The sequence below is a fragment of the Argiope bruennichi genome, chromosome 9 (assembly GCF_947563725.1).
Source record: "Argiope bruennichi chromosome 9, qqArgBrue1.1, whole genome shotgun sequence".
NCBI classification, from domain to species: domain Eukaryota; kingdom Metazoa; phylum Arthropoda; class Arachnida; order Araneae; family Araneidae; genus Argiope; species Argiope bruennichi.
This window is the reverse complement of record NC_079159.1, coordinates 129,210,342-129,354,520: the sequence shown is the minus strand read 5'-3', so window position 1 is coordinate 129,354,520 and position 144,179 is coordinate 129,210,342. Positions and strand designations below refer to the sequence as shown.

The window sequence follows — 144,179 nt, the reverse complement described above, 5'->3', positions numbered from 1 at the left end:
TATAAAAGTCTTGAGTTTGAGAATTTTTAGGATTACTTTACATTTTATATACGTAAATTATAAAGAGTGGTAAATTAAAAAAAGAAGAAGAAGAAGATTTGAGTTTTACAGCTGAGGCATGATTCGTTCTGTCTTAGAACTATTTTTTAAAAGAAGAAAAAAAATGTTAAAATAAAAAAAAAAAATTAAAGAAAAGAAGAAAAATTTTTTGAAGAATTATTTTAATTATATTGCAATAATAATGTGCGTCACAAAAAAATTATATATTACCAAATTTATTTAAAATTTTGAGAAACCCTTTCTTAGAACCTGTTGTTTAAGAAGTAATAACTTTTTAAGCTTTGTAGTCATGGGTCCAGACTTCCGACTTAGAGAGTGTTTTGAAAGATTCTTTTGAATTCTTTGTAGCCTAAAAAACATTTTATAACTATGGAATTCGATAATTGCTTATCAGCTGTTTCACATCGATGTCGTATCACCAAAAAAAAAAAGTCCAATTATATGAAATTTTTATCATCAATAATTGCTGTACAGTTGAAACCCGAAGAAAGAGTACTCCAGATTACCACCCTTTCATTCTTTCTCCTATGTCGAATCGCCAGCTTATTTTACACAAAAGAACAAGTGAGCGAAGCACCGATTAAATATCTCCCCCGACAACTCGCCGTGCCAGAATCGGAAAGCGAAATGTCTCCATAAATTCCAGCTGAGTTAGGAAGGAATTTCGGATAAAAGCCTCCTCCATGTCCACCGAGATAAATGAGTGCATCCTCCGATACAAGTTATTGGGCAAAAGCCAAATTCCCTCTCGGCTCTCCTGTCCGATTTTTACTACCATTTTCCCCAACAAACCTTGCAAAAGTGACGGAAAAGTTGCTTTTATTCCCACTATCGATCGTCGGCGGGTTTTGCATTTTATAGGGCAAAAGTGACTAGTGGACGCACCGCAGCCATGAATAATGAGGTGAATTTTAGAATCCAAGTCCAATTTGTGAAGAAATTTACACCGTTCCGAGTCACTTTTTTCTTTCTTCCTCTCCTTTTCACTCTTATTGATGGGCATCATAAAAAATCGATGTGGGTCGAGGCCTTATATCGTCTTCAACAAACAGCGGCGCTATTGCTTTTATATTCCATTAATCAATATCAAGGTTTCTTTAAACCTTCTCCATTTGTGGCCTCTTTTTGGTCCCAAGCAAAAAGAATCCCCTTTTTTCGCTTTTTCTCGTACATTATGTGTAGAAAGTAAATGTTTGTCTAAAGATTTTCAAGAATTTTCACACTTTAGAAGTCCCCATTTACTATTTTTGGAAGTGCATTTGTTTGTCTGTATGTGAACACCTTCTCATGTCCTCCCAAATGAATAATTATTTATTCAGAATGGTACATAAACTGATACATTTGAATTTTTCTTACATTTTTTCTGATTAATAGTTCCTTTTTATTTATATTAATTTGGTCCATTATTATATTTATCAATTAATCACTCCATATATATATAATTGTACGATTTTAGCATACTTTATACACAACATTTCATCGATTATTCTCTAATGATAAACAAGTACTTAAGTGAATAATTGCTTTCCAGATTTACATTTTTTTAATGAGTGTTTTTGTATTGCGTTTGCAACTGTAAATAGTACAGATTTTAAAATAATAATTGCAATTTAGTTCCGTTTAAGTGTTATACATTTGATCTTCCTTTCAAGTTCATTCTAAGCTCAAGCTAATTTGGAAAACAATGTTTATTGTTCCCACTTAGTCATGAATATTATTTTTTGTTTCAAAGTATTTTATTCAAAGCGCATTTGGTTTTCTGGATTGTATCTCCTTTCAGAATGGTTAGAGGCACAATTTATAAAATGCTCAATATACAGGGTGGTTATAATTAAAGTTTCACTTTGTCATGAAACTTGGACCCAATGTCATGAAACTTGGTAATCATTTAAAGGAGGTCATGGGAATTTCTTTTCCGCCAATGAAAGTTCAAAAACTCACTACCAGAGGTGAAATGGCGCTGTATGCCATGTTGTTAAACAAAATAGGACATGAAGACATCGGTTTAAAATTGTGTTTAATCGTTTCTGAAATGTGTTACTAAGCTTGTTCAATCTGACATGCACATTGAACAAGCAACACATCCATTTTCTGACAGTAAGTTAAATCGCATTACTACATTCTCACCAGTAGCTCTTAGCATATCAGGAGAAATGTTGCGTACATATCGGTGTATCGCATCTTTCAGTTCCAAATTGTTCAGATTATCACCATATACAGTGCTTTTGAGATAATACACATTGAACATGCTTTGTAACACGTTTCAGAAACGATTAAGCACATTTTAAATCGTCTCTTCATGTCCTATTTTGTTTAACAATATTGCATACGCCGTTTCACCCCTGATGGTGAGTTTTTGAACTTTTTTTAGCAGAAAAGAAATTCTCATCACCTCGTTTAAATTATTATCAAGCTTGATAGCATTTGGCCCAGTAGTTTTCCTTCTAGGATCATTTCAAAGTGGAACTTCAATTATAACCATCTTGTATTTTAGGTCAACAGTCTTTTTCTTCTCTATATTATATATCTATTATTATATCTTGCTGTATCTACAAATTCATAAAATTGTTACTCCGGGTTCAGATGTGGAGGGATAGAATGTGGAAAAGGGATGAAAAGGGTGCAAATGTGGAAAGAAATCATGTGCCTTAGGGCACTTCATTTCTTTATCATCTATGCTTAACATGAAGTTTTCAAGTCTCTGGATTCGGAGGTTTGCAAGGGTTAAAATGTCTACGAGTGCGATAATTCAAAAACACAAGGAATATACAAGAAATCCGATATGTTTCTTTTTGCATCAAAATAGTATATTCTATCAAATTTCTGAAAAAATCTGGTCAAAAGAAAAAGTTTCTCTGTCTTTCCGCCTGTGAATGGAACAACTCAAAAATTTAACCAACTAGATGTATAAAAAACGGATATATTTTTATCATGAGAATCGTAGATGTGAATCAAGCGCTGTGTTGAGAACTGAAATGAGTTGAATAATGGTTCCAATTGCGTAGTGATTAACGTTTTACTGCTTTCATATATATATATATATATATATATATATATATATATATATATCTTGTTATTTTACAATAAAGGTGCACTGTTTTTTTAGCAATTGCTGTTTCTATTAATCGAATCGAATCGACAGTCGTAAAGGCATCGGGTAGATTTAAGAGCCCCAATAAAAATGAAAAAATTTATTTAGATATATTTTATTTGCTTTGAAACTTTTCACTTAAAATATTTGGCGTCCAGCGTGGGGCGAAACTTTACGGCTGAATTTTAAATTGTACAACAGTATCTGAATTCGATATAGAAACCTTAAAGACCAAATGAAAGGGTCTTCGAACGTCTTCCGCCATGTGTGCTAACGGATTGGAAGTAGAGCCTTCAAAGGAGACTCCAAAGCTACTATAATTTTGAAGCATCAACTAAAGGATAAGTTTGATCTCATTTCTGCATGTCAAGAGGAAATATGGAATGAGATTTTGAAATTGCGAGATTCGGAAGAAGCTTATTTGGAAGCTTATTCGCCATTTTGCCCCGGTAGCGGAGATCGACAGAAAATATGGCGACGCTGTTTTGCAGAAGGTTTTGAGTGAAACCCGTAAGCTTAAACTTCCGAAGATAGAATTGAAGAAATTTTCTGGTGTTGCTAAAGAATTCTTGAGATTTTGGAGTATGTTTGAGAAGATTCATTTGGATGCGAGTTTGCCTGCGGATGATAAGTTCCAGTATTAGCTTCAAGCAATGGTCCCTGGGTCGAAGGCTGCTAGAGTCATTGAGAGCTTGCCATTAACACCGACAAATTATCAAAAAGCAGTGGAACTTCCGAATGGAACGTTTCGGGGGTGAAGGCCTTTTGGTGTAAGTATACATTCCAGAATTATTAAATATGGTAATGAAGAATGCCAACCTCTCAGCTTTATTTCATGAAGTCACGGGCAAGCCCTGGAAAGGTGGGGAAGAACTCAACAAAAGTGCAGAGATGTTCTGATACCTTTTGGCTGAATTTTGTCTCCCTGAAGATCTCCTCATAGCTTGGGAAAGAAATCAAGCGAAATCGGATGACAGACACTCACTGGAAAATTTGATGAAGAAAGAAGTTATTGTCAAAGAGATGATCGAGCTGACTCGAACCGGATTTGGGATTAACTGAGGAAAAAGAGCCGATGTGAACAAGGTTGGGATTCCGGAAATGCCTTCGCCAGCTGCTTTGGTAAATATATCGAATTCAGGTAGGAGGAATTTTGATTGTCTTCTGTGTGATAAGAGGCATCCCAGCCAGGCCAGAAAATTGACTTTAGAAGAGAGAAGGAAGATTTTATCTAGAAAAGGAGCATGTTTTTCTTGTTTACGTTTAAAGCACGTGTCACTAAATTGTAAATTTAAAGGTAAATGTATGTATGCACTGTGGTAACAATTACTCTTTTCACATGTCCAGATCGGGATTCAAGTTCATATAAGAACGGAACTGAAGAGTCTACTAAGGTTATGGCAAACTGTTCTTCTGGTGATTTTAAAGGTCGTAATTGAGAACGGTAATGAAAGAGTAAATGCAAGAGCACTCATCAATACTGGGCCTCGACTCTCCTATTTTAGTACAAGAATAATTAAAGAGCTTAAATTGAAACCTAAAAGGAAGCGACATTTAGTGCAAAGCTTATTTGGGGGAGAAATATTGAACCACGTTTGCATGAGATACATGAAATTAAGATTTCGGATTTAAACGATAATTTTTCTGTAGACATTAAGGTTATGTCTGAGGAAAGAATATGCAGCTATGTGCCTAAATCTAGAGTTCTTTTGACATTGAGGAAATTGAAAAAAATAATATTGCGATATCAGATTTGTATTCAAAATTGTGTTATTGATTGCTTATAGGAGCCGATGTGGCTGGACTGGCAATGACTGGTAATTCTGTGCAATTAAGTTCTAGTATAATTGTGTCAGAAACGAGCGTGGGTCGTACTTTAATAGGTACGGGAAAACTTGAGTGATAGCCTTGTTTCCACGTCGGAGGATATTGAAGGTAATCGATGCAATAATATGCATTTTATATCGTTGCATTAGATGAATTTTGGTGTGGATAAACTATGGGAACTTGTGGCTATAAGAATATATGACCCATGAGAGAATTCTAAAAAAAACTTTTGTTTTCAGAAATCCTGAAACAATTTCAAGATAATTTGGTTATTCTTCCCGATGGTAGGTTTGAAGTATTACTGCCCTATAAATCCGATATTCAACTCCAAAAAGACACATGAACATGTGCAAGTATGTGGTAAGAGGAATATATTAGAGTTTAAAGAATGGGAAAACTTGAGGGTTATTGAGATGGTGCCCATTTAGGGCATCGACAGAATTTGGTATTATTTACCACCCCGACCAGAAAACAAGTGAAACTTTAAGAATTAGACCCGTTTTCAATGCATCTCCTAAAGAAGGCAACGGACCTTCTTTGAATGATAATTTAATCAGGAGTTCCAATTTGATAGAGCTTATTTCTAACATTATTGATAGGTTGAGATTGCATAAGATAGGCCTTTTCACTGACAACAAAAAAAACCCTTTTTGCAGTTAAGTATAGCTCCCGAAACATAGACTTCTTGATTTATTTTTCCTTCCGAAAAGGAAGATTTTATTGTTTATAGACATTGTAGAAGAGTGTTCGGCTTGACATCTAGCCCTTTCCTACTAAAGGCCTCGCTGCATCATTTGAGAACCCTTCCAAAGAGTATTCGGATGTGGTTTCGAAGCTTAAGCACTCACTTTATGTCGATAACTGCGTTACGGGAGTATCTTCTCCCGAAGAAATGGTACGTTTCATAGAAAACTCCCAGAAATTTTTGGCTAGTGCTTGTTTCAATTTGACAGGCCGGGAAAGTAGCATCTCTAATTCTTGCAATTCTAAATGCACTGGAGATACTTTTCTTTTGGGAGTAATATGGGACGTGGAAAATGACGCGATTAGATGTAACGTTGCATTGAAATTGAATGCTACACAGATTCACTCGAAGAGAACTTGTTATCCTTGGTACAACAGATATTCGATCCTCTTGGTTTATTACGTCCCGCTACCTTGAGTCCCAAGTTAGTGCTGCAGGAAACTTGGAGAACCGGAGTTTCTTGGGACGGTCCTTTACCATATAATTTGCTGAAAGGGTTTTCGGATTGGGTGCAGAGACGGCTGAGAAGATAAAGAATGCATTCCTATTTATTTGGGGATAAATGAAAATTCGGAATTGCATGTTTTCGTGGACGCTTGCGGCGAAAATCGCATGTTGTTTGTGTATTCATGAGAAATGAGGATTATTCTAGTATTAAGATGCGTCTTGTGCGAGCACGAGTTGCTCCTATGAAAGAAATGTCAATTCTCAAGTTAGAACTTATGGCCTACTGCATTGGAACCAGATTAGCCAGCTCTATTAGACTTGCCTGATATACATGTCATATTTTGAAGTGATTCTATGATTGCTCTTTGGTGGATAAGAGAGTGCGGTGAATGGTCTGTTTTCGTTTCGAACCGGGTTAAAGAAATACGTAGGGTGACATCTCCAGAAGAATGGAGACATGTTCCGCGAGATATGAATGTCGCAGATCTTATTTCTCTGGGTTGTGGTCTCGAAAAGTTATCTGAATCGGAATGGTGGAAAGGACCATCATGGCCGTATCAAACCTCCAAAAATCGGCCTGCTAATGAACTATTTTTAGTGAGAGAAGTTGAACAAGAGATGCGTAAAATTCTTGAATAATTTGAATTTAGATGTTGAAAATTCCCCTTGGTATGCCATTATATTTTCCAGTTATGAGTATTATTAGACTTGCAGTATGGGTTTTGCGTTTTATTGATAATGTCAGAGGTAAGCGAAGTGAAAGGAAAATTGGGGAACTTTCTTTACAGGAAGAAGATGCTGCTGAGCGGTATTTAATCAAAAGGGTTCAGCGGGAATATTTTTCGTCGTCCTCGCGAAACTTTTTTTGATGCAGATAGCATTTTTAGAGTTAAAACACAAATAACCGAGCGTATTGGCAAACCTTCCTTCATTTCACCAATATTTTTACTCAGCGGTTAATTGAGCATTACCATAAATTGGTTTTCCATACTGGAACTCGGATTCTTTTAAGCATTTTGAGAGAAATTCTGGATTATTCGAAGAAGTAGGACTGTTCGTAAAGTTATCAATTACTGCATAGAATGTAAGCGATTTAAGGCAAAATCATTGGTGTCCGATCCTGTAGCCTTGCCCTATGATAGGATTAAGGATGCGCCCCCTTTTGAAGTAGCTGGAATGGATCTAGCTGGACCTTTGTATCTTGTATAGTGATAAAGCACGGGTGGTTCTGTTTACATGTACTGTATACAGGGCAATTCATCTGGAACTGTTAACTTCTTTAGATACAGACTCGTTTCTATTTTCTTTCGGACGTTTTATTGCAAGAAGGGGCCAATCAAGAGTTGTGTACTCGAATAATGGAACAAACTTTAAAGGAGCCTATAATTAATTGTCTGCGGAAAATTGATTGGAATAGGGTTGTTAAGACAGTTGACATATTTAGAATCGCTTGGAAATTCAATCCCTCAACAGCCTCTTGGTGGAAGCGAATTGTTAGATTGTTAGAACTTTGTAGGACCTTTTAAGGCGTAATTTAGGTAAAGCTGTATTGAATTATGAAGGACTTTATACTATTTTGTGAGATTCAGAATATGTTATTAATTCCCCACCACTAACTTACCTTTCTGAAAATCCTGAAGATTTGGCTCCCCATACTTCAGCAATGTTTTTGTTTGAAAAATCGGAATCGGAGTTTCTGATATCGATAGAATTGATACTAAGCATTATCATCAAAGGCTCAAGTACAGAATGGGACTTTTGGAGGAATTGAGAAGACGTTTTCGAGAGGAGTATCTGGATCAGTTAATACAGAATCGGAGCCTGAACAAGGAACGTCTATAATTTAGGGTAGAGGATCTGGTGTTTTTGGGCGATGATTACAGGAGACTTTTGAATTGGCCGTTCGCTAAAGTGCTGGAATTACTGCCAACAAAAGATAGCAAAGTTAGGACTGTAAAGTTGAAAACTGAAAATGGAATTTTTCTGCGCCCAATTCAGAGAATATACCATTTGGAACTCTCAAGTAATGATTCAAGTTTTCAGGTTCAGAGACTTGTAAGTACTCGAGGTACTAGTGTCGAGAAGGCTGCTGATGCCTCCTTGGATCATCACGTAGTTTCTGATGTTACTCGGCACCGAGATGAAATTCCTTGTGATTCTGGAGTTCCTGTGGATCCTTACTCAGTTTCTGATTCTCCAATTCTGGTCTGCAATATCCATCTGCACTTCCTCATGATACTACATTTACTAGAAGTGATCGCCTCGTAAAGAAACCCCAGAGGTTTTGAGACTTCCTTTGTCAGCTCAAAAAGTGGGAGGACGTTGGGAACTGAAATGAGTTGAATAATTGTTTCAATTGCGTAGTGATAACGTTTTACTGCTTCCATGTATATATGTCTTATTGTTTTACAGTAAAGGTGTACTATTCTGTTCTTTTAGAAAGTGTTGAGTCTTTAAACGAATCGACAGCCGTAAAGGCATCGGGTAGATACAAGAGCCCAATAAAAAAAATGAAAAATTTAGATATATTTCATTTGCTTTGAAAATTTGCCCTTAAAACGTTGTACCAAACTCAACATTGTCTGTTGTTTTGTATACGAGAGCATAACTCAGAAACTCGGCGAGTTTGTTGAATGAAATTTGTTGTGGCAACGTTCTTGCAGTGCGTGCCCAAATTGTGGACTCTAAAGACAGAGATATATACGTAGTTGACTTCATGATACTATTTAACACAAAACTCTCGGCCTTTGTAAAATCACAGAAAAAAAGAGAGATAAAAGTTACCGATTTTTAAACAATCGGATCCATGTTTTTATTTCAACCAAAATTCTTCTTAATGCTTTTTCCAACTTATTTCGAGTTATTTAAAGTGAGAAAGTTGCTAGTGCTCTTCTGTTCAGAACTTATTTTTTTTCTTTCTCGTATAAGAAATATAGAGAAAGTATATAAAAAATAGCAAAAAAAAAAAAAAAAACCTTGTAATTTTGGCGAATTGTCACGTTTTAGACCGCCCGCCTTGCTTTTGAAAAGCACATTTTCAGTATTATATCTGTCCATCCATCTTTTTGTCAATAGCAAATATAACTCAAAAATGCTTCGAGATGGACGAATAAAAGGCGGTATACAATCTTTATATTAAATTTATGGATATCTGACTAATTTTGAGCAAAATCCATTCAGACGAAGTGCGTCTGTTTGGCTCTTCGAATATAAATTATGTTAACTTCAAAACGAAGTGAGCTAGATGGATAAAATTCATTGCACAGATTTAAACTGCCGACACCTGACAAATTTTGAGGGGAATGCAATAAAGAGTTGATCCTCCGTCGGTCCGTACTTTCACAAGCTTGTGAACGCAAAATACAATTATTTAAATACATCAGATTTGATATGCGATTGAAGTTATAGTTTTTTTTTAAAATTTTGATTTCAATAAGTTGGATAAGACGCGTCTAAAACGATCTGAAGAACACGCATTAAATCAAAACTAAGAAACCAGCCAAGGATGACGATAGATTAAATAAAAAATGTCAAATGAATGTCAAAGATTTCGTGCCATCCAAAGCATTCTCTGCTTTACCCAAGATCAGTCATTTCTTATGGAAGGGTTGGAATAACATCTCCATTGGAGAGGAGACCATTCTCGCGGTTACATCCCATGTACGGTCCCAATTTTTGAACAAAATCTGTGAAAGGGTTGGCCATCTGTTCAACTCGTGCATGTAAACGCGACAACACGATGAATTAAATGAATGATCTCGCAAAAATGTGTCATTCTGGGAAAACTTCCCGTTGGAATCGGTCGACAAAAAAAAACGCGTTCAAATGCACATTCGGTTCTTTTACTATATTGCGATGCTTAAGTGCAGAACTCTGAAAATAAAATTATGAGCACTTATGGCTTTCGCGGTCTCAACTTTTATTCTGAGGAAAGGATGGGACTGTGCGAGAAAGTTCTGGGGAGAGCACGCCCGCTCAACCAAGAGTGGCTTCAAGATAATCTGTTATTCTCGGGGGAATAAGTCACTCACAATGAGGTAATCCGCTGCTGACTTCGCCTATCATTGCGCTCGGGTATGCAACACCCGAAAGAATATTTCCACGTTTTAATCCGTGTGCTCGTGTCTAATTTGAGTAGAATAAATTATTAATTACTAATTTAGATATAACAAAATGTCGAAAACGTGGTTAAATATAGTATTGGATAATGCACTCATATTCCCGTTTCACTTTCCATCCAACATCTGGCGGAAAATGTTTTACGAATTGTAGTTGATGTCTGATGCAAGTGCAGTATGTGTGCTCTATCGCGACAAGTATGCACGCTCCATCCAATTATTATCGATATATTTTATGACGCTAATCGCTCCTCCGACATTTTATTGCGAGCCACTGTGGCCTGATACTAAGGTATCGATTCCAAGGCTGAAGATTCGATTCTTGATTCCACAAAAGAAACACCATATAAGATTGCCTGCTATATATTAGATACAGAAATATCAAATGCTCTCCAGGTGATGTAGCGCAGGAATTTGATGACAATATGGGCCCGGCTCCTATGTCGTCCTCGTCATCATATCACGATTCATAATAATGTGGTCTCATTACAATGTTACAACAAACGATACGCCTCAGATTGCGAAAGTCGACATCATATGGACTCAAAAGTTTATAATTTCTAAAATTAAATGTAGAAAATAAATTATTTAAAAAGTTTCTATCATATTTTCATTTTTTAACTGCATATCCGTCTGTTAACTTAGAAAATAGACCACAAAATAAAAGAGATTTTAAAATATATTCAGCCAATAGCATATTTACGATATTATTAATTTCTCTTTGAAGCTCGGTTTATTCAATTTTACTAAGAAAATAGAAACGTCAAACAAAAAAATTCAAATTGAAAAGTTAAATGGATGAAATATTTTATGTTGAGTTGAGGTGAATTGTTGCAAGAAGTGGGAGCCAAATTTCTGCATACGCTCGGAATTTGACGTCCTGCCAAGGAACGCTTTCTGGAAGGTTTTCAGTTGACAACAAAAAGCATTGTAAAAGACAGTGCCAAAACATTCAGGGCAAAATATTTTTATCAAAAAAAAATGGTAAAAACTCTTTATTTTATAAAATATAATAAATTGTATGGAAAAAATTTACAATGTTGTCATAAAATTCCACCATAAAAACCTTTTTAATTCTACAAATTTAATTTATTTATTGATTGCAAACAATATTTTAAATCATTTATTTGCTTGCAAATTATTGTGGCTATCATCAAAAAGAAATATAAAAATAAAGAGAAAAAGATGATAGAAATAACACCAATAAACAGATAATTTTTCAAACTGATGCAAAATTATTTTATTCATAGATTTCTTACACTTTCTACCCAGGGCTATAAGTAAAATTATACAAGAGAGCTGCAAAGACTAAGTTGAGGATAAAAGGTACCTAATTTTTGAAACTTTAAATCATCATAATATTCTATTTTAGAATATAATATTTTTTGATATAGTTTTGTTAAGAATATGTAATATTGCTTTCCTGCTCAGTTAGTTTCATGGTAAGGAAGAAAATTTTACAGGTTAATTTAGTTATATTAACGTCCCGTTTTAAAGCAACACTAGGGCTATTTTGAGACGGACCTCGTAATTTTGAACCGCCATTAAATGACGAGGACGATACCTGAGCTGGCACCACCTTCTCTAAAGTTCCACACCACACCAGCGGGAGGACGTTTGGCCCCGACGTGCACCAGACCCGCTTACACACCGATTCTTCGGTGGGATCGGGTTTCGAACCTGAAACTCTACATTTCCGAAGCCGGGACCTTGCTAGCAGGCCATTAGAAAATTACACAGATACTCTAATGGTTGCAGAATGGATAGCAGGTTAATGATCCCTATCTTTGGCTATTAACTTAGTGACTTGTTGGCGATTTTTGGACTGGCATATTATCTGTAATTTGAATGATATAAAAATCGTTATATGTAAAAAAAAAAAAAAAAAAAAAAAAAAATTGAAAGAAAAGCATTTTTAATTGTTGCTATAAGAGAGAAGAACGGCAAAACTGAGAAGTTCTTTCTGCATATTGTGTGATATAAAAATCATTAAGCCCAGAATGCCCCAGGCCCATACAATCAAGCTATACAGGACATGTAAATCAAGCTAAAAATATCAGCAGATTACGATATTTATCCTAGTGGTCTGAAACTGATTAATTCAGGGGAAGGAGGAGTCCGAATTCATCGCCGGAATGCATCAAAATTCTGAAAACCAAAATCAAATTGTGACAAATCCGTCATGGAAATGATAATTTTAAATATTTTAATGAATTTTATTAAGTAATAATCGATATCTTTTTGATGCACGTGGCCACAAATACAAGATTTTTTTATGAGAAAATAAACAGCAATGGCAAACATAGAATACTGACACCTTTTACCGTCTCTTCAGAACGCTTACAAATGGAAATCATTTCAATTTTGAAAACAAATCCTGCCGCCAGATTTTGTCGAATCTTCTTTTTTCAGATCTTCCTAGATATAAAACACATTTAGCATTGTAACTGTCTATGAATACGATCATTCGAAAGTCCTTTGATCTAGATGAGTGAAATTTGATGCATACCACGACAAAATTTTTATATTGATATTAAATATTGAATGGAATCCATCCTCAAGAAATCTTGCTGTTCGAATACAAATGAGTTCGATAAATACAAAATGCGAAGAGCTAGGTAAATAATATTTTGTTCCTCCAATTTAGCATCGAAAATATAAATTATTATCAGATTTTGAATTAAATCTGTCAAACGGTTTACCATCTGCCGGTCTGTACTTTCACATGCCATAATTCATAAACGCAATTATTTAAGAATTACAAATGTGACGCGATTGCAATGAAAATTTGGTACATTTTCTTCTGACCACAATGTGTCACATTTTAACGGTCTCTATTTTTTAAATTTTCAACAATGCCACGTAAGAAATTCGCAACCTTTCCAAATGTCCACAGTTTGGGGGGGGGGGGAATAAAAAATTTATTAGTGATTAAGCGAGAAAGTTTCGGGGACATTCATCCCACTAGTTGAAATGACGCATGTCTGTAAACACTGTTTCTTAAAACCGATTGAGCTGAAACCATTAAAAGGTATTAGATTTTAACATCAAAAATGAAGATTTCTGTGGATTTTGAATGAAATTCCTGAAGTGAAGAAGGTCCTTCTTCTGATGATGTGGTGTCCGCGTTACAACGGAAAGGGGGTGCAGCAGCTTCTGAGGGTAAAGACTTCTGAGCACCCGAGGGCAGAAGTCTGACTTCTCCCTCATATTAAGATGACACTCGCACACTCGTTTGCACAGATAGAACACAGGGTAAAGAACATCCATGCCCGAACTAGGGCTCGAACCCGGGACTCCCGGATCCCGGGGAAGACGCGCTACCCTTAGGTTAGGACGCCGATGGTCGCTGTTCTCCGAATATGTAAAGAAGATAACGCATAAATGGCACGAGGAAAAAGTATTTAAATTTGCCTCCTCCCAGACTGTAGATGTGAGTCAAAACTGGATCCAAATTCGCCCTTGTTCTGTCGATCCCTTTATAATTGAAAGCCATACTTCAGACGCGCAGCCAACGAGCAGGATCTTTACGAAAATGTTGTCAATCTGTATCAAATGTCGGATCAAATCTGAAAAAATGAAACACTCCTTTTGCTTCTGTCTCTGTATAATGGAACATCTTAATCTCAAAAGACGAGTTAAAATGCATTTTCTTATGCATTCTTAACACGAAAACATAATCTCTGTCTGAAATTTTAGACTTCATCGGATGACTGGAAGAGATCTTAAATCTATATTCGAGTTTTTTCACTCTAAGAAGAAGCCAAACACAGAACCTACCAGATAGTGAAAGTTCAGAGAAGACTTCCGCTTTTCGAGAATTCATCTATACAATATTCAATAGCCACACAAAAAGAGTAAAACGAAGGCCTTCTCACACACCTAATCTTCAGAAAAAATAAAATAACGGCCATTTTACGGCTTGTTAATGAAAGAAAAAAAAATGAAAGAAATGCATCCATGTCATTCAAATGACCTGCATTATTAGACACAGATCATTGTTTTTACTATCGAAGTACTACATGACATTTAATAAGTTCCATCATTCTCATTTAAAAGGGACATTTAGTTTTTATTCGAAAATTATTTGGTGAAAAAAATAGGAATGCAATCTAGTAAAGTTTCATGTTTCATATTATTAATATCTTCTTGTATCCATCTTATCATAGTGTCAAAGTGGCACAAATGCAATCTGTTCAATGAACGGGAGCGGTATCACCAAAATTTACTTGCACGCTCTCCGACATTCTGGAGAATTTGCGTTCTGAATGCGTTTTCTTCCAACCGAGTGAAACCAAGATTTTACACAAAACTATAATTGCAAAAAAAAAAAAAAAAAATTGTTAAATCCGATACATTTAAGTCGTTGCGTTTTTGGGTTACCTCGCTTACGTGCTTCAAAGTACAGACATTCAACCCCTGGTTGGGTTGAGTTTAAAATTCAGATAGATGTTAAATTTGTGTATCGAAATGTATCCATCTTGTTCCCTTCATTTTAAAATGTGCGCGTTAAATTTTATTCGAGCAGCCTGACATTCTTTTGAATAGATTTTGCTCAAAATTTGACAGAAATCCACAAATGTAGTGTAAAAACCAAGTTTCTTCCGTCAAACCAAAGCGTTTTTTGAGGTCACAGCAGACAGACAGTTTTCAAACAATGTGTTTTTCGAACGGAAGGAGATTTAAAACGGGGAAATTTGAGAAAATCTCGTGACCAAATTATTTGCCAATTCAGGATTTTCTCTATATTTTCTCTATATTTTGTGTAGGAGGAGGTAAAAAAAATTCATTCCACGACGTTCCAAACATCTCCCGGCAAAAAAAAAAATTTAATTGCAGAATTTTATTCATCCTGCGTCGTGATTAGGCTGGCACGGAATGACCTTCTGCGCCGTGGACAACTTTTGCAATATGTATAGCAAAATAAAAGCAAGCAATTCCGTTTTAGCCAAGATTTAAAATAGCTTTTGGAAACAGGGACAATTATTATTTACCACCAGATTGATTTATTTCATGAAGCGGTATTTGAACCTTTCGTTCGATCATTTTTAATTCATTTATATCTATTTTATTTTTTTTTAAATTTGAGATTAACTAACTTCACAGCAGCGAAGACTTGCACGCGAAAAATGCAAAAAATTATCTTCGCAATGTGCGTGAGTGTAAATCCGATAACGAAAAATATCGTTTGAAAAAGCACTTAAAAACACTTTTAAGTTTTTCTTAATGTTTGTGGAAAATTTGCATGGGAATCATTTTTTTCCGCAAAAACGACCGCTTTGAGATTTAAAAGTGGTATAAAAATGGCTTTTTTTAATAATTCGAACTGAAGAAATTGAAAAAAAAAACGCTAAAATTATATTATATTTAATGAATGAAAGATCTAATCAAAGTTCTTTCTCAGTGCACACCGACATCTCAAAAAATAACCACGTATTGAATGTAATAGATTTAGATACAATTGTCTGCTCATTAGAAAAGCATTTTGCTCATTTCTCTCTTCAAATGTGTTGCATCGCTCAAAAATGATGGCAAACAAACAAATAGTAAATAAAAGTGACTATTGTTTTCAAGATTCCGATACTAGAGCATTTTGCACCATTGTATTTCTCTAGGGGCTGGCACGCAGAAAGATGAATAGTTATTATGCCTCCTAATTCCACGTATAACCTGAATTCAGTCTTTCCTTTCACCCCTTTTTTAAAGTAATGGAGGCCTTCTGACGTATGCGCAAAAGTACGGAAGGTTTCTAAATCTGAGAATAAAAGAGTAAGTAAGCCTATAAACCTCATTATGTTAACATTTGACGCTACTTTGGAGAACTCCATCCAAAACAATTCGCCGTGTTAACATTTCGGAATCATACTTGACGCAATAAAATTGCACGATGTAAAAGTACGTATGAACAGCATTTATTTTCACGAACATTAAAAAGAGATGCTATCCGCACATTTTTAAAATTTGAAAGAACATTGGGAAAACAGTTTCTAGAAATACAGACAATTATCATTTCCCGTTCATGTTCATTGGACACGCTGAATTCTCCGTTGTAATTATGGAATTCATCCCGAATTTGTTCTCTGTCATTTTGCAGCACAGCACCATGAAAAATAAGAGTGCATTTAGATAGGTCTTGTGATAGTGACCTCATTATTCTTTCACAATATAATATGTTTTGTGTTAAAATTCGTCACAGAGTGAAGCGAACCGAGTGCGGACTCTTCCCTCTTTCTAACTGATCTCGAAATTTTACAAAAGTATATACGTCAAACTTCATTTGCCTAATTGTTTTAGGTAACAGAATTCACTTAAAAACAGGGAGACAACAAACAGTCTATTCTGCCTACCCACCTAATTGTAAATGCAAAGCTTGCTCAAATTTAAATACACATCTGCAATTCTAATGAAGTGAGAATATACTAAAGATGACTCACCTAATCGCGTTTATTTGCGCATGAATTAACAGAATGAGAAACAATCGATTCGTTAGCGGATTAGGTTCAAAATTTGATTTCTACAGTTTCTAGTAATGACATTTTTTTCAAATTCCCGTGCTCATACACGAACATGAGTTTCTGCAAAAGTTCATTAGAAATTTCTAATTCTCGTTTTAACCGCACGCCGCCCATCTAGCCCGTTGCATTGTAGACAATCAGAAGCCGAATTTGCTCTAAAATTTCATTCAGATCTACGCAAATCACATGCCAAATTTTATCTGTTTAGATCGCTGTGATTTCGATATCTTATTCACATGTATACCAATAAATGTTTGAATGGACAAATCTGTAGCTTGATATAGATGTCTGTAATATTGCTGGAGAGATTGCATACCGAATTTCATTAGCATATGTCTGTTTTAGGGTTATGATCTTCACAAACAGACAAAATTCTAAAAATTGGGGAGAGGTCTAAAATTTGAAGAGTTAAGGAAACTTCGAAATAAAAATGAACTCTTAATAATTGCAATAGTTTTTCTCTGTTTGCTTGTTATACTCAAAAGTAAAACAAAAAAAAAAAAAATTGGTAAGAAACATTTTTTTAATCGTCAAGACTTGATGGAGCAAGATGATGTGGCTCGTACCAGTTTCCATTTTTCACCCTTTATCGAACGTAATACTATAGTCTAATTGGAACGGTGGGCTTTTGAATGGAAATGAAAGTCCATTCCTGTTCTAGCAAATGAAATAAGGCCGCAGAAAAGGTGCTCATTATCTACCGTCTGTGCCACCTGAGCTTTTATGCAACTCGCCTTACTGACTTCTTACGTCATTTCTTCAGAAGCCAGAAAGGAGAAGTCAGATCTGCCAGAGTAAGAGTCAATTCCCCGCTACAAAAGAGCGGAATGATGAAAGTTGTGATCGGGTCAAGATTTTCAACAACGGCTTCAATGGTGGGTAGAGGCACGGAACAAAACGCGTCTTCGTTTACCCGGGTTAACAGGTGGATTAAACGATGAGTTGCTCGATTTCCATCGGTTCTCCCTCAAACCTCTCTTCGCGAGCTTTTTCTCTGTGCTACCAGTCGAAAGCCTGAAGCAATTTTGAAGTTCAGAAAAAAAAATAATCATATAATAAACAAAGTTGCATGCACGAAATGCATTCTTGCAAACTTAGTTTCGTTGGATTATATACAAGGTTTTCCTCTATATATCAATTCAGAGACCAGTCATGCTGTACGACTCTCTCATTTGACGTTCCACGACTATAGTGATAAAGAGAAAGTTGTAAATTTTTGAAAATGAATAATTGACCCATGTAGTTAATGCTCTTTGGTGTGTATAACAAAAACGTCATTCATAAAAAGTCTCCTTATTAAACTTGTTTCGAAATTTTTTTTTAAGTTCATCAATTAAACTTTTCATAAAAATATTGCAGATTCACAAGGAACAGCCTCAAACTAAAATCCAGCAAATTTCACAGTTCGAAGAAAAGAGCGAGAGCTCCGTTGAGCATAATTTTCTTTCGCAACAGAATAAATAAGAATATAAAGTTTCCCTAATTCTCCTAATGGTTTAATTCTTAATTTTCGTTATTTAATATAAAATAAAAGGGAACCATCTCTCTTAATTGAAGTAGACCAAATGTCTCCCTAGCTTAAGCGAACTAAGTACAAGTTAAAACCCATTATTCAAAATTCTTACATTCAAGTACTTGTGACTGTTTTATGATGTAGTGGCGTCATTTAAACTCCATTTTCGGGTATCCTTAGAGATGTGAAGATACCCGAGATTTCGAGAAGAGAGATTTTGTATCAGTAATGAAACATTCTTTAAGTTTAATGTTAATTCAATTGATCTTGCATCTCATCTTAGAGATAAATAATGGTTGAAAGATATAATCGTAGAGTGTACATAAAAAAATAATTTATATGAGAGCAGAAAAAAAATTCTAAATTGTTTAGCCAAACCATGTCATAAGTTATTTTGTGTGTGTGTGTGTGTGTGTGTGTGTGTGTGTGTGTGTGTGTGTGTGTGTGTGTGTGTGTGTGTGTGTGTGTGTGTGTGTGTTAAAGCAGAGTCTCCCAAATAAGCGATGTTACATACTTTAAAAATTGTTTGAATCATTCGTCGATGATCAGAGATGATTCAGTTGGGTTTTACACATAATGGTTTCCCGATAAAGTTAATAATATTTGAAATCATTGATTTATCCTTAAATGACTTCAGATCACCGTCACGTTTGCCTCAGTGCTGTGGTACGTACATAAAATAACTTAACCACTAGAGTTTACAGAACTGTTTCAATATCTTACACATCACAAGAATTTGGCCACAGAAGATAAATAGATGTAAATTCAGGCTTGCATGGAAATGATAAAAATCCGATATTGGCCCCTACCCGACTGAATAATTATATACTAAACTGTTTCAAATAAAAATGCTATCAAAATCACAACATCTTCAGTTTTTTTTTTTTTTTTTATTTTTTTTTTTATAGCAACCCCTTTTGGAGCGAGGGGGAAAAAAGTCTTTTTTTTAAAAAAAACACTACTTTTTCATAAGAGAAATCTTGTCATTACTCCATTTTTGGAAAATAACTAGGGTAAATGTGTATTAATGATACATTAGTTAATGATAAATAGAAAGGATACTCAAGTAAGAATATTCCTTTTCCAAAATTAACTCTAAAAAAAAAAAATTCTATCCCAAATCGAATTTCAGAATTACCTCTAGATATAGTTTTTAAAAGTGCAGAGAGCAGGGGAAACGGAGGATACATTATTATTTTCGTTACTGATTTCACATTAGTAAAGGGCTCACTACATAATGTTATTTTTATCCCTTTCATTATATTTGATTTTAAAAAGCACACTAATATTTTATCTTTATAGCGCTGTCTCCGTCTAGGACTAAGAGTATTCGAGTATCCATAATTCACCCGTTATAATACCACAAAAGAAAATGTAAAGGAATTTAAAAAACCAAAATATTTTTTATACGACCTCAAATAAGAGAGCGAAAATAATGCTTATATTTTAACCGAGTAATAAGCTTTTTGTTGAAGTTTTAGACAAAAAAGACGATTTTCTTTTGTAATAAGTTTCTGTAAATGAATATATATATATATATATATATATATATATATATATATATATATATATATATATATATATATATATATATATATATATATATATATATATATATATATATATATATATATATATATATATATATATATATATATATATATATATATTATAATGTATATGCTTAAGTAATGTTAAGGATGTCGACATAATCGAATCGCAATAAAACTGTTGAAATTTTAGAGGCGCCATCTATCGACACAGTTCTAGGCTAACTAAAATCTATAAATGTCGTCCTATCAGTGTTATTTCAAACATTCCACATTGTTGAATAGCTGTAAAATGATAATTCAATTTAACTTCCGTTTTTTAAAAAATAAGAATCTCTTTTTAATTGTGACTACCAACTTCGAAATTTTAATCCAAAGCTGTTCTAAAAGAAATACCATTTACGAAAATTTTAAAACTGAGTTTGTTTTTTTTTTCTTTTTTTCTTTCTCTAAAATATCTGTAATCGAAAATGAAATTATTTTTTTGATCAGAAATAATGGCAAGAAGATGGGGAGGGATGATAGACGAAATGAGTCGGGCAACCACTTGATAGCCATATTGACTCTTTTTCAAAACTTCTGGTCTTAATAGGCGTTAACTGAATTTTAGAATTATTTTGGCTTTACTATCATTCAATATTTTAGAATTATCTATTAAAATGTGTTACACTACTTTCGTCATGACCATTTTACAGTGCAGAATTAAAACTGCTGCTCTCATCGCTTTGAATTGTAATAATATTTTTGGGGAGAATTTTGTTTTGCAATTAGTTTTATAATATTCACGGAAATTTTTTTGTATTAATGAGGTTTCAGAGATTTGCTTTCATAAATTAAATAACACGAAAATTAAGAAAGGGGCGTTCTTTAAATTTTTTACTTTATCATGAGTCAGGAATTTGCGCTGCTTTTAATGAATCACTTTATTTTACTATTAATATAAAAAATAATAAAATGCATTTTTACTCTGATTACAAATGAAATTTTGCATCATTAAATAAATGCAGAATTTCTTTTGAATCAGATTGAAGAATGTAATGCAGCAACTAATATATATTTTAAAGCAAGTTGAGACTCTATGAACTTCATTACAAACTCTTTTAAAAAGAATTTTAAGATCAAGCATAATTTTTATATTAGTGCCATCAGTACAATTTGTTTTCGTGAAATAAGTTTGTATCAAATGAAAATTTAGCGAATGTTAAGTGATCTTTGACCACTTTCGGCCGTATTGTTAAGTATGTTTGACCTTATTCTGAATTTCTTATTCGAATATCAAAATTATAGGTATGAAATTCTTTTTTTCGAGCTTGATCATAAAGTCCCTTAAAAAAAAAAAAAAAAAAAAAAAAAAAAAAACCTCGCTTTTTTTTCTGATTTAATGAAAATAGCTTTTTTTTTTAAAAAAAAAACTCTAGTTGATGGGGATTCGATGAAAATCTGACTCTATTTAAACAAAACCACTTCCAAAATAAATAATAGATATTTTCGGATATTATTCATTTTTAATAGTGTCCCTTCCTACTCGAATCAATTCACATTGTTCACTGCACAATTATTTGAGTGCAGTGCAATGCAGAGTTATTGAAAGTGAATGGAATGAAGAAGATGGGCGCTATTCATGCAAGATGCACTGTGACTGCAGAGTGAAAAACAGGAATATATCCTAATAAATTCCCTTAGACGCTGCATTCTCCAATTACAATAAAAAATATTGATCACTGAAACTGAAGCGCACTCTGATTGAAAATCAGTCTTTGCTGTATATATATATAAAAAAAAAACTAACAATAATTCCCTTAAAAAGATCCTGGTAAATCGAGCCTAAATTTTATGTCAGAAAATATGTTACTCGTTATTAGAAAAAAGCAGAAATTGAGTCATTTTAATGTGCACTGTTTTATGAATTATAACCCTTTTTTTATTTCATTTGATTCATTCCTTACCGTTCCTTTCTCACTGCTGCATGTATCTTACACTTTACATAATTCATTTGCTTTCTTTTAACAATGAAAGAGTTCCATGCATTTCTTTGAAACTATTCCAACATATAGAGGATATTTTGCTTCTACAAATACTAGCTTTCTGAATGGGCTGGAGAGTGTTCAAAGATCTTGCAGAAAGATAGGATTTAAAACGCCTAACACGCACCGATAGCTATGTAGAAATGTAGCCATTCTTGAGGACAAACTTAAAGATGCCACTTTCCTAAACTTAAATGATCCAAAAGCAAAGTATATAACTGTTAAGAGTCCTGTTACTTTGAGGAACCCCGAAATTTCTTTTAGTGGGTTTTTTTTCCCTGGGTAATTTAAATATGCACTTTTTTATTTACTGTCTTTGAATTTATGTATTATAATTTATGTAATGTATTTAAATGTATTCTAATTATAATCACGTATCGTTTAAATTTCAGAATATTATTCTTATAATTCTTTTCTAATTTTTTCGAATTCGTTCACACATCAATATAAATTATCTTTTTTTTCTGTGCAATTTTAACTAAATAACATGTCAACAATCTTGGTGAACTTTACGGTGAATTACATAAATTGTATTGAAAATTTTAAAATGTTATTTTATTTTTATTAAATCGTATTGAAAATTTTAAAATTTTATTCAGTTTAAAACGGAAGAATATATGTATATAAGAATATATATATGGAAGAATTTTTATATCACTTGAAAGATTTTAATCTCTGGAGGACTAACAATATCGTCTCACCCATTTTTACAGCCGGCGGGGCAATTCATATTACATGGGAAATCTAAAAAAATGTGCATATCTTCGTGTGGCGACTATGCTAATCATCCGTTGAGTAATGTGTCCGCAACTTGAACAATTTTTCTGGGCATTTTCTAACTGTATTCATCGCTTTTAACTCTTAAGTGGGGAGGTTAAATTTTAGGACATAAGTGGGGAGGTGCAGTCTATGAGAGTGAGTCTATTTCATTTACACTCAAATTAAATTTTATAATGAATGTATTAGCATGAAAAGCTGCCAATATATTTTTCAGATATTTTTCTTGATATATAGATATGTTTTAGAAATTTTTCAAAACATATTATCATTGAAAAAAAATAAATGCGTCGGAACACACATTTTCTTCTCAAATTACATGTTACAATAAATAATATTCTTGAAAAAGCATATTACTTTTTACTTTTTAAATCATTTTTATTTTCACAGTGTATGAATGTATATAGAAGACAATATAATGTAAAATTCAACAATTATATGAAAAATTTAAAAAATGACAATGGATAAAATTGGCCCTCCTTTTATCGGCTTGTGTGACTTTCATAGCACGGTTTTCTAGAGCATTTTAAACATACAGGTTAAGAACTAGTATAAAAATCAACCTATAAATTCTGTATATATAGGTCTTGGTATATTAATATATTTTATAAATTTTTCAAAATACATTATTACTAGAAAAATTAATTATGTTTCAACATACATATCAGAATCAGTTGAATGCGAAGCTTCATCGAAAAACTCTTCTGTACAATTATCCTTATCACTAAAATCACTTTCTGCTTCATTTAAAAGTGTCTGGAGCACTGCTTCATAATAGGATCTGTAAATTGGATGATAGGGGGCCTAAGTTTCGGGGCCTAAGTTTTAGCGCTAACTGCTAGGCCATGTTTATCACTGGGACACTAATAGAGACCGCGCTCAAAGAAATAACTGAATTATTTTAAAAAGCATCCGCTGAAATCTGTTGAAAAAGTGCACGTGTATTGAAGGCCAGAAAACAGGAAGCTACAGGTCAATCCATTCAATTGAGCTAAAAATAGAATAGGGGTGACAGAAAATCCATCGCTCACTGACCGCACGTCCCCAGTTAAGGGTTAATAATCGTGTGTTGTCCATTTACCTGGGGTCGTTATTTATGTTCTCTTGTAAAGACCACGTTATCAAATGAGCGCTGTTACAGGATTCCGATTCATCACTGAGCTCTTCAGCCGGTTCGGAAGTTTATATGAGCTGTATTAAATTTCTGTGACATTTTTTTTAATTGTTTCTTTTAAATAATTTGAATTAAAAGGATTTTTTTATTATTTTTGTTTGTTTAATTTTTTCACAACATTTCAGGTCTTTTAAAGTTGAAGTTTCTACTATTTATAAAGTATATACTATTTATAAAGAAGCTATATTCTATACTTCTCTGCTGTTTTTTTTTTTTTTTTTTTTGCACTTTAATTTTATTCACCACCAATTTTTACTTTATCGTATGCGATATTGTAATGGACAAACTCAAAATTTCGACAAGTCCACGTTTCCGTTCTCAGATAACTCAAAAACGCTTTGAAATAGACGGATGAAATATGGTGTGTGCTCTTTGCATGAAGTGCATAGATTTCTATTCAAATTTTGTGGAAACTCTGTTTAGAGGAAGTTCTCTATCCAGCTGTCCGAATATAAATTATATAAAAAAATATCCGAATATAAATTAACTATAAAACGAGAAGAACTAGATAAACTATATATAATACAAGATTTAACATCTATAAAATCTATCAAATTTTGAGCCATATCCTACTAGGGTTTGAATGCCTGCCTATCTGTACTTTCCAAAGCACGTAAAAGCGGTATTTAAAAAACGCAGTAACTCTAATATATCAAATTTGATGTGTCATTTCGTTATCATAATTGTAGTTCAGTGTCGAATTCTGATCTCAATAGGATTGGAAAATTTCCTCTAAAGCACACATTCGATTGTCAGATACAATGAACCGCATGATAGGAATGAATAGCAAAATCCTCGCCAAGGATCACACGATGAATTCAGCAAAAATGCTAAATTCCCGTCCATCATTAATATTTCGTAATTGCTAATGTCATGCAAGGGGCGCTAATGTCTGGAAGAACGCCTTTATTAGAAGGTATGCTAGAAAGTTTTGGCGAGATAATTCAGGATGGTCTAAAACTTCATCTGAGAGATAGTAAAAAGTGTGCAAAGGGGATAATTAGCAAGCAGCATGTCGAATGTATACCGAAAGAAGAAGCCCCAAACTCTCTATTTATTTAATTCTAGAAATGGTGAGATCTCTTAATAACGAAAGAAAAAGAGGGAACGAGGCTTTTAATATTATTTTTTTTGTATATTTAAGGTACATTTTCACCAAAAGGAGAGTGACTCTTTATTACCTATCGTAAAAAAATGTAGAGGGCTTCATATGATACTTATAAATATTCATGAAATGATGTTTTATTTATTACATTTATAAAATATTTTATTATATTTACAAAACATTGAATGAAATCGTGAAATTCTTACTGTGAAAGTAATTATTTCTACTGTGCCACATCGCATCTTTGTTCCTAGTTTGTAAATCGCTGGACGTGGATGCGAAGACAACGGGAGATTTTCTTATGAGAAGGGATTGAGAAAGTTTTAAGATTATATGAAAAAAAAAATTAGGAGCCCCCCTTCGTCTTCTTTCGTGTTAGGAACTGTTATTTAGTATTCGAAGGAGAAAGAGACTAATCTTTGTGCTCTTAGTTTGGATCAAAACTATTAAGTACAGCATCGAGGGTCGAGGGTTGAAATCGAGCAATACACAGTTATATACAAATACAATAAATTCACACACTAGTACAAAGCATTATCTGGAATAATGTGAAAAAAAAATACCAGATGAAAAAGAGTAAAACCAGGAAAACAAAATGAATGTAAATAAAAAGATGCACACATCAGTTTATTCTGCATTGTGGCACCCTGAGCATTGTATTTTTACAAAATGCGTGACGGCTTGCCCAGGCTTGCTAGTGTCGTGCATTTCACGTGCGCTAACTCCCTTTTGCCAATGTATGAAAGATCCGAAACTTGCACAGACATATGCACACAAAATGAAATTTCATTTTCTGCTGATAACAGTTAATATCGATATAAGTTTTAAATAGTTTTTACAGATAAAAATGTCGAAAACTTAGGTTTCCCTCCACTTAACACTGCACTTCAACTAACCGCAAAACCTTTTTTGTGTCATAAGAGTATCAATCACTTTGGCGTGATTTAGAGAAAGATGGGCCAACTCATCCCATTAACTGATAAAGAGCGTTATTCGCTTTTAAGTGCTATTTAGAGTTCTGAGGGGGGGGGGAGCTAGATGAAGCCTTAAAAGAGACTTTAGGTAATGTAAAACCTCTTTTCCACCCCAACTTTAGCGAAGATGCGATAAGTTTCCAATGATTCAAATTTCGATTATCTGGATCACTTCGAGAAAGGAAGTCCATATAAAAACAATCTTCCTAAATGATAAAGGTTATAGGCATCGAGACAACCCATTTTACTGATATACTCAAATGAATCTAGTTTGAGAATGAGTCTGCTAATTGAAAAATGAAACCATAATGATCTGCTGACACAAAAAATTCCCAGGATTAATCTTCTAATATTTAACCGAAATTTGATTTTTATTTGAATGAATTTAAAAGAATATTTCATGTTCTATCTCCATTTATACGTATGTGTGTTCGCGCTCTACAGGCCTGACCATTTGATCTAGAAATAAAAATTGGGCCCAGATATACTTTTTAGCATGGACATGTGCACCTTTAAGAGATTGTTTTGTGAAATTTTAATTAGAATTTCAGTTCATTGAAAGATAAGCAAGATTTGATTTTTTAGGGGATAACTTCCAAAAATATTCCATAATTTTACATAATTTTAAAATCAAAAATAATCATCTTTTCAATGATGCCAGTTTGTTTGCTGTAAAACTATTTCGCGATTTGCATAACTTTAAACACATTTTTAAGTTTATTTCACGATATTGTAAATGAAACCGAACTCATTTTCATTGTTTCATGAAATGTTTTGATCACGTGATTTTCTTCCACTGTTGGAAACCAAAGAAAAATTCTGTACAATATTTATCTAACTTGCGGGACGAATAAAAAAATAAGTTTTATGTAATGTCGCTAAGAAGATTAATGGACGGGATATAGTATAATAGCATAATGATCTCCACAACATGAGTTCATGTACACAACGGACAAATGTAAGAGTATTAAAATAACAAGGTTTTAATGTCTGACAACTGAATTAAACTAATGTTATTTGAAATTAATTATAACTAATATGTCCACCAAAGCAACTGGTCGCCGAAAGTGATTAGTTTTTCAATAAACAAAAATATTGCTGATTTAATCCATTAGTTTAAGAGTGTTTGATCTTCAAGAAAAGCTCAAGCGTAAGCAATATAAATCTCTTCGAACATTATGGAATACATTGATTAATAAATTTTAAAAACGATTAATAATGATCAGTGATAAGTAAAATGTGTCGAAAAATTTTCAAACGTTTTTTAAAAATATATATGATAACAGCATCTCTATCGTGGATACATTTTAACCTTACCCGGTTTTTTATATTGTTCGGCCACATTTGTGTAAATTTTTATAAACGAAACTAAGACTTACACGAAACGCCATTTAGAAATTTAATTGAAAACTCAATATGTAATTAAAGTTAATTAAACGTTAACATTTTTAATTAATCCTAATTAATTATGTTTAATTAATCCTAATTATTTATATGTCTAATTAAACTTATACAAGAATCATCACAATTCACACTTATCTATAGAAATGAAAAATTTAATTTTTACCGTCTAATTAGCAAATTATTCAAATTAATTTTAAGAAAGCAGAATTTAAATGCTGCCAAGTAATATCACATAGCATAAAATACAGCACCCCTTGTGCTACAATGTATGTATCGTCATGCGGCAAAAGATTTAATCTTTCAGACATTACATGGCAAATCAATGCGAAAAGTTTACTCTTTTATTCTATTATATCATCAGACCAACCCCTCAGGGGCTCACCTACTATAGTTGAGTACGGGTGTCCCAATCCCGAGGTACCCAGGGACTCCCTTTATGTTTACCCTCCCCTCCATCTTCTGCTTTTGGCTGTTATTCTTCTTTCCCTCGAGGGTAGGCGAGGGAGCTCGCCATGAGAAGCAGTCGCCGCTCTGTTTGCTTCCAGCTTCTCATGGACAGCAAATACCCCCACGTGTTTGCCGTGCGCTGCGACCCATTAGAAGGGTGGTACATTTCGGTGAATTTCAAAAATATCTGGAAGAAGATATACTAGAATGTTTGAAAAGCGAAAAAGTTATAGCAGTCCGCCGAATTACAATCAAACGAAATGGTCAGAACTTCCCAACAAAACATCTCATTCTTACGTTTGACACTCCAGTACTGCCAAAATCCGTTAAAATAGCTTATATAAACTGCCCGGTTAAACATTTTATACCTAATCCATTGCGTTGCTTTAAATGTCAAAAGTTTGGCCATACAATAACGGCTTGTCGGTGAAAACAAATTTGTGCTCGGTGCTCTAGTTCAGACGACGAAAGCAACACCTGCAATTCTACCGAAACAAAATGCTATAACTGCGATGGTGATCATCCATCGTATACCAGATCCTGCCCACATTATAAATTAGAAAAGGAAATCCTGACAGTTAAAATAACAAAAAATCTCTCTTTCCCAGATGCTCGAAAAATAGTCACCGATAGAACACAAAACCAAACCTTTCTTATGCATCTGCACTAAATCCATCAGTCCCCCTATCACAACAAACAACATCTGCCATAAATAATCTTACAACAACTACGACAGCAAATACTCCTGTTAATAATGAATTAATAACAATTAAAAAAAAGTGACTGGCTTGAACTTCTTGCAATTAAAAAGTCTTGGGAGAATGCTTCATCGTCCTCCGCCATATCGCAGGCAACTACCAATTCAACTCCTGTACCAAAGATTCAACCAAATCCACCTTATCCAACCATTAGCAGTGATGAACAAGCAAATGCATCCGCAATTCCTACGAATAATTTATTAGATATAAAGACGGCAACAAATAAGTCTCCAAATAATCTCATTATATTCTTATCAACAAAGAACAATTCATTCCCTGTAAAGACTAATGCAAAAAGTGCCCGGGAAAATAAAAAAAAAATGATGAAGTCAAATGATAAAGAGAAAGTGAAAGAATCGAAATCTAGTAAACGTGTTCGCTTACTAGCCAATAAAAGAGATCAAAATATTTTAAATACTTCGGCAAATCGATCACCTAACCGACAAGATTTTTTAAGAGATTCTCGAAAGAAAAATCTTAATGACGATGGTGAAGATAGTGATTCACTTTTTAAAGTTCATCCATCTGAAGATGAAATATCCACCAGTGAGGCTGGTGATTTCTAGCTCCCTTTGTAGTCTTCTTCTTCAGACATTCTCTCCTTTTCTGTTTTTTGGTTTGTAATTAATGGCTGCATTTATTTCCTAGAACTGCAGAGGGTTTATGAACAAGTCTTCAGAACTTAGAGACTTCATTTATAAATATCAACTAACCTGTATTGCACTACAAGAGACGTATCTTAAAACAGATAAAAATAATATTCCTAATTACCAAATTTTTAATAAGCACCATCGGCAAAATAGCGCGTCTGGTGGCGTTGCAATTCTTACAGCGAGTAATATCCCAACCATAAACTTGATTCTGAACACTAATCTTCAAGCAGTGGCAATCCGCGTTCATGTGCAATCTTTGATCACCATTTGCAGTCTCTACTTGCCTCCCAATGAAACAGTTAATCAAACAGATCTGAATAACTTAATTTCCCAACTCCCATCTCCGTTCATTATTTTGGGAGACTTTAACGGTCATAACACTTTATGGGGTAGCTGTAATTCAAACACACGGGGTCAAAAAATCGAACAACTGCTTGTTGACCATAATTTATGCCTTTTAAATACAGATGAAAAAACACATTTTCACTTACCAACGCGAACATTCCATTCAATTGATCTGACAATTTGTTCCCCAGCACTCCTGCCTTTTCTAAATTTAACGGTTGACAATGATCTATATAATAGTGACCACTTTCCTTTAATTTTAACAGATAATAGACACAGTATCACTGGTCCTTATCATCCTCCTAAATATGTTTTAAATGCAGCAGACTGGCAGAAATTCACCTCTCTGGCTAATATTAATTCTCATATAATTAAATCTTCAACTATTGAGGAAGCATTAAAACATATTGTCAACACTATAATCGACGCAGCAGATAATTCTATCCCAAAAACATCCGGTAGTAGTTGAAAACAAAACAAGCCTTGGTGGAATGCCGATTGCTAACAGGCATACAAAAAACAAAAAAAGGCGTGGGGTATTTTTCAAAGATATACCACCACACAAAACTTTATCCATTTTAAAAAGACCAGAGCAGAATCCAGAAAAATACAACGACGCAGTCGAAGAATTTCTTGGCGAAACTTTGTCTCTAATATCACCTCTAAACTATCTAGCCGTTCTCTGTAGAATAAAGTAAAAAGAGCTTCAGGTGTTTCTCACAACGCCGTTTCTATTTTAGTACATAAAGGAAATAAAATTTCATCCTTAAAAGATATTGTAAATTGCATTGCCTCAACTTTCGCGTATACTTCTAACAACCAAAATTACCCCTCTCAAATTTTGAATTACAAAAAGAATGCTGAAAAACAAGCGTTAAACTTTAATTCTCGGTCTACGTTGCCCTACAACTGTGATCTAACGTTTCTGGAATTGCAATCATGTTTATCTAATGTCCACAACTTTTCACCAGGACCGGACAATATTAGCTACTCCATGATCAAATATTTAACAGTCGAGTCTCAAAAAGCCTTATTACTTTTCTACAATCGTATCTGGCGCGAACACTACTTTCCTACTATTTGGCAAAACGCAATAATAGTTCCTTTGTTGAAACCAGGAAAAGATCCTCAGAATCCGTCAAACTATCGTCCCATTGCTTTGACCTGTTGCCTCTGTAAATTACTTGAGCGGATGATTAATCGTAGACTAATTTATTACCTGGAAAACAATAACATTCTTCATCCATCTCAGAGTGGATTTCGGAGGGGTCGTAGCACTACCGATAATCTTCTGGCTCTTGAAACAGACATCCGCCTCGCTTTTTTACAAAGAAAGCACTTAGTCGCTATATTTTTTGATATAGAAAAGGCATATGATCGGACCTGGCGATACGGGATTTTGAAAGATTTGCATGATCATAGGCTAAGAGGAAACCTACCTATTTTTATAAGGAATTTTTTGAAACTCAGGAAATTTCAAGTTAAAGTGCAGTCCGAATTTTCAGACTTCTTCATCCAAGAGGAAGGTGTTCCTCAAGACAGCGTTCTAAGTGTGACACTTTTTATTTTAAAAATGAATAGTATTTTAAGACAACTATCGCCTACTGTGAAGGGCCATTTATACGTTGACGACCCTTACATTTCATGTACGGGGATAAATGTGAATTTTATACAACGACAGTTGCAGATTGCAGTTAATGGTATCACACAATGGTGCAATAATAATGGTTTTAATATTTCTACATCAAAAACTGCGGGTGTTCACTTTTGCCGTTAAGGAAATTTACACTCTAACCCAGAAATCAAATTAAATGAGGAAATCATTCCATTTTTGGACGAGATCCGGTTCTTGGATATAATCTTTGACAAAAAGCTAACCTTTCTCCCGCATGTAAAATTATTAAGGAAAAAAATGCGAAAAATCTTTGAATATCTTAAAAGTCTTATCATCTACAGCTTGGGGAGCGGATATAGACTCTTTGATTAAAATATATAAAGCCACGGTGCTCTCTAAGTTGGATTACGGCAGCGAAATTTATGGATCTGCCAGAAAAAGTGTTTTAAAAAAACTGGACCCAGTTCATCACACTGCACTCAGACTTTGTTCCGGAGCATTTAGGACATCCCCTGTGAAAAGCCTTTATATCGAATATTACGAACCTTCCCTTGATGTAAGAAGACGAATGCTGTCTTTGAATTATTATTTTAGAATTCAGTCAAACATAAAACATCCATTTTATGATTTTAAACTTCGCCCTTACTTAGTTAGACTGCAAGAGGCTAGAAAGTCGTCCGCATCAGTATTTTTTACAAGAGTCCAAAACTTCCTTTCAGAAAACCTACTTAACCTACAAGTTACTCCACAGCTGGTAAATGACTTTCCACCTTGGAAAAATCTTAATATGCAATTTTTAAACCCATTCAACGCTTTTAACAAATCTGAGGCAACAGAAGTTATATATCAGCAAATTTTCCTTGAACACAGACAGCAATACAAAGACTTTCTTCCAATTTATACCGATGGGTCAAAATCATCTAATCATGTCTCTTTCGCTGTTGTCTTACCAGATACAGTCATTTCTTTTACACTTCATTCCTTTTGTTCAATTTTTACGGCAGAAATAACTGCGGTTTTATATGCATTAGAAGAAATTTCAGAGAGAGAGGGAAAAAATTTTATTATTTATACCGACTCTCTAAGTGTGTTACAATCGCTAAAATCATTTTATCTTCATCGTCATAATCATCCTTTAGTTTTCAGGGCTCTAGATATTTTTAACAAACTGACTTCTCGGGATTTTATTATTTTATTCTGTTGGGTACCTTCTCATGTAGGAATTCTGGGCAATGAAGAGGCAGACAAGGCTGCTAAATTGGCAAGTATTGCAGCGTTCACATCTATTCCTGTAAGCGACTTAAATAAACACACTAAAAGGCTTTTTTATTCCAAATGGAAAGCTCAGTGGGACCTTGAAACTAACAATAAACTACATGCTATTAAACCTCATGTACAACCGTGGCCTTCATTACATAATCGAAAAGCAGACACAGTATTAACCCGTTTATGTATTGGACATACGAGATTCACCCATCGCCACTTGTTACTAGGTGAACAACCACCTCTATGTTCCCAGTGTGATTGTTAAATGTCTGTCCAACATATATCGTCAGAATGTCCAAATTTCAATGCTCAACGTTTGCACTTCTTTCAAAATACGAACACTCCATTACCTTTCTTACTTGGTAAGACACCACATGTTCAAATTTTTACATTTTTGAAATCAATAGGTTTTTATCCATATATTTAAGTTTTCTTCATCTATCTCAAAAGTTTTCATATTGTTTTTATAGCTGAAATTTTATATTTTATATTTTAATCCTGAAAAATACAGTTTGGCGCAGCATAGCCAACATCATGGCTCTTGTGCCAATAAAATCCAGAAATCCAGAAATCATCAGACCAAAGGATTTTTTTTTTGTCCACCTGTTTGGGAGGTTTATAAGCTCCTCAAAATTAAGGCAGAACATTCCAAATTCTTCTTCAAAAGCAATCAAAATTCAGTATAGAATTGGCACGATACATTTATGCGCATGAAATGTAATGATGATATTAAAATCTGATCGATCCGAACGGAAATCTGTTTCCTCTTTCGTTTTCTAGTTAAAGATTCATCCTTCGGAAAGTTAGAGAGAGAAGTTCTAGCACAAGGTCGTTTAAAACATGAACAAATAATCTATCCAACAGAATATATATGTATATATTGCAATTTTTAGACCTCGAAATGAAGAAAATATCGATCATCTTAAAGATAAACGAAATACGAGTGGTGATACGAGTAGTTGAGCCTAAAAACAAGGAAACTACCGGTTGGCATTGTACATCAAAGTAACATTAATGTTAGTAGCGCGATGACTGCTGCTGGTGCCGCTTGATTTACACTTGTGACTTCTTTTTGTTTAGGTTATCTCTTCTCTGTTATAAGAGACAATCGAGAAAGAGTCATTCACTGGTATAAGCAATAATTGAGCCTAAAAACAAGGAAACTACCGGTTGGCATTGTACATCAAAGTAACATTAATGTTAGTAGCGCGATGACTGCTGCTGGTGCCGCTTGATTTACACTTGTGACTTCTTTTTGTTTAGGTTATCTCTTCTCTGTTATAAGAGACAATCGAGAAAGAGTCATTCACTGGTATAAGCAATAATTGAGCCTAAAAACAAGGAAACTACCGGTTGGCATTGTACATCAAAGTAACATTAATGTTAGTAGCGCGATGACTGCTGCTGGTGCCGCTTGATTTACACTTGTGACTTCTTTTTGTTTAGGTTATCTCTTCTCTGTTATAAGAGACAATCGAGAAAGAGTCATTCACTGGTATAAGCAATAATTGAGCCTAAAAACAAGGAAACTACCGGTTGGCATTGTACATCAAAGTAACATTAATGTTAGTAGCGCGATGACTGCTGCTGGTGCCGCTTGATTTACACTTGTGACTTCTTTTTGTTTAGGTTATCTCTTCTCTGTTATGACAATCGAGAAAGAGTCATTCACTGGTATAAGCGATGGTAGTGAAAATATTAAACCATTTTACGTTATTAACCCCTTCGCATACAATGACGAGTCTGACTCGCTCATCGAATTACTGAATTTTTAATTTTAAATCTCCAATTAAGTAAAAACATTAAATCATTAAAAATGCAAATATCACTTTGAAATGCTTTATTATCCCAAATGCTTTTTATATTATTATAGGAATTCAAATAGCAACAAATGTCTGAGGTAGAATGGATCATTTAATAAGGAATTCAAATAAATTCGTAGATCAAGATGTGAACCTTAAGGAAATTAATCACATAGCAGTATTATCCATTATGTTAATATTAATGTTACCATACTATTAAAAAGATAGAAAAAATAAATCTAACAATGCTTATATCATTGCACTGAAAATGATTAGGTTGTGAGATTAGTGACAATTCATATATCTCGCCTAGGGATTGCAATACCGGACCAAAATTACAATACCGGTATTCGGTATTTTTTAAATCTTAATACCGGGATACCGGTTTTAATACCGGTATTAGAAATTTTAGAGAAAGAAAGAAAACACAGGTGTTTCTTTGTTTTATTTGCTGGTTTTGTTAGAGAGTGTAAATATCACAAAAATAATTTGTAACTTATAAATTATAACAGTATATAATCATAAAAAAGTAAAGGAACATCTTATTTATTTAAATCACAAAAAAAGTGTAAATATCACTATTCAGTCTGTGGTACTATTACAAATTTTTGAAATGTGATCTTAAAAAACATAATGCATCAATTGTACTGTCATTAAGCCTGAAAAGTAATTTTGTGTAAAAATGACCAGCTGTCGAAAATGCTCTTTCGGCATCTACGCTAGCTGGTGGTACTGTTAGCAATGCGCGATATATTTTTTTCAAGTATTTACCTCTAAATCCCTCATCTTCAAATAAATCGATTTCTCGTCGGATGGTTTTGGATATAGCTTATTTCTGTATTGTATTTTGGTTTGTTGAAATTTTTTTTATTTATCGCTCATTCTAATTTTTGTTCAAAAGACAATTCCTTTTCACTATCGACAGTAGTGACATCATAATCTTCGATAATTGAACCGAATTCTGAATGTGGATAGGTTTGTGGGTAAAAAGTTTTAAGAAAATTTACTCTAAACTTAATCAGATTTGAATTTGTTATTTTCTTTTCTTCTTTTTCATTTTTAAAATCATTATAATTATTTAAATACCATAAGACATTTTCTATTTCGGTATGCTTTTCTTCTGTGCGATTTTTCAATGTAATTCTTTAGATAGTGATGTGTGCTGTTCTTTCAGTGACTGCAACATGAAATTTATTGTTGCATTAGCTGTTAAAAAATTATAATCTCTGAGACATAATGCCTCAATAGTCAGTTTTATTGGAAGTAGAACTGATATAGTTCTGGATATTAAGTCGAATTCACTATCTGAAAAATTAATTTACGGGTTTAAATCGATTATTGCTTTTTGGATTGGATTTCTCAGTTTCAAAAATCGTTCCATCATTAGGAGTAAACTGTTCCAACGTGTTTTAGAATCTAATATTAACATATATTCTGTTTTATTTTCAGTTAGTATATATTTTAGTAATATATCCTTTTTATAGAGGAACATATATCTTAATATATATCTTAACAATTTTTCGAACTTTATGAATTATAGGAAGCAATTCTTGATAGGTTAATATTTCATCCTCATTAGCAATATCTTCTTCAACAATTACATTGTCATTATCTTCATTGTCAATATCACTCTCACTCTTACTCTCTTCAAAGTTGGAATCCGAAGTTTCTATATCCACATTATTTGGATTCTTCTGTTCTTTATTTTTTTGGTATAATACATCTATTACTCCTAATTGAATTCCACGTGCATAGCACAACTGCTGATTTGCACCAATCAACTTTCCAACTTTTTTCATAAACGTTGCTCCATCAGTCGTTATGGATACAATATTTTCTTCCGGGATAATCCATATTTCGCTACCTTAGGTTTAAGCAATTAATTAAGCCATTAATAAACTAATTAATTTCGCCCGTTAGAGAGACATAAAAACAAAAACGTATGCTATTTTGTCATGTTGGCGATCCCTGAACATATAGTGGTGACAATTTTAAAAATTTCTAGTAAATACCGAAAAACCGGTATTTAAACTTGTGAATACCGGTATTACAAAATTGTACAAATGGCTCAAAATACCGGTATTCGGTATCCCGGTATACCGGTATTGCAATCCATAATCTCGCCTTATTATGAATCCTACTGCAGACCGTACGATTAAAATACTTTTGCAAATAAATGACAGTAGAATTTTAGTAATCCGACAGAAATAGGGAATGTTGACGAAAAGGAGTGAAAACGTCAAATTATTAGAAACGCTTTTTATTTAATAATGTCCTTAACAATAGTAATTAATATTCTCTATAATTTACAACATTTCAATGTAAAAGAAAAAACATAAGAGGCAAACTAAACATGTAAGACCATTTATTAAAAAAACAAAGTAACTTTTTTTAATTAATTATGAAGGCAAATTTTTCTTTTTTTTTTTTTTAAACTGAAATGGACTTATTTCATTTTTGTAAAAATGGAATTCCGTAATCGAATTTTCAACTCAATTACTGATGTGCTAGCGTTTGTATATTTATAATATTAGTATGATATCTTAAAATGCATCAATTAGCTAATCAATTCATTTAATTTTATTCTGATTCTGCAATGTTGCACCGTCTGGTAGTGAATTTGAGAAAAAAAAAGTATTTTCAGTGTCCATAATTTTTAAAATTATGAATTTTAAAATAAAGACTAAAAAGGGCAGAATAATTAAAATGTCCTCAGTCGTTAGGTTCTGGGGTCATTTTATTTTAGGTTAATAATTCTATGTCATTTATTATTTAGGTTAATAATTACGAACGTTTTCTATAAAATATGTTGAATTTCTTTGGATTACTCCCCTTCTCCGACTCTCTTTTAAGATTTCCTTTAAAACTTTTCAGCAACATAGGATTCATTCCTGTGGATATCTTCGCAGATTCATTTCTTAACATTTACTTCGAATACTTCCTATTGAGAACTTTATTTCCGTGGATTTCTACCGAGTTATTTTTCAAGTTCATCGCCGCGTTGCATTTTGATATTTTTTCAGTTGTGTTATCGCACAAGCAACAGAGAGTGATAAATCGAAGAAAATTATCTCCGCAGATGTGCGACCCCTTATCGCATCGATTGTTCTTTTGTGATATCGCTCCCTTTATCAAAGTGCCCAATTCTCTACTTCTCCAGCGGGATTTCTCGCCCTTTGCAAACATCGGTATTTGGAAATTCCAAATATTTCCTACCATTTATTTTCTCATCATAAATACTCCTGATAACAGGATTGCGGTAGGAATACCAAACATAGATTCATCTTCCTTTTAGTATTTTCAAAGTGAGTGAGTTTCTTATCCATTATACACATTAGATATGGATCTGTTGAATCAAACTCCTTGCACTATGAGTCAAGCCGCGTGTTTTCGCTAAAAGGGTATCTGTAAGGGTACATTTTCAGCTCCATGATAATTTGGGAATGTTGCCTATGGTTTTGATTCAATACCAAATAACAATATAGTTTCTTATTCAATAACTGTTTAATTAATGAAATATGAATATGTAAATTCATTGCCCAGTGAATGAAATCAGGGGAGAATGTTTACAATGCCCATAACTTGAAAAACTTGCTTATTGTGAAAATCAAATCTTTTAATTCGAAGCATGTTATAAATTTCTCTTGAATTCGATGTTCAAACAACATTCCTTATTCAAGATATGAGATTCGAAAATGGAAAAATGAAGATCCTGCCGAGGGGATTCTCTCTGTAGCAATAATTTAATTCAATCACTTACATCGTGGCACTAGGATAGCACAGTTTACGAGAGCACTTTATATACAAGAGCTCTGATATCTTGACTGTATAAAATGGACGCTTTTCATAATAGTTTGAATATTTCCATCGTGGCACTTAGATTATGTGAGCGTGTGCTAGTTCGTTCTGGATGGTTTCGATCTAACATTAAACAAATGAACTACTTGCCGTGACCAGAATCATAGATAAATTAAATTGACGTACTTTTTATATTTATAAATTATAGTTACACAAAAACTATGCAACTCAAGTCTCCTTATACCTGCTACGACAAAACATTCATAAAGCAGAAGGTCTCGTATAATTCGATGATAGAAAAATAAAATTAATGAAATCATTCACTGAGTTTTCGAAGGATTGCAATTATAATGAAATATTGAATGGATTATTAATATTGTAACAAATGAACCAAAATGTCATACTTCAATACTAACTTTTCTACTACAAATAGCTTTCACGGAAAAATGAATGACATTTCTACTTTTATATTTGTTTCAGTCCCCGGCTGTTTCGACATGCCATTTTATGACTATGTTTGCATATCGTAATGCATTGTTTCATCTTTCATTTCAATGCTTATCGTCATTTTCAATTATCTGCCCCATTCATTCTTTGTCACCCGTTTACTGAACTCAATGCCGTAGCTTTCATTTGTCCTGTGATGGAATAGGATATGAAAGCTGGGTTATTAGCCACATTATCATTCTATGAGTCCTTACATTTTTCGTATTATTATTCCTCTTAAAGTAATGTCTCACATATTCATCGAGTGTTTTCGCTCAGTTTTGTTTCTTTATCCATTTGAAATTTTCCTTTAATGGCTCATATGCAACTTGGAAGTGTAACAGTCTCATAGCATCAGAAATAGGCCGTCTATCAGTCTTATTTCTGAAATTCATCGAAAGATGAACTCTTCGCGAAACAAACAGAAAATGAACACTTTCTGTGTCTTTTTCCTCAGCATTTCGTAATGATGGAATCCAATTCTCGGAATTTCTTTGATATCCTGGAGACGAATAAGCGGTTAGAACTGTGCACTTAAAACATCCTACTTTCAGGATATCAGCAAGGAATAAAATGAAATGAAAATTTAAATTTGTATGTGGAAATTTATATTCATAGTTTTTATTAATCTTCATTAAATTCATAAACTTTATTAGGTCCATATATTAACGCAGTCTTCTTGCTACGGCTCCTTAATACGATTAGTTCTGTCGTTGCTTATTTTGAGCTCTGATGAGTCTTATTATTTAAATAAATTTAAAATCATTAGAAGGTTTTTCCATAACACTTTTCCAACCTTTATCGAATATTTATTAACTAAATAAAGCACCAGATTATTGAAAACAAAAGACTAAATAAGAAATTCAAGGTAATCCCAACTGAAAAAAAATATGCACAATTTTATTTATAAGAAAGACATGCATTCAATAAAAATCAAAGTAAAATCACATCCTAGATCTTTTTCTAGTTAATCAGCTACTCTAAGAATTCTCCCTCCAATTTTATAAGATTAGGAGCTGAGAGGATTGAAGAGAGTATAAGAAAAGGCAACCAATGAGAGATTACCAACGAGTTTCCACAAGCCTGGGTTAAAAAAATTTATAAGGGATTCGAAGCTCTAGTTCAAAATCTTGTGGATGTATAATTGTTCGTCTACCTTCTAAGAATTTATTTTTAGCTATAGCAATAATTATATGCACACAAGAAATGCATTTAACGGCATCATAAGGCACGAAGATATAAAAATAGTAAATGAAGCAACAACAAATATCCTTGTGAATATACTTAAAACATTTTTGAAAATTTATGAAAATGAGAGGAAATGATTGGAATGGATTGCTTACATTCTCGTATTTAAAGAGAAAATATTAAAAGCTTCAACAAATCCGAAGTCGAGATTTCGAGGAATCTTCGTGTTTAAGAGTCCAAAAGCACATTTTTTCAATCTGTGAATTCAAATATGCCCTTTGCGAGATAAATGGAATTTGATATCTGCTCTGCATTTGTAGATTTGTATCAAATTTCGAAAAATTCCGCTCAGAAAACGCCCCCTTTCGTTGCTCCGTCAGGTGGGTGAGGGACTTGTTTTCGTTATTTGATCATGTAATGACAAGATGCTATCAAAGGGGACATCAAGCTTGGTTTATCAGATAACATCACATCGTCTGACTTCATTTTTAATAAGAAGCTCCAGTAGGAAAGCTGATGAACGCATACTTTGGAATGAAGTCGATCGCCATGTATTGCATTTTCGCCATAAAGTTTTTGAAATTCGTTGGCACAGTATTTAGTTTAGTTATTTTAGATAACCCTGATTAAGCTGAATTATTTTAATGCTCCTTTTTAAATCAACCGGAGAGCTATTTCGAGACCGAAGGCGTTATTTTAACCCCTTCTAAGGCCGTGGGAAGTATGCTTCCCACCAAATTTATCAATCTTTGTATGAAATGATGTAGGTTGGCATAAGTTCTGACAATTTTTTTTAGAAAGTCAGAAACTTAGATGCTCCAGTTCATTATCTCAGACAAAATGATGAGTCTTGATTTGTTACTTAATTAGTAATGAACCAAATGAATGAATGAATCAAATTAAATTTATCTAATAAGCTAAATGAATCCCTCTTCTTATTCTAATTTCAAGCCTAAAAATATTTTAACATAATATGACTGGAAAAAAATGGCCCTTTAAAGGGTTAAATAATGATCAGATGTGGAGGATGTGTATCTGAGCCAGCAACCCCTTTTCAAATTTCTTCACTATAGCAGCGAGATCCTTTACGTCAGACACACGGCAGGTCTGTCTTGGAATCGGACTCCTCGGAAGACTCAGACTCTCCGATTCTTTACAACCAGGCATCGTGGTCCTGTCAAGAATGCATGGAAAAGTGGGTTGCCAGGGAGAAAATATATTTCATAAAGGGATTCTGATTTACTAAGAGAATATAGTCTTTAAATATTTTAAAAGTTGGACCGAAAACTTTTAATATACTTAGTCTCACAAAGTTGGGATAAAACGTCTAATTGTCCTTTGATTAAGGAGAAGCTTTTAAACCGGAAAGTTTGGCAAGTCTAACGTTGTCCAGTTCCGTACTTAAAGGAAAATGGGTATAAAATTTGCCAAATAGATAACTTCTTGTATGGTAGAATGGCTGGAAAGTTTTTTTTGCAGTATTCAGTATAGTTCATTTTTACGCTTTCATTTGATTTGCAAGATCCAAGTGTTTGAACTGCCTTTATCAAACATCTTTTAAATTAAATATAAATTGATTAATTTATAAATACTTTTAATTTCAGAAGACAGAGACAGATGATTTCTAGTTTGTATACGGAAAAAAAGGTAGATCACAAAACATTAATCAGAGACGAATTATCAAAGTAGACAATCATCTAGGATCCTCGAAGCTGTGAGATTTCCATTTGATTTGTAGGATTCGTGCCCTCGAATTTTTCAAAAAAATAAATAAATAAATAAATAAAATAATATCAGACATCATTTAAGTTTCAAACAATCTTATTGATATATTTTCATTGTTTAAAATTTTTTTGAGAAAATTCGAATTAACAAATACATATCTCCCCCCCCCTTTCGTTATGCTCACAAAAATGATGCATAGTTTAAAGGTTTCTCTTAAACTATGCGATTTCTGTAGATATCTAACTATGTTCTTTCAACACGTGAGGAACGCCACCCCAAGAGACGAGTGTAAAATTGATTCTACTAGTAAAATTAAGTATCCAATTCTAATCGCGCCACGAACAAACAAACCGCACTTCTTCCTTTCGGCAGTCGAAATCTGAGCTGCGGTTTGGCGACGATCCGTGTCAATATTTGGCCAAAGGAGAGAGAGAATCGGATAAGGGAATGACGGCAGGAACTAAACAATGAGACGCTTTTCCGATAAAGAGGTAGCAAAACCGCACACACGCATTCGTGATGGAAAAGAACAATCACGTGACCGTTCGGAACAGGCCGTGTGCGAGCGATAACCGGTGGTAAACACCGCTTCGATTCCGGTGTCAATTCGAAAAAGAATCAGCCCACTGTCGTCTGTATCATTTTCAGGAATGGAACAAGGTTAGTTGGATTCTTTTTTTCCCGTGTATTCCGATAGATATAAAAACGTTACGCTAACTTTTTTTTTAGTTTCTAAAGTGAGTGATTACTGATATTTTGGTTGTATAGAAGTGAATAAAATTGGGATTATCGAATGGCTTCATGAAAAGCAACATTTGTGTTTATGATCAAGTTTCGATAATATTTCAAGAGTATTTTTTGATTAAGAATATAATTCGAAGTATTCAAGTAAGAGATTTTTCACAAATTTCTCCTCGTTTATTTCTTGAATATTCCAATTAGTTTTTCAGCATCGAATTCCAATTTCAACGTTGAATAGATTTTGTCTCATGTGTGCTAGTACTAATTAATTCCTTCAAATGAATAGTTTGTTATATAGATTACAAATACTGTTTCATTCAGATCGTTATTGGAAATTCTGTTAATTTTGTTGCAACTGAATTAAAATCAAAGTTACTAAATCCAATACTGAATTAAATCTGATGCTTTTAGAAATAACAGTTTGCTAATTTTTAAGTATCTTAATTCATTGATTTTCAAAATATTTGAGATTCCTAAAACTGTATTAATAAAATTTAAGTCCATTTGATTTAATGGCTGCAGTTATATGACTCGAAAATCAAATCCTATATATTTTTCGTGGTTTATATGTATGCATTTCGAGGTTTGTATTCTCAAAAGTTTCAGAGAGTAAATCAAATGCTGCACCCAAAAATGAATGTTGCATTACTTTGGTACAACTTTCAAAAAAAAAAAAAAAAAAAAAGGGAAAAAGAAAGAATGAAATCCATGTAATGGTAGTTTGCTTTGAAACTCTATGGCCACGTCCACATGGAAATAGGGATTATAAACGAGGTAAAAGTATGCATTGCATTGAGTGCGATGAGGCTGGAGTAAATTAGTTACGAACACTTCCTTTATCAAGCAATTTTAATTTGGCAGCTGATTCGAAACATCCTGATTGATTCAACAAAATGTGTGAAATACGAATGTAAGCACCCTTTCCGTACAGAATTGAGGAAGTGACACAGAAGGAAGGTCATAAATACAAAAAAATCATCAGAACTGAACGAAAACAAGCGAACTCCAAACGAACACGGTACTGCGCACGTTGCATAACATTCACATGGCGACGGTAGTGATATCGTTTGCAATGAGTTATGAAAAAATTGAAGATGTTATTTTATACTTAATAATTGAGCAACATAGCGATGGCCTGACATTTTTACTTTCTCGCGTACGAAGCAAAGGGATAATATTGCAATCATCAAGTAACTCGAATTTGAGATTTTGACGAATCCAGACATCCCTGAATGCCATAAACACTTTTTTTACTTAATGTCTGTAAATCCGAAAACTCAAGAAATCTTTGAGCTACAGATGGAATTTGGTATAGGGTCTTTACACCCATTTTGTAGATTTCTGTCAAGTTTTGAACAAAATCTGTCCAGCTACTCGAATATAAGCTAACACGATTGCTACAAAACGAAGAGAGATAATTGGATAACACTGATATCATCTATAGTATAGATACCAATCAAATGTAAAGCCAAATCCTGCCAGTGTTGACCGGCTGTCGGTCAACATTTTCACAAACGTGTCCGCGCGATAGCTGAAAATTGGAATATATATTAAGTTTGGTATGTAATTCTGTTAAATTTTAGTTTCATTCGGTTGAAAAGAAAGCGCACATTCGATTTGCGAGTGCATGCCAGGGATGAATCGCCCACAAGAAATCGCCGAGGATTACACTATAGAAATGCTATGTTCACACCATATTTCGTAACTACTATTCGCCATTGATATACAAGGGACTCCTTATCCAGCGTCCTATCCGATTTCATGCCTTTATTAGAGAGTAAGAGAGAAAATCTCGAGGAGGCTCTCCCCCTGGTTTGACTCAGAATCCAGTATTTAGCCACAATTACAGAAATAATAGAAAACACGATGAAATTATACTGTTCCCAAATAAAGGAATAAAAGGTTGCAACTGTAGCTTTAGAATTTTAGGAAGACTGCCGATTGGAACTATTTTTCATGGCCCAATTGACATAAAATTTCTGCATACATTTTCCGCTCATGGTCGCTGATATTCATTTCAAATTCGTTCGTTCATTATTTTAGACGTGTGATAACACTTTGCCCATGATAACTTAGGAATAAGTTAAACCCGAACGTTTTTGTTTTCCCTTGTCAGTCAGTAATATGTTGCGGAAAGGGGGTAGGATTTTGAAAGTTTTATTTCCCTTTCACTCTTCCAAATGAGTTGAATAATTACTTCATCGCGATACATCAATTGTGTGCTTAAATATTGGTATCTCTAAATTACATTATGCGACATGGCAGAGAATTTCAGTATCGAAGCTCTATATCACTGAAAACGCGTCATTTTCATTTGCTCTGGTGCACGCTGTCTCGATCAGAGATAAATGTCTTCCTTCTCGAGTGGCGCGGAAATATGGAGAAAGGAAGGTGCCTGTGCAAGTCATTGATGACGAGATGTGTTGCAAAATAACCGCGGTGCTGTTCAAAACAGAATTTCAAGAGAAGTCACTTTTAAGAAAGCTCAGCTAATTTATTGAAGTGGTTCTTCGGTGCTACGTTAGATCGACAGCTGAGTTGGCAGGATCTCAATCATCGACACGGTTGTAAATAAATTGAATGCATAACATGTTACTGAAATAAAATACGAAGTTATTTATGAAACTGTTTAACACATTCACAGATAGTTTTAAAATGTGTGTAGAACTAGCCTATTGACTTTTTGTTCCATAATATTTATGAAGCAATATCTTAGTGAATGCGATAATTAAAAAAAAAACACACGCATTTTTTTTATTGCCTTCGGTTAAATCCCATATGCATCAAACGACAGTTACAAGCGTCCGTGAATACGTTAATAAGTTTGCTGCATTTTAATAAAAGTTTATTAAAAACATGTTTTTATTATTTTAAAACATTTTTTTTTTAATTTATTTTTTAGTTCTCCATTATAAGTATTATGGAATCTTGAAATGAATATTTTTTAGATTCACCGTGAGGAAAATAGAGACTTGGTTCTATATAATATTCCCCTTTTATATAGGCTTGATGCTTATTAAATCTATCGACTTGGGTCGAAAAGTCTAAAAATATCGTCCTGGCCTCGGTATGGTGAGAAGCTTGGAAAGTGGTTTACTGATGTAATAGGGATATCCAATCAAGGTTTTATATTTCAAAAATGTTTCCTAAATAAGACTGTAATTCAGTTGGGTTTGAGTTCAAAAGTGATATTGCTTAAACTGAACAATGTACTGTCATAACTACTAAAATTATCCTTAGATTTTTAATTAATTATTTTCATGGTGAAAATGATGTAAATCAGGTTTTGCATATATCATCTCCATAGAAGTAAAGATCTTAGTTACTTTTTATTTATTTCAAAGGATCTTTTGAATATTTTCACCTTCTAATCTATCATCTTATAAATATCAACTGTTTCAACATGCAATTTAGGGATCTGAGTATTAAATAAGATATTTTGTGAAAAAGTTTGGAATAAGGAATGCTTAGTATTCTGGCCAATTATTATTTGAAAAAAATAATTAAAACATTAATAAATTAAGATTTTATAATTGATTAATATAACTAATATGTGTGCTTAGTGTTGCATTTTATTTTACGCTTCTTCATTTCCATCCGGATCATGTTGACCTCTCATCATTTGTTGCCAAGTAAATACAATGTGAGCGCAAGTGTGGATTACTTAAAGCATGGTACTTCTGTAACCATTCGGTCTGAAGAGGTTAAAATTAAATACCATATATCAAACAGGTCGATTTTTATTAGGTCGATCTACAGAGAAAGAATAATTGTTTCCAACGATGAAAATGCCATCTAATGAATTTGAAGCTATAGCAGTAGCGTTACTTTTCCAGAAACTTCATCATTTTTTTCATCCCTTGAAGATATCATAACGTCACATTTATACCTTTTGAAAGCCATTTCCTCTGAAGCAATATCTGGATACAATATATAAGGTCGTTGCTCAGTTCCGATCAGAACAAGGAATAAAATATATATATGTCTTTGGTAAACAATTGTTACGAAAGATACTCTTTGAGGATAAATCGCAGGGCTGCGATTAGCAGAATGCCGAATGTGTATTTTCTACTGAATGGATCTGACACAAAACTGCGATTAGTTCCAGAGCCACATCATCATTTCATATATTTAATTCAATGCTTTCGTGAAAGAATAATCCAACAGATAGTCCATCCCTTTACGGATTTGGTATAAAATTTGATACATATGTACACATTATAAGGTAAAGTTTTGTGCCGAATTTCATCCATCTAGCTTAACGTTGCAGTCATCGTGTCAGCATATATTCAGATAGCCTTTCAAACACACTTCCTCTGAATGGATTTCGTTTAAAATCTGATAGTTATCTAAAATTTGGTGAAAAGAACATTTAGCAAATTTCAGCCGTCTAGCTCAAAGTGATTTTTAGTTAACTTTTTCACAGACAGACAGACAGAAATAATGCTAAAAATTGCGTTCGTTTGTCAGGGAGTCAAAATCCCGAGTCGGAATTGTTTATACAATACTTTTCTATTGTATATTTCGAATACGAGGAGGTAAAAATTGTTATTGAAATCTATATGTTTAGTTAAAATTCATTTTTTATAAATATACTTATTTCAATGAACTTAAAGCAGAAAAAAATTATTTGCTATTCAATTTTCAGGTTTATTCTTTCTAAAAGTCACTTTCAAGCAATGCCACTGGTAAGGAACTCAATTTTTTAAAATGAATGATTAATATTTTCTTAATTTTTTTTTACCGTTTAAACAGTGTATCGACATCGATAATACACACTAGTACAAATTTCTAGAAAATAAATGAAAAAATCATATAATAATCAATAAATTAAAAATCATGTAATAATCTATAAATGGAAAATATTCTAAATATCCATCTTTAAAAACATGAAGCAACTCAAGTAAAATAAAATTCTAAACACAGGGAAATGAAAATTTCAGCCGGTTTTTCATCGAAATAGAATCTCTAAAAGATCCCTACTTCAATAGCCCTTATAAATTGCGTAATCTGACTTGATAATTTGATTTGTCTTAAAGTAATTTTTTATAATTTCTAAACAAATTCCATGTATTAGAATCCTTCGAGTAATTACATTTTTATACGTTTGTTGTTTTATTAAAGCAAGTGTTAGGAGTTTGATTTTTCATTCACTACACTCCGTAGTTGAACATGTTTTCAAATGATTCCTATGTTGATAAATATCTTTCATTGCATAGAAGAGTAATCAGTGTTGTTGTTGAGAATGATTTCCTTTTCTGACTTTCATAGCAATTTTACCATCTTTTAAAAGAATTTTTCTAGGATTATTACAAAATTTCATATTTTGTAAGTCATGTCATATGCATAAATATTAATCAATCAATCGTATCAAAGTATCACATTACAAGATATCAGTCTTAAGTGTTCGAAAGCTTCATCAAAAAAGGCAGCCGTTTTAAAGTTACGCGAGTACTGCTTAGGAAAGACTTCATAATTTTAAACTGTGTGAAAAGTTTACCCATGAAATTTTGTCCCCCTTGTATCCTGGATGGCTGGAGGGGAGATGCTCAAAATTAATACTAAAAAGAGTGGGAAGACAGAAATTCTTTTCATCCCTGAATGGCTTTTCATCAATTTCTGTTTTTTAGTCATAAAATTATTATGATGAAATTATAAGAAGTCCACCGGATAAGTTTGTTTAGAAGTATTATAACTCCAGATTGTGTTATGAACGGCAACGCATAAGCACACATATTTCTTGCTGTTCAGGATCTTCCTGGAAGTGGAGATTTCTTTCGAAAGGATTAACCAACGTTGTCCCCAAATTTTAATCCCATTGAATATATTTGGATATTTGGGAAGGCTTTTGGCAGCACGATTATATGCTTTGGGCATCAAAAGATAACTGTCTCAGATGCTCATTAAGGAATTAGCCCTCTTGTCTCAAGAATTACTGGAATTTTGATTTTTTTAACAAAAGAGTTATGGGGGGGGGGGGTCATGTCCTCATATACGAGATAGCGTCTGTTTGTTGTTTCCTTTTCGAAGGAAACAACAAATCTTCACCTTTCCGCCAGTAAAGCCTTCTTCTACTTAATTTTGTAATATATATGTTCTTTTAGCAATTTTCAAACTAAGCATTTCTTTCTCTCTCCTTTAGTATATGTTTACTTTAGTTTATATATACACTATGCTTTTGTACTATGAATTTTAAATATTTCAGTTTACTTTTTGCAGAATTATAGCAAATTCAGAAAAGTACATGTTAATTACGATATTTGATTTCCTGCATCAAATGACTTGTAAATAATATTTGATTTCCGTAGTCTCTGACGTAGGATGTGCTTTTACTAAATAAGGGTGAGGATATATAACATTATATTTTGCACCAAAGAATGAAACTCTTGATTTACAATGTGTCAAATTAGCTTTGTTCTAAACTTATGACAAAGAAAATAAATCGTTTGTGGACATTATGATTTCATATAATTTTGTATCGAATTATCAGCATCTAATTCTATAGAGGAAACGGATTCAAACACATATACAGAACACGCTACTTTGACATTACACATATACGTAACACAGGATATACACAGCATTTTCAGTGCATGATGTATAATTATGAAATATTACTGATTTTCATGTGATTTTTTTTATCTGGATATTAATTTTGGCAGAAACACGATTGATTTAATGAAAAATGTGAAAGATTTGATGAAAAGAGATTTAAATTTCATTAAGACAACAAACACATTTTAAAATATTTTTTTTTTTAATTTTGAAAGATTTTTTTAAATAAAAAAATGGAATGGAAATAAAACTGATATTGTTGAAAATCTTTTTCTTTTTACTTTCTAGTATGCTAAGTACACAAACAGAAAGTACTACAATCATAAAAAAAAGAAACTGGACTCGAGAAATTAACGAATCTCCACGCGTCAGATCTATCTGAGTCCAAAACACACATTTTTGGGATCATCTCTCTGTGTCTTTGAAATTCAAAATGATTTGAGGTAGACAGACGAAATTTGGTATTTACTCCAAATTTGTTAAATGCCATAAGAAATCCATTCGAAAGAAGTCTGACTATCCATCTGTCCTAATATAATTTATCGCGATAATAACAAGAGAGCTCAAAGGATAAAATTCAGCTCACAGATTTGACAACTGAAGCATGGATCAGATTTGGAATGAAATCCACCTTGGATCGCCTGTCGATTTCAACTTTCATAGAATAGGTGATAAATCCAAAACGTAATGACTTAAATATATGAAATTTTGTCATGTGATTCTGTAACTGCAACTGAGTTCTGTGTCAGATTTCGAATTCCATCCATTTGGAAAAAAGGCATCCAAATACATGTTCTATATTCTGTTAACTATTTGTTAATCTTATTACAGAGATTGCAGCCAATAGTATTATTCGTCAAAAGCTTGTTCATTTATTAGCGGGAAGTTTCGGGCAGAGCACTCCCACCGGTTATAATTTTAAATTATTGAAAAGAGGATTTTTATTCGATAATATATTCCGAAGCTTCTAGAAAAAAATTCTGGTAATTTTCAGTTCATTGAAACCTTATGCGATTTATGCTTTGACATTGGATGATATTGGCATCCACAGTCCACTGCTCATTGGTTTTGTGTTTACTTGTAGCGCAGTCGCTATGTTGTATTGGGCGATCATAAAGTCTTTCCCTAATTACAAAAGTTTTCTTAGGAAAGTTCAGTTTTATTGAATATTAGCTGCCTTTGGTGGCCAGCCGGTTCGCCAAATGTTCAATGAAAAATTTTATGTAACGATTTCTTTATAGTTTCGTCAGCAAAATACTTTAAATCTTCAAATTTAATAGTCGTATAATTCACTCGTACTATTACGAAAACCTTAATCCATTCTGTTCATTGTAATCATGCAGCATTTTCTAACTTTCTGTCAGTTAACATAAAATTTCAACTTTAAATGAAAGTGGAAATAATTAACCTGCAATTAATAAAAAAAGATTTTTTTTTTACTGAAAACAAGTATTTTTTTTTAAAAAAATAAGAGTACTGAAAACAGTCGTTCAGCACTTAAGTCTTATGTGTACTACAAAATTATTTTCATAATTTATATAATATTTCAAAGAATTATTCAACAAAAATTCCTATGGCTCACCACAAAATTCAGATTTTATTTTTTACTTTTAAAAGGATTTAAATGACGTAAATAATAATATTTTTGTTTGTTTCGGTCTATTAATATATTTAAAAAAAATTATAAAATTTTATACAGTTCTTTGCTTTTAAGGAATCATATTCTGCGAATTATTCTTAACATTCTAACTTTTAAATAAATAAACATTTTTATCCTCTGCGATCAAATCTGATCGATTCATTAAATTTTGAATATTAGAAAGTTAGAATTACCAAATTTTTTATAATTTTAGGCCAATCAGTCTTGAGAAACCCTGGTCTACCAAGTTTAATAGATCCGCCAATCTCAAGGTTGATTGGCGGATATATTCTTTCAGACGGTCGGTGAAGTGGTCTAAAATCCCATTTTCCATAGGATTTTACTATTTAGATAGAGGATATTTAGATTTTCGTAAGTCAGTCAATTTTTGTTATTGTTTTAGTTGAATGGAGTGCAACACTTTTTATTTAAAGTATTAGTTTCTCAAAATTATTTTGTTAAATATAATTCATACAGCATCTAAAAATCTATGTAAAAATTTAAAATTCGTTATTCATCGAAGCGTTTATTGACTCAAGTTAAATATAATTATTTAATTCCTTTCGGCAATTTGTATGCCTATGATTAATAGTTTGCAAATTAGCTTTTAGGCCCTCATCAGAGTGGATATCCTGCATATATTAAACCAGGTTTCCCTTAAGCAGATTTATTAAATTAATTATATAGATATTGTAAAATATCACAGAAAATTTTTCTTACATTTACTCTTTAGAAAATATCGTATTTTAAATTTATTTCATTTCATAAAGACACGTGCTGAAAATGACACTTTCATATGTTTAATTTGAGATAATAGTTAACTTAATTTTTAAAATTGTGCTTTTGTCAATATGATGGCAACACTTTGATAAACGCTAATTTTTTTCCACGCTCGCGTAACCTTCTCATGCAGGTTAAATTTTATTTGTATTTTGTGCGAAATAAATTATTGAAAAATATGGTTAAAATATTTTTCTAATTCATTAAAAATAAAAATTTTATTCGCATGTCAAAATATTGGTATCATTAAAAAAGATAATTTTTTAAACTTTGACATGATGAAAAATAAATCAATTTTATGCTGTAATATTTTCGGAGGTTATAGTGGAAAGCGCTGAAATTTCACTTAATTTTTAATTAATTAAAATTATAATTAAAAATTCCAAAAAATTGCTCCTAGGTGCCCATTATCGATCTCTCAGGTGTACATGTGCCAAATTTCGCGGCTGTAGGTCAGACGATCTGGCCAGAAGAGCGCCAACACACGCATTCAGCTTTATTATAATTACAGAAATAATTAACACTGCGAAAGTTTTACCACGGAATAGTCGCGTTCCTGCATTTTTTTTATTCGAGCAGATGGCGCCTTGAATGCAGAAATAGGTGATTTTGCATTCGATACAACGAAGAAAAGCATTTAATGTGGCTGCATGAATTCCAACCGGTTTCAATTCCTGTTCGTTATTAATTTTGAGCTTATATAAAGGACAGAGTGTTTGCAGAGCTAATTGAAGGTAGTGAGAAACCAAAGTTTAATATCAAGATGCTGCATCTAATTTGATAGCCGAAATATCCGACAATATGTAGCGACAACTGGAACGCCGCCATGATTTTCTTCGAGCAATGCAGGTTCACATTAAAATTTGTCGATGTAAGTGGTTTTATTAAAAATTTTGAAACTGCCTTTACAGTATACGGAAGGCAACTATGTACAAAATTATAATAATTTTTATACAATATTGATTTGTAATCAGGAAAAGATTTTGTAATCCTTCTTTATGATCATAGAATGCAGGAGGGTGTTGATTTCCAGGATCCTTAGTTTAAAATGTGGTATTTGAGGAAGTGAAAATGTCATAATTTTGCTCGTATAATACATGTTCTTTCGATTTAATAATCCGAGTAAATCATTTCAAGAAAGTACTCCAAATAAATCCTTAAGAAAAGCGAAAGCTTTCTTGCAACCGAAAAAGGATTTGTGAATGACAAATTGCAAGAGTATCTCCTACAGCATAATTTTTGGGTCTAGCGATCATTCTTTTCCTAAACGAGCATTTCAATTATAATCGAAGTTCGTGATAAACAGTTAATTAATTTATTTTCCTATTTGAATTGCTTTTAATGCTGAAATATCCACGTTCGACGCACAAAAGGCGAAATGCACTTTAAATTATCCCTTGAATTCCATCTCTCATAATCAGGCTAGTGAAATTTTTATCATAACGGTTCCATTTTCTTTCTATTTTGGCTACTATTTAGTATACTGTAGTATCCGAAATGATCGAAATCTTTTGGAAAAAGTACATTTCGGAAATTTGATGGTTCGTAACAGCAATCGCACTTGCATTAATACTATAAATCTACGTATCATTTTAAAGATAATTAAATGATGCTCGGTTATAATTATTTTTAATAAGGTATAATGAAACAACGAGAAGAAAGAAACACACTTCACTTAAATTGATAAGACACAGTTTTTATTCATTTGAATGTGGCTAATGAGTAAGAATTTTTAAAAAGTCATTATAATAATATCTTATTTTCAACTCAATTCATCCATTGCCGCCATTTTTTGGAGCTGATATCTTGTCGTTTTTCCATTTTTTTCCCATGATTGTTGTCAAGTTGATCACTTTTTTGTATTCTTCCATTTTGTGGCATATCAAAATGTATAAAAAAGAAATGGTACAAACAATGGATCAGTCATCCAGAAATCGATGTAAAGAATCCTGAACAAAGCGTTAATTATGATGAAATTAGAAATAAAATGGATGTCATCGGAGTATAAGGAAACTCAGTCACTACAAAATAATTGCTTCCAAAGGTTTGGATGGTGACCGAATCATTAGAAGACTATGTCCAAATGATAGAAGAAAATCATATGGAGTGTAAGAAAGAAAATGGCGCAGTGCACTGTCGTAGATTAAAGGGATCCCGAATAAATGAAAGAATTCCACACAAAAAAAAAAAAAAAAAAAAAAAAATTCGAAACAAAAGTTGAAAAGATTTCACGGGCAAACCCACGTTAAACCATGTTGGAACGATTTAAACTAGGCAAGAACATGTTTAAAGGATTTAACTGGGCAAACCCATGTCAACTCCAATGCCAAACAGTTGGACTGCGCAACGTGGAGACGAAAATCTCACTGTTTGGTTGATAGCAGTGACATAAAATATCTAAGAAGAAGATTCCCACCCTGTCTGTCTTACACCTACTGTTAGCACTATTAAACACTCACTAAGGCGCTGGAACATATAACAACAAAAGGCTTGAGTAGAATTTGTATTATTATTGGCATACAAATGTCCTAAAGCGCATAAACGAAATACTCGTTCCAAAAATATTAACTTTCGCATGTGATATTTTCTTAAAATTATGAATTTATGCTATCAGGATTCAATGTCATTTTGCCACTGTATGCAAAATTTTATTTCAAAACAATCCTATTTCAATACTAGAATTGTCTGGGAATAGCAGAGAATTGAACGCAATTAAAAAAATCTATGGAGTGGGCTATAGAAATGTGTTACATAAAAGGAATCTGACAATAAAACAAAATATTTTTTGAAGCAATAATATAATCATGGTATCTCATAACTGCTAAGAAACTAAACGCATTGGTTAATGCCATGGAGCAGTGTTGTAATGCCTAATTCATGCTAAATGATGCATGATTACTAACTGGCATAAAGTATTATGAATGGCGAGTAATATTGGCAAACCGGGGAAATTGGCAAAATCAGCCCAGCTGTTGAAGTCGCAGCTCTGCCAGTTTTATTTTGCAATATCCCTTGTAACTTTAGCTCAGTGGGGAAAACGGAGACATGAAATAAATGTAAGTTTATTTTTAAATCTACATATCCAGGTGTCAAGAATTTTTATTAATACAAAAAAAAAAAAAAAATAGGAAATAAATATTTTTTTAAAAACCAGTGCAAAAAGGGCCACTCTGATGTTATTTTCTCTGTCTAATAAGTATAGTGACGTCGCGTTATTAAAACGTTTACTCCTTTGTGGAGATTGAAGGAAGGCGATCTTTATAGAGTTCACGAGGTTTTATTATGAAAGAAAAATATACGAATTAGGTATTTTATGAATGTTTTTGACATATTTACTGGTACAATCTGGACAGTGCATGAGGTTTTCTGTCGCTTTCATTAGTTCATCTGAGATATTGATAAAGGATGGAAGCCCGTCTAGATTGGCATATATCTAGTGTTTAAATATTTCACCAGCAATGACAAGTTTCTACAGCTCGAAATGACATTCAAGTTGACAAAGTTCATTCAATAATTGCTACAATTAATTCATATCTACTATATTTTCGTATATAATAAGCTTGAAAATAAATTCGTGGAGAAGTGGCTCTACGTCTAGCTAATTAGAGAAATAGTGTAAAATGTCTTGCTTCTCCCTATATTTTGATTTTTTTTTCTCACCGAGTAGAGGTAGAAATAAAAAAAAAAACGTGGCTATTGCTTTGCCAAATATTTCATTTTAGATTATAAAATGACTATCATTAGATTATGGAATTTAATTTACATTATAAAATTTCAATTGCAGAATTAAGAATTATTAATATAACGTAGTGTTAATTATAATCAACAATTGCAATCAGTATTACCATATTATTACAATTAATGCTAATTATTAATATAAAGAATTCGATAAAAGAACTGTTTAATTTATTTAGAAAGAACTTTAATTTAGATTGTATAATTTCACTTAGATTTTAGAATAATTATCATTATTTCATTTTCATTATAGAAATAAAATGTGGCTGTTGCAATGCCAAATATTTTATTTATATAGGCCAGATCAATTATAAGACTGTGGCAGGAACGTTAATGAAACGGGAAGTCAACCAAGAATAAAGGAGAAAAGATCGAGGAGTTGATAAACAAAGCGTGGAATTATGGGGGAGGGGGAATCTTGTAATTCTTGATCGCGAAGATGAAGAACTGTCCATATTTGTGGTCGTGACCATCCTTCAATAATCAGAGCAGTTTACAAAGTTATCTAATATTTCATTTTCAATTGCTCAAATGTGCAGCACATGTATATATATTTGAAAAGAAACTCTTTGAGTGGCTCAAGCCACTCAAGTCACTCTAAGTAAACCAGAAAATGGATTTAAAAAAAGTTAACGATAAAAAGGTGCTAATTTTAATGATTCGGACGAATAGAGTCGGGAGTTGTATCATAAATTAAAATAATTTTTCTTCCTCGTTTGATCGAGTCAAAATCCTTTTTCTCAACACACACACACACACAAAAAAAAATGCAAAGCATATAAGAAGAAGAGAAGGAAAATGCTATAATGAAAAAACGATGAAACTTTAACTTTTCTAATTACCACAAATTTTCGAGTGCATTTTCTTTTAATTTATTATTTTTTAACCTGGTCAGTTTAAGACTTGTATTTGCGGTATGTTTTTGTGGATCGTGTCTTCAAACTACGTACTCTTGGATGTACCATGGCAGATAAAAGAATATAATTACATTCTTTTACAAGAACACTAAATTTATCGAATGAAAAAAAAAAAAAAAACTTTTTACTCCGGGAAACTTTTGCTCATTACTGAAGCTCCTGCGAATTTATTAATTTGCCGAAAAAAAATGATCCACTTTTAAAACATATATGCTCATGAACCCGATAAATAATCGAATTGTTCCATGTTTCCCGGAAACCAGCGAAGTAGGTAGGTCCGTGCAGGAAATGACGTCGGACTAACGCTGGAAAAGCTCCGAATTCTGCCTAGTATCTAGCCGCGCTGTCTGACTAAAAGCAAACTTTTTTTTTTTTTTTTTTTTTGCGTTCCATTTTTTATCTTTTTTTTTCCATTTTCGCCCTGTATATATATATCCCAAATATAATATATATATTTGGGAGTGTCGCATTTATCTTGACCTCGCACCTCATGGGTGGGTTTTATTTACTTTTGTAAACACTTCTTTTACAGACATTGCAGACAGTAAACCTACTTTTAAAGTATTCTTTATCAGCGATTCAAAAATAATGATTTAAAATAGTGTTTTTGCAACTTTATGCTACTTTTAAAAATATATCTATATTATATTCAGCGTTTTTTCACTATAACATCCAAAAACAATACAGCACAAAATTGATTTTTGCATCAAGTTAAAGCTCAAAAAATTTTCTTTTTAATGATACCAAAATGCTTCGACCTATAAATTAAGTTTCGATTTTTAATGAATTTTGAAAGAAATATTTTAGCCATACTTTTCAGCAATATATTTTGCAGAAAATGAAAATCAATTTTAATCTGTACGAGCATGACAATGGGAAATAATTAGCTTTATCACCGTGTTGCCATCACATTGACAGAAGTTCAAATTAAAAAATAAATCAACTATTACTGCAAATTAAATATAAAAAAGTGTCATTTTCAGCTCGTGCCTGTATGAAATGAAAAAAATCTGAAATATGATATTTTCTAAAAAGTAAATAGAGGAAACTTTTTTTATGATCTTTTACAGTATCTATATTATTAATTCAATAACACTGTTTAATTTAAGGCAAATATGGTTTAATATATATAGGATAATCACTCTAATCAGCACCCATCAGTTAATTTGGGACATTTATCTGAAAAGATTGCTAACAAAAGGGTTTAAATGGACTAAATAATAATATTTTACGTAACTTGAATCAATAAATTCGATGAATTAGGAATTTTAAATTTTTACGTATGTCCTCTGCCCTTGGAATCATATTTAACAAACTTTTCTTGAGTATCTTTTCTTCCAATATTTTAAATATAAATTGTTGAATTCCAATCAATTAAATCAATTACTAAAACTGACTAATTTATGAAGTTTGAATATCACTCTTCGATAAAAACTGGTAATTTTAGACTACTTCATCGATTGTCTCAAAGAAGATACGCAAATCTTTTGCCAAGGTTTCTCGACAGTGATTATCCTATAGTTATGAAAATGTTGATTGTTCTAAAATGTATATATAAAAACTTATATATATAAACATAGTACATTAGGGCTTCTATCAAAATTTGAGGCTTAAAACATCTTGATAAAAAAGCTATTAAAAGGCAAGTTACATAAAATATTTAATTAAAAATTTTAAAAAGCATTAAGATTAGCGAATCGGCTGGTTGCCAAAGACGGCTAGTTTAAAATAAAAATATCCCTTAGAAATTCATCATTATCTCATACGCTCTTATATTATTATACTAGTCAAAATAATAATAAATGTCCGCAAAAGGATTTGTCTTCTAATTAGGAAGTTAAGAAAATTCATTGGTTAAGGGGGGACAACATTTAAAATTTAACTCAAAACATTCACGTCAGACAAATAAAAATTACATTACAAAAATTATTTTAAGTATGCAAGGTTTAAAAATTTACTACGGACAATTTTGTGGTACGTATAACATAAAACAAAATCATAGTGTATTTGGTTTGCATCTTATGTTAATTCGAATCCTAATTAATAAATGAACTCATCCATCCAAATATAGGTGCAGGCCACTATAATGTATACTAAAATATCGTCATCAGTTTGTCGGCGGTATAATACTCAAAAACTATACATTAGAAAGGCAATGAATTACGTATTTTGAAGCAGTACTTGCGTGCCAGAAAAGTTACTGTCACAAAAACCACTTTCACTTCTTCTGAGACAACTCAACTCCTGGAATTCTTGAAAACAAATTTAAAAAAAAACCTTTTTTTTTTTTTCTTCGGCGAACTTTGAGATGTGTGGTGTTACAGCTCCATCGCATATGTTTATACTAAAAATCCTGTATATAATTCTGTAAATAATTTCAACTAATTAAATGTCTTAGTATTTTTTAGATTGGCTCTCTTCAGTGTTGATGACTGATTGGTTTAATTTAATAGCAACTCGCATTAATGTCGATTCGTACGTTCGATGTGACTTCATTTCAGCGCGAAAACAGCAATCGCAGGCGAGGTGAGTAATGCATGTTCATTTTCATTGCTCATCAATTTTCGATTGCCACATAATTTGGCGCCCGAACAGGGACGCTCGAATTGAGTCATAATATATGTTTCGATAACTGGCAAAAGGATTTATTTGGAACTCTTGCTGTTTAAATATTTAATTGGCTCATTAAATAAATATTTGAAATATATTAAAGGAAAGTGACTCGAATATTTTGAATATCTAATGAAAATATATATCTACTTTGGATTTAAACAGTAAGCGAACATTGATAAAATAGAAGAGAGTATTTTTAAAACGATATTATTAAGAAATTGCTCTATTGATAAAGTTGAACTGAATATATTTGATATAATTTGGATTAGAGTATAGTTTGATACAATTTTAGAGAATACAGGATTTAATAATGATCTAGAATGGTTAAATTTTATTCGATTCTGATAACCATGAATTGTGCATTTCTTTATGAACAGAATTTATTGAATTGAATATTACATTTTATTATTGAATAAGGTTATATGTTGTATTGAGTATCTATTCACAGTTTTATTAGCATTTAAGTTAGTATATTAATATTAAAAATGGAAACATTAATTAAACTGAGAGGCTCTTACCGTGGCTGTTTTACTAAATTTACTGAAAAATTAGAATTATTTTTGAAAACGAAAGTAGATGATTCTGATTTGTATTTTAGTAACTTGAGTCAGAGAAATATTTGAAAATTCAAAACTTAGATAAAGATATACTTGATTTAATCGAGAGTGATGTTACGTGTACCGAGAGAAGCATATGTGACGAAATCTAAAGTGTCGAATCTTTTGAAGATAAATTCATATATTTTAAAACGAAACTAGAACGCTGCATAAATAGATCTGACAGCGAAATTGATGCACATTCAATTAGTGAAAAAAGAAATTTTAAGTTGCCTAAGATTGAATTGCAAAAATTTGATGGGACTTTAAAGGACTGGTTATCTTTTTGGGGATTATTCAAAAAAATAGATTCAGATCCTGATATTTCGAATGAAGATAAATATCAGTACTTGATACAGTCAACCCTTAAAGGTTCAAGAGCTAGAGAGGTAGTCGAGTCTTTTCCTCCCACGGCTGAAAACTATGTTCAAGCCATCGAATGTTTAAAAGCTCGTTTCGGAAGAGAGGATGTCTTAGTGGAAGTCTATGTAAGGGAACTTTTGAGCTTGGGTTTAAATAATGCTCTGAATAATGAACAGAAACTTCCGTTAATTAAATTGTACCACAGAATCGAAACTCAGCTAAGATCTTTGCAGATGCTGGGTGTAACAAGTGATAAGTATGCGTCCATGCTTTACCCTTTGGTCGAGTCATGTTTGCCTATTGATCTTTTACGAATTTGGGAACGACATTTGCCTTCGATAAAATTTAAATAAGATGAGAAATTTAACAAGTTAGAAACATTAATGAAATTCCTTGGAAATGAAATTGAGGGTGAAGAGAAGATTAACTTAGCCAAAAGTGGGTTTGGGCTAGAACATAAGAACAAGAAAAATCAAGCAATTAAGTCTTCTTTTAATCGTAATAAAAATATTACCACGGACATGGAACTCTAAAGCTCAGTACAAAGCAATACAGCCTCGAAGAATTCTCAGTGTGTATTCTGTGATAAGAATCCTTTTAGTGCTGACTGTAGATATGCTCAAAGTTTACCAGGTGATCAAAGGAAAGATATTTTAAGGAAAAAAAGGTTGTTGCTTTAGGTGTTTAAAAATTAATCATATTTCTAGCTCTTGTAAATCCAGAATCAAATGTTTAAATTGTGGAAGATTACATCATCATCTTTTATGCAATAATAATCAAACCCAGCCTCCCAAGGAAATAACAAAATCTAAACCTGTTAATGATATTCCCTTAGAAAATCAGACGCTGGCAAATGTTTCGTCTTCACCTCATGTTTTGTTGCAGACTCTTGTAGTTCACTTAAGAGGAGAAAAGGATAAAGTGAAGATAAGAGCAATGATCGACTCAGCTTCTCAAAGATCGTACATTTTGAAAAGTACGGCGCAGAGATTGAATTACCAACCCCACCGAAGAGAAAGTCTGCGACATTCCTTGTTTGGTGGAGCGAGTACAGAGGTTTGTCATCACGACATTTATAGAGCATTCTTCACTGACTTCGATCTGACTTACAACTGTAACTTTGAAGTCCTCGGCCAAGAAACAATCTGTGCAACAATCCCACCCGTTGCGGATGGTATGTGGATGAAAGAAATTTCAGAAAACAATATCCATTTGAGTGATAAACACCATGGACCCATAGAATTATTGATTGGAGTAGATGTTGCCGGAAAGCTTCTGACCGGAGGTTATAAGCTCTTACCTTCTGGTTTAGTTGCAATCGAAACAAAATTAGGATGGACGGTCATAGGTCGTACAAGAAGAGAAAAGGGAGATGGAAACACAGATCTGATTGTTACTTCAATGCTTGCAGGAGGAATTTCTGAATCAGATTTATGGAATCTTGATATCATAGGAATCAAAGATCTAGCTGAAAAACAATCAAAGACAGGAGAAGAAAGAAGCTTCCATGCAGCATTTCTTGAAAACACTGAACACTGAAGAGACTTCCTGATGGCCGGTATGAAGTGTCTCTTCCCTGATTGGAAGGGGTGCAGCCACCTGCCAATAATAGAATGATTGCGGAAAGAAGACTCAAGGGAACAATTAAGATTCTTCAAGCAAAGAATTTGCTAGAGAGCTATGAAGATGTCTTCCACGAATGGCTGAAAGAAGAAATAATAGAACCTGTGGATATTACAAGATTAGATGATCTTCTTTGCACGTACTTACCTCATCGGACCGTGATCAAAGAGAATTCAACAACAAAGATTCGACCGGTCTTTGATGCTTCAGCCAAACAGAAGAATGAATTATCTCTGAACAGCTGTCTTGAAAAAGGACCTAATTTAGTGGAACTGATTCCGAGCATTTTGAATAGATTCCGACTTGGAGCGTTTGGCATAATCGCTGATATCAAGAAAGCATTCCTCCAGATAAGTATTAGCGACAAGGACAGAGAATATCTAAGATTTTTATGGTTTGAAAGCGGAGATCCTGATAAATTGAAGATTTATCGCCATAAACGTGTGGTATTTGGAATAAACGCAAGTCCTTTTCTCCTTGGCGCGACTATTTTGTACCATCTAGATCATGTTCCTGAACATCTTCAAGGGGTAGCGAAAAAACTGAAGACTTCTATGTATGTTGACAATTGTGTCACAAGTTTAGATTCCATAGAAGAAGTAGAAGCCTTTATTGAACACTCAAAGGAAATAATGATGAGTGCTAAATTTGATTTGAGGGAATGGAGATTTAATAAGGACAAATCCACCTTCCACCGAACTGGCGAAAAATCCCCTGCGCATGAAGAAAACGTCTCAGTGTTGGGACTTGAATGGAACCCAGAAGATGACACATTAAGATGCGCTTATAAAAAAGATGTTTTTGAGGCAATTCCATTAACTAAAAGATCAATATTGTCACCAGCAAATCAACTGTTTGACCCTCTTGGAATACTGAGTCCTGTGACTGTAAGATTTAAAATTTTGATGCAAGACTGTTGGAGAGCTAAATTGTCTTGGGATGCTGAACTGTCTGATGAACTTGTCAAAAAGTTTTTGAAACTGAAAAGAGATTTAACTTATGTTGATAATTTAACGATCCCTAGAAGACTGGTAATAAATCTTAAAGAAAGAAACAATCTATCATTCCACGTTTTCTGTGACGCCTCTCAGTTAGCGTATGCAACCTGCATATATTTGAGATGCGAAAATGAAGAGGGGGTTTCCTGTCAACTCATACAGTCACGATCCCAAGTAGCTCCTTTGAAACCTGTAACAGTTTCCAGATTGGAATTGCTCGTGTGTACTATAGGAATACGCCTCATGACAACAATCAAACGAGATTTACACATGGAAGATGTAACTACATTTTATTGGACGGATTCAATGAATACTTTACATTGGATTAGAAATGAAGAAGATTGAGGAGTTTTTGTCATGAACCGTGTTAGAGAAATAAGAAACTGTAGTTCAAAAGGTGAGTGGAATCATATTCCTGGAACATTCAATCCAGCCAACTTACCTTCAAGAGGATGTTCTGTGGTCACTCTTTTAAGTCAACACTGGCATGATGGCCCATCTTGGCTGAAGCAAGATGAGAAACATTGGCCAGTTAGTGAAGCTATGGTCGATAAAGAAATCATAAATTCGGAGAAGAAAAAGACTACAGTTACTTTGGCAGTTACAAAGAATGAAGAATTCGATTACTTAACCAATATTTCATCTTTCGAGAAGATCATGAAAATTACAGCCTGGACACTTAGATTTGTCAGAAATTGTAAAAAGGTGACTCAGCACACCTCACAAAATTTGGAAATTGAAGATCCCGTCATTTGTGACGAAGGAGAGTGCCATAATCCGAGTGATTCATCTTCACCAGCACCAGTGCCTGTCTCTCCGGAAGAACTATTACCAACTTCTCAACCTCAGCGAATCAATCGCTATGGTCGAACTCTACGTGCTCCTCATCGTTTGGACCTCTAGAACGTTTCTTCTTTGAGAATCCATTGTGGTGAAACTCAAGGTGGGGAGTATGTCACAAAAACCACTTTCACTTCTTCCGAGACAACTCAACTCCTGGAATTCCTGAAAACAAATTTAAAAAAAAACCTTTTTTTTTTTTCTTCGGCGAACTTTGAGATGTGTGGTGTTACAGCTCCATCGCATATGTTTATACTAAAAATCCTGTATATAATTCTGTAAATAATTTCAACTAATTAAATGTCTTAGTATTTTTTAGATTGGCTCTCTTCAGTGTTGATGACTGATTGGTTTAATTTAATAGCAACTCGCATTAATGTCGATTCGTACGTTCGATGTGACTTCATTTCAGCGCGAAAACAGCAATCGCAGGCGAGGTGAGTAATGCATGTTCATTTTCATTGCTCATCAATTTTCGATTGCCACAGTTACATCGTGATGGATGTTGCATCATTTTATCGAATGCTTTGTTTCAAAGACGAAGAATTAAAATTCTGACATCTACCACTCATTTATATTTTAAGCGGTAGACCATTTAAAGATCATTAGATCCATCTAAACCATTAACTTAACTGGTACAGCTTCAACTATTCTAACGTTTCCATATCGCTGGCAGCAGGTTGTCTGCGACGATGCTGCTGATGTAATAAACGACTTCGAAACGCAAACGCAAACACAAACGCAATTCGAATTCTTGTTTTACTCAAAATTAAAAACTTAACAGCAGTTTTTAAACATAAAACAAAAATGAAGAGTTTAGTTGATCCAGCTATACAGAGAGAGTTGAGTTGTTACAAAATATAATGTGAGTATCTCGTGTATAAGCAATAACTGTTTAACGTCACAACTAAATTATCTTTTACATTGGACCATCCTGACTATGGGACGACCTCGTTCCTCTAATACAGCTTATATTCTTTCAAGTGGTGTGGTATGCGTCTAACTCTTGTAGGTCGAGTGTTCTCTATACATGAATTTTCATCGGAACCGCCATTGCAGTAACTGGTAATTAGGTCCTCACTGTCACCATCCGATAGATCTTCATCTTCTGTGATAAGATGAAACAGTTTCAACTGAGAAACGTGAGAGGTAGTTGTATAATTAAGTTGTCTTTTTCTCCCTTGTCCAACCGTGCGTAGGTCAGTAACTCAGAGGTGGCGATAGAGATTTGCCGACGGGGGGGCAAGACAAATCCGACAGGGGGGCAAGCCCAATATCTTTAATTTGGCTTCAAAATAACTCATAATAATTAAGTTTACATTTAATTAAAGAAAATCAAGTATTATTTAATTCTTTTTTATTCAAATGCTGATCCTTTTTTGTTGTTGTTGTTGTTAAAACATTATAAAAGTATTTGTAAAAAAACAGGTTCTCAGTTTCTTCTCAGACTTTTGAGATTTAATTTCTCTGCCGTCTAATTTTAGAAAAAATATAGTCATATTCCATTCTAGATTGTAGTATATATATAGAAACACGGATTGTACTAGAATGACGTGTCATGCTAAATGGACAAATGCATACTCTTACTACTTTATATCAGAAGCTATATAAAATGAATGTTGAAACAAAAAGTTTTATAAAAGTAACTGTTTTAGAAATACAGAATAATAAATAAAAAATATTTGATGTTTTCTTCAAAAACCTCTTTTTCTGCTTAGTCCCCTACCTAAAATATTTGTTAAGTGAGGATTGCAACAACCAGCAAAAATTAAGATGTGTTTCGAATCCGAGGAAAATAAGTGCACGTATTTAACAAAAATTTACTATAGTTCGGACACGAACAATATAGAATGCAAAAAAGATACAATATGTTGTTTTTTAAGAAGGTAGGAGAAAATATTTTGTAAATATATGTACAAAATTACTATTTTATGTAAGATATGAAAAATGTTCTTATGAATAATGGACTGCTTAAACACTAGATCCCCCTTGTATTTATTTTTCTATATACATTTAAGCTTAAAAAAACCAATACATTTTATTTGAAAAAAAATTAGATCTTGAACATGAATTCACCTATCTTCATTTTTATTTATGCACTTTCTGACTATTCTATAAGTAAGTATTAAGTAGTATTAAGTACTTTCTTAATTTGAAGTTATTACAAGCTCATATTCCTACTAAAACGTAAGTTTTATCCCCTCGGTTGCATGCATGGGCTTTTTTAAACCCTTCATATACAATGGCGAGTCTAACTCACGTATGGAATTATTTAATTTTTAATTTTAAATCTGTAATTAAGTGAAAGTATTAAGTAATTTAAAATGCTAAAATCCCTTGAAAACGCATCATTACCACAAATGCCCTTATATTTTCCTGGGCATTAATATAACGATAATTGTCCCAAATAAGATATGTCATATAATTAGGAAATTAAGTAAATTCGTATATCAAGGGGTTAATGTGTTATTTATGAATATTCTAAGAATAACTATTTTAATCCTCTCTTTATCAAGACATCTTTATTTAAAGTCTATTAAAAATTTAGAAGCATCTGAAATTATATACTTTTTGCCGATAATAGTAATTGAAAAAAAAGTTTATATAAATGATACATTCTCCGATTACATAGTCATAATATTGAATGCAGAGTCTTAAGCATTTAGGTAGTAATTTATTTTTAAAAAATTAGTACATACTTGGATACCTGTTTTAGTGTAGCTAAAAAGCTACCATACCAAAAATATTTTTTTTTTGTCGTCAACTGCAGTCGGTAATATTTCTTTAGTGTAAATAATTGTAGCATGATAAGTTAAATTTCAAAAGAAAACAGATATTTTATTGTTAAATGGATTTAATTTACAATTATACAATTCACTTACTCCAGTGATTTATAATGAATTCACATAATTTGGTTACAGCAAAATAACTCTTCTTAGCATGCATACTCACAAGAGTGTCAAAAGAAAACAGTGTTTTTTTTTGTTGTTGTCGTTGTTTTTTAATTTAGTTTAATTATTAACTAGATTTTAGTCAGGCAATTCTCATAGTGAAATGAATAAAATAAATTTATGAATTCGTTACCGAGGAAGTAACAATTATATGAATAAGATGATGATTAATTTTAGAACTTGGATTTGAATTATGAATTATGGAAAACAACTCTATCGTCCTATTCATGAATAATATAAAAGCTTCAATTTCTCTAATAATTCCACTGGCAGGTAATCGAAGTGCCCGATAAAAACAATTTTTTTTTTCATAATCTATGATAAAATATTAGCCGAAGGATAATGATTAGTCGGAAAAAATGTGACTTCCTATTGATTTGCCAGATTATTGACTATTCAGCTAAACATAGTAAAAATTATATGCTGAATGAACATTATGACATTTAAATAAAATGACTGAGAATTTGGACTCGTCGACCTCCCTTCGCATTGGATTCTTAGTCAACCGATCAACATTTCTTGACAAAATGCGACATGTCTTATGTTTTATACACATGTCGTCTTGTCGGTTATATTGCCAAAAGTAGTGCAAATTAAAAGATTCATTTGAATCAAATGTCTCAAAAATCTGTGGATATATTCTTCGACATTCATCATATTTATTTCATAGTCGGCCGCCCAAAAGTTATCGGCAGAATGCGGTATCTCATTCGCTTGTCGGATATATTGCCAAATCTAACGCAAATTATAAGCTAAGTGAACGACATTTCAATCAAATGTCTGAAAATCTGCGGATTTAACATCTTCGGCACTCACCACATTGAATTTAATCGACCGATCAAAAATTGCTAACAAAATGAGAATATCACCTTGTCAATATCTTATTCACTTGTTACCTTGTCGGTTATATTGCCAAAAGTAGTACAAATTATAAGCTTAATGAAAGACATTTGAATCAGATGTCTGAAAATCTGCGAACTTAATGTCTTCGACATCCATTGCATTCAGTTCTTAGTTTGATCTATAAAAATTGTCCCCAAAATACGGCATTTCATTGACCTCCCCCCCCCCCCTTGATTTTGCCAAATATAGCCGAAACACTTTAACCATTACTTGGATATTTCGATCGTTAACTTTAAGGTGGATTTTAAATAATCATATTCGATAAGTCTCAACTCTCTATAACCATTATGAAATGGTGAACACTTTTGCCGATGAAACTCTGAATTTCTCCCCGACGGGGGGGGGGGGGCAAGAGGCTGCCGACAGGGGGGCAATTGCCCCCCTGATACCGCCGCCTCTGCAGTAACTTGATAAGTATCCGATGGTAATACCTTCTTGATGATGGTTAAAGGACCTCTGTACTTAGCTTGAGTTTTAAAATGTGGTAATAAAGTTTGTTCAGGCAGTCGTCTTACAACCACAACATCACCTAAACTGTAATTTTGTGCTCTACATCGATGTTTGTCATAATTCTTTTTCATCTTTTCTTGTGAAACCCTAATATTTTCTTGGGCACCTCTTTGTAATTCGTTGGACGTTGGTAGTACTCATGAGGAAAATATCCCAATTTTACTGGTGTGTATCCATACAAAAGTTCAAAAGGAGGTTTCCCAATCGACTTACTCAGGGACCAGTTAATGCATCGTTGTACTTCTGGCAATATCTTATCCCAATCTTTGTGAGAATCTGTTTGAACACTGGATGATATCATTGGAATGAGTATTCGATTAATGCGTTCAACTTGTCCATTAGCTTACGGTCTTTGACTAGAATTTAATTTATGCTTGATTCCAAACTGTTTGCAATAGTCTTCAAATAAAGATGATGAGAAACAACTTCCTCTGTCTGTAACGATACGCCTTGGACAACCAAAGTCATTTGTAAATTCGTCTAGGTACTTTAAAACGTTTTTAGTTGAACAGCTAGGACATGGACGAAGACGTACAAATTTAGTCATATTGTCGATAAAAACTAACAGTTCCTTATTCCTAGATGTACTTGTTACAAAAGGACCAAGAAAATCCATGTGAATAACTTCAAATGGCCGACTTCCAGGTGATATAGCATTCAATTTGCCTTGGCTTTTCCCCCCTGGTACTTTTGAATATGCACATACAACACACTGTCGAATATGTTGCTTAATGTAGCTTGTCATAAGGGGAAACCAAAATTGTTTACGTATCATTTGAACTACTTTTTCCATTCCAAAATGACCAGCGAAGTCGTGGAAGCGAACTGCAAGGTACTTTCGCATTGATTTAGGCATTACAAACAGTTTTCGTATATTTTGCAAATCGCCAGATTCATGATGGATGCGATAAAGTATTCCATCTATGAGATCAAAGATTTCAGCCAACTGCTTTTCTTCTCGGGTTCTTACTTTCCGTGGCTTTTTTAAGGAAGATATAATTTTTTGTAGATCCTTATCTTAATCTTGTATAAAAGCTACCCGGTCTTCTTCAGTAGAGATGTAAAATACTTTAGGCTGACTAGTTAGTTCTACAGGACTCGTAACTTCTATTTCATATAATGGTATACATGTTCTCTCTTCAATTGGTGATCGACTAAGAGCATCTACATGAGCCATTTTTGCACCATCTCTATGTTTAACTTCGTAATCAAATTCGCTTAATAGTTCAGTCCATCTTGCAGTCTGAGGTTTAATGTTTTTTTGTGTATGCAAATATGTTATGGCTGAACAATCAGTGACCAACGTGAAATGTAAACCTAATAAGAGAGGCCTAAGCCTAGTCATCGACCAGACAGCAGCTATTAGTTCCAAACGGCTTGAATGATACTTCTCTTCTTCTTGAGTGGTTCGACGGCTTACACAATAAACTAACTGAAATGCATTATTATATTTATTTCGTTGTAACAGCATACCTGCTAATCCTACTGAACTAGCATCGGTGTGTAATTCAGTTTCATCCTTTGGATCAAATAATTTTAATGCAGGTCTAGATATTAACTTAGAGCGTAATTCTTCAAATGCTTCCTTTTGATCTACAGTCCATATAAATAAGGAATTTTTCTTTAGTAACCTTGTGAGGGGTTCAGCTACTGAAGTGTATCGTGTTATAAAACGGCGAAAGAAACTAGTTAAGCCAAGAAAACGACGTAATTCATCTTTGCTCTTAGGAACCGGATACTCGGCAATTGCAGCAAGTTTTCTTGGACCTGGTCGTATTCCATTTTTATCGATTACAAAACCCAGATATTCTATTTCTGACATCCCAAATTCACATTTAGACAATTTCAATGTCACTCCAGCATTTAGCAATTTTTCGAGCACTTGTCTCAACTTCGCTATCATATCATCAAAATCGGTCGAACCAAAGAATATGTCGTCCACAAAACATGAGACACCGCTCCATAGCAAATCTCCTAAAGCCAAAGACATGGCTCGTTGAAATACAGGAGGTCCATTCGAGAATCCAAAAAATAAACGTGTTGGCTCATAATGACCATCAGGTGTTGTAAACGCCGCTTTTCGAGAAGATTCTTCATCCATGGGTATCTGACTGAATCCCTGGCATGCATCAAGAATGCAGAACAAACTAAAACCTGAAAGTCTCTCAAGCAAATCATCAATGCATGGAAGCGGAAATTTATCTTTAATAGTCTGCGAGTTCAAATGTCTGTAATCAATTACTATTCTTTTATCTCCTGTTTTCTTTGATACCAGCAAAACTGGACTACTATATTCTGAACAACTATCCCGAATGACACCCTGTCCTTTCAGTTCTTGAACTATTTCTCTTAAAACTTGCCTTTCGTAGTTAGATGCTCGATATGGTGAACGAGATACAGGTTTGCTACCTGGAATCTCAGTTATGTGCATTGTTGTGTTGTTAATACATCCTAGTTCATCTGACTTTAGAGCAAAACACAGTCTAAATTCATTTAATAACTTGAATAAAATTTGTTGCTGTTCTTCATTTATGGATGGACCAAATTTAACAGACTTTAAATCGATAGGATTTCGCAAAATTTCTTTTGTTAAAAGTACAGTAGGCGTTGAAGTCTTTTTTTCTTCAATATTAAATAGGGTTTATACAAATACCGACTTTTTGAAAAACCGGTTTCCGAATTCGATATTTCCAAAAAACCGGTTTTAGCCGGTTTTCGAATTTTTGTCAAAAAAAAAAATTGAATAGGGAAAATAAAATATTTTTCCCTATTCTATTTTTTTATTTTATTTTAATTTATATGAAATAACAAAAAACGAAGTCAATATCAAAGTCAAAATATAAAAATCAAAATTAAAGATTACATATACATATTACTTACAAAAAATAACGAAAACTCAAACAAAAATTTCAAATAATATTTATATTATTTTCACTAATTTTAATTTCTCCTAAGAAAATAAGACTTTAAAAAACATAAAATATCCACTGAACGGTGGCTAAGTCTCGTTCTTATTTTGGACACAATATTGCCTGAAATTGAAAATACTCACTAGCTACTGATTTTGGCATCAAATTACAAATCTAAATTTTTTGTTCTTTTACTCGTTTGTTCAAATAATGAACATTCAGCTTTCAGTGTCTTTGGATTTGTAAGTTTTTCTTCAGGGTCTTCAAGAAACTAAACAATTATTATTTCCGACAGTTATTTTATGAACTGCTTTCAAATGATTATGTAGATTGCTCGTAGATGATTCTTTGCAGCTCAACATTTTATTACAATGATTTCAGATTGCCTTGTCTATCCCGAACTTTTTGAAACTATCCCAAATTTCCGACTTGCACATTTTTATCTAAAAATGAAATTAAAGTTATTGAATAAATATTTTTGAAGTTTATTTTACAATTTTATTATTTTAACTATTAATATTAATGCAATTTAAAATAATCTAATCTACACATTTTCGGGGAATTTTGAAAAACACACACACTTCTTAATTTAATTCCGATGCTTGCTAAAGACATAATTTATGTTAAAACGTTGCGAAAGAAAATATGGAATATTTTAACACACTGAGTTTTATTTAAAATTCTTTTAAACAGAAGCCAGAACTTTTTATTTTACACTAATTTTTGATAGAAGAAATTTATATAATAAAATTTAAATTTTAAAATGTAAAATAGAATATATAAACATAAAAATTAAGCATAGTACTTACGTTATTTTTACCAAATAAAACAACTTTATATTTTTGTTTCCAGTTTTCACCTTCACAATATTAAGGAAACCTGTCGTGACTCGAGATGGATCAGATTCTGAGACCACATTTCGACAATTCCATTTCATTAAGGGGTGAGACGCGGAACAATGAGCACATTTGACCTTGAATTTCTCGCATTAGATACTTTTTTAGTTCTATCTTTTTTTCACGTGTATGTGAGTGTTATGTCATTTCTGACAGCATTTTATTTTAACTGAATATTTCGTATTGATATGGCTAGTTCAAGTGGTGTAAAAAAGCTTTCAGGAGTGGTACGAAGAAAATTTTATATGATATCATTAAATACTGTGATCAAGAAGCAGAAAACGGGGAATTATTTATTCCTTTCACACGTTCTTCGAAACGAGCCAGTCAAATTGCTGAAGTTTCTATTAGCACCGACTCCATACCGATAAACAAAACATTCGACGAGAAGCAAGAGATGAACTTTATCAAACTTTTGTTTCACCTAGAAAAAAAAGTGAAAAGGAATGTTCATGAAAAACAAATTGACGAATTCGAGGCGCAACTGTGCAGTGTACAAGCACTGGCCAACGCAACTTGCAACGTTGAAAAAATGTGTTTGCTGCCCATTGCATAGAATGAATAGCAAATCAAATAAGTTCAAAATTAATTTTTACATAATAATATAAATTTTTAAAACCGGTTTTCTTAATTCAAAAACCGGTTTTCGAATGTGACAAATTTACTTTAAAAAACCGGTTTTTTAAAACCGAGTTTGAAAACCGTCAAACCCTAATATTAAAGTTACATTTGTTTTCAGGCACCCAATTTCCTCTAAAAATTGCACGATTTTTCTTTAGTTGTAAATGTAAATTGCTTGGATTCATTATAGGTACTTGTTTTGCCTTCATATACAGCCAAAGTAATACCATTAGACATATTGTCTTGAGTACTGTAGGATACATATCCATCACTTTTTTTACCCTCATTAAAAACGGTGACCCATTGAACTGTGCGTGGTTCAATCACAAATTCTTTAAGAGTCCTTAATACTGCTCTATCAGGCATTTCATCCACTTGAAAATCACGTAAAACGCTTAACTCATCAATATTAACTAATTTGGATCTCCCTTGATTTCGAACTATAACCACATGGGGAGAATCAATAATGTCATTGCCTTTGAGGACGTCAGGACCCTCAAAAGTATCATCATTCACAACATAAAATAGCACTTCACGTAGCTTTACTTTGTCAGTAATCACGTTAACAATAATGATTCCGAGTGATTCTTTCACACCTCCAATACCTCTAATTGGAACAGTAACTTTTCTGGTTATGTTTTTATTTAACCGTTGAGCAAAACTATATTTCAACATAGATATATCAGCTGCAGTATCCATAAGAGCACTTGTGTTTTCTCCTTCAATACTGATATTCTTTGTTGTGTTATTAACGTGACTGACAGCCGAAATTGCGTTGACTGACGGTGAAGGTATTTTATTTGTACATTCTTTTGTCCCTTGACCCTCCTTCTTACATGCAGTGCAAAATTTTGGTCGCTTGGGCTGTGCACACTCACGAGCAAAATGTCCACTTTCAAAGCAATTATATCAGATGGTTGGATTGTTTTTAAATCGACTTGGATCAGTTTGTTTACTAATGGCGTAATTTTCTTCTTTTGCAAACTTAATACTATTGAGTTTACTACTAAAATGACCACTTTTCTTGAAATTTTCCTTTAGTTCAATAAATTCATCAACCTTTTCAGCAAGCATGTATGGGGAAACTATTTGTGTCCATTGATCCAAATAACGTTCACGAATTTCTGGAGGTGTGCGGGATTTCATTTGATCTGCGATGATTAAATCCTTCAAACTCGCAAAACTGTTTATTTTAAGCCCTGCGGTCCACCCATTAAAAAATGTTTCCAGCTCATGATAATATTCTTTCCATGTCTTACCAGAAGTAATCTCATGTGAATAAAATAATTGCCTAAATTTTTCAGCACTTAATTTATAACGCTTAAGTAAAAGTGACTTCACATACTCATAATTTTTAGATTGTTCTTCCGGTTCTCTCATAATCATTTACACAATTTCAGTTGGTAGCTGATTAACCAAGCATGCCATCCACAGCGTATTTGGCATTTGTACTCGTTTCATGACCCTCTCAAAGTGAACTAAATAAAGGCCGATGTCTTCACTACTAGTGCAAAATTTTCTCAATTGTGACTGCCAATCAACTTTTGGCGCCGATGGTAATAAATCTGAGTCAACGAAATCTGAAGTTTTAGCAGCAATCTCTAACTTTTTAAGTTCTAAAGCATGTTTTCTTTCCACTTCTTCCCGTTTGGCCTGTCTCTCGGCTTCTTCCCGTTTGGCTTGTCTCTCGGCTTCTTCCCGCTTGGCTTGTCTTTCGGCTTCTTCTCGCCTGGCTTGTCGATTCTGTTCAGCTTCTTCAATTAAAATATCAAACATTCCTCTTATCATTTCTTCATCATAGTTTTTACTATTTAATATTAACTTTCTCAAATCTGGAATTTTCAAGTCACTAGATGTAACATCTTCGGATAATTCTTCGGCTACAAAACGTAACTGTCCCTTATGAAGTCGCGTTAAAAACGACATTTTGTACTTTAAACAGAATTGAAAATTAAAATGGCCTGTAAATCCCACTTCTGAATTGTAATAAACGACTTCTAAACGCAAACGCAATTCGAATTCTTGTTTTATTCAAAATTAAAAACGTAACAGCAGTTTTTAAACATAAAACAAAAATGAAGAGTTGAGTTGATCCAGCTATACAGAGAGAGTTGAGTTGTTAGAAAATATAATGTGAGTATCTCGTGTATAAGCAATAACTGTTTAACGTCACAACTGAATTATCTTTTACTCTGATTATATTGATCTTTGGATGCTTCAAACGAGTACTTAGGTTGCTCTTGTACTCTTGTACTGGCACATTTTGTGCGAATATTATGGTATCAGTCATTCACAAATATTAGCATATATTTGCAACTTTAGATTTTTTGATCATTTAAGATAATTTTAATATTTTAACTAATACTTTTTAATTATTTATAAACATTCAAAAACCTAGTATAATACTCCTCGTTTATTACTTCCAATATAAACTAAATAAGATATAATGAATAAAAATTTAAAGTATTTGAGAAACATCTTTGCTTTAATAGCAACATTTTCTTCAGGAAATAGCATATTTATAAAGCATAAATAAAGTATCCTATACAGCCTGATGCTTATATACGTATTCATATATTTTTTCTTTGAATATAAGAACATTTTTTATAAATTTCCCGTAGACATTAAATATATTTAAAAACGCATGCTTCCTTTCAGACAATGCCTGAATGGAATCTGAGTTGAACCCCTACGTGATGGTGGACACGACGACCAGTTATTTGCCGGACGTCTGGACACTCGATCAGGACACAGATGTGACTCTGGACATTCTTCTGCCCAATGGCTGCTTCATGAATGTCACCGTCCCCCGGGATGCAGAGCTGCACGAAGTCAAGGAGGTAGTTCTCGGAATCTTTAAGACATTTCAGTAAAACTCCACCCTGCACTAGAACTAAAATTATTACTGCACCAAAACCTCAGGATCTTTATAAATTTATATCGCGATTTCTGTTAGAAAGACAGTAAATATACTGTACATAGTATGTATTATAGGAAGGAAAGGAGTAAATGAATGATGGAATTGAAAAGCAAGCATAGATAAATGAAATTTGACATAACGCATCAACATTAAAATTGTTATATTAAACATACAGCCTGTCGATTCATCGGATTTATTTGAGGAGGTGAAAACACTTATTTATATATGAACTCAACAATTCTGTAAAAGAAAGCAGAGACCTCGCTTTGATGCCAAAATAATTGATAAATAGTTTCTAAAATAGTTGTAAATGGATGTCAGAGATGGCAGGGAAAGATTTTTGAAATGAAATAAATATTTAATTATTTTACATTATAGAAGTCTGTTATTCAAACATATTTACCACTTTTTCTCTTGAAAAATTCTATACTAATATACTTTGACTGGGCTATCTTTAAAAAAAATGAATTCCTAAACATCTTAAAGCGTTCATTTCAAGATTTAGGTGTCATCGGATATCTTAAGTTAAGAACTTCAGATGTTTTCAGGAATGAATGGAAACAAGAAATGAATTAAATGGAAAAGAATGGAAGCAAGAAATATTTATTTCTTACTTGTTATTTTAAAATGACTGTCACCTGTAGTAAACAATTAGCAGAATCGTTTAAAATAATAATTGTTAAAATAAAAAAAAACAAACATGAGAGCATTTCATATAGAGATCCGAGATCATCCTGGCAGAATTCTGTAAAATATTCAAACTGTTCAATGAGCAGCTCATTTTACTAATTTATGGCAAAATAAGTTCCGGGAAAGGCTGATGGTAGCATCGCATGTTTTAGACTTTAGAAAATATAATTTCTGAATCGCTTACTTAAGTTAAAGGAAAATTCTTTTCAATTTCTCTTAATTTTTGAAATGAAAACCTCACCTGCCAGAACTTCTTTATTTTAGTGCTTCTCCTTTAGTTTTTCCTAAGCTTCTCACATTCTTCTTACCTTAACTTTAATGATTTGGTATCGTTCTGACTATGCAGATAACATCAAAGAACTGAAAAAATAACTATGATCTTATTAAAATTAAATAATAAATTTCCGTTTCAAGCACAAACACATGCCCAAAAATGCGGATGTGCTTTCCACGTTCTGTTTCGGTCATTTTTGTTTACGTGCGAAAATGTGCGCTATATTTTTCACAAATGGTCGCGGTTCGAATTCACTTTAAATATCATCTGAAGAGGTTAAATTCGACTTCCGTTATTTAAAGAAATATGCTTCAAGATGACTGTCAAGAAATCGATAGATTAATATTTTAATCACGAAAGAATGCTAGCTTTTTAAAATCTTGTATTTAATGAATGAAAGGCAAGATTAGATCTATTGAAGGCTTGTAATAAATATAATACATAAACCTTCTAATCACGAATATCTTACATTTTTGTAATCAAATCAACAAGTCTCATTGTCATATCCTCTATAATGAAGTTAGTTTTGCAGATAGGGAAATTTATTATTATGAGTTCCCTCTCAGGAGGTCTGGGAGATGGCCCAGAGGGTTCCCCTTTTTGGACTTCTTCGGGACAGCGACTCCTATGTTTTCCAATGCATCAACCTGTCCACTGCAGAGCGGGACGATCTGACGGAAGAGGATCGCCGTCTGTGCGAAATACGGCCTTTCCAGGGTGTGCTTAGACTAGTCGAGAGGCAAGGAGACGAAGAGGAGAAAGCGCTTCACTCCAGACTCAATTTTGTCATCGGAATGGGTAAGCCTCCCCTTTTATCCAAATTGTAAGAAGATATCAGCACTCTAAACTTTAACATTTATCTTCTGGAGTGTCCCTTTGTGAGACACGAGCATCAATTCATTTCATATTCAAGATGTTGAATAGCTCATACTCTTTATAGAATCCAAAATAACTGATGTCACAATACTTTGATAGTGATTTCATATCATTCTGACTCAGTGGTTTCATTTGAGTATCATTCTGACTTCGTTTTTCCGAGAAGTTTCGGTTTGAGCAATGATTTCCGTCGCCAAATCTAAACTCACAAGGAGATCTTCGGTTTGATATAATCAGACTTAGAAGTTATGGCACCATTTTAGGTGTCACTCGGTAGCGTAACTATTCGGAATAAGAAATATTTACACACCCTGGGCGCCAATCTTAGAGGCGCCATGGTGATAAAACATGAGTGCTGCTACGCCACTTTTTAGAATAAAATACTATGATAGAGATAATTCCATGCCCTAGGTGTGTTTATTCTTCCTAAAACTATGGTGACAACCGGAGGCGAAAAAGCTATAGGGTGCCATTTTTCATTGACGCAATTGCTACGCCATTAATGTAGGAATGGTGTTGTAGCTGTCAGAGTATATCGCCGCTTTTGTGTCAAAATTTCCTTTTAAAAAACTTCACTACGTCACGTACGCAACACCAGGAAACACGATTGTAACACTAGTGACATGTATTTTGTTTTTGATCCTTCATATGAATTCTAAGTGCTCAACATATACAACAATTTGAGAACAAATAGAGCTTACAAGTATGTGTTTTGTATTAATAAAAATTTTTAACAGATGTGGCATACGGCCCTTTATTATTATTATTACGCATCGTCCAATCATATTATTATCCATGTATACGCATAGAAAATAGGCTGCTACCTTATACTCTTTTTTGACAAATATGGTTTATAAATAATCCAGTTAGCTATTATATCATAAACATATCTGACATCATTTTGCTAATTTAATTCATAAAGTTCCTTAATGCTTAATAATTCGATACGTATTATCTTTTTAACTAGTTTTTGCTTACTCAAAATTAATAAAACAAATAATATGGCAGAAAAAACAGGATTGTCTCTACACTTTTTTTTTTTTTTTTTTTTTTGTATTCTCTATTTAAAAAAATATTTTTGAGTTCTGACATCGTTTGCCTTTTTTTTTTTTTTTTTTGCTAATATTTTATCAGTTTATAAATTATTTCTCTGGCTTACGCTACTTTTAAGTGAAAATCTCATACCGTACGTTTGTAAATGCCATGTCTTTGACATCCCCTGATTATCTTATCAGTGACAAAATTTGATAAGATTTGTACTAAATAACTGAACTTTTTTAACTCCTCAGTTTCGATTTCTGGAGCCAAATTTTTTTCATCAATGCATTTCTTTTTCTGCTAAGAAATCCTTATTTTTAAAATATGTTATGTAATATTTTTCAATGGAACAAATGAAAATAGAATTTTTGGAATCTAAAAAAGCAGCTTCAAAGAAAAATATTTGAAATAAGTTTGCTGTTTCTTTTCTTCTGAAATTAACTTTTTTTCATGAAATTAACTAGGATATGAGCTCAGTGGAAAAATTAATTAATTCTCTATTAATAATAAAGGAAATTATTGCAATCGATTGGCGTTCTACAAGTCGGATTGTTTTATTACAAAATTTGGTACAAGTGTCCTTTGGAAGATGGAAATATGTACCGCTATGAAATTTTTTAAAACTTTAATTCGAAATTCAATTAATTTAAAACTCAGTATTATTTTAATGTTCTTCATAATAATTTCGGAATATATTACTGTACAAAAATTATTTTTGTATTATTTTAAAATTCAAAAAGTCGTCTTTTTTAATGTTACTAATTACTTATGGTGCAATTTTTTAAAACGTTTTTGCATAGCTTTCACCAATAGTTTTCATGGTTGCATTTAAATTTCAACCATTTTCATTGTTTTCTCTAATACTGAATAGCGTGGTTTTCTTTTATTGCTGAAAGTATATTCTGTTAATTAATTGTTGTATTCACTTGAGGAATAGGAGGGTGAAATTACATAACTGCGAAAAGAAATTTGCAGTAGGAGGATAGGATTAATAAAGATAGGATAAAGATTACCCGGAAAACTATGTTTTCAATCACATTATAATGTCATGGAACTTAAATTCATTAAGAAGATTCATTTGCACAATAAGCAGAACCCATGCAGCGCTTTTAAAAGAATATGAATTTAATGTTTACCACAACTGTAGGTTTAAAAATATTTGATTGGGGAATCATATCTTTTCATGAAGTTATGAAGAGATATTTCATTGAAATTAAATACAATGAATATTCCTTACGAACGAGCTGGTCTCAAATGATGGCTAGTTTGAAAATAAATTCACTACATCTAGGTATTTTTCTGGAATATTTGAAATAAACAGTATTCTGAACTGCACCGACAGAATCTTGTTATGGGTCAAAAACCTAAGCAATAAAAAACTCAAAGAAAAATGGGGAAATATTTATATTTTGGTTAAATTCACGATTTTCCAAAGTTGTTCCATCATTTTTCGATAATCCTGTATATTTACCTCATATTTCAATAAGATGTCTTAGATCTTTAGAAGGCTGTTATAATGTGTGAATAATATCTAAGATATTATTTTATAACCGGCCTGTGCTATAAAATAAGTGTGAAAATATTTTTTAATGCAAAGTGAATTTGTTAGTTGTAAGTGATTATTATGCTTGTCATTTCTTCTCATGAATTGCGTGCTTCTGGTGATAAAGAACAGAGGTCATTGTTTTATAATTAAGATGAAAAAAAACAATTAATTCTACACCATCAGAATGGTAGAATATATGCAATCGTATGATCATAGTCATCGTCAATTTATGTTCTCCAGGAATCGATTCACTTTCTGTCAGAAAATACAAACAACAAATACACCTCTGTTTAAAACTTCTATTTGCATGAGTACAATTCTCGCTAAATTTAATAGAACACTCGCACGACACTCCGCTCAAACTGTTCAGTCGATTTTCGGTTCCACTTTCTAAATCACATGTTTAAATTTGTAATCTGAAATTCCTGCCGCATTTCTGAATCTGTTTGTTTGATTCTGGGTGAAGGCCTTTTCTTCAGGCCTCCCGCAAAGGTTTGCAACCAAAATTATCAGTGCGAACGGAAGTGAAGCGGTGCTCCTGAATCGATATCGATAAGATTTTTATCTTATCGATGCGCGAGTCCAATGCCACCATCCGTTTGAAGTTCTCGAAATAGAAAGCTTGTTTTCCTCAGAAAACAGCTACTACGGCTCGCCATATTGACATTTAAAGAAAAAGTGTTTATTCACGGTCAAAAGTTTCGCTAAGAAAGGCAAAACTATTCTATTTGTTACGGATTTTCGACCAAGATTGTTAAACGAATTTTGTAGCATACTGTTTATGAGTATAATTTTTTTCCTCAAGATCATTTCTGAATTGAAAAAAAAAAATCGCAGCCCTATTGCCCATCTGAAATATTTGCCATTAAAACATAATCTTAGAATAAATAAGAAAACCAAAAATTAAATTAATGATCATGAGTAATTACTATTTTTTGTCACTCCTAAGCTTTACTCAATACTTTGTTATGTCTGAAACACGATTTATAACACGTACGTGCCGAAAACTTTTCAAAAGATTAAAATTATAATCTTATAATTGCTCCGTGAAAAAAAGGTACTTTGATCTAGTAACAAAGTCTTGATTTTGGAACTAAAACATCGCCATTTTAAATCCAGATTCCGCTGAATATTTGCAACATGCAGATCTTTCGTATGAAGCATCCTTAGAAATAATGTAGCATGGAATTTTGAAAAATTTATTTAATTGATTTAAAACTTATATAAATATAAAATTGGTTTTATGTACATCACTTATTGATGAGATTTTGATAAACACAGAAATGGAAAGACTTTTCTTCGTGAAAATTAAAATGTTGGGATTTTTTTTCCCTTTATTTGAGTCGATATTGCCTTTTAACTGAAATCGATCCGGATATAAGAAGTGTATAAGGTTGTGTCCTGAGGATAATAAAGATTTTCGCTATTCAAATTAAAATTGTGTTTGATCAGATCATGGTGAAAAATTGGATACAAATGGTTTTCAGTTTTTCATTTGTCCTGTCTACCTTCAATAAATGTTTTAAAAATATTTTTTCATTTCAATTTTTATATTTATTTTAAAACTTAAAATTCTGTTTTGAATGTTATATGTTTCAACATCTATGTTTGAAGCTTACATATATAGTGAAAGGAATTTGGCCTATTCCATATTTTCTTCCATTTCTGTTCCATTCATTTGAATGAAGCAAAATATTCACTCATAATAAAGATACACCTCCATTACTTTTATTAAGATAACCTATATATTTCTATTTGAAATTAAACTAAAAACTTAATCATTTTCCTAAATGTTGCCAAAAAATTCAAGCGACCCAAAAGTTTGAAAACTGTCACCAAATAATGCAATTATTATTATAACTAAAAATTCTTAAAGTTTGAAGGAATACGAAAACCGTCACTGTTGGCCGCATGTAGGTGCTGATGCCAATATTGACCTTACTTTTGTACAAGTAGATTTATAAAATCTCTTGTGAAGTATGCAAGAACCATAAAGATATTTCAAAAATGTATCGTATATTATGAAGAGCATTAAAATTCCTGTCAGATTCCATTTTAAATTCCTGATTTTTTAAAATTCCTGAGAAAATGTTAAGAAAGACTTAAACTAAAGATTCGTCAGAAAGAGATTCACTTACGAGGTCAGAATTCGAAAGGCAGGTCTCAATGGGAAGACATCCTCCTTCAGGAAAGATTCATTCAACTCAATACTCTGCTGTGGAATTTTCTTTATTTCATTTTTAAGATAATAGAGTCCTTTTCATAATAAAAATGAGCTCTGAAATCCAAGAATAGCGTTATTAATAACACTTCCCATCCTATATCTTATAATTATTGCCTTACTCTCCCTGCTTAAAATATTGACATTCCTTGAGAACAGTGTTTCATTTCCATTTAGAACCAGTGGGAGCGGGTTCCCCAAAATAACTTTCTAATAAAGATGAATGTGTGTTTCATACCGTTTTTCCCAACCGATTGAAACTCAGATTGGATGCAGAAAAGGGCCATTTTTATCACATACCAAATGTGTTGTCTTTAAGTCATTGGGTTTTTGAAAAATCGCGATGACGTGTTTCTGAAAATACAGACGATCGACAGACGGTCAACCCCTGGTTGGAATTGGCTCAAAATTGGACAGGTGTCTACACTACAGATATGAAACCAGTGCACCGGATTATCTTCGTTTTGTAGTCATCTTACGGTTAAATAGTTGAGTCGACAGACTTTCTCTGAACAAAATTTGATAGAAATCCACAGATTCGGTGCATGTATCAAATTTGATCCGTCTGCCTCAAAGGGCTTTTGAGTTATCTTAGTCACAGACAGGCATAAGGCCGAAAATATGTTTTTCCAACTCATTCGTCAAAACCTCGAATCTTTTTTTGAACAGTACATCACTTTCTCTATACTTCGCAAACTAAAAAGTGAAAAAGCAAAATAATAATAACGAACACCGTACCGATTCTTCCGTCTAGCTTTCATCTGACAATGTTATTTCCAAAGGTTTCTAATGGATGCCTTGTTGTTCGTAGGGGATGTGCGACAATGAAGCAGGCTCCACAAATGGAAAGCAACATCGTAAATGGTGCTAAATGTCATTTGCCACATTTTAAAAATACTTATCGTAATGCCTTTGCAACATTTTTCAAGAATATTTACATCTTTTTATTAAATTGTCGAAAAATCAGTTTTAAATTATAATATTTTAATAATTATTATAAGAAAATAAGATTTATTTCTTTTTTGACTCAAAATATAAAAGTCTCACTTAAAATATTTCAATGAAATAATAATTTTTTTAAATATATAAATATTAAAAAATAGAAACTAAAAAAATTTTTATTAAAATTTTTTTAAAAATATTTTCTCTAATTTGCTAACATTTAGTCATGCAAATTGACACAACTTCGGTTGAAAAATACAGATCCTAATAGTCTTAGTAGAGATAAAAGTAAATTGATAATTTGGTATTTAGTAAGGTTTTGTAGAAATTTCTTAAGCTTATGCCGGAATAACTTTTACTTTCCTACCAGATAGTGTAGAATTCGTTTTTACCTTTTGATGGAGAATGTCATCTGAAGTTATCATTTTTTTTCTTGAATATTAATAATTTAGTTTATATGTAAATGATGCTCTTAAACAATTTTATCTATTTTGACGATGATAAAATTAACTTATAAATTAACTTATTCAATTGTTTTATTTATTTTTCATGCTTGTAAGAATGGTATTTTACAATCAATTTTACACTCATTTTCTGATGCTCTAGTACGTTAATATTCTATATTTTTGTAAGTATATGTCAATAATTTTTTTATATTTTTGAAACTCATCATATGACATCATATAGCTCTTTTTAAATCAGTAAGAACTATTGCATTTCAAAACTACTAACATACAATACATAAAAAGAAAATATTTGCATTGATTGCTAATAATTAACAAAGGTTAATTTTAGGGAGTTGACATATATCCATATTTTACACAACACAGAAGGAATTCCAATCCGTGTCAATCATTGTCGCTCTTCTTAGTGTACATATGATTTGTCATAATTATTAGCTTATGGATTAATTTAGTTAAATTTCTAGAAGTAATGTAAGCTATGTAATGTTAAATTTTAGAAAACATTCATAATTCATAGATTTCATAATATTCAAAACTGTAAATTTATAGAAAAAATTCACAAAAAAAATAGGAACATTAAAAGCATTCGCAATGACAAAAATAAAATATATACAAAAAAAATTAACCTCATTGTGAATGCGAATTTTAAAAAAAACTCTTCTTATTAAATTGGGCTTATCATACTTGACATTTTGAAAATTACTTGAACAAAATGAAATGTGTGTCTGCCTGTATCCGGCAATCTGTGAAGATGGATTCAAGGAAATTTTAATCATTCAAAGAAGATGAAATAAAAAAAAATTATAAATATTGAATGATTGGCTGCTAATAAACAACCAAACTGTCTCGTTCATTTCTTATAATATTATTCATTGAGCACGTTTCATAATGGAAGCTTTAAAATCTGTCTGCATAAAGAAATTCAAGACTGAATCAGTGGAAGGAATCTCTCGAAAACTTTCTGGCGTTCTCTCTCATAAATGTGTAATCTCCTTCTCCTCTCATAATATTAAAAAAAATTTTGAAAGCAGCCGTGAATAACCCGAGTGTTCAGATTTTTATTTTCACACACACGAGAGTTGTGTGCTTTGTAGTATGATTATACATTTTCTTAACTATCTTGTTTACAATTAGAACAGCCGGACAGATAGATTCCTCCAAATTTTGATAGAATTCTACAAATTTGGGATTAATTCCATTTGCTAAATTTCATTGATCTAGCTCAAACCGTTAGGATTTTCGTTTTTCCGGATAGGCAGGTACAGTCGCAAAAGTGTGTTTTTCGGACTCTGAACTGTGGAGAATTGCCAAAAAGCTTGTGATAGATTTTTTTACATTATTTTCTTTTTATATACTCCGTATACGATGAAGTAAAGAGTACCGATTGTTCCGCCGTGGCTATCATTCCTGCTTTTCGATGGGACGTGCGAAACATAATTTTGGCTCCGAGGCCCGATTTCATCTCAGATTCCCCTGATCTGTGCTCCCTCTCCACCTCGGAAAATTAATTTTAAGATACGACTGAAATATAATGAAGTAATTAACTGCCAATATTTTCTTATTAACATTTCTCCAGCGATTGGCCTATTTCCCCATTGTAATTATTCTGCCTACGATAATGCAGAAACATTTTGCTTACAGGCCTTCATTGTATTTTCGAAACGAATAATAAGTGCTTTTTCAGTTCACTATGATGTCATTGATTTTAAAGAAGTTATAATTTTTATATCTTGCATAGTCAATTTTATAAATAAGAGTAATGATCTTATTCAGTTTAAAAACTTGATTGTTAAAATGGATTGTAACTAGTTTAATAAAATCATTTAAAACAATATAAATTCTAAATAATGAATGAATTAATTACAGTTATGGTTAATGCCTCCATCTAGATGAGTAATAAACTTATAGACGTACAGGGTGATCAAGAAATAACAGGAGGTGTTGGGAGCCCTGTAGCGTGTTAAGTACTGGACGAAATACAACAAAATTTGGCCACCATACACATTAAAGTGTGCGGTTACGATTTATCAAAAAAAAATTAGTACCAAAAAACGCCGATAGTTAAATTCTGGCGCTGCGATCGAAAACTTTATTACGTTATTTGCTTTTACGGGTATTTTGTAACATGACATCGAAGATAAAGGGAAGGGTCGCAGGAATTTAAGTCATTCTGCAAGAATTCGACCGTTGATTCGTTGTCACTACGTGAACGCGCCTCATTAGTCAAGCTTTTTTATCAGCGAGATGAAAATGCCAGTGCTGCTCTTCGTGAGGCAGTTAAAACAGTTACGTAGAGGACCGATGATCATAATTAAGTTGCGAAGAATGGTTGAAAGATTTGAAACAATAATAATTTTTGGTGTGTAACCAGGCTGAGGACGTATAGGTATCAAGTAGGAACAAGTTGAAGAAGTTGCAACTGCCGTTATGGATCAGGCGAGAACTAATAAGCAGGATACCAGCAGTGCACGTTCAATATCACGACAAAGAGACATCTCGTTCTCTACAGTGCAGAAGATATTGCGTAAGATCCTGAAATTTTATCCGTATAAGATAACATCCATTCACTGATAACACTGATTTGAATCTTGGCACTTTCTGGTTATGGGGCTACTTGAAAGGCGTTGTTTATCAAAGACATGTTCTAGACATTCCAACTTTAAAAGATCAAATAACGTTACATGTCAAACGAATGAATGCCGATATGCTGTAATTCTCCGTCGAAAACCTCATACAATTATTGGAACATCAAGTTAATGGTCACCTTGAGCCAAATTTGTAATAGCTATAATAAACATATTTCATTGGTATATGGTGTGTTGCTATTTACTGTTTCCATTGGGAGTTATGTATTCTTTTTTCACACATTATGCACTTGCAGCGCCAGGATTTCGCATATCGGCGTTTACTGGTACTAATTTTTTTCCTTAATAAATCGGAACCGCATACTTTAATGTGTATGGTGGCCAAATTTTGTTATATTTCGTCCAGTACGTAGCACGCTACAGGACTCCGAACGCCTCCTGCTATTTCTTGATCACCCTATTTTTAAAGGGCTGTAGTGGAAATGATGTATTTACAAACGGCGTCAAAGACAGAAAATATTCACAAGCAACGTGAAACATGATGGAAATCAAAACAACTGCACTGGCAACTCATAATTAATGGCATGTATGGGCAGGAAACGAATCGAAACGTATTTTTAAATATGGTATTTCTATCACACTTCTTCTTGGCATTCACAAGTTTTTTTAATAACATCTTTTTCTTATATTAATGGCCACTGCAATTTTGCATACTTTGTAGGAGGACAGCTATATTATTTACATTCTTTCTTAATAAGTCATTTCATCCAATGATGTATAAAATTTTAAAATTGTTTTCTTTCTCTGCATTTTTAATCTGCTGCACAAATCCTGCTTTCCTCGCGAAAACTCGAGATTCTCGAGAAAACTCGAGATTTTGATGAATCTCCGCTCTTTAGAACTCCCTGAGTTCCAAAAACACATTTTTGGCATTATATCTGTCGATCTATGACAAAAAAATAATTCAGAAACGCTTTGGGCTAGACTAATTAATCAAAATACTCCAAATTTGTAGATTTTTATCAAATTTTGAGTGGACACTTTAAGTCTGTTTGTCCGGCTGTTCGAATATAACTACAGAATAAAGAGAGATAGATAAATAAAATTCAGTGCACCAATTAAACTTCTATAATGAAGACATCTATGAAATTTTGAGCCACATCCATCTAAGATTGAACGTCTGTCTGTACTTTGAGAAGTATGTGAGCGTGATAAAACCAAAATGAATTAAACATATTAAATTTGGTGTGTGATTTTATGAGAGTGATTGCTTCAAATCTTGGTCTCAGTCGGTTGGGAAGAAACCCGCCCTAAACCCAAATTCACCTCTAATAAGAGAATATGTAAGAAACTTTTGAGTGAGCAATCCGCTGTTTTTTTAAGCTTCACATCAGAGAAAGAAACTGTTTGTTCGTGAAATCACGACTAAATCTCTTTCTAATCACAAATAAACCGGTTAGTAATGAGAATTAAATACTATAGGGAATGAAAAGGCTCTTTCTACTGAATAAAGACCTAAAGATAGCGGTATTGTGGTGGCAAAATTTTGGTCTAGTACCCGGAATGTTGCGTGTTCGAGACTCAGTTCTACCAAAAAAAAATTCGTTGTGAACATAAGTTTGGTGCAAATTAATCCCGCCAGTGTTAAAATTTGTTGGAATAGGAGGTGAAAAATGAGAAGTGCTATCTCAGAAAGCCATCTTTTCATCCATCGGAGATTCAAAACGTCGAGATACATGTTAAAATATCTCATGTGTTGATTCATCATGGAACATTAATTTAACAAAACTAACTATATGAAATTCATCCCAGATTATTCTTTAATGTCATAAGCTTACACAACAAATATAAAACAAGAGTTACCGCCTGTTATTTTGCCTCTTCACTTGCCTGCATAGTCATAATGATATTCTCTTTTTTTAACACTGTTCCGCCCGGCAACACCTCGTTGGTGTCCCTTGAAAAAGTGAGATCTAATAATAACTAAAATGATCTGATCCAAATCTACCGACTCCAAACAAAAGAATACCGATTAGACGCACGGGTGGCATAGTGTGAGAAAAGATTAAATCTTGTCGATATTAAATACATCTTGAAATTATAAATCTTGTCGATATTAAATACATCTTGAAATTATAAATCTTGTCGATATTAAATACATCTTGAAATTATAAATCTTGTCATTAAATAAATAAATAAATTTGTCAGTGATCAACTGTACACAACAAGAAGTGTTAGCAAAAAGAATGCATTCAAGATTATTCTAACCCTTTGAGTACACATTTATTTGAAAATTTTTTTACACATTTAATTTTGTGGACAAGTGAGAGCGGTATGCACATCTCTGCCCAAACAAATGCATGACGTACTGATACATCAAATGTAGCCAAAGGATAAGAGATACATGTAACCAGATGATAACTATTTCATTTAATTATTCCAAATTCCAGTTGAGGATTTGAAACATTATGCAGCAATTGAATTTTAAATTTTTTTTAAAAAAACGATATTTTAAATTGCTATGTTTTTGGTAAAAGCTAATTAAAATGTCTCGATCCAACTTCAGATAGTCAAAAAATAAGTAATTTTTTTAGATCAATTTTAATTTAACATTCATCAGTTCAGTTCGAATCTAAACGAAGGAGAAATAAAAGGGAGAATATAGTTGAAGCGTATGTCGCGCATACCAAACTGAAAACAAACTGTCAACACTTTTGTCTTTTTGCTTCATGAAAAAGCTAGCAGTTCTCATTCAAACAACGTCCGCCTTGACACTCGATACTTCCTTTACTTTCAAACAATTAGAAGAAGGTCAGAGTTAGAAACTGAAGAAACCACTCAGTCTTTCCTGAAGTGAACTTCCCTCCGCTTTGATGACCTCGAGTAAATTGACTTTTTGGTGGATTAAATTTCGAAGAAGTTTCGGGTCTCTAACGTTCGAAAAATATTTAATTATTTACGAAATCATACGCATCATTAAAAAAAGAGAGAACAAAGGGATAACTGTCGCAAAATTTCCTTCCTTCAAAATGGAAAACAGGAGACATCGTGGTCCTACTCATGGAGTTATTCTATTTTATTGGACTACCGTGGCCTGGTAACACAATCTTGCTTTTATGATCAGATGATCGTAATCCTCATATTACTTCCAAGTAGGACTTTAATAAAATTAAACTAAAAGTGACTAGTTGGTCATCGTTTCAAAAACACTGAAAGCAACTGCATCTTATATTAGAATGTGGCTATCAGCATCTCTCTTTCCTTCTGTAAGCAGGGACCGCTCTAACCTGACGGCGATCGTGGCTTCTGGTTTTCCATCCCCGCTAATACATCAACATTAGAAGCATTAAAGTGACTTCTTTCTGTGAATAGTGAAAAGTGGGAATGTGAAACCTTCAAAAGAAAATTTACTAAATTTAAATTTAATAATAAAAAAATAATTAAAAATAATAAAATTTAATTACTTTGTCTTACTATGATCATTTTTAGAGGGACAAGCCAAGACATATATGAAAAAAAAAAAATGTGCTGACATTTCGGAATACAAAGTCGCCATAGACTACGATGTCAGTATATCAAGGACGTCTTAACTCTTCATTCACAGCTCCAATCTTTTCTGGTATTTCCATATAAAATTTGATCCATCATGACGGAGTTTCGATGCCTCATCAAAGTATCTACTACAACTGCAGGAGAGTAATAGGTGAAAATATAGCACAGTTGTCATATAAAGTAACATTTTTCACTCCCACCATCATAAATGAACCTAGAAATTGCAAATAGTGATCGGAGAGTAACATTATTTCTTATCCTCTCGTCCTATTTAGTTATAAAAAGTGGTATAAATTCTCTTACAGTTTTCTCCAAGGAACATCTAAGCCTAGCATTAATGATGTTTATACTGCACTTGTCCCCCATTTTTTATGCTACTAATTCTTCATAAAATTGGACTTTTAAAGACTAAATGATTATGAAAAAGCATTTAAAATTAATTACTGGGACTTTATTTCGGTAAATTTTTATAAGAGATGGATGGCTATGGCATAGATTGGTGTCGATTCTTTTAGTTTACGTTTCAGGTCAACGGGAGTTCGACGAGCAGAAGGACCCTGAAGTGCACGACTTCCGCAAGCAAATGCGAATTTTCTGCGAGAATGTTTCTTTGGTGTTGGGACCTAGCACCTGGGAACAGCAGGTTCTGAGGCAGTATCCTGTGTCCATCGAATCCAGCCCTGATTTACCTCATTACCTGCAAGCAAAGCTGTACGAAGGAAATTTGGTTCTTGCCATCAGCGTGGAACATCAATCCTCAGAAGTAGGTTTTCCTTCTTAAATTAAAGAGCAAAATACCATCAAAATTTTGAAACTTGTACCAAAATAGTTCATTTGGAGCTTCAAAACAATGCAATAATCTAACAAATTCCAGTCAATCCGCTTATTCATGAAGAATCCTGCATTTCCGAATCATTTTGGAGAGAAAAAAATAGCAGAGAGCACTTTAATCTTCCTATTCTTAATTTTAGATTTGTTTTAATCTCCTATTCTATTCATTTTAAGCAGCGATTCTATTCTTAAAATTAACTACGTTACATTTAAATCTAATTAAAACAATTAAACATAATTTATTACATGCCATAAAATTATTGCAAATTTATTTTTGTAAATGGTGCCACTTGACACCTTCTTTCTTGATTTGTGTATTTATCTGGAGTGCATTATTACTGCATAAAATAAGTACATAAGTGAACACTAAATAATATGTGTGGCCGCATTTGTCTGGTGCTCGTGATATTCGTTATTCACCAGTACTTTTTCCTCTTTTAGAGATTGAGATTTTGAGGGGAAAAATCTTTTTTCATACCAGAAAAGGAAAAAAGGTTCAATAAAAAATGGTCAAATCGAATTCTTATTATTATCAAAATGATATTTTATCGTCAGTAATGAGAGGAGGAAAACCTTCTTATCTTAAGGGTTCCATCAGGCAGTAACACCAATGGCATGCAACCATACATTTCAATTTACAATTGAAATTCTTGCAAAAAATGAAACGGTATCAATCCAATACTTCATGCTAAATCGTCAGATGTATCTAATATATTAACCATATTTGAAATATTGAAGCCTAAAACTGTTAATGAAGTATAAAAGTCTGTGGTAAAATCTGTACGAAAAAAAAATGCTTTTATTAATAATTCAAATTGAATCATTATCTTAGAAACTACAACGTGAAATGAAGAATTAGAACATAAAAGCAATCAATCAGAATATTAAAAGCGGAGTTACTGAGGATTAAAAAGGTAGATTGTTGTAAGTGGCCAAAGCAAAAATATCAACAAAAAAAACTGTTCTTACTAGTCTAAAAACCACTACCTTTTCTTCACACTTCTTTGGACTCTTTCTTGAATTTCTAAAAAGATACCAATGTATCTTTCAACGAAATCCCATTAAAAAAACATTGCTCATTTGATGCTTCAATGTGAAAAAAAGGTGCTCAAAAATTTTGGACCCTTACATTGTTTACCCCTTTTATTATTTTTTTTTATATTATGTCAAAACCTTTTAAAATATTTCCAAACAGCCAGCCACTGTATTGGTGAAATATTAATTGCGAAAGATTAGTTTAGACCCAAGTAAGATCTTAACAACTCTGTCATTTTTTTAAAATTTATATCAATCTTAATTAATACTATCATTTTCTATCTGAATGAACTCAACGTATTTACAAGAACATCCATCATTACAAAGACTTCCGTACAAAAAGAATTTGCGAAATTTTTTGACATTAGGTACTTCCTAGATATTATAGGTACTTCCTATGTTCAACTATCCAACAGTTCTCTTAATAATTTTAAAAGTTTTCTTAATATGGGCAAAATCTTTATCGATCTTGCACAAGAATAAAAAGAAATCAGTTAAAAAGATGATTTTTTCAATATTCAGCTGGAAGCCGTCATCGTATGAGCATAGCGCTGAGTGAATCGAATTTTATTCAGGAATCTTAACAGCTGATTATTTTTTTAATTCCGTCTTAATACCTTAATCAAACATCCGATCGAAAGTCTTATTAAAGTTTGTGGCTTAAGTTCATATCCTTAAAGAGCAGAATAGTTCCTTGAAGAAAGGGGGAAAAAGTCCATTTCCTTTCATTTGGAAGGAGGGCGCGGGCTTGTCCTCTTGAGCATCGATTTTCTCCGCAGAGTAAACATTTGAACAGCAATCGCACTTTAGCCGGCGAAGTTAAAAATAAAGAACCTTCGCTAAAAATTAAAATGAAAATAATCTTTTATCTTGGCGAGTTTGATTAGAAGACGCTCCCATTCAAAGAAATGAGCAGCGGTTTGTGAACTTATTTTATCTTCAAAGACTGAACACGAAAGGATTTTCAGAACGCTTTCAACTTGCGCTAAGAGTTTCTTGAAGTGTTTGTTCTGTTTCGATGTAGATTTTAATTAATCTTAATTGCGCTTTCGAAGTTGTGTTTTATGGCCATTCGTGAGACATTTCACCCCCCCCCTTTTTTTTTAACGAAATCTTTTTAACGCTGTTCTTTCTAATGAGGGTGAATTAATTTAATTATCTTTTTGGAAGGGAGGTGGCAAATGGGAAGGACTCAAAAATGAAAAAAAAGTCAAAATCGATAAGAGAATGATTGTTCGTGAAAAGAATACTCGTTAAGACATAAATGGCATTGCATAATTTTCAAATTTCACATCATATGCTCTCCGTTTAGGCGCATTTGCCATATTAAACAACATAGTCGTTTGATTAAATGGATTTTTCTTGCTTTAGCTTTGTAATAATTATTCAGTGCTATTTGGAAATGCAAATCGAAGCATTTTGTTGAATCTCGTTTTCCCATATAGTGTTACATGTATAGAAGAAATATATTGCAGGATATAATCTATTATATCCGTATATTCAAGAATTATCAACTGTTTCCTCAGAATATTATGGTTTTTATAGATATCTATTTCTTATAGCTTTCTCTCAAAAGGGAATTGGACTATTTCCTGGTTTATTTCCGAAATTAAGAATTTACAAACTTTGGCTCATCAAGTGAATTTTTTAATACTAGCCGACTTTGGGGACCAATTTGCTAGCCCAGATTATTGACTTTTTGTGCTTTTATATGGCGACGTTTAAGCCTATTTTTGAGCTGGATTCAATTTTGTATAAAACTTATTTCTTGATTTCTTTTATATCTTCTTCTCTCTGATGAAATTAATTTCTTGGTTGGCCATCTTCCGAAAAATTCAATATTATTTTGTAGTTCCAATAATTAGCTAAGCAATGCGTCGGATTCAATAAAGCTGTCAGTACGTCCTAGTTTGAAATTCGCATGATGGGTTGTTCAAATTTGACTGTCACCATTCAACCGTAAGTATAATGAACGAGTTTCCCGACGTAGTATCGTTTTATACAAATAGATTTTAATTTGTTACATTAATACAATGTAATATCATATCATATAACATGATATGAAACCGTAAAACTTCCTGGCGCTGTTAACAAATAAATGAGAGAACAAAGAACATCTTGCAACTTCTGATCAATACGAGTGCATGAAAATTTTAATATGTTCATGCACTCGTAATTAATAATATATTTCATTATTCAGTGAAAGATTTTTTTTTATTCAAAGAGAATTCTTAAAGTGAATGTCTTAAGCAACCTTTTCATAGAAAACACACACACACACACACACACACACACACACACACTCACACTCACACTCACACTCACACTCACACACACACACAGACACAGACACAGACACAGACACAGACACAGACACAGACACAGACACACACACACACACACACACACACACACACACACACACACACACACACACACACACACACACACACACACACACACACAATGTTACTGTTAGAAACTACACGCATGTATCGATCCTTTCAAGTAGCTTGCTCATATTTTAAGTTTCGATGTTTATTCGCATTCTGTTTGCTTATCTCCGACTCTTCGGCAAGAATCTGAATCATGAAAAAGTGCAATACGTTGACCTATTCTAACTCGAAAAACTTCTTTCGCATTCTATGAAATCTCTCTTTGCTTTGACCTTGAATTCAAGACAATGGACGACGACTTATAATTGTTCAATTAATCTATGTTATCCAATTTTCCGTCAGATAAGCGCACTTCCAAACAAACAACAAAAAAGAACTTTTTTCAGTGAAGCGTGCCGTTATCACGTTAGCCTCTCGAAAGTTGCTTTAAGGAGAGTACATTTATATAAATCATCTTTTGTCACCGAGGTTCAACAGAGGTCATCAGGTTGGCGCAAAAATTGTTTAAAAATGGTAAGTGTTTGCCATTGTTTTGGTACGGGTACTATAAACACCGACCAGCTATGGCAACCCGCTTACATCTGAAAGGTTTGCTCAATTGAGAAGAATGAACTATCGTTTGATTCTTTAATTGACTTTTTATACAAATGCTGAAGACTAAAGGCATTCATTTAAATATCGATAAAATGAGAGCGGTTAAAACTCTCTTTTTTGCATGAAATGTAGTCCGGGTTAAATTTATTTTGGGGGGTTTTAAATGCTGGTAGTTCATCCGCGTTCCGTCTGTAATTATAAAGTGCTAATATAAGTGACTTATAATTCCTTCGTATGACTTACCGCCGAATGGAAACAGTCAAATGTAAGCGAACCGCCTTAAAAGCATTCCAAACTGCTTTATTGAGCTGTACTTCATTCAATACTTCTCTTATATAATCAATAAAGTGTCGAGAAACAGCGTGATCGCAAAGTTATCTTATTAAAAAAATTATTATAAAAAAACAACTATAATTTAGCCTATAGTTGCTCCCATATTTTATAAAGATAGTTTTTTAAAGAGCCATTTATATCAATAAGTTTCAATATAAGCATTCTTAGAAAATGGAAGAATGTCAAGGCGGTTAACATAGCATTCGTGAGCCTAAGTTTGAGAGTATCAATAATTTCATTGGAAGAACTCTGTATTTGATGTAAACTCAAAATTGACATTGAACGGTAATGGCTGATTTTTTTATGGTACAAAATAACACATTTAACTTTTTTTAATGGCGTAATTTCGAGAATAGTCAAATATATAATTTTGATTTCTGCATTAGTTTTCGCTATTAGTTAGGCAAAAAAAAAAAATTAAGACAACCTTTCCATTGCAAAAACTATATTTATTTTATACAATATTTACTCATATAATGCTGTACAGCTTATATACAAGTAAAAATACTTTTTTCAAGTACTTTGTTTTTAAAAATAAGGAGGGTATAAGGAGATGAGGATAATATACAAATAATAAAAAAGAATGCGCGTGTGTACTTTGGCCTTCTATAAAACAGATCATTTCACTTAGAGTTAACAAATGTGTTACGCATAAATTTTGAAGGGTGGGAACGGGCACATCCAAGAGATTTTTTTAAAATGTAACTAAAAAAAGGAGGGAGGGGATTGTCTTTTCTTGCAACTTCATGACCGAAAATATTGGGGCGCGGTTGCCTCTTGGTAAGGTCTCAGCTTCTGAACCGGAGGGTTTCAGGCTCGAGACCCAATGCCAGCGGGGAACCGTCCCGTTGTGCATGTTACATCTGTCCGAGCCAACCGACCTCCCACTGGTGTGGTGTAGAAGTTTAGAGAAGGGGTTGCTACCTCAGGTGTCGTCCTCATCATCTGACCACTGTTCAAAATTACGAGGTACGTCTTAAAATAGCCCTTGTGTTGCTATAAAAACGGAAGTTTTAATGTGTTTGTGATTATCCACAGAGTCCATAGGTTGATGAGAAAACTTTCAGTTCAAAATGACCCCTTCCCTTCATTTGATTGTTAATTTAAACCTCAAACACAACAGACAATTGGTTTAAAGTCTCTGTCTCATTCTAGTTACTTTCACTTTCAAACTTTGGTCACTTTTGCATGTTGAATTCTTTTCACGAAATTTGCATTGGCTTCCGAGCGTTGGGAGGAGGTGATGTTTAAATCAATCTTTCATGGCGTATTGATTTATCTGACTTTGCCGACTTGTTCGATATTTAACGTTAATTCCTGACATGGTCTTTGCATTGTCAGAGACAAAAACGATCCACACCACTGCATAACGGACTTCTGGGTGCCTATCTTTTACTAAAATCCATTATAAATATGACGATCTGGTGTGAAAATATTGGTCATTGACGAATTATAGACAGAATGAAGATTGTACATGAAAGAAATCATTATGTAATTATTGACATAAGAAATCTCTGATTGTTGACATAAACCATTATGACAATAATTAGAGACTTTTTCAGTAAACTTTCTGTTCTGTTTATATTTATTTTTCAATTGTATCCGCGATTCTTGTTTAGGCAAAAGGATGTTATATAATTGTAACCCTTATCAAGTCTGTTCCTTCCGTTATAATTACTGTTAATAATAATTCATGGTGAAAATAATATAGGGATGATTTTTTACCACCTTAATATAAACACTATATTGAGATGGTTAAAAATGATGGTTGAAATGGTTAACAGAAAGAGATATTAATTACAAGCACCCGATAGCAATTCCATGTTGATGAACATGAAACGAGTCAAGTTAAATAAAAAAATGTATAAAAAGAGTCATTTATTTTAAATATTTCCCTTGTTTTTTTAATTAATTTTTTTGTATTTTCTTTTTAAAAACAAAATTGATCCTTCTTTATTCTGAACTCAAATCTAGTTTAAATTTCTCAAAATTTACCCAATTTTTAGATCCAAAATTATATCAACATGTTCTGATTCCGGTCTTTAAGAGAAGCATAATGATCTGGTAGCGAAGTCTCGGTTTCAAGATCAAAAAACCATCTGTTGAGGCTTGATACCACTAAACACCCAACGCGTATATCGCCTAGAACAAATTAAAATTAAACTCCTGGAAGAAACTCCTCACTAGTGCGACATTGAATTTTGGAGTGAGGAGAAATATCGGCCTCGTCATCGGATTATGCTTCAGAATTATGAATTTTCTTCCAAATTACCGTTTATTAGCTTAAAACGGACCTTTTTTTTTTTTTTAAAAACTACAAAACGTGTCTGTCTACACAAGCTGTTTCCCTCTTAGCAATATCCCAGATATAATTAGGACAGATTAATGAATGAAAGTTGTTGTAGAAGATCTCATCCACACTGACAGAATGTTTAAAAAATAAAAAATAAAATTATGCATTATTTGCAGCATTCTTCAGAGGTAAAAATAAAATATAAGGGCTATTTGGAAAGTAACTTTTAAGTAACTGTTTTAGACTTAAACAAAACACACATGAAACGTTTTAAAAAAAAACATTGTTCAGCTGCTACTACCTGGTGTGAAAGTATCCGAATAATGTAAGGCACTTACCACACCAGTTGTTATTACCAGCTTCTTAATAACACCGTCATAGAATGTTGCCACCTGAGGATTCGACTATGCACAGTCGCTTGCATTCATTGTTGCGAGTCAGGGCTTCATGTGTGGAAGCAAGTGAAAATCTTTCGGCTCAAGATCAGAACCGTACGGTGGATGATAAACAGTTGCCACATAAAACCATCTAAGAGCTATCTAGTTCGAATGGATGTGTGGAGAAATGAATTGTATTAAATGAAAAAAATCTTGGAAGGCAACTTTCCTTGAGGCTTGTAATATTGATTTCTTTGATGTTTCAAAATATCTCTCACTATTTATAGTTGCGCCACGTTCAAGGAATTAATCCACAGAAGCACACTCCCCTTGTCCCAAAAATAAAACATTCACTATGATCTTTCTTGACAATGTTCGCAACCTTTTTTTTATTATTATTTTTTTTTATTTCCTGGGAAAATGTGTGACTTCTCTTCAAAAATTATTGTTTTGCCTCAGAAATCACGAAATTTACTGAAGTCCTGCATCCTATTACAGCATAATTAAGAAGTGAGTCATCATGTTCGTTGTTGGCCTCCAGAAATGTCAAATATGCTGTTTTTCTTTATGTGGTCTTCCGACAAAAGTTTTGGTGCCATCTGGCACAAAAGTCATAATAGTCTAACACAATTCATGCGACAAAGTTCGTGAAATTTGAGGAAACATCAATGAAAGCTCCGAAACTGAATAGTGGAGGATTTTACGAATCTTCTTATTGATTTTCTCTATCAGTTTAGCTTTAACAATTCTTTGTCACTAGTAAAACAGTCAACTGAAACGCATATAAAAAAGCTCTCTCTCCATTGCTATACGCCAAAACAAAAGTGCAGACTTTTCATCCGATAATGACTCGCACTGAAAGTACGGGAATCATTTTAACTCCGCCTAGCGTTACAGACGGCGGTGAACCATTGCTTATACTGATCATAATTGTATAAGCAACCTTCATTTTTGCAGCTTTTTTAATTACTGAGTAAGAATATGCCAATCAACATAACTTATTACAGCTGAAAATCCTTTTTGTCGCAAAATTTTATTTGTTCCCTTAAATTATGACATTTCAATTCTTTTCCTGTTTCAGTCGACCTTCAAGTTCTACGTTCCACCGTCCATCAATCCCAAGGACCTGCTGGATTTGGTGCTCAAGAAAAAAGGTCCAAGCATTGGCCTCCAGGGCGACCAATCTCAGAACTTTCTGCTCAAGATATGTGGTCTTGAGGAGTATCTCATAGGACCCTACCCTATTTCACAATATAAGGTGAATGCCACTTTTCTTCCAGTCAGCTGTGTTTACACTGAAATACTTAACGGCCCCAGAAGAAACATAAAAATCTCATTGCCATCTGTCCATATTTGCGAGAAAATAGGTAGCGGAATGTGCACTGGATCGTGACAACGCGTTGTTCTCTCCCTTTTTTCTTTATGCACAAGCGTAGTGAAACCAACCTAAAAGAAATTGCGACGAAATATTAACTATAGACTGGTTGCGTTTTCATTTTTGTAAAATTTAAAAAACTTCATCTCATCGATGACATGGCTACAACGATTAACAAAATTTGTATAGCTATTCTTAAATTGAATGTAGACTGTGATATATATATATAATAAAATATAAATTAATCCTTACTATTTTAACAATTTAAATTGTAAATTTGAAAGCAGTTTAGACCTTGTTAATACAGTTTGGCATTCTAAATAATTGATATGTCTTTTATTTGTATTTCTTTTTCAGTATATACGAGAGTGCTTATCTTGCGACAGAATTCCAGAATTGATTTTAGTTTCATCTGATAAAGTACAATGTAAGTTTTTTAGTATATTATGCTACTGATATTCAGTGCGAAAAATGACATAAAACACTTAATAAAATTTCTTCTGATATGATATTTCGATAATTTTTTTCAAATTATTTGGATATTTTGAAACTTTATTACTAAATATTACTGGAGAAGATAAAGTACTTTTAACTAGCAATTTTCTGTGAAAATAGAAAGGACGGATAATATAACTACAAAGACACATATCGACATAAAAATGCTTTTGGAATATATTAAGGTACCTACCAATACAATTCTGACTTAAGAAATAAAATATTATTCAGTTTACTTATCTTACTAGAAAATCCCTTATGGATTTATTTATTTCTTTGCGTTAAAACACCACTTTTTACTTTCTCTTCTGCGAAACACACAATGATAAAGTATTATAATTTTCAAAAAAATCGAACTCGAGATTTTGAGTCTCTCCCCGTTTCAGAAAATACATTTTAGGAACGGTATCTGTCTTTGAGCAGGATAATTCAAAAACAGCTTGATTGGTGTCTACAGTATGGCTGTTGAATCCGTCCACTCCATTTCATTATCTTCGTTTTGCTGTTATTGTGTTAACACAAGACAGATTTCCTCTGAATAGATTTTACTCGATAGAAATCTGCAACTATGAAGTAGAGACTGCATACCAAATTTCAGCCGTCTAGCTCAAAACGTTTTTGGGTTATCTTTATCACAGACAAAAGGGCAGTCATTTTCCAAAATTGTTCTTTTCGAATTCGGGGAGGTTGAGATGCGTCAAAATGTCGAGTTATATATTTTTTTGATAATCACAATACTTTGTCTGCGCTTCATACACAAGAAAGTAAAAAAAATGATTATTAATAGCAGTTTTAATGATTTCTAAATTCCGTTAAAATTCTCCGCGGATCAGGCGACCACTCGTCCCGATTCAGGTATAAAGGATGCTGCACATTTAGTGCGAGAAGTAATTCCTCTTCATAGTCCCGATTTAAAACAGGAAGCTGTATAAAAGAAAAGTGATTGCGACTTTCGAGCCAAATCCTAAGTAGATAGAGTCTCTTTTCACAAATTATTCACTACTCATTTACTTACTCACAAATGAATCGTCTGAGTTTTATCATTTCACTTTATTAAAAAATTCATTCAATAGAAATTTGTTAATCAAGTTACACAAACGATAAAAACAAACGAAAGCTAAAACTTTTCAATCTGGTTTATCGTTTCTAATACAATTCTTAGCTACGAAAAAAAAGTCTAATCCTTCATTATACAGGCTTATAATTAAAAAAACTCGCTTCTCCATAAAAATTTTCATAATTTTATGAAGGATGAAAAAAAAATCCTCTAACATTTTTTGAAAGAATAATTCTATTCGTAATGTATCTAATGCTGCTAATATTCTTTCTTATGAAACTTTATGAATAACTAGCAAGAAAATGGAGAAACTAATCTCAAAACAATATGAAGCTCTTCAAAGTTAATTTCATAACTTTTAATTAACTTTAAATTAATTTCATAACTTTTAATTAACTTTAAATTAATTTCATAACTTTTAATTAACTTTAAATTAATTTCATAACTTTTAAAGAAACTGAATAGTACTATTGAATACTATTTCTTAACTGGATCAAAGCACTGTCTTCATATATTTCATTAATTGTGTAAATAAAAAGATATACATTTTCAACAATCTATTATTTTTAGTTTTATTATCCTGTTTTTATGCAGTTTGAAAACGTTGCTGCAAAAAGTGTTTGGCAAGTAGAAACAATAAAAGTTACAAAAATTGATCATGAAGATTTCCTAAAATTGTAGCAATCAATATTTTATAAAAATGTTCTTAAACTGAATTATTAGAGATTTTTTAAATTTTCTTTCTCATTAAGTCTGTAACTGCAATCTTTCCTTAGTTTAAATGCATTTAATTACTACCGGGTGTCCCATAAATTTGTAAATACATTAAAAATTCATAAAAATTGAAGGACTGGGTATATTTGAATGCGATTTGCGAAACTATTATTCTCATGAAGGGAAATTTTTTTTGATACAGAAAAAAAAATAATTCAAAAATTTGCCAATAGAGGGCGCTGCACACAAGCAAATCAGTGGAAATATGCAAATTAAAGTCTTATGAAAGGCAGAGTGAGCGATTGACACATCATTTCTAAAGGTTTGCATAAGGTTTGTATTAAGATGTTGACACAGGTGGATAAAGCACTATTGGTAAAGTTGTTTTATGTCAGCAACGAATCGGCGGCTGAAGCCTTACGAAAGTTTAGGACCCAGAAAAGATTGAAGAAAGGTTCAGGTCCGATCACTCCTGCTGGACTTGTTTCCCTAGTACGCCGTTTCGAAGAAACTGGAAGTTTGTGTCATCGGCCACGCAGTGGTGCACCTCGTTTAACAACAGTCCGTACCCCCGATGTCTCTTCGTAAATGGACACGCTAAGGGAACAGTCTACAAGTGCAGTCAGTAGCGCACGAGAAGTGGCACGAATAACTGGCATACCAGAGACTTCGGTGTACCGTATCCTTCATGGTGTATTGCAATTGTACCCATACAAATTGCAATCGCTACATCAGCTCTTACCGAATGATACAGCTAAGAGATTGGAATTCTCAAATTGGGCTTTGGCGAAAATTGAAGATGATCCGCGATGGCTGCTGAAAATATTGTGGACAGATGAGGCTCATTTTGCTTTGCATGGAGCAGTTAATACCCATAACTGTAGAATATGGGCACATGAGAATCCCCATGCTTACACTGAGAAGCCCCTGCATTCACCACGGGTTACTGTTTGGTGTGGTTTCACTGCATCCATTATTGTAGCGCTTTTTTCTTTGAAAAGCCCTGTAAAAAAGCAGGGTGGAAGACATATTCAGTTAATGGAACAAGTTACTTGGAAATGTTACAGAAGGAAGTGATACCGCCCTCATTGGAACATGATGTCCTTGACACAGTGGCATTCATGCAAGACGGGGCACCTCCTCACATCGACACCGAAGTGAAGGCATTTTTGAGAAGAACTTTTACTGAAGAACGGATAATCAGCAGTCACTTTACACATGAATGGCCCTCACTCTCACCAGATTTAAAACCCCTTGATTTTTGGCTATGGGGTTACCTTAAGTCTCGGGTGTACCGCCATAGGCCAACTTCGTTAGTGCAGCTAAAGGAAGCCATTCGCCACGAAATCTCATGCATTCATCCGGATATGCTGTATGATGCAGTTACCAGTGTTGTCTCCCGCTTCCAAACTGTTATTTGTGGTGATGGCGGACACATAGAACAAGTACTGTAGTACTGGTGTGATACGCATGTAAACAATTGCTTGCATGCAAATGAAAGTATTTTTCCCGTAGAATTGTATGTTTTGCTTGTGTTTAGTGCCCTCTATCGACACATTTTTGAACTATTTCTTTTCTTCTTTTTTTTTTTTTTTGTATGAAAAAAAAATCCCCCTTTATGAGAATAACAGTTTCGCAAACCGCATTAAAATATACTCATTCCTTCAATTTTTATGAATTTTTAAAGTATTTACACATTTCTGGGACACCCGGTATATCTAGATATGCCTTTCAGACCAAAATAAATTGGAGTTTAAGCTTTGTATTAGATCAAAAGGGATCTTGTGTAGGTGCATTCATATTGATCGATGAAGACTAGCATGCGCACATTTTCTGTTCCATGATTTTGAAAACACCAATCAATCAAAGATAGCATTTTGGGGTTTATTAAAATGTTAAATGGTGCGATGTGTCAATAAGTAAAGAAGTTTAAAGCCAAAACTAATACAAAATATTCGTCAGCTAAACTAGGCGTTATATTTTGTAAGCAATGGAAGTGAACCATTTGACATAAGCTGTCATATCAGGCCGTGGAAAATATTTTGAATCAATTTGATTTTCAATGTAAATAATTTTTATTTCAATAACCTTAACTTAGAGAAAATGATCAGTGGGTCATTATGGTTCAGCTGCAGAACTAGCTGTATTCTAATTTCATTTTCACCCGCAACATTCATTTTTTTCTCTAGTGGTGGATATTAATACACTGACTGCGTTGGTGCATGAATATGCTAATGAAGTGTATGAATTTCATATTCTCGAGATTTCAGGATCAAGAAATATCCATTTTTGGACGAAAGTCATGCGCCTGAAAAGAAAATCGCTGGCTTGAATCCCTGCTTGAAAGAGACCCTTAAGAAAGTCTTCAGACCGGATTCGGTTTTTTTTCCTGTAGTTTTCCGTTTTTAAACTAATTTTATTCTTACTTATTAATACAATAATCTTCAGGCCTATTTAATATTTTCCTCCTTCAGATATTAATGAAATGTATCCTACTTGTAGTGGAACGAAGTCGACCAGAAAGCAAATCGGAAGAACGTCAACGAACCAAATCCACCGCCAGTGAAGCTTCATCGACACTGAAAAGAAAAAAGCAACTGAGCTCCCTATCAACGTGGAGCATTGAGGAACCTTTCACGATAATCATCCACTCCATACACAAGCTGAATTATGACAACAAAACCAAAGTGAGTCACTGTATCTATCCAGATCTCTTGTAGATTTTGGCTCGACTTAAGAATAATGCCCATTCTCGTAAGCTTTTTTTTTTAAGGCAAATTTACTTTAAATGTAATTTTGACAATTTTTATGGTAACCCTAAAAGCCCTATTATAATTTCTTGTACCCTCCAAGATTTCTGTCTAGTTTTTGGACGGTTGGCACAATTTCAGTTTGGCGAAAAACTGAAATTTTGCGTACATGACGAATGAAATGATTGGAAGTTGCGATTAAGCTACTTACCACTGTCGACAGTAGGAGGCGATTCCGATAGTCGATTTCTGCTAGAACTTCAACAAAGCATAAGATATACTGCTTGTGATAGTGAATGACAGCTGCTTGATTCTTATAGGAATACCTTTCCATTCTAACCTTTCGAATAGGTATATTTGATTTTAATTTTGCCTTTATCAATTTATCGCTTGAAATCAATTAAGTTTCTATTATGATTTCGCCAGCTAATTTCTTTCGAATATTTGATTAAAAGGCTTAAGAACTTTCATTTCTTTATATTATTTTAAAACTTTGTATCACTTAAGTTATTAAAAGGAAAGCCATACGTTTGAAATATTAATAATTTCAGTCATGACATTTATTAATTTTCTTCTGAAAATTTTAATGTGTCATTAGGATAACTTGAGGTAAACTTATAGTGCATGGCCTTATATCCACTTTTCCAACTTTTTATTCGATCGATAAAAGACTCTTTGATTTAAATAAAGCAGCTAAGATACAGTTTGTGTTCTACAGTTTTCTAATTTTAATAAAGCAGATCTAATTTGATCAATACTTTATTCTTTTATTGCAGATGTTTTAGAAACTATAGCAGTTGAAAATTTCAATAAAAAACACAGATATCTCGTAAAATATATTCAGGAACACATATTCTCTCTGAGCGTGTCAATTTTTACATTTCAGTTTTAAAAATGTATATCCATTATATATAAGAATATAGATCAAGAAAGAGACTGCAATTGAAAACAAAAGCGATATAAATGCGAATAACGCGTAACGTATTTGGAAAGTGTATATTTTACTTTATTATATATTATACTTTAAAAAGAATATTTTTCATTGTTGTATTCGTACTTTTCCTTATATGAAGTACGCAAAGAGGAAGTTCGAATTCAGAATTTTGACGAATTTTCCTACTTTAGACTTCACTGAGACCGAAAATCATAGTTTTAGAATTATTTCTCAATGTTTTCGAACGCAATAATTCAAAAATGCTTTGAGCTAGGTGAAAGAAATTTGGTATATAGACTTTACACCAAATTTTCAGATCTCTGTTTAATTTTGAACAAAGTCTAAAGAAGAAAGTCTTAAAAAATCTGTCTATTCGGCTGTTGGAATACAAATGAACATGACTCCTAGAAAACGTATAAAATTAGACAGATAAAATTTGGTACGCATTCAAACATCTAAAACGAAAATGTGAATGAATTTGGAAAGAAATACATCAAGGGCTTAATCGTCTGTCAATCTGTACTTTCACGAGCATTTAAACACGAAACTAAAAATGGCAACGACTCTAATATATGTCATTTGGTACGTGATCTTGTAATACAACAGCAGTTCTCTGTCAAAGTTTTAGTTTTAATGGATCGAAAAAAATAGGCCCTCGATACCTATTCGATTTTCTGGTGCATATTAACGGCATAGGAGCGATAAATCACCAAAAACTGCTCACAACAGTCGCTAGCCAATAAAATGTGATTAATGCCCAAATGCGCATACGTTTACGGCAAAATTTTATGCGAAGGGAGAAGTAAGGAGATTCACACCTCGGGAATATGCGTGAAAGATTTAGAAAAAACACTCCCATTGTTAACTTAATAAAAACTTTTGTTTTGTATACGTTTTAGATAATTTATTCCATGTTATGAAGTGATATTAAATATAGGAATATAATAGCGCCCATCCCAATTAATAATGTTGATTTTTGTATACCAAATGAACAATTGATATTTTTAAAGAATCCACCATGCGATGTACATGAATGATATTTTTCACACATGAAAGCTGATTACCAATAATGATTTGATGCAAATTAACGTTAAATATAAAAAAAGCGAGAACCTCAAGGAAGGGAAAAATGGCGACACTGGAAGAGGTATCTGAAGATTCTTTTCAGTAAGAAATAAAGGTTGTGGAGTAGAAGAAAGGAGCACCTCTGTTTATTTTCAACAAATAGGCATATTTTAATCGATTGTATTGAAGATACTAGAAGGAATGACTTCGTCTAAAAGATGAATGGAGTTGATGGTGGTCAGGAGAAAATCAAAATTTGTTTTGGTAGTCAATGATTATCCAGAGTTAGACAAAAGTTATTCATCAGATACTATCGCAGAGTGGTTTTTTTCCCCCTGATAGTTCAAATGTCAAAGAAAAATGACTTGGATTGGAAATGGAATGATTTGCTCTGTTTTGTGGGCGATGATGAGAGCTCCACTTCTTTTACTTCTAAACTGGACTATTAGTCCTCACTCATTTTAAAAATTCCTAAATCTTCTTTCTCGTGTCTCATACTGTTCAGCTATTTCTATTTTTGAAAAAAATCTTTTTCCCACTTTTTCCATTAAAACTGGAGATAAAATTATTATAAATTACCCCAAGTTTGAAGTATTTAGAAGTTATGACAATATATGCAGTATTTCATTAAATGAAATATATTTTCATTAAAAAATGTTTTTTTAAGAAAAAAAAAAGCAGTAATTTGGGGCATTTGGGAACAAGCGGTAAAATATATTCTGAGACCATAAGCTTTAATTTCCTTGTATTACAAATACATAATCTTCACATCAGTTCGGTACTCTGATCAGAAGCTAAATTGCATATTCCCGATTAAGACATATTTTCTGGGACAACTGGAAAAATACAGCGGAAACTATGAACAATACTGTAACCAAGACTAGTTCATTAATAAATAATTTTGAGAAAAATAGTGGTTAAAGAGCCTGTTAGAGTATGATTATGCACTCGCATAAGTTATAGAGTTATTTTCTTTCTCACAGGACAATTTTAAATTGAAGAAATTGACAGTTTCTGCAAAATTTGTATCTCATTATCGTAACTGATCCTTATACATTTTATTATTGGACATGACCTTTCTTGTTACATCTTTATATATCGTTTTAAACTTTTAAATTCTTCAAGCTGCAAATGTAAAAAAATTGAAATTGTGTATCTTTAATGTACATATACCATAAATTCTCATCTAAAGGAGGGGACTTCGTCAGTTAAGGAATGGTTCAAAATAATTTGCTAGGACACGCTCTCGGTTCTTAAATTTAAAAATGGGTTTTAGATTTCTAGGTGCATACGAAATGAAAAGTGCTAAATTTCTAGATGCCTATGTTTCGTGGTCGAAGGATACTTTCCTTTTACATACATTTTTATATTTGTGGGAATGGTTACTTTCCTGTTCATAAATGCTATATTAGCTCTAAAATATTATTTGTGGTATGTTCTAAGTCCTATTTTATAATATTCTAACTTCTGTCCTAATTTTAAGCGATAGAATGAATCGGGAATTACTACACAAAACTCAATATATACACAAATTTAAATATTTCGATATTGATATAGTGAAAGCAGTTCTTCTGTGATAGATACCGCCCACACCTTACTCTGAGAATTCTTATTGTAGGTGGCTGTACAGTGTGGCCTATACTACGCAGAAGAGAGGCTCTGCGGCAAGGTGTACCACACGACCGAGCAGGTCTTGGAAGACGGTCACTGTACGTGGGAGGACACCATCTCTTTCGAAATAGATGTTTGCAACTTGCCCCGGATGGCCAAACTTTGCCTCGTTGTCTATGAAGCCAGCAGCGCACAAAAGAACAGCAGGTTCAGGAAATACCAAGTACGTAAATTCTACCGAAACTTGTTTTGTTCTTTTGTAAAAACAAGTTTTCTCGTTAGATACATTTACTTTATGCCCTAACTAATCAAAAGTTCAACTAATCAAAAGTCAACTTATCTATGTTTTAAAAAATTTCTTTCCACGCCATTTGATTACTTTCTTGTGTATGACATGTATAAAAAGTATTGCAATCCTCATCAAATTCAAACTCCAGATTTTAACGAATCTCTACGTCTTAGATCTCCCAGAGTTCGAAAAATACATTTTTACATTTGTCCGTCTATCCGTCCAACCGTGCGTCTGTCTGTCACAAAGATTAACTTTAAAAATGTTTGAGTTAGGGTCTTGCTTGTAGATTTCTTTCAACTTTCAGAGAAAATCTGCCTATCCGGCTTTTTGAATATAAATTAACATGGATAATTAAAAAACGAGATAAGTAGACAAGATTCGATAGACAAATTTAACATCTACAGAGTAGACATTTGCCAAATTCTGAGCCAAATCCAACGAGGGCTTGACACTCTGTCCATCTGCACTATCAGAAACATGTAAATGCGACAACTCAGAAACGCAATGACTTAAATACATCAAATTTGGTTTGTGACTATTAATATAGTTTTTTGCCGAACTTTAGTTTCAATCGGGATGGAAAAATGCATTTAAAGCATAAATTCGAATTTCTGATATTATAAACCGCATGCCAGGGATTAACCGCCTAAAAACTCGCCAAGGATCACACAATAAATTCTGTAAAAACGCCAACGGTTAATATTTTATAACTATTTTACACCAATGCCATGAAAGGCATTCTTTGAAATAACGCTTTTATAAGAGAGTATGCGAAAAAGTTCTGGGAAGACTTTGCCCACTGATTTTTAAATTTAAAAGTCACTTAAAGTAACATATGAAATATATATACATATAACATATTAAAATAACACATTAAAAATATAAAAATATATATAGCATATGAAAATGAAAGTCAATTAAAATAACATATGTATCACGCAAACCCTTTGATTTTTCTGCATACCTCTCATGCCATGTTCTGCTTTATGATTCCATATGTTCTGTATTGTTCTTTAAAGTAACTGGCATTGAATTTTTGTATTGAATTATGATGCCTGATCTCATAAAACCGGTGATCTAGCGAAAATTTGGGAATCCTTCAGTTTCAAAAGTAATTCATTTCCCTGTGACCGTTTTGGGTTCAGAATGAATGACTGAATAGAGTCTTGCTTCATTTCACATTAAATCTATACTGTTTCAGAATTTATCTTTTTTCTTGGGAGCACATGCAGATCTCTTTTTATGTTTCACTCTCCGAAATAGGATAAATATGCTTGCCCTATTGCATGGGTAAACACGACTGTATTCGACTATAAGGGGGCTTTGAAGTCAGTGCCCTTGACCCTTTCTGCCTGGCCCTACCCTCAGGAAGGAGACGAATATTCTGGCTGTATGCTGCGACCCCTGGGTTGGCTGCCTCCGAACCCTTCCAGAGAACCTGCGCTGACAATCTCCTTTGGCAAATATCATCCGACGGCACAACTGTGCTACCCTGGCATAGATGAGGTAAGATGTTAAAAAAAAATGTGTTTTAGATCATAGCTTCTTTTATTTTGTAATACCATTGCAAGTGGGGAGCCCAAGACATATTGAGAGTGCGTGTTTCTCATAGATGATTAATATTTATTACAAAATAACTGAATCCGATTTGAAAAGAATTTACTCAAATGACTAGGCTTTACGCCTTTTAAAGTGCATTTCTTTCCATTTCGTTTCTCATAAAATTCAGTCACTTTGGTTTTTATAAAAATTAGTTTTTCGACTTTTCCCAACAAAGGGGTAGAATTATTGTAATTTACTGGAAATCGAAAACATGAACTAATTATGCTAGTTTATGTGCGATATTCCATGTTTTGGAATCTTTTTGGAAAACAGCTGCATTTTGAGCTAATTGGGAATGGACAGGAAAATATATTCTGAGATAATAAGCAGCATTTCTTATTACTTCAAATACATTTTCTTCAAATCAGTTTATTATTATGATTGGAAGATCAAGCAGACGTTCCCAATTATCCCTTAACTTCTAGGATAATTGGGAATACAACTGGATAATTATGAATATCGCTGCAGCTGAGAACTGGTTATTTCATAAGTTAATTTGGAAAAAAAAACGATATTGTTCAATTTTTAATAATAATTTCAACAAGTAACCTAGAAATTTTACAAGCCTTCAAAATACGTCATTTTATATACAGAAATGGTATAATGAAGCTTCATAAAAGCAGCACAATTCATAGCTAATTTTTCAAACAATGAGAAATGTTTTTGTAACTTTTTTTAATGAATTCATTCTATAACAGTAAATTTCCCGAGTGAATCGATAGAGTTAAAAATTTTCAATTAGCATCATTGAGAACACAATTAACTAACAAAAAATAATTACTCAGAAATAAAAAAAAAATCTATAAAATATTTAATTTTGATTAAAATTTAATTAACATAAATTTGAATCAGAGATGATATTTCAGAAATCAAAGTAATTTATTGAATGATAAATTATGTTAGCTTGGGGAAGAAAGTTCTTATAACTGACGAATTCGTATCAAAAAGCTCGCATTTTTTTAATGCTTTTAAATGCGAGAATCGAAAGGATGAGGGACACTTTTCGATACAGAAGACTAATCTGAAAGCATAAAAACGTCATGTTGAATCTTAATTTCTATAAATTTCTCGCAAAATAAAAACTTTTGAATTTTTTTAATAATTTTTTTCAACATGATCCTAAAAACAAAATGAACTGAAAATTATACAGAAAGCTGAAATAGTCAGAAAAAGTATAATTAAAGATAAGTGGCTGAAAGTCATTTTAAGCTTAACAAACTTTAATAAAATGATTATTAAGAAATGATCATAATAATCATTCTAACTTTTGTTAAGAAATTTTCATAATTTTAAATATAAATTGCAAAGAATTTGACAAAAGTAAAATTTTGCAAATATTTTCAAAATTAATTAATGTTTTATGGTGATTTCTTCAAAAATATATAGTTAATAAATACTTAAAGTTAATTAATAGATTTTCGTCTTTTAAGAAAAATGTACGATGAAACTCAGAACTATGAACAGATTTTGGCATTTGCTTCAAATCTTTTTTCAGATTCTAGAATATGCCAGTAAAGAATTACCGGATAGAAATGGCTCATTTTCAAGCTGTGGAGAGGTAAGTATTTCCTTTCTATTACTGAAAAAAATTCGCCCTTGCGATGTATCAAAATTATTATTGAATAACAATGTATTTCAATAAGAAGAAAGAGAAACTAATATTACCATACAAAATTAACTTTATATATATACTAGCCGCCTTTGGCGACCAGCCGGTTCGCCAATCTGAATGTTCGTTAAAATTTTAATAATTAAATATTTTATGCAATTCCAACTTTAATAGATTCTTCAGCAAAATATTTTAAAACTTCAAATTTTGATAGTCATATAATTCACTCATAATATTATAAAGGCCTTCAGTCATAACGTGATATGTATCTCTCTAATTTTCTGTTACCCCTCGTAGAATTTATGCTTTAAATTAAAGTGTAAAGGATTAATCTGCAATTAATATAATAATATTTTTTACTGAAACAAAGCATTTTTTTTAATAATATGAATACTGATAATAGAGTCACTGAGCGTTTAAACTTTATGGGCACTAAAGAATATCTTTCTTCATTTATGTAATATCTCAAGAATTTGTCAACAAAATTTTCTCAGATTCATCATGAACAGATCGATTCATTAACAATGTTTCATTTTAAATGCATCAAACACTAAGAAAATAAAATGAATCGTTTAAAATAATCGGTCTAAAACAGGTTTAAAAAACTACTTAAAAAACGATGTACTTAAAACTATAAGCATATACAAAAAATATATATAACTAACATAAATACAATTTAATTAAAAAAAGCATGCAACTAACCTAAAAATAATTTAAATCATTGAAAACAGGTTTAAAAAAACTACTTAAAAACCGATGTACTTAAAACTATAAGCATATACAAGAAATATATAACTAACATAAATACAATTTACTTACAAAAGCATGAAACTAACCTAAAAATAATTTAAATCATCCGTTCATAACGGTTGTCATGGCAACAATCAGAACACTGTGCGCATGCGTGAATTTTCTTCGCCAGTTACGTTAACGCAAATGCGTGAATTTTTCTACGCCAGTTGGGGTAACGCTATGCAGATTATACATTTTTAATTTCCTTTATTCTGTGTTATTTTAATTCAAAAGTACTTCAGAATGAATCTGGAATATGGATTAATTAAAAATGTTTAATTTTAAATGCATCAAACATTAAGAAAATAAACAGAATCGTTTGAAATAATCCGCCGAAAAATATTAACCCTAGCCTCATTACTGTTGGGAGAAAAAAAAAAACACGGAAGCCTTAGTCATTTGGCGGTGGAGAAAATGGAAGATTTTTTTGGCGGAAAAGTTGGCGGTGGGGAAAATGGAAGATTTTTTGGCGGGAAAGTTAGTTTTTAATTAATAATTAAAATTATAACTAAAAATTCTAAAAAAGGAACCCCAGGTGCACATTCCCGACCTCCAAGGTATACACGTACAAAATTTGGTAGCTGTAGGTCAAACGGTCTGGCCTGTAGAGCGCCAACACACACACACACACACATTGAGCTTTATTATAAGTATAGATAAACAGTAAAAATACTGTAATGGTTGAAATCTTTTTTCAAATTTTGTTTCATTCAAGCGGAATTTTTTGGAATTCCCCTTAAGTTCGTGTTCAATTTAAGTAGTATGAAACAAAAAAAAAAATGCCTAATATTAAGATTTTTGCATTATTTTTTGAAAAAAAAAATCGAGTCTTATTTAAAAAAACAAAAAGGACTAAAAATACCTATAAATAAATTTCGAAGTTCTCAAAAAATTTTATCATGAAGGTATAGTTGTATAGTTCCGATCATTGTATCAATATAGTTTTTTTTTTTCAGAGTAAAATAATGAACATTTTTAAGATACATATTTTGTCTCAATTATTATTTTACCTTTTTAGAAGAAAGTTTATCCCGATGGCACATAATTCCTGCGTGACCTATTGTGGTCCATATTCACGAATTTAGTTTATGTCCCATCAATGCATTTGAGGAAATGGTGTTATGTAATGGATTGATATTGGACAAAATCATATCCTATCGAAAGTCCGGCTTTGAAAATGGTGAGTTCAATGAACAAAAGCAGAGGGTTAAAACAACATTAGAACTATTTTGGGAGCGATCATGTCATTTTGAACCGTCGTCAGATGACGAGGACGTCATATGAGCTAGTACTCTGCCTTTCTAAGTTTCTGCACCACATCAGTGGGAGGAAATTCGACGCCGACGGATTTAGCGTGCACCAGACCTGCTTCAACGGCGGTTTTTTTGTGGAATGGAGTCCTGAAACCGCGACCTTACCACCAGGCCACTGAAGCCCGCTTGAAAAATGAAGAGAATAATGAACACGATGAAGATATTACATGAAAAAAGAATGACATTGTCAAAGAATAAACTTTAATTGCATTTATGACCTTACATAGAATTCATTGTAGAAGTTTTTCTGATCAATTTATATATGTATCTTTCCTTCTTTCTATGTTCACGTTTTCGGTGAGAAGGTTTATTTGAGAGAGAAAGAGCGATTACACTCTACAGGTTCTACTATTTGCTCATGAGTACTAATATGTTTGGGAGGGATGGAATGTGCACTCGAAAAGATTTTTTTTTTTTATTTGGATTAGATTTCTAATGAACTCGAAATTAGTTTCGGTATTTTTCTGTGCGTTCTAAAAATAAAATATTGCTCTACAAAATGGCTTTTACTTCTTTTTCAAATTCCATCCGGAGAGAGTGAAACTTGAATGTCATCCCTTTCCCCCCACCTGAGATGATGGGATGTCGGGTGAGGCTGTGAATGCCACGAGATATTTATTTTTCGCATGAGCATTTTGTGCTTCGTAATATTGTGAAGAAAACTGATATTTAACACAGAATTGCAATTTTAGTAACACGATCGCATACCCAATGCCATTCATCTAAATCTTTGTTTTTGAGACATCACTTGAATTTACATGCTTGTAAAGGTAACCGATACGCTTGTAATGTAAACCTCTTCACGATTTGGAATAACATTTGATAAAGAATCCACCATGCCGATTCTAACAGGAGGCATCGAATTGTATTCTTCTAGCTCTGGTTTTTCAAATGATTATGCTCATCTGCAATCGCATGAACAAATAGATTAGTTTCGTATAAATGGATTTTCTTTAAAATGGGATGGAAATTTTCAAATTGGATGTAAAGACATCAAACCAAATTTCATTCATGTAGTTAAAACTGTTTTTGAATTATTTTATTCACTTACTTATACATAGATATAATTCCAAAAGATTTACGGATTTAAGGAAATCTAAAGGTAGAGATTTATGAAAATTTTAAAATTCGAATGCTTTGACGATTGTTGTTGCGTGAAAATGAAATGTGTCCTTTAAATAATACTAATCTGTCGCACCATTTTTTTCGGAATTTTGATAACTTTAATAATGAATGAAAGTTAATTTTCAACATAATTGCATAGTTTTCAACAATACATTTCAATTTTACTATAAAGTTCGCATCATTTTTATCGTTTCTTCGAATATCAAATGAATGATTTTTTTTCCTTTATTGGAAGTTAAATTCTGATGTTTCTTATTTACATTTCTAATGTGAAGAATAGGAAAGTGGAGTTACAGTTCAATGAAAGACAACGTGCAATAAGTTCACCGGAAAATTATGTTTTTAATGGCTATATGATACCATAGGACTTCATTCTCCTGAGGAGCAAAAAGAACACATGTGAATCTCTTAAAATAACGCAGCTTTAACGCGAATCGCACTTGAATGTTTCCAAATATTTTGTTGAGGGAATATCAAATGATGCATAAAAGATTGAATTGATGTTAAACATAAAAATATTCCTGGCAATAAAAAGCTTCTAATTATTAATCACTATATATAATCGTCCACTGCAGTCTATAATGGTAGGCAAAGTTAAAAAAATCGCCGCTCTTCTGATTGACGTTATTGTGGGATGCGTTATGGGATGACGTTACTTTGGCGTCTATGAACTAAGATAGTTTTTTTAGTATTTAAATTGAATAATTTATCAGTGTAAAAATAAACATAAGCATGAATAAATACAAAAATGAAACAGCTAAAATTTGCAGTTTTTATTGTTTTATATTTATTCTGATTCATTACGTTCTTTCTTCAACGACAAAATGGAAGGATATTGCTACTATTTTCGACAGAATTGATTTTTTTTTTTTAAATTTTGTATTTGGCATTGCATTTTTTTTCTATTAGTGGATCACTATTTGTTACAATCCAACTTTGATGATTAATTTGATTCGAATATTCGTGAGAAGAAAATCTTACGAGATTATTATACATTTACATCTAAAATGTATGGTATATAATTTTATTTTACTTTTGCCAGTGTTTATGAGATTTTTCACTATAACCTTTCATTTGTCAATCTGAGACACTGTTAACATAATAACAGCCCTTCGAGATGGGCGCATCTTTGAAAAAATTTATCCCGAAGCTCTTCCAATTTAAATAATTTCTATTGGATAAATTTAACTTGCGTTATATCGTCTTTATTGTTTGTGTTTTCCCCAATTATCCTTATTTCTTGAAAGACTTTATAATCACAGCTCTCTTTCTCTCTTAGCCTCAGGCCAGCAAAAGTCATCTGCAGCAGCTGCAGCAGATCTGCGAGAAGGATACACTGTACCAGCTGCACGAGCAGGAGAAGGAATTGATGTGGTTCCTAAGGAAGCACTGCTGTGAGCAGCTGCCAAATTCATTGCCCAAACTGCTCAAATGCGTTAAATGGAACGACAGGACAGAAGTAGCTCAGGTGATAATTTCTCGCATCAGACTAATTAAACAGACTATTTTCGTGTCCTTTTAGATGTATATAAGACCCGGTTCCTTGTAGGGAGCTCCGAGAGAATAGAAAACAAACTGGTACACAATAAAGACAAAGGATACAGAGAAAATTTCTTCATTTCTCTGAATGAGATAGAAAATCGTTGGCCAAAAATTAATATTTTAGCAATCTGAGAGCTCAAAATGCTTGTTACAAACCTGTAAGTTTCTTCTTTCGACTGAGTTGGATAAAAAAGTAGAAATCAGACATCTGACTAATCATTTGCTGAGCATGAAGACTACTGGAGGAGGGGGGGGGGATAGAGCTTTATTTGAGCTATTGAAGTATTTTCTGGGAGAAGATGTGTTATTCAAATGTGGTATAATTCAGTTTGAAATTCATTATTTATTGAACCTTTATCTAAATCAAGTGCTTTTATATATACCAGCAAGGAACAATTCTGAAAAATGAACACTTTCAGTGCTAACAAGATTAAAGCATTGCTTAGGATTTAAAAAAAAACTGAAAAGTTGGTAGAGAAATGTGCAGTCTGCATGTTTCGAGGAAATTATTCCTTCTGAAGCAGGAAAAAAAAAATCATTTCCTCGAAACATGCGTCATTTATTAATAGAATTTGAAATTTTATATAGAATAACTATTCTTACTCACAGAATGATAAGAATGAAAGTTATGAAATGCAATTGGTACTTAATTCCAATATTGGCGCTATTTTACTTCTAGGTTTCGTGTAATCTCTTAGATCAAAATATGTTATACAAATATATTTTTTAATAAAACATCCAAAAATGGAAATTCGACTCCGTTAATGAATTGAAAACTTGCGTTCGTTGAATGTACCGATGCTCGGTGGAAAAATTTGCGATTCTTGTGTCAAACAAATGACATTTAATTAAATTGTTGTTTAAAACTTCGTAACATTTCTAAATTATTTCTAGATGACGAAGCTTCTTCAGCTGTGGCCTGCTATGACTCCATACAAAACTTTAGAGCTTCTGGATTACGCACATCCCGACCCTGGAGTACGCAGTTTCGCTGTCCGTTGCCTGCAGGACATCGGGGATGATGAACTTTCCCTCTACCTGCTGCAGCTGGTGCAGGCCCTCAAGCATGAAGCCTACCTCCAAAACAGCCTCGTCAAGTTCCTGTTGGAAAGAGCCCTCCAAAACAGACACGTTGGACACAGGCTCTTTTGGCTCATGAGGTAATTAGATCATCGGGTTTCAGAAATAGGCGACTTTTTAGATGGTAATCTATCATAATAATTTTAAGATAATTCAAAAAGCTAACTATATATGTCTATAATATTTTAAAGTAGCATTTCAAAAATATTAAATTTATCTGCTCTAAATTAAGAAGGATCGGGCAGAAAATAAACTTTCATTTGTTCCAATAGGTTCAGTAATTGCAATTCTAAGAAAGCCTTTCCAGGTACGGTGTAAAACTAATTATTTTCAGTTCAAAGCAAGATTTCAGAAAACATAATATAGGTACTTCTAATTTACATTTAATAAAAATTATATTAAAAAAACAATAGTTACATAAATGTATTGGTTCTAAAATACTGATAGCTAAAACCAAGGGTTTCAAGTAACAATAATATATTTTTTTTTTCCATTTGTGCCAAAAAATTACTTAATACATAAAAATTTCAATTTTTATGGAAATATAGGTTTATTTGGAAACACGGAACAAGGACAACAGGACAGCTGATGTTTTCCTTTTGAACTTTGCACCTCTTCTTTACTACTTAGCAGTCAATTATAATGTAGAACAATCCCAAACTGATGTTTCTTTTCTGATCCTTTGTTAACAATTTGCTTGCTACTTTGAGGAATATCTTATCAGCAATGCTTGCTTTTAAAATTGATCCAACGTTAAGTTCAGAAATTCCGACTCTGACAGGAATCGCATTTCTTTTCTTGAGTGTTGTTTGACCAATTAATTTCACATCTACTTCCGATCGTGGAATTAATTTCGTACGCCAACTTTTGTATAATTTCACATCAGACGAGCAAAGATTGTGAATTTTGACATCATATTTGAGTAGTATTAGATTTCGATTACTTCCATTTATATATGAGGATGTATCATAGTTCAGCTTCTTAAGCTGAACATCATCTATGTTTGCTGCAAGAAGATACATCGAATTTCCACGTAAATTTAAGCACGCAAAAAAGGAAATGTAGAGGAATAGCTGGATTTAATAGACCCATAAACTTGTGAAATCCATCCGCAACCAGCGGTAGTGGTTGCATACTCTCTAGAAAAACGTTGTGTTTTAGATACAATCTTTCTCAATCTATTGAAACTAAACTTTTACGCAGAACTACAATTGCAGTCACATATCAAATTGGATGTATTTCAGTCAATGCGTTTTCTCAATTATCGCGTCTACATGTTTCTGAAAGTGCTGGCGTTCAACCTCTCTTTGGATTTGGCTCGAAATTCGACTAGAGGTTACATACTACAGGTTACATAAAATTCTGTGTATAGAATTTTATCTGTCTATCTCTTGTAGTTACAGTCGCAAAAGCCGACTTCCTTTGAATGGACTTCGATCGAAATCTACAGATTCGGTGTAAAGACCTCGCACCAAATACCATCCATCTATCTCGAAGCTTTATTTAAGATATATTTATGACAGGCATTTTTTAAAATGTGTTCTCCGAACTCAGAGTGGTCTAAAACATGGAGGTTCGTCAAAATCTAGAGTTCGAATTTTTTGACGATTACAATATTTAATACTTCGCATACGAGATAGGGATAAGGTATAAAATTTTTCGTGCTCTGTTGAAATATTATACGTAGTAATATTATTGAAAATATTTTATTTTCTATGAATATTGAATGCACGGATATATAATATAGATAGATAGATAGCCCTTTTAATATGTTTCTTGCCATTTCCAGCAAAAATAAATAATTGTACAAATGATTCAGTGATCATTTAAAAAAAAATAGTAATTCAGCTTTCATTAGAATTCATAATGTTTCTAAATTTAGTAAAAAATAAAAATGCCTAAATTATATGGAAATTTCAAAAGTAATATTTGAATTGCAGAATGCTGTATCTTCTACTCACAAAATGGATTGTATTCTAACATTCTATTTATCTTCAGGATCATATGAAAGATTATTTAGGGCATTGAACTCGTTTCTCAATCAGATTTAAACAAGCATCAATGACGAACGTTTGAATTTAATAATGTTGCTCTTTTCTTGAAAACTCATGACGACAGATTGGACATTTGCGATGTTGTAAACAAGTGACTTCAATCAACCCTCTGATTACGTAATTTTTTAGAATCACTATTTAGATGCAATGTTTATAAATAACTTCGTGTATTTTTCAAAAAAAATGAGCTGATAGGATATGCAACACGATAATAATATGATATAACAAAAATCTGTAATCGTAAAAATAAACATTCTGAACTGCGAAAAAGCGGGATGCAACAGGAAATGGACTATTTGCCAACCCATGGAAATCGTGGGGTACGCAGCTGGAGGATTAAATTAACCTAAAATTATTTTAAAAAGAAATTTCGTAAGATTATTATTATTCATAAACATAAGTATACAGATAGACGTGTGTGTGCGCGTGTGTGTGCGCGTGTGCGTGCGTGCGTGTGTGTGCGTGCGTGCGTGCGTGCGTGCGTGCGTGCGTGCGTGCGTGTGTGTGTGTGTGTGTGTGTGTGTGTGTGTGTGTGTGTGTGTGTGTGTGTGTGTGTGTGTGTGTGTGTGTTAAAATTCAATGATTTTGCACAATTTTTTGAGCGCCTTTCAAGTTCTACGTTCCTCAGTGGAATAATCTCATTACTTCGCACACTTTTAGGTTATAGAGGATAACCTGCCATTCCTGCTATTAAAAATTCAATCAATCCAAAGTTATATTATTCTTCAAAAAACAAGCGTTTTTTTAATTAAATGTTTTGGGGACATCTGTTTCTTACTTTCTCTTATTTATTGCCCTACACGCCAATTGACGGGAAACCAGACTCGAGGCTGCGGAGATATCCCCGCCATGAGAATGACATCACTGGTCGAATTCGGATTGACCACAGATGGTCAAAAGTTGTCACCACCAATATGCATGACGGGTCTTAGAAACGAGACTTTACGATACCAAAAGATATCATTCGCATGGTAATGATTATGTGAGCAGTATAAATCATGACATCTTGCAATCCCCCAACCTAAATTATCTGAGTAGAAAAGGTTGGTATCGAAGAGGGTTATTGGCGTCTTTCGCTGCAGAAAACTTGTGGCATTCTCAGTTCATTTATATCTTTCTAACCCTTGGAAAAAAAACTGGATTTTTTGCATGAATTGCAGAAACGTTTCACTTCAGTACTGATTACAGTTTATTCTGGACTATTTTATGCCAAAGAACATGGACCCTTGGGGGTAGAATTTCTGCTTCTAGGTAGGACTTATAAGGAGAGAGTGGAAATGTTGGCCTTTACTAAGTACTCAGGTGTACTCAGATAACTTAAAAGTATAATTGAATAACGAGATTGGTACATGTGCCAAGAAAATAAAAAAGAATTAAAAATTTAGTCATCTGTAGCTGAGCAAAAATTATGAAAAAATTAGAAGGCATTTTGAAAATATGCACAACTTGTCATTTATCAGCTGTTGTGATACATTTGATTTGTTGTGTCGAAAATATTTTTCATACACATTAAGAATCATTTTCCAAAACTCTGTCATTTTTATTAAGCCTACTAGCAAAATTACGTAATTTTCTAAATTTGCATGGGAAGAAAAGGATGGTAGCTCTTGGTCGGGAGGGTTATAGAGTGAATAAAATTTACAAAAATACGATATGTAGTGACTTGCTTTGGCACTTCTACCAGCGGCAGAATATGTCTCTGCTCCAACGTCATTGGCTCAAAATCCGATAGCATCAAAGCTCTTTTTTTTTTTTTTAATGCAATATTTTCCTTAGATATTTCTGATGTTTCCTGTTCTTTCCCTCTAGAACTGAAACCGATTTCTCCCAGTAAATGTCATTATGACGGGGGTGGAGGGAGTAAAGCTTTTAGGAGTGATGCGATTGAACTATTAAAGCACTAAATTTAGTAAACTACAAGACATATGGAATTTTCCATTCGAATATAGTGTTTATTTTCCTCTGACGTTGCCAAACCCCAAAGGCAATGGAACATAATTATTTCGCAAGCAACTGCGGTTGCAGACTTTGCCCTTTTATTCTATCAGTGTAACACGATGCATCGCATCAAAAGATAGTGTAGTAAAGCTGATCATCGTTACTCACAATGGTAAAAAAGAACAATGACTAACTTATTAATGCAGCGTTTCTCAACCTTTCAGTATTTGCGGCCCAGTTTTCAATCATAATTTTCATCCCGCCCCCCGCTTACAATAAAACGTATACAACAATAATGTATATTGAGTATTTTGAATTCTGTTTTTAAATTATTTTTAACTAACTGCTAAAACAAGAGTAAAAGCGAGCGAAAGTTGGCGAGAAACCACATCTTGCATTTTAGATAAGCCGGCGGTAAACAGATGAAGCGAATGAAAGCGAGGAAAATTTAAATATTATATTTGAAATAAAAGCCAAACAGGGTGATAACGTTAAAAGAATATAAAAGTAGAAAAATTCATCAATGAAAGTTAAACTAGACGGGGTGAACTAAATTTAGAAACTGGGAATATATTTTTTCGAATAATAAAAGAAATAAAACAGAAGCATGACAAAATAAAAGTGAAAAAATAGCAATGTTTGTGGAAGGGAATACACACTACCGATGCCGTCTCGAGCATGCGCGGAGCAAATATTTTCTCATAGGAAGAAGGAAAATGTTCGATAACGCACATTTCAATTCCAGCTAGTCTCATTCGAGTCGATCCTTTAATCGCTATCGAATCTATCTTGAATTTGTATGTTATATATGTTTTCTTGTTAATTGCAATTCATCATATTAAATATTCAGGGCAATAGATTTATGTAGATTCATGGATAAATTTTTACACGGAAGTAAGCAAGCATTAGACGATAGTCAAGCATCAACAAGTACACAGACGAGCGTGGTTCCGAAAATAAAATCAAGAAAATATTCTCAAGAATACTTAAATTTTGGGTTTACCAGTGCTGAAGTAAATGAAGAAGAAAGGCCCTTGAGTATTATTTGCTCAAAAATGTTGGCCTCAGACAGCCGGAAACCTAATAAACTTAAACGACATTTGGAAACGCTTCATAGTGAGTACGTCAACAAACCCAGAGAATTCTTCGAATTAAAATTAAAATCATATAAAAAGCAAAGATCATTTTTAAAGAAACTTTGTTTGTGAATAAAAGAGCTTTAATTGCATCTTACAAAGTTCATATAAAATAGCCAGATGTAAAAAAACTTCGCACCATTGGTGAAGAGCTTATTTTTCGAGCAGCAATTGAGATTGTAGAAATTATGTTTGGAGATAAATCTTCAAAACGCAGGCCAAACCTCTTTCAAATGATACTGTTGCTCGTCGAATTGGCGATATAATTTAATTGGTTTGTTGGTTAGTGTTTTTTTTTTTTTTTTTTTTTTTTGGCGCAAGAACCATACTTGATCATGCTGCTCTAAGCAAATGATAAAATCATAGACCAAACTATAAAACTACACATGATAAAATATAAAAGAAAAAGTTATCAACATACAAATTTCAAAAATAAAAGTTCAAGTACGTACAAAGTTAAAATCTAAATGAAACAGTGGTGCAAAAAACGCATTACAATGAAGCGTTGAAGAAGGCAAGCGTGAACAAAAGTTAAAAGTATTAAATACAGGTGTAAAAGCCAACGGATTTTATAAATTTAAAAATGTTTGGGTGGAATTTCTCACCCACCAGGTCTTGTAAAGTTAATGACGATGACTTAAAAAAATTTAAACGAGAGGAATTAAAGGATGGGCATTCGATTAAAATATGATTAATGGTAAAATCCACATGACATGTGGGACATTTAGGTGCCGCCTCGCCAAAAATAAGATGTTTATGTTTATAGCGAGTATGTCCTATACGGAGGCGTGTCAATTTGACATCAACCTCTCGCATAGGGTGAACAGGCCATAAATCAGTCCTGGGTTTTATTAAATGGAATTTGTTGTGGATCTGCAGATCCCATGATTCTTGCCAAGTATCAAAAAGTCGGCATACAAATGACGTTTTAGCATCACAATATGAGAGGGCCTGGGACAGAAATGTTGATGCAAATTTAGCTGCAAAATCAGCCCTTTCATTTCCCGAAATACCCGCATGACCTGGAACCCAGCAGAAAAGAATATTAAAACCCCTGTTTTGTAATAGCTACCAGTTAGATAAAATTTGGATAGCGACTTGATGCATCTGGTTGTGAAAATGAGCAAGTGCCTCCAAAGCACTCATACCGTCGGTGTATATAATAAAATTACGCTGAGCTGAAGGCGGAATTTCCTGTAAAGCGCAAAAAATTGCCACCAATTCAGCAGTAAAAACGGAACAACAATTGTTTAGACGATAGCTGAGTGTATCAGATGGAGTCACAATGGCGCAACCAACATGTTCATTTGATTTTGAGCCATCTGTATAGACTGGAATAAAAGAAGAATACTGACAACGGTGCTGATGAAAAATCTGTCGGAAAAATAACAGGACTAGTCGAAAATTTATCAAATTCCAAAAATGGGTTCAGAAAAGAAAAATGGGGAATGTCCCAAGGGGGAAAGGAATAAAAATCAAGAGATTTAATGGAAATTTTAATTCTCTCTAAAAAAGGAAGAATATTTGAGGGTCGGGAATTATAAATTCTTCTCAGACTAACAGGTATAACCGTGCTGCATATGGAATTATTTGAGACGGACTTAGCACGAAAATAATATAAAGTAGACAATTTTTTACATCGCAAATAAAGTGGCGATTGGTGACAAATAATATTGTTACGAAAATTTCCGGGTCCGTTTGGATAGTGGGAGTTATATGGTGTGGAGAACGCTCAATCACCAGGCGACAGTAGAAAATGAAACAACGACGTTTATTTACACGAAGACATACAGGACAGCACAAAGACGACAACTATATACAGCACAGAAGACGATTATCTTCAGCCGAGACGTGCAGCATACAACAATATACACAGCAGCATACAACAATATACACAGCAGCATACAATAGTATACACAGCAGCTCTAGTCCGTCGCTGCTCCGCTAGCCCCTGGAAGACGAGTTCTTCACCGTCACTTCCGACTACTCTTCGACTCCACTGGTCCACGACTCCAATTCACGACTGGTTCACAACTCAATTCACCATCCGGCAGCTGCGGGTGCTTCCTTTATAGGTCTCAGGAGGCGGGGCTAGAAGCCTCTCAACCAATCAGGAACGTTCGAGGCGTATCTCCGTTCCTACTGGACGGAACGGGAAAATTCTCGATGTTTCGGGTATAATCTATTTTGACGCCAAAGTCGCCAAATTCGTCTCCAAGTCGCCAAATGGTCACCAAGTTTGTCGCCAAGCTCTGGGACCTCCCATGGAACCAACTATGCTGGAAAACCGCATCACAGATTTATGTAAGCTCTCAACTGGAGAAGTGCGAAAAGCTCCCGAACAGATCCTGAGAGCAGAATGGTGTACAGTATCAAGACGCCGCAAAACAGAAGGGCGTGCAGAACCATATACCATACAGCCATAGTCTAAGCGTGAAAGAATGACGGCTTGGTAGACACGGAGAAGGGATGTTCGATCGCACCCCAAGATGTTTTAGAGAGTACTTTTAAGATATTCTTCTCACACCTCTTCCTCAGTTATAGTTGTCAGATTTTTGGCGATATAGCAGAAGATGTACAGTGTCAGCTTTTCTCGAAATTGCGTGACACAGAGAAGCTTTGGCTTCGAAAGCAATGAGTCCTGGTCTGAATATTGTGTTAACTACGGTTGTAACCGTAGTAAATTATATAAAAATGAGACCCCTGAAATCGAGAATCTTTTCCGCACTTTGTAAAGACATGGGTTCAGTACATTCAGAATTACTATTTTATTGCGAGGCAAGATGGTCATCACATGGGAAAGTTTTGCAACGTGTTTATGAATAAAGAGAAGAAATCGCCAATTTCCTAGCAGAAGAAAACAGACCGGAGGCCGAGAATTTTCGCGATGATTTATTTGTGATGAAATGGATGCACTTGGTCGACCTATTCGAGAAATTAAATAACTTGAATCTTCAACTCCGAGGAGCAAATACACATACGTATGTTGGATACGAGTGATAAAATTAATGCTTTTTGTAGAAAATTGGAATTATGGGACAGAAATTTAAAGCAAAAAACCTAACAATGTTTGCAAATGTAGATGATTGTACTAAAACTTACAAGGCTGAAGAAGAACATGTAAAAGTTGTTTTGTAACCATTGAAAATCTTTTAGGTATGCTGGTAAAGAATTTTTAAAAAGTTTTTTCATGCTGACAACAGACTGATAGCAAGTTACGAGTGGGTTAGAGATCCATTTCATAAGACTCCCGAAGGACGCTCAATTGATGAGGAAGAAAAATTCATAGATTTCACGATAAGTGGCGAAACTAAAAGACAATTTAGTAATAAATCGCTATTTGAATTTTGGGCAGGAGTAAGGATGATTTTTCTGCACTAAAAACAAGGGCATTTCACATTCTTTGTAAAGACAATATCCAACTTTTGTGAAACTGGTTTTTCTGCTGTGGCTTTTTGAAGAAAAAACATAGAAACAGAACTGATAGTGGCCATTTCTAATACTAAGCCTTCCTTCGAAAAACTTTGCTTTGCAAGACAGGCCCAAGAAAGTCACTAATAATTATTAAATTTGTTTTTAATTTAGTATGTTTTGATTAAGTAAGTTGTTTTACTTTAATAAGTTATTAAATATGTCGAAATGTATTTTGTTTTGTATGTGTATGTGTGCTTTTCTTTCAGTCAGTTAATTAATTTTTTACAATAATATTTTCTCTTGGATACTCTCGCCCCCCTAGGGGAGCGCGCCCCACAGGTTGAGAATCGCTGTATTAATGTAATGAATTTTAACCGAATGGAACTTTAATATACGACTTTTTGCACTGTGAGCGATACCTTTTTCCAGAAAATTTATATACTGATTACAAATGACATTCCTTTAAGATCCGAGATCCATTTTCCCGAGGTAGCCATTAAGTTCGGCCTTATCCTGGAGGCCTACTGCCGTAGTGTTCCCACCCATCTGGAGGCTTTGGAGAAGCAAGTAGAGGCCCTCAGCCAACTCAAGAGTGCAAGCATCCAGGCACTAAAAAAGGTGAACATCAAAAAGGTAAGTTTGGATATTTCTGTTGCACCAATGTAATGTAGAAGTTAGAGGGATACAAACTATATTTACAAATACGTATTTCAAAAAGGTGAAGGTTTCAAAGGTGAAAATATACGTATATCAAAAGTGAAAAAAATGAAAATATTTCAAAAAGTGAAATATTTTTAATCGGAGCCATTTTCCCATCTGATTTAATTTTAATCTATTCCAATAGACCAAGGAGGATTGCACATTTAACCTTTTTATTTAGGATAAGCGAAATCCAGCATCTTCTAATTAGATTGGAGTTTTAACATCGAAATAGGAAAATGTCATCTGAGATCCATATCAACAACTTATCATTCGTTGTTTTTTCCATTGATGCTAAATCTAGTCATCAGAAACACACAAAAAAAGGGGGGGGAGGAATACTTTGCACAGAATACAACATACTAATAGTTTAACAGATTCAGACAGGGATGACTCAGATAAATATATCGATGGGTTACATGTTTTATCCTCTAGTTTTGGTCTTACCCTCATTAGTCTATAGTGGATAGATCGAACCGATATGCATTTAAGCGAACAGCTGGCTGTAATTCACAACAGAAATGCTCATCAAACTCGTCTTTCCTTTCCAGCAATATACGAATTTGGGCTAGTTTACTTCAAATCCTCTTTTCCCCCACACACAAATGTATGGGAAATGATACAATTAGATAGGAAAAAATTAAATCCGATTTCTGTTTTAGGTCATATCTAAATTTTAAACACGTTCACTTTCACCAACATAAGCTACCACACATTTTTTGTCGTGAATTCAGCAATAATAGTTTAACTTAATGGGATGAGAACAAACATGGAATAATTATAGATGCATCAGATTAGCGCCACAAATGAAGTGAGATCCCGTTGGCTACGCACCAACCTGCAAACAAGGATAAATAATAAGCTGACACACCACCTGTATTAACGTACCTGTACCTCCTTAACGAATGATAGCAGAGCACCTTGTGCACAAGTTGATTACAAGTTTTATAGGAGCTGACAATAGCATATCAAAAATTACAGACACAACAATAAACATTTAAAATGTAGATGAAAGGTTACAGTTTTGCCTGTATTTGCAAGAGAAATATCAGACAGCATTATTGAATGCTGGCGATGAAATAAATGTCAATTTTTGAAAAGAGATTTTTCTACTAATTATTAAACTATTTTGTCACCCTTTGATTTGATTTCATTTATTTCAAATTTTTAGATCGAAATTTGCAATCGATTTTTCATCCACCTCCCGATGTTTCCACTCAATGGCTGTTATTAGAATTTAATTGTCAGTTAATCTAATCCAATTTTCATTCCCAAACTAGGGCTGCCATCTGTTTGTATAGTTAAAAGGTATTCTAGTATTTATAAAAATGAATTCTGAATGGAAATCTAAAAAGTACAAATAAATAAATATAATAAAAACATTACATTCTATAAATCTAATAAAATTGTGCGATTGTGAAATAATTTTTATTAAATTTACTAAAAATGTTTTAATTTTCTTGGAAATTTAGTATTTTTATACATTTTCATCACGTGCTTTATTAATTTGCTAACATTTTGAACTTCCTTTCACGTTTCGCAACGTCTTAATAACTAGCTATAAAAATAGAACATTAAATCTAAATTTTCTCTCAATCTATGAATCTTGATAGCGGTAGAATTTGGTGTTCCCATCAAAACCGTAACGAAGTATTTAAACGTCCAACAAAAATGCTTATATTAAATAATTGGAAAGCAAAAAGAAAGAAAGCTTTACAATTTTGCAAATTGGCATTTCTTTGAACTTACTCATACAATTTAAGATTTTCCTCCCCGACTGATCCTATATGAGTGTTTTTAAATTCATGATATGCATGCTAAGTACGTGCTTACACAACATTATAAAATCAATAACTGTGTTTGTTTTTTTTACTTTAAGTACATTTAAAATTGCAATTAAATAAATTTATAATTAAAATATAACCGGGGCAGTAATTTTTACGTGCTCGAGTAATGATACTGTCCCATTAAACTATTGAATAAGACGGTTCTGCTTTAATCATAGTGCAGCTTGTCGCATCGCAAACTCATATTAAACAACAAATCAAAATATTTAATTCTCATTACGTCGCTAAAAACTTTTATTTTAAATGAGTTTTGTTTGAGCTGCATCTGATAAAGGAAAAATATTTTTTATATATATATATTCGTAAAATACAGATAAACAAGTAAAACTAAAAATGAGAGCATGTTGTAAAAGCTTGGAAGTGACAGACACTTAATGCACATTGTGACACGTGTCACGTCTTAATGGATTATAATTGTTTCAAATTGAAAAAAATTGATTGAAATTACAAATTTGAAATTTTCATGTATATCAAATGCCTTAAAATTTTTCAACAAGAGTGACGTTTTATTTACAATATCTTATTTGTAAAACAACTTCTTTTTACATTGTTTATCACAATACAACTTGAATTCTCGTTTATTATTGAACAGAATATGTCCAGCATCCAGTAATCATTTTTATTGTAGTTTATTTTTGTTAACAAAAACTTTTTTGCGTTCAGGAATTGGATTATGTAGCAGAAGGTGGTGCGCCTGTTCACTAGCATCTAACAGTCTTTTCCGAATGTCTTGAAAATTGTGCTTTTGAATCCACTGTTCATCGTCTCATAGAACTGATGTACATCACATGAACATAAATTAGATATCAAAGTAAAAATATTTAGAAACGAATATATAGAAGGGATATGTAAAAAGTGCAGACATTTGTTTATAAAAAAGATTCGGTCTGTTTTTAACCACCTAATCATTTTCTGCCTCTGAATTAGTAATGGAGAAAACTTTAAACTGAAATGCTAATTAAAAGAGGACACAAAATGTTATGCTTTACCTTTAAGAAAACAATGCATCGAAATGAAACACTCGGGCAGATCTATTTTGGATGCTTTCCCCTCCAACATTAGAGCGGATTTTTTGTAAATGTTTCTATTGATGCCGTTGTGGTGACGCTTTATAAGCCAGATAACAGCTACGAGGCATGAGAAATTTCTTTTGTCTAGTGGTCTTGTTACTCGGCTACGAACCATAAGGTTGCGAGTTCGATCCTCGCTTATCGCCAATAGCAACATTGGTGACCCGATGACGTGATACGCAAAAAAAAAAAAAAAAAAAAAAACTTCATACAACTGTTGTAGCGCTCTCTACCAGAAATAAATAAAATCAAAGCTGATAAATAATCAGCCAATGAAAAAAAAATGAAGCTGATAAACAATCGGCCAATAAATAAAATGAAGCTGATAAATAATCGGCCAATAAGAAAAAAAAAAATTAAAAAAAAATGCAGCTGATAAATAATCAGTCAATAAATAAATAAAGCTGATAAATAATCAGCCAAAAAAAATGGATAAGACGCGACAGCCAATATATCACTATTAATAACAGCAAAAACAGGACAAAATATCGTTCGTCTCACTTCCGACGCACTGAAGGGGGAGTAATGTGGTGACTCTTTATAAGCCAGATAACAGCTACGAGACATGAGAAATTTCTTTTGTCTAGTGGTCTTGTTACTCGGCTACGAACCATAAGGTTGCGAGTTCGATCCTCGCCTATCGCTAATAACAACACCGTCAAGCAAAACGCAGTTGGTTTATGGTCAAAGAGATTTATAAATATAGATGTGAAAATCAATTTTCAAAACTTCCTACCATTTAAAAGTCTCGAGAAAAAATACAAATCAATACATTAAAGAAAATATTTATTTTCAATCAATATAATAAGGGAAAGTCTGCACCAATCACGTCAAAGAGCTCACCTGCACTTCTAATTCAAGTTTCATTTATGCAGGAAGGCAGAGAAAAATTGAAACTTTACCTTCAAGAAATATTTGGGAAGAAGATATATCAAGCAAAATTCTATGGATTGCAAAATCCATTGGATCCTAGATTCAAATTCGGAAAAATAAGGTAAGATACATCTAAAGGAAAACATCGTTCATTTGAGGGCTTTCATTTTGCAATGTGATAATTATTAATTAACTTCAATCAAGTGTATACTCATTAGGATTTTTGATACAATCAACCAATCATCTACGAAACTGGTAACCCCCGCATGTTAGGACAAGTAGTTTCGCGTGAAAGAGCATTTTCTCCCAAAAAACAAGTGAGATGTAGGGTACATGTGTTTTTATATTGATATTTAGTAAATTTTGGATGACATAGTGTAAAGGATGCTAATGATAAATGAAGCAAATAAACTTAGGTGACCCAGAGAATTTTCAGATCAATGTCAACTGATACCAAATGGCCCTTCATAAACTGAAATGGCATCATGAAATAGGCTTGTGACAATATAACATCAAAACATATGAGATATGTATATTTTTTTCATCCATTTTATTGGAAAAAACAAACAATTTTCAAAAACTTTACAAAATGTTATGAAAATAAACAGTAAGCTTCTTTCAAAAATAACAGAAACTTCTGAAGTACTTTTTCAATTTGATTCACCACTTCAGTGACAATAAATGCAACCACAGGTCATTTTTATAAAAATGTATATAGATTAGCCAAAATCAGTTTTCAGCTATAGACAGTTGTATGTGGCTCTTTCAAAAATGAGATTCTTGAATTGACATCGGTGGGTATTCAGTCTTTGAAATATATAGATTTCAAAGTTGTAGTTCATACAGTCTAATTTTTAGTTGCTTCTAATTAAAAATTACAACTATATTTTCATGACGGATAATGCAGTCTATTTTTTCGCTTATGTGTGTGTGTGTAATAGAATATAATATTAATGAGTAGAGGCTCGAATGCAGATCCGACTGCAATGACGGAATCCATTAATAGGATGGATTTTCTCAAAACACTTATTGTTCTTGCGTCAATGAAAAGAAATTTTATAAATTGTTTTATACAAAAATTAGGTTCCTTTTTTTACACCTTATTATTTCCAAATGCAGATATTATTTGTTTCAAACCTTATTCTGCTTTATCACATTCTTATTGAACGATAGTTTAAAACGGTTATTAGAATTTTTTAAAATTTTTGTCTTTATTTATTTATGTTACTCTTCTGACAAGAAAATGAGTCCGCCTAGATATACATAAAAAAATTTGTATCTTAACAGTTCATTTTATTTCTGTGCTTAGTTACATTTATTCCTTTGCTTTTCTTCCGGCAGAGTGGAAAAATGCAAAATCCTGGATTCCAAAATGAAGCCTCTGTGGTTGGCATTCGAGAATACCGACACCTACGGGAAGGACGTCTTTCTCATCTTTAAGAATGGAGACGGTAACAATCTTCTTATCGCATCCACTGTGTTCAATGACGTGATGCCTAACCAATATAAGTATATTAAATAATAAAGAAAGGATTCCACAATCTTGTTCAAAACGTAGTTAGCGTGATGATGATGTTTTAAGCTTGACTCAGTATCCCGTCTTTGTTGGACTGGACTGCCACGTTCTGCGCGCAACGAATTCTAAACCAGGCGATTTATGGAAGGAATGACAGCCTAAAACAATTTTCACACTAAAAAAGTATCGAATGTATATCGAGTAAAAGTATCGAAATATTGAGAGGTATATGTTTTGTCATCTATAAATAAAGCGAAAATTTTAATATTTATCTTTTGTTCATTCCCATGAAAGCTATTAAAACTTTCTTACTGATTTTTTAAAATCTTGGACTAGATTTTCCTGAAGGAAAAAAAAGTAAACACAAAATGGCGTTTAATGCTCATTTCGAAAAATGGAAGGCCAAATGATGCGGAAATAAAATGGATATCATTGGAAAGCTATTTTTTTAATTCCAATGTTATTTATAAACGGTTTATAATCAGCAATATACCCCAAGACTTTGAAGAAACTTTTAAAATTTCGTTTCATTTTAATTAAATAACTAATGAAAGTCTTAAAAATTCCAACATTTTTCGAGATTCTGGAAGTTCTAAGTCCAGCGGACGGCTCTGTAGAATGTTTTGAACGATTTTTCCATCATGTATGCCTCACTTTTATAGCCTAGAAACTTTAATAGGATAAACTGGAGTCGGTCCATGTGAAGTGAGTCACATGACTAACAAAACTATACGTGTCGTCTTAAATCTAATGACATCTTCTGGTGCCACGTCACATTTTTTACCCTGTATAATATGAAAATAATACAAAACTAAATGAGTTAGGCATAATTGTTTTTTGCGACTGGAGTATGTATTTCATTTCTAAAGTTCCAGTTTTAAATCCTGCATCATAAAAAATAGAACTTTTAACCATTCATGGGAAGTAAACTAGTTTCCTGATATGCGAGTTAAATAATATTAAAATCTTATTTTTCTGTCAAAATATATTTACACAAGTGCATCCTTATCGCATGTGTGTCAAATACATAGGTTATACCTTAAAGTTGGAAATAAGTTTAAACAGGTCAGTAAACATGTTCCCTTCTATACAAGTTAATCTTATTTCCCTGTAAGCACATTTCCGCAGCGAATACAATCTATTCGTTTCCCTGTAAATGCGTTTATAATAAATGGTGAGTAGAACTGTCACGAGGTCTTGCGCTTGCTTTCCTTTCCTCTGGAATACAACAGAAAGTAAGTATTCTTCAGCCAAGCAACAATATCTCGATTGGCAATAACATGTGTTATGGCCAATCAAGGTCTTGAGCCAGCGACTTGGTGCACTGCTACACATTCCTCCTCAAAAGTCGCGTGGCCCTCAGGGGAAATGCTCAGATGGTTCGGAAGGTATACTACTCACTGTTAGCTGTGATAAAGAATCTAAAACTGCAAGGGATGCGGAAACGGTTGTCGTATCTGAAATATGGGCAAATAATGTCCACTTAAGTCTCTTCATACTGACAATATTAATATGATCGTTGATGGCAGTGTCGAAAGACTTGTTTTAGTTCCGGTCACTCATAGTAACCCTCTGACTGAGTAATTTTTTTGAATCACTATTTAGATGCAATGTTTTCAAAGTGAACTAATACTATATGTTACAACAATAGTATATGTGACAACAATATGATATAATAAAAATCTGTGATCGTAAAAATAAACACTCTGAACTGCGAAAAATGCGGGATGCAATAGAAAATGGACTGATTGCCAACCTGCAGTAATCACGATATCAGCAGTTAGAGGGTTGAAGGGTTTCTAAGAACAGCTGTGTCTCAAAAAATGATGTTTGTGCATTTGCTTGTCTCAGAATGGACAAAGATGCTCTTACATTTGTATCTGGAAGCAGTGCGTCTTCAAATAGAAATGAAGTTATGCTTCAGAACTTCTATTAGACATCGTCTTTATTGGTGAAGGAATGGGCAGATCTTTTAGAAGTCAAAGGCTCTATCCATAGACAAAGTTTCTTAAGTCTTCCCCGAACACTGTCTGAATCCTGACTGAATGGTAGGAAGGGCAGTAGATCCATTCTTGTTATTGCAAATTTTCAAAGGATGCTTTTCATGGATGATGGAACTGCTCCGAGATGCTGCTCGTTTGAAAGTAGTAAGATGATATCCTGAGCCTTTTCATTCTCAGGAGGAGAGCAAGAAACCAGGACAGCAAATCTCGGACTGTCTTCCTCAATACGTAATATACTAAAGAAGATTCCAAACCAAGCAATCGAGTCCTTGTAAAATGTTGCAGCTATTGTTTCAGCTGTGCTTGTTAATGAAAACAGCTTCTAGTGTAAAGGTCGATCATCATGAGCATATAATAAATTGCCTTAAGAGGAAGGAGGTATTCCTGCCCAATCCTGGTGAATGTAATGAAATTTTTCACCCTTCAGCAAATGAAAAGAAATGCGTCTAATATATTTTGATTTTTGGCCTGCAACATATTTCTTGTCCATTTATTAACATCTTTGCAAAGAGAAGACCAAATAAAATATGATCGAATCAGTTCATTTGTGGATCTAATTCTGGAATGCGAAAAAATTGAATAAAGTCATTTTAAAATTAGCATTCAAACATAAGAACACTTCCGCTTTAAATTCTGAGTAGTCCGGTCTCAAAACCTGATTATCAGAACATCGATCTGGCTGCGTGAATGATATATAGAGCCTCTTTCAACATACCATCATTTTTTTTAATTTTCCAGATGTGAATTATTTTTTCCTTGAGCATAAATGAATGAATCCATTTCTCTTTGTCTTTTCCCTCTCGATAGAGACCATGTCACTTTGATTTATTACCATAGATGAACAATCGTCATCTCTAAGATGAAAATTTCTGTCTAACTTCTAATAAGAATACTAAGAGAATGTTGTTCGAAGGAAAATTCTCCTCTATCTTTCTCCGACATTACATTATTACATGCAAATAAATTCATTTTTTATAAGACACTAAACCTTATCGTTAGACTTAATATTAAAATCTGGTCTCAAAAATTGCATTATTTTGTGGTGATTTCTCGCTGAATGTAATCCTGTCAATTTTTTATTGCAACACTAAAAGTCGTGTACCATTCCTTGATTCCATCCAAGATGACGGACTTTCAGAGTTTTTTGGGGCCTTTGGCCTGAATTTGTCGTGCTTAGCGAGAAACCAGACCCTAAGTCTTACCCATTTTTCTTGAATAAGAATTTTGATATATTTCCCATCAGAAAAGAGAGCTGCGTATTTCACTGAACAGTGTACCAAAGTCTTTGCATTTCGCTAAATAAATTACCTTAAGAGAATTCGGAACTTTTCATATTGATCTATTGCCACCTTTTGCATAAGCAGCAGTTGGGTGAAAATATGAGATGAGTTCTCTTTTCAGATCTTCGTCAGGACATGTTGACACTACAGATGATTCGTATCATGGATAGACTATGGAAAGACGAAGGGCTGGACCTCAGGTAAGTGAAATATTTTAATACTGCAATAATTTCAAGCACTATGCATTCCTTATTCACAAAATAATCTAGGAAAATTAGGCACAAAATCCCTTCGGATTGGAAAGCATATAAAATTTCAGACTAACATGAATGGTGTCCACCTAGAAAAAAAATTGTTTTATTCCACATATTTTTATTCATAAACTATTTGATACAAACAATTTTTATATGCTTTTCACTAGGAAAGGACTTATATTGTTTTGTATGCCAATCTATAAAATAAAATTTAATCTTTATTTGAACAATATATAACTCTTTCGAAGGACGAAAACATAATTTCACAGCTGTGCCTTGGCGTCTAATTGCACATTTGAAAAATTTTAACGCCACTTCTCTTCTAAAGGAAGTGCAAGAGGAGTAAAATGATTTTGTTTCCCCCCTCATAACTTCGGAACACATAAATGAGCAAAGACTCATTTTTTAACATCTTAAAATTTAAAAAATTAAATTTTCAATGGCACTCATTTCATTAATGTACAACTATTTCTTAAAATTAATTTTAACACCATTTGTAACAATTTTTTAAAAAAAATATTTTCTCGATTAATTACATTTGTTATTTTTGCGTTGGATTCGCGTCCCTTAGGGTGCGAGTTCGAACCCCGCCGGCCGAAGATTCTCCGCGTACTTGGTGGCTCACGTGCGTATAAATCTGTGGTCACTAAGTCCTCTATGTCGAGAGTAATACTGGGGGGGATCAGGGGGGATCGTTCTCTGATTCAGGTCTCAATTAGGTCTGTGGATGAGTGAATGAAATGCGTGAATGAAGTCCGCCCCGTAAAAAGGGTTGTAACGTGTGTGTAGCTAAGTCGTTCTCTGGCCCTAGATGACGCTACTATAGAAACAAGAGGCGCTCCCCCTCAGGCTTAAACGGGCTGTCTTCAATAGCGGGCTCGTCCATGGCAAGTGCCATATGAAACAACAACATTTCTCTGCCACCAATGCTAACAGAATTGTGAAGTTTAGAACAGAAGCCAGCCAGAATCGATGATCTACCAACCATGCTGTTGATTGGTAGATCATCGAAATGATGTAAAATCTCTGCAATAAATATAACCAAAGCTTCATAGTACGGTCAGTTTTGAATGGGGGGAAGTGAGTCTTTTTGTTTAAAATGTTAATGTAACCGAATATTTTGCTAAATCTAATTAATAGGATCGAAAAATCGTATAAAAATCTGGACTACGAGATTTTTTCTTCAGAAATATATGTACTGACTCAAACTACAGAGCAGAATGCCGTCTCACACCCCCTGGTCGCTGAAAGATTTGGTGGGCATGATACGAGAATTTTATTTAAATACCAAAATATTTACAGTACAAAAAAAAAATAACTCTGTGCAGAATTTACACGCATATAAAAAATGATATTGAGATGAAACTGTTTACAAAGATTTTCAGCTTTGAAAAATTATTTGGAATAATAATATGCAGAAAGATAAAAGGTGTGAAAATAGTCATGAATTCTGTGTTCACTTATGATCACGACAGAGTAGAAGAGGATGCAGTTATAAAAATCAAATGTAAGGTAAGAAACTGCGGTGCTTGTTTTTCCCCTTTGTGAGCATGACACTTAATGTTGAGAGCTAGGGAGGCAAGAATAGATCTCTATTTTCACTGATCAATTGAATTATACTGTGGATTTTTTGCCTGGAGAGGAAGTTGCTGGCGACTCTTTTCAGCCATTCTTGTTCATGGCTTGGTGATGGTTTTTTTTTTTCTTTTTCCTCCGTATGCCAAGAGTTTGTGAGGATGCATTCCGTAGTATAATGAAGTGCCGTGCCAATCCCATCTTACACTGATCACACTGAGGTAGACAAGAAAAGGGCCGTGTTCTGAGAAGAAAATAATATACTCACTGATCCAGTAAGTGGAATGAAGGTTAACTGAATGCAGAATATTAAAAACTGTTCTGCCTGTATTACCATTGCTCCAATATCTTTGCCATTCCTCAGCATGCTTTACCGGAGGAGGGCTTTCATATATGGTTTAGGAAGCTTTGTTTGCATATAAAATTGTCCATTTCGCGTTGCGTTCGTAGAAAATACAATTCTTTGCGTTACTTAGAGCATTTCTTCAATAGGAAGTATACTTATGCGTATACTTCTTGTTGAAACATAATTTATTGTTGTGTAACTGATACGTATATACGGTTTAGAAATTAGCTTTTGATCCATCATTAAAAAGGATACCATATACATCTTACAAATCAGCGAACTAACGAAACTTTTGAGAAAAAAAATAACTTGCGTTCACAGACATTTGTTTTTCGAATTCGGGAAGCTCTGAAATGTGGATGCCCTCGAAATCTCGAGCACGAATTTCATTGCTGATTACAGCACTTCCTGTTTCTATACTTCATATACGAAAAAGTGACAAAAAGAAGAAATCCTTCTGAACTTCATTGATCAGTTTCTGTTTTACAGGATGATTCCTTACCGATGCATGGCGACGGGCCATCGGGTGGGACTGATCGAGGTTGTTCCGGATGCCGACACCATTGCCAATATCCAGAAGGAGAAGGGCTTCACGGCCACCTCTGTTTTCAAGAAAGGCTCCATCCTCTCCTGGCTCAAAGATCATAACCCAGATGACATTAGGTGAGTTGTTATTGAAAAAAAAAATAAACATTTCAGATTAGATGCAATAACCCAGATTTAAAACAATTTCCCTCCATCATGAATTTTTTTTTACGTGTCAATAAATAATTTATATTAAAGATGCAGTTATTGTATTTCACTTTAAAAAATTAGTTTCTGATGAATTCGCGTGTACCTCTAACATTGATTTTCAAGACATGAAAAATGTCTGCCTGTCTATTCCGATCATGGTACCTTAAGCTCAAAAGGACACCTCTCCTTCGAAATTCATGTGCTGTGATTTATGGCACTTTACAAGCTCGCTGTCTGCAATTTAAGCCGAGTGAGCGTCTTTTGTTTTTTCAATAGCTTCAATCAGAGCCAAGAGTACGACTTAGCCACTTCATGCGTCACATTTGCTAGCACAACCCCTTTTTTACAGGGGGGTATATTCACACACCTCACAGATAGAACACAGAAGAAGAACATAAATAGCCGAACCGCCCATATCACGGAGAAGACGCGCTACCTTCTCTATGCCAGAGAGAGACTAACTGAATCAGAGAAAATATTATTTTTTTCTTCTCGCAACACGATCCTTTTCCTGCCTTCTTTAAAAGGTTCAACCTGTTGATCAATGCAGCTGTGGTGGGATTGGCACGGCACTTCATTATGCTACGTAATGCATCATCACAATCTTATAGCATAAGAAGAAACCACCACCAGGCCTTGAACAGAATTCGCTGAGAAAAATCGCAAACAACTCCTTCTCTAGGAAAAAAATTATTACATTTTTTAAAGGATTGTTAAATTTACCAGAGATCCCTTCCTGTGTTTCTAGTATCCAATCAAGTGTCATACACTCAATGATCAAGTAAAAAAATGAGATTTTCATTCTTTGTAACTATTCACTAAATTATTTTATATTAGTTTTTTTAGCTGCCATTTCATATGTCATATTATGATAACAAGTGCAATAAGCACTGAAGTGATTTTTTTTTAATTTCCAGTATCGTTCTGTTTATTATTACTCCAGATACTTTTATCTGCTGAATTATTCCTTCGCCCTTCATGTAATTTCCTATTGATTAAAGTTTCAAAAAATTCATGCCATATTTTTATTTAATATTTTTGAAATGCAATGAGCTTTATATAAAAATTTTAAGTTATATATAGATAAAATAGCATTTTTAAAATGGCAATCTATTGATGGATATTTTTTGCAGAACTGCTAATTTCTGAGTTGACGAGCTGCCGCTGAAAAGAAACAATAAAGATTTTTTTTTCGTTCCCCTATAGAGATAGGAAAATTATTCAGATTAAGAAAATAATTATCTTAAAACAATAAATAACTAACTTTTGTGTTAATATTTTTCTTCATGACAGCCATCTTTGAAATTATGCATAGATTATTTATAAATGAAAAATTCACAACATACGTTTGGGATCGCGGTGGCTTGACGGTTAGTTCTCAGCTTCGAGATTGGAATTTCCGGGGTTCGGGACTCGATTCCACCAAAGAATAGCGCTGTAATAGGGTCTGGTATATATTGAAACAGTTGAGGCCACACATCCTCTCCCTGTTGTAGTATGGAAGCTTGTAGAAAATGATACCAGCTCAGGTATAGCCTCGAAATCTAACCCCAGTTTACTATTACGAGGTCTGTCCGAAAATAGCTCTAGCGTTGCTTTAAAACAAGACGTTAATATAGACAAGCTGCACTAAACACAACATAGTTTAAATTTTGCATCGCCTCGTTACTCTGAAGGTGTGGTCGTCCCGGCTTTGTGACTGGAGATTTGCAGAATAGAGCCTCAATTTCAGGAAAAATGCATAGTACACACGAACAGTATCAAGAAACTAAGTTCCGATTTTAATTTTTGACACAGATGAGTTGCGTTCATGATTTCACACATTTATGTTCACTCTGCTGATTCTTTGGCAAATAATAGAAGTCCCCGAGTACTGAATTGACTGCGTGATGAGCATTTAAATCCGCTTTCTTAGAAACAATTGAAATCCACAGACAAATTTGTGAAGTTAAAGGGTGATGAGTGATTCGAAGTAAGGAAATGGATGCAAAACTTCAATGAAAGACGTAAAAATGTTCGCGATGAAGAAAAAAGTGGACTGGGATCACTGATTAATAATGATTTGTTTGCATAAGTTGAACAGAAGATTAAAGAGAATCGAAGATCCCACCATTAGTATTTTCCTCAAAATTCCTGCTCACTTCTTGGTCATCGCAGGCAACGTTTTTCTGCGACAAGAGCATTCTAAAGCTCGTGCCCTGCTAAGATGAATGCTTCAACAATGGTAACAACTGTGTTGAAAAATAGCGTGGGCATTATAAGTCACTCTGCGATAAAAGTGCTCTTCCAATAATATTTTCCTTTTCTTTTTTTAAATTCCTTAACGGTTCTTAATTCTTGAAGCCCTGGCACCAATAGTATATTTGCACTTGATCTAGAAGAAAAGAAATCGACCTGTATCTTCCGGCTTATGACAAAAATTTATTTTACATAAAATATAGTTATCCTACAATGACTAATACAGACAAACCTTTCTGAAGGGAAAAATATTAAAGATAATAAAATGTGTTATTTGCGTTTTTTTTTTTTTTAAATCTTTTCTTTCTTCAAAACTTTAAAAAAAAATTATTATTTATGTTATACTTTCTCATTTATCTTTATCCTGTCCAATGCTCGGTTGCCCTTTTACTAAGTTCTTGCGTTGCACAGTTTTTGTGCGTGTATATGAATATGTATGTGTTAATCTGATGCCTTTTCTCTGTATTCACAGTCTGAGTAGAGCAGCGGAAGAATTCACTCTGTCATGTGCAGGGTATTGCGTAGCAACCTACGTACTGGGAGTAGCCGACAGACACAGTGACAACATCATGGTCAAGACCAACGGACAGGTAATTTCCTCATCTTTTTATTTGTAATATCTCACAGTGAGTAGAATGGGCCCTCTTAAGATTAATAGAATATAAAAATAGACACAAAAAAACTCTTAATTGTTCATACCAAAATAAAAAAGAAGATGCAATAAAATAAAATAAAACCTCAAATACAAGAATAATAGAATATTTGTATTAAAAGTGACAACTCCAATTGATTTGAAACTCGACTAAACAACTGGAACAGCGCCACACTTTGAATAACAAATGACTGTATAAAGAAAAAAAAAAAAAATAGCGGAAACTCTAGCAGTTACAAATGCTACCAATGAGAAAAATTTAGTACTACTGTAGCTCACATAGACGTAAATTTACATAAAGAAAACAAATAAAAATGAAAATTCTCAACTACGTAACTTGTACCACAAAATCAATTTCGCTATATAAAAAAGTGAAAGGAAGGCATTCTGAAGATCATTTCAGCTCAACATGGACATCATATATTAAGATAATGCGAATTATTTGTCATGTTATGTTCCTGAGCTTGATTATCATAAAGCAAAATATATGTCACCTGGGTGATTAGGCATGTGACATAATAGGAGCACAAACCAGAAGGAGATTATGGATTCTAAGCTCTGACTTATCAGATTGATGAGCATTTTGTCAACAATTGCAAGAGAGCAATTGTTGACTTTCGGTCTAGTTACTGCAGATTTACCTCCGAACGAAACAATGAACCACTCGGGCTAGTTTCTCCTGCAAGTCATCCAGGAAGGCAACATACCTTCATGCACTGGACTACTTCATCAAGTGAGCTTTCTACTAACAAAAGATGCAGCATTCCTCTTTTATCACAATCTCTTGGATTTGATTAGATACGCTAGGGACAACTGCATTATATCACAGACTGTGATGAACATGACTTAATTGTAACTCATTGAACACTCGGTTATCGAGTGTGTTGTAATCACATTGAAGGCGGTCGAGAAAGAAAGAAAATGTATTCAATGACGATTTTGCGGTCTTAGGCATTGCATGTTATGGGGCTTCTCTTTAAAAATGATGATAAATTTAGTTTCATACCTCGGTCTATTTTTATCTTCTCAATGATTTACTTTAGGTAAATATTTTTACTTGTATTAACTTTGTAAATATATATTTCTTTTTATTTATTTACAATGATTCCAGACCACCTTGTATTCATATTCCTCCTACATTATTATTCTGTGAATATAATGATGATATTTGAATGAACGAAAATCTGCGTATAGTTATACACAAAAGTCAAATGTTTGATTTTATAAATATTCTAATAGCTAAAAGAAACACAAAAGATTCTGATAAATTGTTAATAGTGTCCTGATATTTTACCATTCGTAGAATTTGTATTTTTTACATTTCATTATTCAGTCATTTATTATTTCAGTCATTTATTCAGTCATTTATTTGGTTATTAAGAAAAAAATTAAAAACCATTTACTTGCAGCCTCCTCTCAATCTAGCAACCCTAGTATCTTAATTTGCGTTGTTAGAAATCCAGCGCTGAGTGCATTGAATAAATGCTGCATTTTCCTTTTCTTCGGAATTCTTCAGAAAAAAAATCACAACTCTCCATTATTTCATGTTTTCGACCTTTTAAATTTACAAGAGGTCGAAAACAGGATGTAACTTTTCTTCCCAGACTGTCATGAATCCCAATACAATTTGATACGTTAATGCGGTTGTCTAACTAAGCAACAGATAACTGTGAATATTGTATGCTTAATTGTAAATAAAAGAAATACCAAAGGACTTCAATATGATTTATTTGTTTTCTCCACAATTGATTGGAAAGAAGGCAAAACTCATTAAAAGCCGCAACTTAAATGAAACTAATTTAGAAAGTTGGATTTCAACTATTCAAAATTTGGAAACAGTTGCTCGTCTGTAGTAGTTGTTGCTATATCTGAAAAAAATGCCAATACATTTCAAATAGTATTAAGTCCATCTGGAATATAGATAGGCACTTCAAATGAATAGAGACTTACTTGAAAATGTTATTCCATGCCTGACCTTATTGAACTTTCTTATATTTCTCAGCTCTTCCATGTAGACTTCGGCCACATCCTCGGAAAATTCAAGGAAAAATTTGGCTTCAAAAGAGAGCGGGTGCCATTCGTCTTGACGCATGATTTCGTCTACATCATTACGAAAGGACAAACTCAAAGATCGCAGGAATTTTCAAGGTATGATCACAATTCAATCTTACGATCAGAGTAGGTGTAATCTGATAATCAAGTCTCAGATGGGTGTCGGAAAATCGCACGCTTGAAATAAAGGGTATGCGAAATTGATGAATGTTTTGGAAGGAATTAGCTATCTTGAGTGAAATGCTTGTCAAAAGCATATGACGTGGAGGTATGAAGAGTGGGATACCGCTTTAAAAATCGTTTTAATCTTCTAATTAGCTACAAAATTGCAAGATTCGTCTTAAAAAGGTTCTAACAAGCTCTCCTAAAAATACTTTAAATCTCCACATCCAAGGAAAAGAACAATAATAACACATAAAAAAGATCCATTTTATTTTCAAAAGTAAATAAGAGAGAGCTAAAATTAAATCATAAAAAAGCAGAATTGTGAATTAAAAAGTATAATTAATGGATATGAAATTGTTCATAACAAAACTTTTTCACATTCACTGCTGCTATATTTTCCCAGAAAAAAATTGTCTTGGTTATCACGGCAATATTTTGATTCATTCTCCGCGCCATTTTATGTGTTCAGTTTTCGTCAGTTCCACACATTGGAATTCAAATGCATTTCTATTCAAAGTGTTAAAAAAAATCCTTCTTTCAAATAAAAATAGTCACATTTAAAAAGATAAATATTCTTTAAACCAATTACACCTCTCTCATTAAATAAGTGCATAGGAAAATTACCGCCTCTTCCTACAGTTTTCAAATTATCGGCTCAATTGTAAAACATATTCTATATTAATAAATTACTTCACACTGTGAAACTTTTCATTGCAGATTCCAGCAATATTGCGAACAGGCCTTTATGATCCTGCGGCGGCGCGGACCTCTGGTCATCTCGCTCTTCGCCATGATGCTGTCCACTGGTATTCCAGAGCTCAATAGTGAAAAGGACCTCGATTACTTAAGAGAAACCTTAGTACTGGACATGTCCGAACAAGAGGCCTTAAAGCACTTCAGAGCAAAGTTTGACGAAGCCATCAAGAACAGCTGGAAGACCAGCATCAACTGGATGGCTCACAATCTGGCCAAGGATAACAAAATGTCTGACTGAATAATCATTGATCAATTATTTTCTATTAACAATTGATAAATGATGCTCTCCAGCTAATCCAAGGAATATCCAAAATCTCAAAATGGTTACAGAAACCTATAGTGAAATGAAAGAAAATACTCTCATGTTCTCAAGATATTGTCCTTGTTTGGCAAGACAGGTCTGAGAAACTCACTTTAACCAGCAAAAATACTAACACATTTTTTGTGCCATCATTCCATGTCATTCCAATTTTTAATTATTATTTTGTGAATAAGACTTTCATTACTATTCTATAACATATGTTTTATTTATTCCAGATTTCCTAATGTATATTATATAGCATATATGTTCATTCTTAATAAGGTACTTACTTCTTTTGACAATGTTAAGTGTATGATTACGAATGTGATACAAAAGTATCGAGAAATGTTATTTTGCCCTCAAATCTAAAACAGAGTGATAACGGTTGGCAAATACTGGCGTTAAACCACCTAACACATATGCCAAAAGTTAAAAAGGGTTTCACTTCTAGCACATCTGTCGATTAAAATTTTGAATAATGTATGTACTGAGCTGTCGTTGCATTTGTTGTGATTAAAAAAAAAAAAAAAAAAAAAAAAAGATGAGTTGAATCTCGTGTTCTGTTTTCTTGAATGATCAATCTCTTTAAATCATAGAGGTAAACCTGCAATTCATATCTTGTTACATTCATTTTCAAAGCGTTTTCTTCATTCGCAGCACATTCAGGATATCGAACGCGTTGAAAGCTGGTCTTCATTTCTGTCTACGAAGAGTTATTTCGTCTTAACAATTTCAATTAGAACGGCTTGAACTAAGCCATTCTGTTGCACTCATCAGATGACTCGTCGATAGTTTTCTTGAACAGCTAAACTTAACTACACATTCTTATTTTTACATTTATCAAGTTTTGTAAGTCATCAATTTCAAAGCCATGTGGAAATTTTTAAATTCTTAATACTTGGCGTGCATGCCAAGATAAATTTTAATTAATTTTTATCTTTGTAGTAACTGGTTGACCACTATTTAATAGATTCAATAATTTAACTTCTTTCAGGTACAAGATCTTAATTCACTGATTTCAGGAAGAATTTGAAATCAAAAGATATTTTATCACAGAATCACGTTCATAGACGTCTGAAACATATATAAGACAACACTCGTTTTAATTTCGAGAAGAATTGGGAAAACAATTTGTAGGTATATTTATTTATAAGACAGCCCTCATTTGAAATCCTCATAATCCTAAACCTAAAGAATTTAAAATATAAGATTGATGCTTAAATTTTATTTAAAAATTCATAAATATACACTACTTGCACATCTAGTCATTGATATTTAAATCATTCATTTGGTGACTTTTTTCATAACGGGCAATTGATTACGCGAAGACAGTTGATAGGCGTAATAAGAAAATT

At 33.1% G+C, this 144,179-nt stretch overlaps 2 protein-coding genes across 3 annotated transcripts; both read left to right on the top strand.

Moving 5' to 3' along the window:
* Positions 1-41,887: 41,887 nt before the first annotated feature.
* Positions 41,888-143,342, top strand: LOC129983781 (phosphatidylinositol 4,5-bisphosphate 3-kinase catalytic subunit beta isoform-like). Of its 2 annotated transcripts, XM_056093412.1 has the most exons (21): positions 41,888-42,067; positions 46,797-46,836; positions 74,256-74,437; positions 76,048-76,279; positions 89,233-89,468; positions 97,646-97,822; positions 98,297-98,366; positions 102,708-102,892; positions 106,573-106,788; positions 108,121-108,363; positions 109,955-110,017; positions 114,578-114,766; positions 115,735-116,000; positions 124,930-125,095; positions 128,954-129,072; positions 130,293-130,402; positions 133,872-133,950; positions 136,415-136,588; positions 139,371-139,488; positions 141,553-141,698; positions 142,485-143,342. In XM_056093412.1, the coding sequence occupies exons 3-21, from the start codon at positions 74,267-74,269 to the stop codon at positions 142,759-142,761; spliced, it is 3,237 nt and encodes a 1,078-aa protein (XP_055949387.1). In that variant the 5' UTR covers positions 41,888-42,067; positions 46,797-46,836; positions 74,256-74,266; the 3' UTR covers positions 142,762-143,342. The 2 variants fall into 2 exon arrangements, with proteins under 2 accessions (XP_055949387.1, XP_055949386.1); XM_056093411.1 differs by lacking the exon at positions 46,797-46,836.
* On the top strand, positions 60,960-62,312 carry LOC129985100 (uncharacterized). The gene has a single exon (XM_056095012.1). The coding sequence runs from the start codon at positions 60,960-60,962 to the stop codon at positions 62,310-62,312; it is 1,353 nt and encodes a 450-aa protein (XP_055950987.1).
* Positions 143,343-144,179: the final 837 nt, after the last annotated feature.

What these genes read in the sequence shown, in the direction of transcription:
- LOC129985100 (XM_056095012.1), top strand. Translation starts at nt 60,960, where the DNA reads ATGATTGCGGAAAGAAGACTCAAGGGAACAATTAAGATTCTTCAAGCA.
- LOC129983781 (XM_056093411.1), top strand. Translation starts at nt 74,267, where the DNA reads ATGGAATCTGAGTTGAACCCCTACGTGATGGTGGACACGACGACCAGT. An exon ending in GCAGGTTCAGGAAATACCAA is followed by an intron (nt 106,789 to 108,120) that starts GTACGTAAATTC and finishes TCTCCGAAATAG; the next exon opens with GATAAATATGCTTGCCCTAT. An exon ending in CATTTTCAAGCTGTGGAGAG is followed by an intron (nt 110,018 to 114,577) that starts GTAAGTATTTCC and finishes TTTCTCTCTTAG; the next exon opens with CCTCAGGCCAGCAAAAGTCA.